The sequence below is a fragment of the Centroberyx gerrardi genome, chromosome 5 (genome assembly GCF_048128805.1).
Source record: "Centroberyx gerrardi isolate f3 chromosome 5, fCenGer3.hap1.cur.20231027, whole genome shotgun sequence".
In the NCBI taxonomy this organism is placed as follows: domain Eukaryota; kingdom Metazoa; phylum Chordata; class Actinopteri; order Beryciformes; family Berycidae; genus Centroberyx; species Centroberyx gerrardi.
In genome coordinates, this window is record NC_136001.1 from 25029726 (window position 1) to 25173904 (window position 144179).

Sequence of the window (144179 nt, forward strand, 5' to 3'; positions counted from 1 at the left end):
CAAAAGAGGAGAAACAGGGGAAACAAGAGTGTGAGTAGTCAAGCGAGTAACTGCAGCCAAGTTTTTTTGAACAATAATGATTACAGTGCTTTGCTCCGACCCATGAAACTGACCTGCAGTAAAAGTGGAGTGGAGGAGGAAGAAGAAAAAAAGTGAGTTTGTATGAATGTGAAAAAGAGACGGCATGCGCCAGTTTTTACTTGTACAGTAGGCCTATGTATCAGTTTGTTTTGTGCGTGTATTAGTCCCTGCGTCTGACAGAGAACGAGAGACCGGGGCAGAAAGAGTGAGAGCGAGGCTGAGTGAGAGAGAGCAGGAACCTACTCTGGTATCTAAATGATTACAATGAGTCCCTTTCAAGCCGTAGCGCCCACTGCTGTGACTTGATATGATTTTTATCAGATGCTGAAATGCTACATTACCAAGTGGGCAGTAAATTATGTCTAAACCAATTACAGTGGGACCCTGAGCGGCCCAACGGCCACCGAGGGCCAAGTCGGGGGAGGAGGGGGAAGGGGGCGAGCGAGGGGGATGGGTGGAGGGCAGGAATGAGAGAAGGATACGATAGGGTGGGTTTTTTTTTGGGGGGGGGGTACGGGGTGGGAGGGTGGCTGGAGTTTGTCTTGATTAGGGGAGTCTGGGGGCGCATGAGAGTCTGGCGATAAGGCCAGTGTGTGTGTGTGTGTGGGGGTGTGTGTGTGAGAGAGAGAGAGAGAGAGAGAGAGAGTTGCAGAAGAAATGCACATAAACAAAGGTAACTGTGTGTGTGTGTGTGTGCGCGCGCGTGTGTGTGGTGCATGTGTGTGCGTGTGTCTGTGGATTCACATAGATTTATGTGTGCATTTAGGGAAGGTGTGTGTCTGTCAGAGGTCAGACAAATCAAAGAGGAGAGAGTCATGGGAAAATGTGTTTCAAAGCTGCCCCCAATAAATGAGAATGCAGTAAATTAGGCTCAGTTACCTAATGCTGGTCGAACCAAACTGCTGGATTGGCTTCATATCTTTGTCCAACAAATCAATGCATATTCCCTTTTCCAGAATTGCTGTTCTTTTTTTTATTGTCACCAAAACGTAACGAAAATATATCACAGAACAACAGCTGTGTTATCATAGTATTATGATACTTATGAAAAAAAGTGGTAGGGGTAGTATATATATAACAGGAGGTATATGCTTCCTCTATCCATATATGCCTGTCTAAACATACCAGACTATTTTGCTAAAGGGGACATACTGCTTGTCCTGTGAATTATGTTACATCAACCGCAGTAATGTCTTATGAAGCTGAAAAGTAGTAGTTAAAAGTAATCACACAACATTTAGAATTTTTTCCGCGCCAAACTGTCTTCCCTTTTGATAATTGTACTGATTGAGTTGTTGAAGCTCTTCCAGTTCGGGCCATACCTCTAAAGACTGAGTGGAAAAGTCGTTCCAAAAAGTGTGTGTGTGTGTGTGTGTGTGTGTGTGTCACGTCTTATCCCGCCCATCCGTCATAATTTGTTTATCCCCATCCTTGTCGTAAACACCATTACAGGGCGAATAGGTGATCACAGAGTGGAATGGCTCTCCCTCCCATCAACACAGACAATTAAGATAAGGTGAAGAGATTCAATCAGAGGCCACAGGACATCTTTATTGCACTGTACTGCTTTGTAGACAAACAGCATAGCTTTCCCTTGTTTCTTTTGTCCAGTTGATTCAGCTAAACTGTGCAATGTGGCTCACTGATTTATTCACTGATTGGGTGATTGGCTGTCAGACTGGGAACTATCAAAATGTCTTTCAGGGCAAAGTTAAAAGCAAGATAGCTGGCAAAAGCCCTTTTATGTATGAGCAGAAGTTATACTGAGCACTAAATAATCGTTAAAAAAAAAATCAAAAATCAACCCCAGCAGTGTCCAGTGTACTCGTGACTGCCCGGTAACATTTTTCCTTTCATATTTTTATCCGTGTTTATAAATTTTCTATTCATGCACTTCATTTATCCTACTAAAACGCTACAGGTCTATCATGTTTAATTTCATGTCCTGTATGTGATGCAGTCCAGTTTCCTGCTGGCCCTGCCGTTGGCAGAGAATACTACATATGAATATAGAAATGAATTACTTTATTGTTTAAAATCACTTCAGCAATAAAAGAAAAAAAAAAACATCTTTCATCCTCTTCCCAACATTAGCCTCCTTTCTATTTTTGTGTCCCTTTTCATTGTTAAAAAAGACTTTAAAACTCAATGAAAATCCCCTTTGTAATGTTTACTCTGTCTTTTCCCATATCCGCTCCCGCTCCGTCTAGCCTCCCACCCCTATTCACCATATTCCCGGATGCGAGCGGCTTGGAGCCAGCGATAGACTGCAGATGAAAGGGGGGCAAAAAGAGGGGGAAGATGGTAATGAAGCGGAGGGAAGAGACAAGGGGTCCCCGGGGGATTTTCGGCGCCCCGTGGGACTTGTTTCTCTGTCAAACGCTGGCCCCCGCCGGCCCCGGTTCCCCGTAGAGAAGATGTGTCGGAGGATGTTCTGGGTCAGCCATGGGAAGAGACCATGTCTGAACACACAACGGCTTTCTGCCAAATTACCACTGATACTTTCCATGTCAGCAGGTGTAAATAAAAGGAGATTGAGTTGGAACTGAGGGATTTAGGACGGCACTATTTGAATAATCTGAATTCCTCCAATCGATGCAAACACACATGGTCTTTGCATTGACACTGCAGGGAGTTGAAGGGAGTTGAAAGGACAATATGTAGCATTGGACAGAGAGTATCAACATTTCAATACACCCTCTATCTACCTTTCTATATCTACTAACTGACGCTGGTGAGCCTGACAGCTTCTGTGAGTGGCAGGCAGCGTCATGCTACGTCATCCTGTGTGCAGCTCTGCTTTTGCTCAACAATTTACCACTTTAAAAGGCCCAATGGCCAATCTGCAGACAATCGTCCCCTGTAACACTATCTGGGCCCCGCTGATAAAATGCAGATGTGGCTCCTCTCAATGTGAATTTGTGACCCATTAAGTGGAGCCCCTCCTCTTTCCTCACCACTCCATCCCTCCCCTTGGCAAAGCCTCCAGACCGCCTTTTCACAGGCATTCCCCAAAAGCAGGTATGTGGATAGTATCAGCCTAACGAGTCACAATGGTGAATTTGTTCAACAAGGAGCACCGCATTACTTAAATCCAAGCGTGGCTCTCCCTCTCTTTGAGATCTGCTGACTAGATTGGCGCGGTCTCCCCAGCGTCTCGTTTAGGGACGGACAAAAGGTGAATTCAAGCGCTCCCTTTGAGGTTCACGAGACCTGAGTCTGCTCTATTGATGTCAAGTCTCCCCTCTGTCTCCCCCACGTCTCCACTGGTCAGCCGTCACTGTCGTGTCTTGTGACAAACTCCTCAACAGTTTGGGTGTATCGAGGTTGATTAAGTATAATGGAAGATTCAGTAAACAAAGAGGAAAGGACGCCCTGTCTTAATATTTAATCCGTATGACAGAATGACTCCAATTCACGTGTACAAACCAGTCTAATCTTTGACAGAACATGTGCTTATTTTCCCACAGTTATCTGTATTTATCACTTTAATCTTGATCACACCTGTCAGAGCATCCTACCTATAGCTACTCTTAAAGCGAGTACGCTACTTTCTTTGTTTTGGGAGGCAGAATATGTTAAGTGCAGAGCTATTCAAATGTTTAGCATGGTTCTATCTGTAGAGCTATTTAGTGCCAACAATAAAACAAGTTTGGCAAGGCTGTGCTATGGGTCCCATGTTGCTGCCATTCTTTAGAGCTATAGAAATGATTACTCCAAATACGTGGCAATGCCTTCCATAACATTGTCATGATCAGATGCCAAACAATGATAAAATGCTAGGGTGGGGTCAGTGAAGAAAAAAAAAGAAAACAGGAAAAACATGCTTCCTATCCAAACCACATATTTTAGATTGTCAGTAAACCAAATATAAACATCACTTTCATATGTCTCTGAGCCTGTAATGAAAGCAGCCATGCCAACTTTTAAATATTTGTTTTTCTCTGCTGTCAACAGATTTTTTAAGTTATCAATGATTGACTTTGTAATGCTGACAGTAAGAACGACATTTTAGCAGACACTCCTCCCCGGAGCGACGTACAGTGAGTTAACAGGTATAGGGCTTCAGTCAGTTTCTTGCTCAAGGACACTTCAGTGTGACACGTAGCTGTTGCTGGGAACGAACCTGAGACCTTTCAGTTACAGGACGGTCTCTCTAACCGCTAGGCTACACTGCTGCCCAGACAGAGACTGGCAGCCTCGCCGGCAGCTTGTAAGTGCCTGGATGGCCTGTGTTTATCTATAGAGTCGCCAGTTACTTGGACAATCTCTGTCTATCTTTGGTTTGGGTCTTCTTCTTCTTCTCAAAATTAAATGAGTAGCACAAAACTTAAATATAGATACACACTGGGTTATCCGAGTACTTGCAGAGATACAGCTATCACACCAGAGATGAGATGAGTCTCTTTATGCCCATAAGTGGCATATTTCATTTCATTATCCCCATATAATTCTATTAAATTTAGTTTTGACCTCTTCTGACTGGAACGTGACCAAATCACAGTGTCTCAAACTGTTTATACTGACCTCATTGTTCAATTTGTAAAGATCCCCCCCCCCCCCTCATCTGTGGTTTGGCCCAGTAGTGCCTCTGGCTATGCTTTTACATACTCTCTGATCTAGCTCATTGCACCACTTCACTGTGAATAGGGAGAGTTAAAGTCAAAGCAAGGAGCAACAGAGGAGAGCATTATGGATGAGCAGCCTGTGAAAAAGGCCCATTGAAAAAAGGCCTGTGACAGTTTAATTGGTCGAATTAGTCATGATATTCAAATCTCCTCTGTTGACCGGCCAATGACTGAAGTGTGTACTACTGCGGGCCGGGCCAACCACAAACTCTGTCCAGATTGCAAAGTAGACACATTAGGCTTTTCCTTTCTGCCAGCAAACCCAAGTCCAGTGGCACACCACCTTTGCCAGTGTAGCTCCTTCAAAACGTTTCATTGCTACTTTCTGGCTACATGAAAAACATTGAAAACTCCTTTATAGTATCTGTCAGCTCCCCTAGTCTCCAACATAAACAGGTGTTCCACCCAAGCCAGTGTATTTACTTATGTCAAGGCTGTGCTTACATATACAGACACTCAACACACTTTTAACATTCTCCCCATTGCTGCAGTCGACCGGCACTTGGCATCAGTGTCGGCGGCCCGCTACACTGTTTCGAGAAGACAAATTAAAGCCATATAATTTGCCTGCTGAAAGACTCGCTCTGTATCGCAGGTGTCGGGGCCCAAAGCAGGCGTTAACTCCCCCCACCCCCTCAGCCCCCACCAACACACACACACACACATACACACGGACACATGTGCACACTAAAATATATAACAGCGCTATAGAAAATATCTCAAGCAGTCACTTAAGTCCCCGTAGCATGGTTAACATGGTTGTAAAACATGTCGGCCCGGCACGCGGCTCAAGCTTGTAATAACTGGTGATGACAGTAATATGAGTTTGTGTGTGTGTGTGTGTGTGTGTGTAATGTGTGTGATTGTGAAAATATATATATGTGTGAGTGCAGAGGGAACGATGGAAGGTTGGATAGCAGCAGATTAGTTTTATTCGCTGCAAAGACAAGCAGAAATGGAGACGAGAAGCCGGGGGAAAGGAGATGTGGATGCAGCACGGAGGGAAGAGGAGGGACGGGTAAATTGTGCATGAATCTCTGCAAGCGGCGAGGAAAGGCAAGTGGAAAAAGCGATAGAGCACATCAAAATGCCCAGTGTAATAATCCTTATGAGACACAAAGGCGTGCACTCCCCAGTGTTGGTATGTGTGAGAATGTGGCTTGGCCTTCAGCCACTTCCAACAGTTAAAGAAAGCACTCAAGAAAAGAACAGAGGCTGTCCCTTCTCTCTACCCCCCCTCCAACTCTCTCTCTCTCTCTCTCTCTCTCTCTGACTCTCTCTATATAAATGCTTGGCAGTTTTACGCATGGCTGGGAGCAATTTCCCACAATGTGTAAATTAGTCAATCTCCCAAGTCAGTAAAGTGGCCTTTGATGGGGAGGACATTAATGAAGTGTACCATTAGGCCTCACATTTGTATTCTTAGGGGCTCTCCAAGCTTTTGATGTCGCGGGGCCCCATGGCTGATTATCCACATGCCAGCGCTGCATGCTTCTGTTACTTAGATGGGAGGGAGGGAGAAAGAGAGGGAAAGAGATAGAGAGAGAGAGAGAGAGAGAGAGAGAGAGAGAGAGAGAGAGAGAGAGAGAGAGAGAGAGAAAAGATGTTGGATGTTTAATGTTTTCTCTCTTCTACTTTCTCTACCCTGCTGGACTCTCCAGGCCGTCCTGCTGGCCATTTGAAATGGGTGAGAGAGAGGGGGAGAGAGAGAGACAGAGAGAGAGAGAGAGAGAGAGAGAGAGAGAGAGAGACTGAAGGAGAGGAGAAAGGGTGAGCGGTCCAAAAAGTGAAGGGTAGGGAGCTGGACTTTTCACTGACACATCAAAGCGCTGTCTGGAGTAAATTGCTGTGGACCGCTTCATTCAGAGTATAAGGGCTTTCCCTTTGCGGATGACAGTTGCATGGTGACAAAGTTCAATTGGCACTGGTAGAAGGAGGGGGGGGCCCAGATCAAAGCGGGAGCATTGTAATGGTTTTGTTCCGTGGAAAATCGCTTTTTGTCCGCGGCCTTTTCAAGCCAACTCCTGGCTCCAGTCGGGGTAAATGGGATTTTTAACTCCCTTGTGTGGGTGGAAGGGTAGGGGAGGTGGAGGAATGGAGGGAGGGGAGATTCTTAGCCTCAGGGTAAGGAACTTAGGACCCCCCCCCCCCTCATCCCCCACCCCTCCTCTTCCTCCTCCAACCCCCGCCAGTCCCTCTCTCCGCCCTCTGACAATGCAAGGCCAACTATGTTGATGTTATTGGGCCTTTCATCTGAACGCGGCATCATAATCTTCACAGAGAAAGTTTAGCAGAGCAATTGTGCAATTATGATTATTGCAATTACCAGAATAGGACGAGGCAATGACTTATGTCCTTGTTTCCCGTGACAGAGTATTTAAAATGTTCTCCGTTGCTCTCTGATCTGCACTTGCACACACACACAGATTCTCTCTCTCTGTCTCTCTATCTGTCTGTGTCTTTCTCTGTCATTCATAGCCTCACACAGTTTTATCCTATTTTGTTCTGTCCTGCCCAGTCCAGAGATAAAGCAGAGGAGGCTGATCTTAGCCGAATCTGGACAAACAAACAATCACTGAGACAATCAACAGCTACTTCTGAGCCTTCACCCCCCCTCCCTCCACACACACACACACACACACACACACACACACACACAGAGACACACTCCTCCCTCCTCCCTCCTCCCCACCTCCCCTTTTCTCTCATCTATTTTCACACTGCACCTCTTTTGGCCCAGCCATAATGAAGTTATTGGGACTCAATAGTCAGCTTGCTTTGATTCAATACAAAGGAATACTGGCATTCACACCAACAATGTAATATGGGAGACTTTTGTTCATGTATCCCGTGGTAAAACCGTGCATTATTTTCAGCCCCATGTGGATTTTGACCTCTGTAAAAAAAAAAACGGACACAAATAACTCTACATGATTGTGAACAATAACGCGATTATAGACAAATAACTTTCAACATTTCAACATAATTGTTGCATGCTGTGCATATTATATTGTTGTTAGTAATTATTTTTTGGGATGTATATCACCCAATTGAAAAATCAGATCATATATTCATTGGTTATGGTAAGCTATGCCTACATTCTTTAACCTTGCTTACCAAAGAAAAATCGACTCATAGTTTTTGTATCAAATGTTCATATTACCCCATTACAGTACATTAGTCACAGTAAGGTTCTGACTGACACTGAGCTGAGGACTGAAAAGTGTGTGTATGTGTGTGCGTGTGTGTGTGTGTGTGTGTGCACGCGCCTCTACACAAGGTATGAGGATATTTTAGTAGCCAAGTGCGTCAGACAGAGCTTGAGCTTGGTCTGTATGATTGACTGTATGAGCTGTTGGCCAAATGTCTCCGTTTTTTCCCTTGAGCTTGGGGAGAAAAGTGTTATTTCTTCAAAAGCCCCATTTGAGAAACCCCGCAAGCCTGTAATTGCTAGGGAAAAGGCCGGACAACCTGCCAAGCCAAACACTTGAGAGGGAATTTGAAATATTGTAAACAGTAGAGTAACCCACTCACTGTCGAGACTGAGACCAGAGAGAGAGAGGAGATGTGGGGTGTTGGAGGGGCAGAGGCTGCAGATGAAACATAGAGTGTATGAAAAAGAAAGTGCTTTCAGATTTATAAGCTGGAGCATTAGTGATGACAACACATTCCCAGCAAGTCACCGTCTTCTTTGAAGCTCCCCCAGAAGAGGTCCCTCCATTAAATCAAACAAGGCCAGGTGAGCATTTTTCCCAGCCTCCTCTTCTTCTTCTCTCCTCCACACTCTAAATCAAGACAATTCACGACTGCACCGTGCTTCCAGTGCAAAACCTTCCACAGCTTCAACAACTTTTTATTTCCTAAGTTGAAGTTGTCAAAGTAGCCGCCCCCCCCCCCCCCCCCTCACTTTTTGAGCAGTGAATGTAGTTTATGATCGCCAGTAACCTTTTTTTATGTGTTGACACAATATTTTTCTTGCGCTGTCAAATAAAAGCAGGGGATTATTATTCTAGTGTGACCCCCTTTTCCCGTCTTAATGACCCGAGGTACGCTCTTCTGGAGTAGGAACCATTAAAACCCAGTTTGGGTTCAGTGCAACTCGGCAGTTCTGTGGGCTTATTTTTCCCCCGCTTTCCTCACTCTTTTTTTTTTTTCACCCTCCCCTCTAAAAACCAAAATCCCCCGACACCAATTAGAAGGCAAAAACGGAAATCTTCGACCAAACATGACATTTACAGGCTAGAACTCAAGACTTTTAACAGCTCCCCCACCCTCTCTCACTCAGACACACACATTATGCAGAAACGCACATGCATACAAATGGCACATGTGCATGAGTATGCATGCACGCACACACACACTCATTCATTCACATACACACACACACACACGCACACACATTGGGTCTTTAGTAATACTTGAACTATCAATGTGTGTCCTGTTCTGCCTAATCATTGGATTTTGATGAGTCCTATGATGATGTTCTGTCTCTATTGCCCCTTTAGAAACAGTCGCTGACGTATCAGAAAAGGTTGCAGTGTTTTGAATAGTTGTGAACATAAGGCATCAACTTCCATTTCTCTGCAGTTCAGAAAATGATCTTTCATTTCACTCCATAGTGAGTCAGGCAGCAACAAAAGCAGACTGCCACCCTCAGCGTCGACCTGTGTCAGTCTCTGCCAAATTACATCTATATATGTCTGTGTGACTGTGCTTTAACTAGACTGGACCACAGCATTAATTAAGATGGAAACACATCATTAGCTCGCAGCCCAACATGCCCCCCCCCTCCCCTCCTCCTCTCTCCTCCCCCAACCCAGGACTCCAGAGCGCACACAAGAAACAGTTGGGTAATTACTGATAATTAAATGAATTAGAGGCAGCCTCTGCCCTGCCAGCTCTCCATGGCGGCAGTCGTGTCAGGGCACTCAAAATATTTGAACAGCAGAATCCAAACACGTTTCTTCTCTGTGAGCTGTTTTCGCTGCAGAGCAAATCGTCCGCCGGCCCCCCTCTGACGGCTCCAGTCGTCGCAGCCGTCGGGGCAGTGCCAGCATGCAGGACCCTGATGATCTTCAACATTAATGACGTGGTGATTAGTCAGCTTTTCCTTCCTGCGGAAGAGGCTCTGCAATTTCATCCCAATCATAGTTTGCTTTGAAAGGTTTTTGGACGACTGTAAAAAAAATTGTGGGGCAATTAACTTGTTTTTACTTTTTTTTTTCCAGATTAGTATCTGGTGCTCTTGCAGTCATGGTTGACAGAAAAGAGATAAAATGGACCATTTACTGCCTCCTTTGGGGGTGGGCTAGGGCAGGAGAGGGGGGAGCTGGAGGCATGGGGAAAGTGATGCTCTGGTTCTCCGAAGAGTTTCAATACTTTTAATTTTAGTCACCTGAAAAAAAAGATGAGTGTAGATCAGAGAAGGCCAAAGTAAATGACAACACAAACCGCCTCATTAATTCAACCACTGGGAAGATTGCACCATCTTTCTTTGTTGTTGTCATAGAATGCTATTTGTTGAAAAACTGGTTCAGAGGTGACTTGATGATTTATGTTTCAACATGAGTTGTAACACGGCATGCAATGTCATAGCATTTTCTGTGGACTGCGGTGCCAGTGTAAGCAGCCTTTTGCTTTTTTTGCTAGGTTTTGTGTGGCATTATTAGCTGTGTGTGATGTGGAGCACGGGTGGCGGGGAGGGGGGGAGGGGGGGGCTTTATCAGATGCAGATTTGGTGGGTAAAGGCAGCCGCAGCGGGGAGTGGCCACCGATGTCTCTGTGTGGTTTTGATAAAGACAGAGATTTATGCTCTTCCAGCGTTTATGGGTCTGGGCCATTGCGCCGATGCCTACTTAGACCTGCCGCCACCTCTGTCTCGACAAGCTGGGGGGGGAGGCGGATATCGTTAACAGCTCCCTTCCCTGCCCCACCTCTTCCCCTCCATCGCCCCCATCATGCCAACTGGGGACCAAGCACTAATAGCCTGGTGGCTCTGTGACTTTTCACACACAGTGACCTCCTTGATAAAGCGTTGACTATGAGGCGGCAAGAAACGACAGCTGCGGAGTGGAGTTCCCCAGGGCGTCTCACTGGGACCACTGTCTTTCTTTTTAGGTCATCAGATCAACCACAGACATTATTGTTAGGATTTATCATGAAGACCTCATTTGAATTCACAGGTCATGATAAAAGGGGGAGTGTTGAATAGGAGTAAGAAAGCAGTGCTACCTCTGATCTTGGATTCCCTTCTGCAGATGGAAAAAAACTAAGAAAATACATACTTGAAAAATGTACAATTGTTTGTGGAATCAGTTAAGTGCAGATGTTCAAACGCTTCTATTCTCCTTCCATTCAAAGTTAAGTAATGCTTCAAATTTTCAAGACACATTTTTAGAAGTGCATCTGTTATCATGAACAAAATTCCCCAAACGCTAATCTGTTTCCCATATCAAATGTTAGATTAATTGAAATGTCACCATACATATGTTTTATGGTGGGGTCAGGATGAGGACATCGCCTACACGCATGAAATATATTCTAAAAAACAATCACCTATTGTGGTCAAAAATATCAGAATGAAACATTACTAAGTACTGGATCCTTATTTTGCGGAAGCTCCGTCCAATGGAGACTGACATATGTTCTAGATAGTCCACAGAGGCTTCAGTCGGAAGAGTGAGGGCGCAGAGGGCAGGAGGGGGAAGCAGTGCGCCGCTGTGCTTGTCCCCCCTGGCTTATTGAATTACCTAAATGAGCAGAGGAGACCAGGCTGGGGCTCTTAGCCGTTTGAAGTTTACAAATCATTCTGACTGCTCTGGGGCTGGGGGGATGTCGTGAGGGAGGGAGCGGGTGGGGGGCGGCTTTTGATGCTTTAAATAAAAACATCAGGGAAACAAACAAACAAGGGAGAGAAGGGAGAAAGATGAAGATGTAGAAGAAGTGGTAAGGAAACACCATGTTACCCATGGCAACTTGGGAATGGTGATGGTTGAGAAACCACTTCCTGCGTATGATGGGAAAATTGCATAAGCTCGCTGTTGGTGTCTGGATAGACTGAGAAAGAGACTGTGTGTGCGTGTGTGTGTGTGTGTGTATGTGTGTGTGTGTGTGTGTGTTGCAAATAGGAAAATTGCATGAGTCAACCCTGCGTACTGCTTGGTGTGCATGCAGATGAGTTTTGTCTGAATGTGTGCAGGAAGCAGAAATAGATGAATATAGAGATAAAATACAGAGTCTCTGACTCTGTTTTCTACTCTCTCTACATCTCCAACTCCCCTGTGCATCGCGACAACTGGTGTGGCATTGTACTAAAATGAATGCTTTGTTCTGAGAATCAATAGCCTACAGTAAGTACCTTTGTTCTGAAATTTATTTGGGATTTTTTTTTTCTATTCCTACAAGACACAAGGAAGAAATTCTGTGCTCCCTCTCATACCTGTGAGCGAGTGCCCAGTCAGCAAACATCCCACCTGAGTCAGATTTTAAACACTTTTTAAATTCTGATATTCAATGTGTTAGGAAAAAATTAATTAGGCAAAATATTTATTATATCCTTTATCTTTGGAATGTTATTACAGATTAATTAATGGGAAATAAAGTTGTAACTTTTAAGGGCATTTTGTCTCCGGCCTATGCAGACCACCAATTGATTCCTCTCTACAGACCAATCAATAATTGATTGTTTCTGGATTTGATCGAGGAAAGATAGCATGTTGTTAGTCCAATCAGGGGCCTTTTCCAAGCTATTAAGTGGAACTAATTAATTAGGGCATGGAAATGCATTAAAATGTCTCTCTCCCGCCGAGGACAACATCCATTTTCAGAATGGAAAAGCCTGAAATGTAATTAGTTACATAATCATGGCAAAATAAGGTAGACTTGATTCAAACCATATTGTTCACATTGCATGTCCCCATTTCCCGGTCCCATTCCTCAAAGCACCCGTAATACAGTATTTTGTTTTCAAAAAATATTTACCGTTCTCTTCGGTTGTCCCATTTGCAGTTGATTTTTCAGATTCATGAAGGCTTGCTCATTTATGTAAAACACATGAGACTGGGGGAAAAAAGAAATACATGCACACTGATGACTTAGAAATGAAAAAGGAGAGACTGAATTCAGCGTACCGATTACCAGGAACTCAATCAACAACTGTCTGGGGACGTTAGGAATCCATTTCAACTTTGTGACCTGTTGGCTCTGTATCTATCTGAAGCTGGGCCCCCTGTAACCATGCGACTCTGCTCTAATTGGACGACACAATGTCTGGGAGTTCTGAGACTGGACAGAACTCACGGCAAATTACCACCCACTTCCTGTTCAATCTTACCGGGCAGCCGAGCCGTCAAGGGAGTTGTTGGACTTTGAAAAGTGTTTGCTTTGCTTGGCATCTCCAGTAACCATGACCCTGTTATAATGAAGAATAATTCGCCGTTTTGGAGACCCCATTTTTGTACATGCCTTATTTACAACAGCAACATCCCAAAGGTGCATGGAACAGCTCCAACAATGCAAATACACATATAAAAGTAAAATGGCAGTTAAAAGGTTTTTTGTGCCTGTGTGGAATATGTGGTTTGGACAGGAAAAATAGCTTTTTGATACTAAAGAAAAAATGTTAAGCTTCCTTAACATTCATAACATACAAAACTATAATTGCAGGCCTAATATTGGGATGTTGTGTAATCAGTTTAATATTACGTAAGCAGGAACATCAGTCAGGATTTTTTTATTTACAGTGCCAGTATACCACATACAAATTATATACATACATAAGTAATACATGTAAATTATACCAGTAAGTAAAACTGTAGAGCTGTACAACATTTTTGTGTGACAGTTACAAAGTCGTTAATTATGAAAGAGGTACACACCCATTTTCATTCATTTTTGAGTGACATAAACATCTTTCTTTGTGAAATGATTCATATGTGCAGCGTACAAGTAGAAGTCACAGGTATGGGGCATGTCTAAAATGTGAAAACATCTCTCTCTCCATCATCCTCTCCGCTCTGTGTCCGTGTCTCCATGTTGGCCCCAGCAGAGGCAGCGGCCTGCGCTCCTCTGTGCTGCTGCCTGGTGAAACCAGCGTCCAGTGGAAGGGGATTGGGAGTGACATCTGGCAGTTTGATAAAGTGGATTTGGTTTCTTAGGGGCAATTCCAGGCTGCTCTCCCCGGGCGCCAGGCCTACTCTGGTTAGTATATGACTTACATGTGTAGGACGGTGAGAGGGAGGCCTGGTGTGTGTGTGTGTATGTGTTTGTGAGAGAGAGAGAGAGAGTGTGTTAGTGTGAGTGTGCATATACAGCCTATCTAAGCAGGTACTGTATGTGTATCCGAGTGTATCTGTGTGTGTGTGTGTGTGTGTGTGTGTGTGTGGTGTAGTGTATTGAGGAGAGGGGAAGCGGTTAGTCCAAATGGAAAACAGCAGTCCCTCCACCATGTACATTAATGCAAGCCTTTCATCACCAGCTCCCCTAAAGCATGGCCTCTCCCCTTCTAATTTACTTTAAACACACACATTAGTATCATCAATAAACGCTAATGGCTCTTTATAAAACAGAGGTCTATTTCCCATTTTTCTAATGAAGGCCCTATTTCCCTGCAGAGCCTCCAAGTCCACTCTAATCCATCGCTGAGACGCCTGATCCATCCTTCCATAACGCTGTCAGCCACCGCCGCGGAGGGAAGACAACAAACAATGTGCAGGCATGTCCAAATGCAGAGAGCACCACTCACTCACTTGTAGCCATTGTTCTTCTTTCACAGCACATGGTTTGTATACCGGTAGAGATAGCAACAGATATCAGGTCTTCAAAATTCATCTTAGGACTGATTGTTGCAATATGAAACAGAAATGTATCGACACAACTTTGACACAGGTTTACCTAAAATGTAAAAATGATGCACACTATTTTTTATGGATTTTACTTAATTGGCATTTCAAAGAAATCATGTTTTCAACTTTCACTTTGTGGCAATATAGCATACATACAGCAAGCCCAAATCACCACATTTATGTAGTCAGCACCTCCATATCTGCTGACATGAGGCTGCTTTGAAGATTTTTGCGACTCCTTATGTCAAAAAGCATAAGACAACTTTTAAAACAGATAACTTGCAAGATGAAAATACTCCTGAAAATGATATTTCAATGCCGACCCAATAAAACCATGTTTAAAGAGAGTAATCTGTAGTCTCAGTACAGAGAGAAAAAAAATGCCGCCACCAAAATAACAGAGGGGACGCACAGTTCATAGAGCAGCTCATGTAAATTACAAAACATCCTAGGGGAAGCCTTTTTTCTCCATATTTCTGCTCTTCATGTGGCTTCAAAACAGAATGATTATTCCTGCGTCTGTCTTGAGCAACTGATTTATGAACATGTTGCGGGTTCCAAGGTTTGCTTTAGGATTTGGCCACATGAAAGCCGAGGTGAAGGTCAATAGCGTAGGCCTACTGTGGCTACGAAAACATCATGTGTGTTTTCTCGCCAGGGCTCACACGAACACGCTGGGCTCAAGGACAGACCACGCATTTTACTGTGCCACCATCAAAGGCACAGTTCACCCAAAAATGTAAATAGGATTTTTCATCACCAGGCAATTTCACTTGCACCTAAGCAGAGGTGCATTCCAAGAGAGGACTGTCTGTCTAGTGCATATGCTGAAGAGGCATCTTAAAATATGTTTGATTAACAGTATTGTATATCAGTTAAGTTAGGAGCTGTTCTGTCATTGTATCATTATCTAATGTACATTAATAAAGTGGTCTTCCCTGCAATTGCAAGATCTAAGTACACACATATATTAAGAATATAGATGCTCATTATGTGACAGCTGGAGGCTCTTTGATGTAATGGTTTTAGTTAGAAGAGCTGAACCTGCAATTCCTTTGTAGCTTACTATGGTGGCTGAGAAAATCAATGGTCAGTCTGGTCAGCGATAGATTACATATAATGTATAATTTATAACTCTGAGCACACCCAATAAAATGAATTATCAAATGGCCAATTATTTTTTAGGCAACACATAGAGTCAGGAAATTGTAGACTTACACACTTTGTCATAAATGTTTCAAGAGGACAAATGTTGTGAGGCGTCTGACTGTTCTTATCTGTATTCATGTAACGCTGAAGATTCCAGATCTGTACCTCTTCCCATTATTTTTTATGAGAAATGTATTAAAATCTTAAATCTTATTTTGTATGACTACAGTCAAAATTTTAAGTAAAAAAAAATAAGTGAAAAGACAGATTAATTAAAATGTGGCTACAGTGGAATTCAAAAAGGAGGTCACATTCTAGACAGAAACCTAAAAGGTGACATCATGTCAAAATTCCATCTTCATACCATCCTTCCCACCCAAAAATGCATATTTGTGAACTTTTCCTTCCATCCCCCGAGCCCTCTCTCTCTCCCAGTCCTGTTAGAGGGCCTTCTAGGGAGGAAAGGGATCTGCAGCAGGGCCTTACCTCACCCGTGGCACTGGAGGGGGAATTACAGGGCTTAGTTCTCTCAACTTGACCCCGCTCCTAATTACTTGTCGGATAAGTCTTTTGGCTCCTAGCGGAGTGTTGTCCTAACCTCCACTTGTCTGCTGTGTGTCCAAACATGGAGAAAGGAAAACACGTTCCAGTGGAACAGGGGGCTTAGCCTCCACGCCGCGTTCTCACAGAGCCAAACGGCCCACCGCAGCTCCCAGGGACCCACACAGGTTAGATCGAGGTCTGCTTACCGCTTACCTCTGCTCTGCCTCACTGTGGATGAGCGAGCGGAGGGAGAGGGACAGGCAGAATTCAGTTGTGTAGAGGAAGATTATTTTGTTGTTGTTAAAGGATGGCTGGAAATGTTTTCTGGCCCTTTGCAGTTTTGTAACTCATGTAAATTCATGATTCATCTTCAACTGTATTTTCTCACAATTATAAAACATGGATCTATAATGACAACTTGAATTGTTGAATGAGGTGGGGAAGCACTCATTTCAACCCACATGTGAAGCCTAAATTTAGACGTCATAGAATTTGTTACTTATATGAAATGATCTTTTCTAGGGATCAAAGTAATAAAAAAAAAATCAAGCTAACAAACATACTGTATCTTTGACAAGCCAGGCCATGAGACAGAATTATGTGAAAATGCCTCACAGTATAAAACGTTTAACTTTGAGTATCTTCAATACCGAGGACAGAAAACCAGTTTAAGATTCAACAAAGCGGCATTCTTTGACAACAGAGTAGAAAAGCAGCGGCATGGTAACATACACTGTACAGTCTGAGCTGATGAAGCCAGCTGGCTGGCCTGTCTGGAGGTTTTTGAAGCAGCAGTCTCTTCAGAAAAGTCAGTGACAGGAACCAGGGAGTGCAGGCAACCTGTGGCGAATTTGTCTTCGTCAGACAATATTGTCTGAGACATTTCAAACCTTTTTCGCCAACCTCCCCTGTAATTATGGCCTCTTCAAAGACAATGAACAGTGCAACAGCTTAGTGCGTAATGGACGCTAATGATGGATAATAACACTGGTATGGAGAGAGAGAGAGAGAGAGAGAGAGAGAGAGAGAGAATGCTTGGACTCATCATAATTGAGTCTTCTAAGTACTTTTGATGTGACTTTCAGCAGGATTTTGTTATGTTTTTGTTCTGTGTAAGTGTAATTTATCATATCTACGGGTGATGGTTGAATGAAAGACATATCACTTTTGATTCCACTGCATTTGTTTCAATTTCTCCTCACAGCCAGTCACACCACATTTTCTACTTGGCCTATACAGGTTTTCATATGTAACTCTGAGTTAAAGTACAAACATACCAACATGCATAATGCATAAGAGAAAGCTATATTAAAAACATATATTAATCAGTTTTCACCTAAATGAAAACGTAGACAAAAAAACAGTCCAAATGTCCACTATCCTCATTGTTTAGTTACTGATAATATCTTGTCAACTCATCTTTCTCCCAGATCTTACCCTGGGAAAGCACTCTATGAGATTACCATACTTTAAACGCTAATTTAAAACAGGGATTATCAGACTCAGAGATTAGCTTTTAAATGAGAGCTCCCCAAACCTTTTAAGGTATGGCGACAATTCCCCAGTCAAGCGTCCAGATATTCCCGCTGAGCGATAAGAAACTTCAGTGGAAAGGACAAGCCTCCGGGGACCGAATATGTTAAAGGGAGTTTATTCTATTATTGTCTAATAGCTTCCATAACCATCACCCTTTACCCCCAATAAAGTCTCATTGGCCTGAGGATTGAGTCTGGATTACATGGTAGCTCTCCTAATAATGCCAAACACATGAAGAGACCTGACCCCTAAACTCACCAACCACTGCAGCCAGCAGCAGGTTACCTTTCACCTGTGTTCAGTCTGACACACTGCGGCTATGGGGATAGACGTGGCATAAGGACATTTATCTGTGGGCTTTATAATAGCATTAGGCAACATTAATGTGTTATGTACAACATGGTGTAAACATATATTAATGTATATATTTACAGCATTGACAGTGAGTTAGTAGGACAGCTGTAAGAGAGATAAAAGTAGAAAGCACAACCTGTAGAGCCTCTGCCTTTTCCAGTGTGTGTGTGTGTGTGTGTGTGTGTGTGTGTGTGTGCATACCTCAGTTTGTAGGCTGCAGCACTGTACTTCTCCCCTGGGGCTGCATTGACAGGCTGGTGCCAGAGAGTCTCACCTAGCCAGGTTAGCCTGGGAACACTCATACTGCAGGCATTTCTTGGACTACACACACACACACACACACACACACACACACACACGCATACACACAATGCTACCCACATCATAAGCTAATGAGCCATTAAATTGTCATTAGTGTTTTATTTGCACCACCCTGTCTCCTAGCAATCTGTCACACTGTTCACATGATGATGACTCAGTAACACTAACCAGTTGTTGCGGATTTGAGTGTGTGTATGCGTGTGTGTTTACACGGCCACGCGCACACATGCATGCATGAATGCGCATCTGCATGATGTGTGTGTTAGTGCTTGTCTGTGCATGTGTCTGTCTGTTTGCCTGTGTGAACATTATGCTTGTGTGTGTGTCTGTTTTGTGTACTTCTTGTATGTTCTTAACATGTAATCCATCTCTATTTGTCAAAAGAAGACAAAATCTGAATCCATCATGATCTCCTACAGTCTGAATCCGGCTCATGCGCCTGCTGATGATGTTTCCCGCAGGGCCTCAGAGACCATACATGATGTAAGTAGACTTGAAATTTGTTTAGGGAACATCTACTGTATAAAGCATGTGTTTATGTACATAGCACGTCATTATCTTTGCATCTTGATTAGATTTTCCAATGTTTCTCATGTTTGTACACCTCAATAAGGGAGTATGATGGCCAGACCACCCAAACAGAGCAATCACACATGTAAAATAAGAATAGAGATGTTCATTACGTGGCAGACAGCTTGACGCGCTTTCTTTGCATGGTTTCTGAAGAGCTGAACATACTGTGCATGCACACTTGCACAGTATATTCACTGTATGTCTGAGAGGATCATTGCATGAATGGAGAGAGCGGATCACAATAAAATATGGTAAAAGTTTGATGAGACACTATTGGCAGTAACTTGTGAGCACAACTGCAGGCATAATATTCATAACTCAGTTGTTACAAGTGACACATGAAAGAGTTCAGTGTGAAGTAACAAATTTGAACATCTGTCAACATCATCTGCGGAGTTGTCTTGGTGTATTAATTTTTCTAGATGCCTCCGTATTTGTTTCCAAATGATCCCACACTTCTATGGTGCCATTTCGTAAGTTAATACTCTTGTCAAAACAAACAAATGAAACCACAATGTGGAGCAGTCAAAGCGATTGTTGTTGCACCTAGAGGGGAGGGTGCAGCGGGCTGAGCTCAGGCTGAGCAGACTAGCACTCCCCAGTGTCCGCTTTGAGGAGTGCAGCGTTTCCACACAGCACTGACAACACCACTCCATATAACCTTGATCCCCCCCACTCGCCAACACACACACCCACACACACCATGTATGTGCTGCCGTACACGCGTGCTTAAAGGCCGTGTCTGTTGTTGAGAGACTAAATCACAGCACAAACTTTACTTGCAAGTCTAAGTTTGAGCTGTCTAAAATGCTGGTTGATATGATGAGAACAGCCATACCAACATATAATGTTAGCTGATATGAAGCATTTAAATAGCTGGCAAACATAGTAATAACTTGCAGAAGAGGTTGTTAAACATTCTGGAGCGTGCCTCATAAAAACTACAGTATGCATGATTTCCCATTGCCTTTGGCACGGATACCCAGAGGGTTTTTACCTCACTGCTGTGATCCCATTTCACCATTTAGACTTAAACTGGAATATACTCTCAAGACCTACTGAGGCCTAAAATAAATAATATTCATTAGAATTATTTAGTATTGTGTTTTACATACAATCTAAAAATACTGTGATTTTGTAACTCAGCAATCTTCCTGTAAACTCAAAGATTGAAACAGTTGGTTCTGAAAAAAAATCTTACTTTGAACGTTCATAAATGAAACATTTTGTTTAGACATTTTTGTTCAGAACTGTCACCAGAGCAATACTGCTGTAATAACATTACACGCAGTGAAGATGTATTTTGTGAGGAACATAAGGATAATTGCATCTTGAGATGTCAGAGAATGACTCAGAGTTGAGCAACAAGGCAATAATGTTCCTTTCGTGCCAACAAGCCACTTTCTCTACCCATGATGCATTTTTTCTAAACCTTTGTCATGCCTTCTGCCAGCAAGGCTGATTTTCCTTTCACTTAGTCAGGGATGATGCCAAATAAGACAATGTTCAGTACTGCTATTGTGACAATAATAAAGCAATAATTATGGGAGCAACACAGTACTTTACATCATTAAAGTGCAGCTATGATGGATGTGGCCTTCTCAAAACATTAATTTAGCCTTTAATTAGCTTTGAGTGATTGCTTTTTGGGGACAAAGCGCACTGATGCTGTCAAGGAAGACATAATTAAATACCAATTCCAATTACAAACAAACTGTGATTCTGTTGTGTCTTGTTGAAAAGGCTCATTTGGTAAAGTAAGAAGTCAGCTAGCTTACCAAATCCCAGGAAGCATTTATAAATATATATATTTAGCTCAGTTGAAGGCTGGCTCGGCTCTCACAGCCTGCACCCTGTGAGTCACAGTTCCTACATTACCTGAAGAAAACTTGGCACAGCTACTGAGCGAGCGATGGAAAATTAAAAAACCCAGTTAGTGCCCATGGGTGAGAAACAATTATGGGTTTGTGTTCATTACAATGGTGCACAAAGGGAATGAAAATTCCTGAGCTAAGTGTTTTACCGTCAAAACGCCAGGAGCAAAATTAATGTAATTAAGCCCACAAATACCTCCGGCTTTCGTAACAAAGCTGTTTTACTGCTTTTAGCAGCGTGCATGTGCTTTGCTTAACACTAAGTAGTCAATACAAGAGCTTTGGCTTGAAATGACTCTGAAAGCATTCGTGCACAACAGGAAAGTTTGCCATTGTATCCTGTTGCATATTTGTTTACTAGTCCCGAAATATTTTTGTCCAAATACAATATGGAGACCCTAATGAATTTAAGTCTCTATAAACAGAAGATTTGTGCTAATATACTGTATATCTTCCATTGCACAGCAGTGTTATGTCACACTATAAGAATCCCAGTGTCTATTACTATAATTCCCATGGATGTTTTCCTATTTATATAAACAAAATGTAACATAGCCATTTATCATTCATTTTGTTTTCTGCACTGTATGCGTTTGCTTTAGCAACATGTAGCCTACTCCAGTATTTCATGCCAATAAAGATCATTTTGAATTTGAATTTAATCACATCCTCTCTCTCTCTGTCTGTCTCTTTCTCTCTGTCTGTCTGTCTCTCTCTCTCTCTCTCTCTCTCTCTCTCTCTCTCTCTCTCTCTGTACACCGCTCCTCAGATGTCAAAAACTAACCTCAAACTTCTGAGAACCTGTAATAGACAGGGTATTAGTTTGAATGAATTAGTTAAATAATTAGTTAATGTTAACGTAATAGACATGATAGCTGAATACGCTACCAGATCAACTGAGCCAATACAGAAGCAACAGTAAATTAGGGATATAACAAGTCATTGATTCATATTATTCTAGTAATTAGATAATCTCACTAAACTTACAGAAGTACATTAATACCCCAAATAACCTTTTTAAACCAAAAAATCCTTCTCCATACATTCTTACATGATACTAGTTAATGAATAACCTAGCTTAGCACTTTATATAAACTCTAATTTAAAATTACAGCTGAAATCTCAGAAACTATGTTGTAACTGACAATTCACTGTGTGGGAGTCTTAATATAACTTAGAATAATGTTGCTGTTGTTTAATGTTCCTCAGCAGCAGTTGCAGTATAAACAGTGCATGTTTGCACCAACTAAGTTCCACACACAGTTTGTTATGGCTGCTGCATATCAAGAGGTTAGAATCAAAATGCAGTGCTACTGTACCATCCACTTCTCCCTCAGGATATTTGGAAACAGTTTGACTGCGTTGTGTACGGCTCACGACTTGTGTCAGTGAAAACAATAACTCCGAGGAATTTATGAAACAATGAATGAAATGCTTAAGTAGCATTGTGTGTGTGTGTGTGTGTGTGTGTGTGTGTGAGTGTGTGTATGCGTGTGTTTAGAGTAGAGTCTTTTGCTTAACATGTGTGTGTGTATGCACGTGTGAATTACTGAGCATTTTGTATTTCTCTCACGTGGAATATGAATAAGGAAATGTAAAAGCCACTATAAATTCCAAAAAAATTTGACTTCATAAAAACAGCGCTGAAACCAATTGCACCCTCAAGAGAAACAACAGAGAACTCTAAAGCTACGAGCCTATAAAATGCAGCGTGTTTTATGTTATGTGGACTTCGTTATTCTATCAAACCCTCGCTCAAGAATGATCTTATATATGGGTTCTGCATTTCCCCCAATTGAAAACATCTTCATTGAGATACATAAGCAGATTTGAAAGTCCTATTTCGCTCTACATTTGGGTCCTGAAATCTGATTTTCCCCTCTTTGATGTTACGTTCATATTCTTCCTCCTCCCCGGCAACATGTGTCCCTCGTTACATCACGTCATGCCAGCGAACAATCAGTTTGTCAAAACACATCTCCGGGCTCGGAGAGCCGGGATGAGAAGAGCTTGAGAGGCAGAGAATGGCTGAAAAGCGAAGGGACTGTCAGGAGTTTTACCGAAGCAGTAACAGATACCTCGTCGTAGCCGTTAGCACCGGGCGGCTAGCGGCTCCGCGGCCTCGCCCCTAGCACCTTCTCCTTGATGTTAGCAGTGGGCCGCTCTGGGACCGGATTGGGGCGGCTCACTGACTGACAGCTTCAATAAGGCTAATTATAGTGGGCTGCAGGGCCCAGAGTTATGCTGTCTGCCGACCCCACCCACTGTGGAGCCAGAGTGACTGTGCTAACTCCGGTGTCAGACCAAGGTAGGCATCAGACAACCACCGCTGGACCCTACAGCAGTAAACACACACACACACACACACAACATGCACACACACAGGGATACACACCGGCTGGTTCATGCTCAGACTCACAAGCAAGTTTACATATACTTTGATTAGAACACACACACAACAAAGCATAACCGAGAGAATAAAGATTGACTTCCACCTCACATACACGCATGTGAATACACATTCACTCACTGTGTGTGAGAGAGTGTTTTGGAAAAAAAAAAAAACAGCTCATTTTTCTTTTCAGCTTTATTGGAGCGTGAAGCTAGTGAGAGGAAGGCTAAGGGGCATTGTTTTTATGAGTCATATTATGAGGAAAAAGTGCACAGAATATGAAATGTACTACTGCAGCAAACAAGTCATGAGAATACTGTGATCAACTTTGATGACCCACATTTTTTAATAATAATTATGACAATGTGGATTGTCCAATAATTCTAAAACATTGCATTTTGCTTTATTTTACAGCTGAAGAGTTAAACAGTTGACACACTATGTTGAGTATTACTATCTTGATTGGCCAGCAGTCGTCTTGTATGATCAGCGTGATGATCATCTGTGTGTGTGTGTGTGTGTGTGTGTGTGTGTGTGTGTGTGTGTAGGACATGAAAAAATCAGATGATAGAATATCAGCATGTTTACATATCTGAATGTCTCGAGTCGGGCATGTTTACAGTCCATGGACAATTCATGTAACTGTATTCATGCTCATCTCCGTTCCACTCACAATTTGTGCTTAGTGGCGAGTCATCTGGGATATCCCACATCCTATTACTATCTTTACAGTTATCACTGATTAGCCACGCTTTGTCTTTTGTTTAGAATATCAAATTCTCTCAGATATCTTTTGCTACATTTTTAGAAGACTTCAAAACCTCCACTGACTATCACTGTCATAGCTGGAGGCCGTAACGTTTGCCTGAGCAGCACTGTCTGGTTTCCCATTAATTCTAAATCAGGTGCAATCTTGCCTGTTTGTATAAAAACCGGCAATTATGCTTAATTAGAATCCAGCTTAATGACAGTCATTGAGGCATATTGTAATTCATTATGGTGCATTATAATTACTCTTTGCTCATCGCAATCACCGTGCAATCATGTTGATTCATTCATCATTACATGGCGTTTTGGTTTAATCACAAACTTGATGTTTTTCTGGCGGCGGGGGTCGGACCACCTGCGCTGCACGCTACACCTTGGGAAGATGAATTTGCACACGTTCAAAAATTACATTCAGTTAGTCACACAAAACTGCAACCTGGCATCCGTGCAAGACATATTAGTATTTTAATTTTAATGTCATATTTCCAGTCATACCTTCCTCCTGCCAACCTGGCATACTACCAGGCACATCAGCAGCGTTCTGGAGGTTGTGTTGGCCAACCTGGCAACCCGGCAGGCAGGATGGCCTTGCTTTGGAAGTCGGTAGGCTAGCGGGGGAGGCTCATTCCACAGTGGAGCCAGGACTGTTTAGAGGCCTGTCCTGTCTGGAGTCTCTCAGGTCACTTTAATATCAGCCCAAGGCCTTGAATCTGCCCCCATGCCGCTCCAGCAATTACTGGAGGATCCCCCCCTTCCTTCTTCCTCCCTCCCTCCGCTCGTCTTCCTACTTTCCTCATCCTGCTCCCGTCTGCCACTTTGTTGTGTCTGCTAAACTCTGACTTCTCACATTCTGTCTCCTCTGCTCTCACTTTGTTGCCATCTCTGTATGTTATTTTAAACTATGACCCGCTGAAGAGTAAAAACACAACTGACAAACAAGTATAAGCACTGGTAGTATTATTTATGAATGAATTTGATGATATTCGGTCCAAAATCCCATTTACTAAACCTCCAACTGCTTCCTCCCACTTCTACAGGAGGTTTGAGTGAGAACTGTTAACCCCAAGTCGATCATCAGCCTTTGGTTTTCGACCATCTTTCTCTTAACTCTGTGTTTACACTATCACTGATCTGCCTGTAAACTAAGTTCCTGTCTGCGTATTTGTGTGTAAGTGTACACAAGCCATCCCCGTGAGCTTGCGTGTATACAATAATGCTTTTAGGGGATTGGGCCCTGCAACGGGCCTTTTAACTTCAGTCAGCGCTGCATCCTGATACCCCGGTGTGACTGGTTCGAGGGGATAATTCGCTCCACCAGAAACACAAGCTTTTAGAGGTTCCACATGTGCCTTGGCACCAGACAGAAGAGAGGCCGGTAGGTTCATTAATTGTGGCAACATTCCTGTAGCGTTGTCACGCGGTTTTATTAGCATTAGCTTGGCCCACAGGCTCTGTCATTATGCCTCATTTAGAGCTCTAACCCTTCCCATGGCTGTCCATTCATTACTGTTCACGAATATTGTTAACCACCAACAAGGTTGTGACCCATCAAATCAATAAAGCCAGTTTAATATCATCGTGTATTCACATTGTGTTAGATTACATTGATCTGATATCCTCCAGTCAGTCAAGCTCTCTCTGTAGACAGTATAGTGAAATCAATAAAAAACAAAATAGCTAGGCCATTTATATAAATGTGTCCAATCCTGATTGGTTTCACTACAGTCAGTCTGTAACATGGAGCTCTAACTTTCCCCATTAGGAAAGAATTTTCAAAACATCTCACCATCTCCAAACTGCTTTACAAAAAGCGCCATGAGAATTACCACAAACCGCAATTGCGGACTTAGAAGGAAATAAACTCTATCTTCCTAATATGGTGTTGTGCAGAGATGGAGTGACGAAAATATTTGCAGGTTCCCCTGTCAGACGTCCCTGGAGAAATGTCAACTGCTCCTTTAATCCAGGCAGCTCACAGGGCGGATTCATCGGAGCAATCATCCTAATAACAGTAAATCCACAGTAATTGACGTCTCACAATTACTGGCAAAAATATTCCTTTTTTTCCTTGACAGAGACCTTTAAACAGGTTGAGATGATCCAGCAGGCTAAAATGAAAAGCAGATCATTTGATTGTTCCAGCAGGCATTAACCCCACCTATGGTTTGATCTGCGAGGGTCAGGCCCGGCTACTGAAACAGACCGGCTTGATCTGAGCGCGTTGACAAGGTCAGCTGTACAGCCGGCTGTGGGGTTGTCATGACTGACTGCAACTGCTCCCGACTCATCGGAACAATCATTTGTCAGCATGTCATGCCGCTCATAACTGAGGGTTAGTTGGAAGCAGAAATCAATCTGCTTTCAATCTCGAACAGTTATTTAGACACATAGTCTGTTGTCTGTTGTTGGAAAACAAACAGAGCAGTTTTACAGTCCTCTTTATACTTGCAGAGAAACAACATTTTAATAATTTATAGAGTTTAGTTAGTCGAGGTTACATATTTATTAGGCATTTTTTTGTATAATTGTTTATTTATTTAGTTAACTCTCCCATTATGATCCAAAATTAAAAACATGGTTTTCAGAGCAATGAAACTAGGTCTGTCAGAAAAAATAAAGAGAGAAAACCACCACACACACACACACACACACACACACACACACACACACACATACAGTATCTGCCAACTATGTCTGATTAACTGAAACAGATTAGTTAAAATTGGACTAAAATAATAAGAGACAAGGGAAGCCTTTGCCTTTTCTCTTTTTTTTTAAATTTCATTCCACACTTTAACTACAGACTTCTTCACATTGTCCTCGAAGCCTGGAGAGCAGATCAGCATATCGATGGCCAGATCTTTGCGTCTATGACAAAGATAAGGAGCTTTGGTTGAACAGAAGCTACAAGGTATAGTAAAATATCCTAACATGGAGCTCAGCGTCAACAATTCACAAACATTCAAATTGCCCACTTACTTTTTTGGCAAGTTTCTCTCTTTTGAGATTTGGCCTCTGACTGGCGCCATGTGACTGTTGCACCTGGAGGTGTTCTGATTCCTTACAGTTTACAGGTTAATCAAGCAACAAAATGTGACTAGTTAACAGTGCTTATTGTGGTTGCCTGGACATGATTTGTTTGCACCAATAAAAGGGCACTGGAATTGTTTGTTTTTAATGACCACGTTATGCACCATGTAAGCATGAAATTTTATGTCTTTTTTCCACTAAGGCCTCCAAAATCACCTCAGGATGAGATAATGAAACTGAATTACACTTTATTAGAAATACATTATGTTGAATAAATGTTTGACTTTGATCAAGCGTGTTTATGTGCACATTGCATGCAAATGTGTGCATAACATTTGTTTGCGTTTGTATGCGGTAATTCAGGTATTGCTATCTTTGAAAAGGAACATAATATCACCTCCTGACACCCTTACACAGAATAACCGCACCAAGCGGCGTGTACACATCAGCCTGTAAGTGGCTGCTAATTCACATTTTCCCAGTGTCACGTTGCCAACGCCTGAACCCAACATTGTGTCTACCTCCCTGCTCGCCTGTCAGTTTGCTCTTAGCCCTCCGTCTCTCTGCACGGAGTTGAGATGTGAGGAGTGAACGAGGAGCGCTGCCGCCATCCAACTGCAGATCAAATACACATCGGGCGGTGTGAGAACGACAAACAGTCAAAACAGAACCTGATCTCGGGGGCAATTACCAGTGTTTGCTTAATCTTTGGAACGTGCTGTCGAGAGCCGGGGTCAATGACGCCGTTTGACTCTCCCTTTTTTAGCCGGGGCGAGGATAGGGATTATTACTCATTAGGACTTCACAGTTTGGTGTTTGGAGATGTGGGGGTTTAGGGGAGGAGGGGGGTTAGAGTCTAAAGGCATGTGCCCCCCCCCCCCCCCCCCCCCCCCCCCCCATCAAATACACAGAAGAGTGGGATAACTGGGTGGTGTGTGTCTGTGAGAGAGAGAAGAAAGGAAGAAGGAATAAGAAAAGGTCATGATGTCATCTTTATCATTTGCTCATATGAAGGTTACAACAGAATTGTTACAACATGCAACAATATGGACAGAATAAACCTAATTCACATCCTTTGTAGGTTTTTCTTTCTGAGGCTTTTGCTATTTCTTTAGCTTACTTTCAGCCTGTTTTCTGGGCTTGTTTCAGTGAATAAAGCTCTGACACTGAAGCTCTGACGCTCTTTCACCGTCTTTCAAGGCCAAGCCGCTGGCAACACTCTCCCAACGATTCTGTTACCTGTTTGTTACCTCAGCATCAATTAAAGCTATTTGAAACCTCAACCACCCACAGGCTGCCTGCACCGTACAATTAAGGTGGCGTGAGACCTGGGTTTGCTTCAACCTAATTCCAAGCCACATTTAAATGACATTTAAGTGTCACGGGCCCTCGAGGGCAGTGTGAATGGCTTTATTGGGATAATTGAGGATTTATAATTACCTGAAAAGGTAATTACGACTAATTCCACCCACCCCTGAGGATCTTATAGGTTACGTATTTAGCTGCGAGCCAAGGTGTTTTGTAACTGACTCCCTGTAAAGAGTTGTATAGTGGAAAGAGGAATGAAGTATCCCTACAATCATAATCAACAATAATGACAAACGTTAAGAAGCTATTTGAGTGTGACTCCCGGTGAATGGCATCACAATAACTGAATGCATAACTGTCACAAGCTGCTCAATGAAAATGTGTCTTTTCTTGGCGTTCCTTCAATTAATTTAATTGCTAGGAAATAGGATGTGTATTAAATTGTATTCAGTTAATGTGTACACTTTTTCTTCAGTCTGCTTTTTTTTTTGCTCATACAGGAACTATATTCTCTCTCTCTCTCTCTCTCACACACACACACACACACACACAAACACACACATCAACACACACTTTCACAGATCTTGTGGTCATGTAGTGACTAACCCGGGGGATGAGAAGAGGCTCCACGCTGACAGGATGTCAGTGCTCAGCGGGAGACGGCTAACTAGAGGGAGCATCAAAGAATGACTAAATCAGCTTCCTACCACCACAGCACACTCACTGCATTCCTCCCAGGCACAGATATGCGGGGGAATACGTCGCTTTGTAGACTCGGCCGTGGAAATACGGAACGGCGGAAGATAAGACTTGAGCACATGTTGGGTGTAGAGCCTAGAAGAGTTTGGGCAAAAAAAGGCAGATTTATGTGTTGTCTCTTCCCTGTTTGCTGAAGGCATCAAGCCTTGCTACCATTGTTGCCACCGACTGTTTCTGTATTGAAAGTATAGTTTTATACCTAACGCTCTGATATTAGACAAGTCATCCAATGCACATTTTTCCTCCAATAAAGCTCGCATACAGCTCCTATACATTTCACCAAAACGGCCATCCATCTTTACTCTTCTAACAATGCTGTCTCTAAAAACACTACAGCTGTCTTCACTTTGTACTTTATTGTTCACTCTTTTCATTACTTTGGCAGCAGTAACACAGTAACCACCATCCTAAAAAAAAAAAAAACATATACCACTCAACGCACACTGAGGGGCCCTATGCGTGTATACTTTCACCAGGGTGGAATGGTAAAAGTTGTTGCGGAAAAGGGAATATAATGAGACATTTATTTGGTGACAGCTTCACTCACTGTGTCTCTGTTTCACACTCATAAAGGGATGCCATAAATGACAAACTGGAAGTCATGAACATGGACACAAAAGAGAAAAGAACTGTCATACTTTCATTTCAGAGGCAATAACTTTCAGAGGACGCTTGCTGTGGGCGGATATATTTCAAGATACATTGGGGGTTTTTTTTCCCTCAAATGTTTGGTTAGATTTCAGAGTTTTCTTTTTCACGTTGCTTTGCTTGTTGTCACATAAGCTTGTATTCACAAGTAGGGCCAGTTCCACAGCTCCCCTCCCCTTCCTTCACACATTCGCCAACATTAAGTGTAGGTGAGTAAACATTGACTTTATTTCATCCAAAGTGGGTTTTACCCCTCTGCGCTTCATAGCCTTACTATTGTGTGCCAGCCATTCTCATTCATTCCAAAGTACCCCCCCACACACACACACACACACACACACACACACACCCCACCCCGCCCCACAACCCTTGTGACTCCGTGCCCTCCTCCCCCAAACTGCCCCCCCCCCAACTCCAACTCCCCCCTGCCAAGTCTGTCACACACCCAAACAGGACCTGCTTTGACTGCCACTTAATTACACACCGTTTTACTCCACAGTTTACCAGTCAAAAGGAGGGGCCGGCTGGGGGTACTGGGGGTGGGGGGGGGCTGGGATACGGGGGCCCCGGCATCCCCTCCATCAATGTCGGCGGCCCCCACAAAGGGCCCCGCGACAGGGGATGAGTAGCTATAATGCCGTGGCCGTGCCTGCCGCTCAAAGCCACCCCATTCCTAATTGCCCTCAGAGATGGCAGATAATGGAGGGGCTTTGAAGTGAAAATGGCCCCTAATGAGCGAGAGAGAGAGAGAGAGAGACAGAGAGAGAGAGAGACAGAGAGAGAGCAGGGAGAGAAAGACGTAGGAGCATGGGGGACAGTAAGGGTGTGCGTAAGGACTGGATGTCAACCTGCTTATAAGAAGGAGAAAGGAGGCGCGGTACGAGAGAAAACGTAAGCGAGATGCATGGGGAAGAAAGAGAGGCAGAAAGAGAGTAATGGCTGAAAGGATGTGCTGTGGGGAGCTGCTGTCCTCCTCTCTCCCACTGTGCTCACGGGAGCGCAGAGGAGTCGGAGACGGGAGTCGGAGACGGACACTCGGCGGGGGTCTGCTTCATCCATCTTCCTGCCTCCCCCCCCCCCCCTCCTCCTCGCCCCTCTGTCTCCAGCGTAACCTCCAGGCGCCTGTCTCCCCCCAATGGCTGTTAGGAGCACCTCGCTCTTTCTCCTTTCTCTCCCAGTTCTTCCTTTGATAATGCTCTCTTTTCTCTTATCCTTTTTTTTCTCCCCCTCTCTCCCTTTCTTCCCATCCCTCCCTCTTTCTCTTTCTGTTTCGGGGGAATGAGAGGTGGATGGAGAAGATGACAATAGCACCGCCGCTTGGTCTGGCGTCAGCTCCTTCCCATACCAGCTACATGCCTGGGATTCTTTGCACTGTCTTGCATACTTTCACATGACGCCAAGGAGACTCTGAGGCGGACGATTTACATACAAAGCATTTTTTTTCTTTTACTGCATGCTCCTTTTGTCATGCTCTTTGGCCCTGTCTCTTGATTACCTTTCTTTGTTATTGTGATGAAGCGCTCTCCTCTGTTACCTCTGAGTTTGTTAGCAGGCTTTAAAGTCAGTTTACATTCCAGGCCTATATTACCAAAGGAGTAGGTCAGATCAGATAATGTACTGATTACTTGCACACAAGTGGAAAATTAAAAAAAATGTCTATACAAACAATCATACAAGGGAATAAGCGGCATGATTCAAATCTAAAATAAAAATCACACCTATGTGCTGAGAGGTGATGGAAACATGTTTGCCCCTGGATGTCCTGGGATGGAGTCCCGCCAACTCAACTGACCCAATAAAGAAAACTGCAAGAGCTAATAGACAGTCTACTTTCCTTAAAAAATCATAATAAATGATTCACAGTGAATACATGTGGAAGGTGTATAGTTTTCTTAATGTACGTCACTTCTATTCATATGTATGGCTCACTGTAGGCCCGATAATACTATCACTATGAGAATACAAAAGCATTTTCGCATTGTCTTTTCTAATATGTTTTTATATTTTTATTCATTCTTATTTTTATATTATAATTCCCTTATTCATAGTGCACAATTTTATATTTTTCAGTTTTATATTTGTATTATTCTCCACCTCTCATAATGATCAAATTTCATTTTTTTATTTTACAATTTTCATAATTTTCATTATTCTCCACCTTTTTCATAATGTTCAATCTCACATTGTCTTATGTCTGTAATTTCTGCTGTTGCAAATATTACTGCTGCCATTTTGCACATCCTGTTAATACATGAAACCATACATTTTTTGCACATTTTCATTCATACATTTCTAGTTAAGATATGCAAGCGTTGGAATTATCAGTTGAATATCTTTATATAACTCACATTTGCTCTATTCTTATTGTTTAAATCCTATTATTGTTTTTATTTTCAACATATTTCTACTTGCTGCTGCAACAGTCCAGGTACCCCCTGGGGATTCAAGTTTCATCTAATCTAATTTAATATAAACCTGTCTTAATAACAGAGCCGACAACAGGCATTTCACAGCCTGTGAATTGAAAGGTCGCAGTAGTCTCTCTCCCTCTCTTTAAACTTTACACCGGACAGTTCCCTGTGTCGCGACCCGGCCTCGTTACACAATAAAACACAACCCGCTCGGCTAATGAAAGGGCCAGTTAACTGTAATCTGTTTTTATCAGGCCCCATCAGCCATTGTGGTACTCCCTCAGCCTTTGTCTCCAGCTCAAACAAGCTGTGTTTTTGGTATGGCCTGCCATTTCAAAGGGAACTCTCTTTTCTCGACAAAGACCAGAGACAGCAGGGCCTTTTGAATGACAATACTGTGAGGAATCAGTTGGTATTTACTGCTGAAGAGGTGGAGTGCATTAAGCCAAGGGGACTGATTGTTGTTGTGTTTGCCTGTACTAATTGGCTGGAAGGCAATAAGCTGCTGATACAATTCAAAGGGAAAACAGTGATCAGAGGGGAGAGGAAAAAAGGAAAGGAGGAGTGGAAACTGTAGATTAAAAAAATCCATGGTTGGTTGGCATTCTAAGGGCTGATGAGAACATTAAGATCAGAGGGACATGCCAGACAGTGACATGTGGTTGAACCTTGTTTATTCAAAACTAAATTATACTGTATGCATTCCCAAACGAGGAAGGAGGTCGTGACCTATTTTATCAATGACTTTATAGAGTTTGTGTACAATTATAATACCTGCATGATATGTATTAACCGCCACCGCGGTGAATAAATCCATTCAACGTTCATGGGGTCGCTTGTCCTTCACTGAAACCTCAGAGGCCGTCACTCTGAAATATGAAGGAAGGGAAACGAGGACCAGAGAGACCTGGTTCCATCTAACCATGGGTACTTGTCTACTTAGTAATCAGGACAAGCTGTGGGGAGACTTGGCCTAAAGTCTCAACCGCAATTTCTTCCTCCGCAATGGAAGAAGACGAGGAGGAATAACAGAGGGGGAAACGGTGAGAGAGCTTTTTTGCTGGACGAGCAGAAAAGTAGCCATCCCTATGATGTGTTGTGAGGAACGAAGGCAAGCCACAGGTCGAATAGAGATGTCCTATGTGTGTTTGTGTGTGTGTGTGTGTGTGTGTGTGTGTGTGTGTGTGTGTGTGTGCATGTGTGTGTGCGTGCGTGCGAGCGCGTGCATGCACATTTGTATGTCACAAATAGAGCAAAGGCATGCATCAGTTCATTTTCTGCTGACAAGAGCTGCCCCGAAAACAGAGACGCTACTCATCAACTTTTAGGTCAGAGGGAGCCCAAATTGACTGTGTGACATACAGCGGAGAGGGAGACGGGAGGAGGGGGGGGGGGGGCGGGACCCAAAATCAACGTGAAAGCCAAAAAGTTGGGCTCTCAAATGGTCATGGTTGAAACCAGTATTCACAGTGAATTTCCGGCCGCAGTGCCATGCCTAAGTCCCCTTGATTATTTTCTGGTTCAGGGGTTGCCGCATTTCAAAGCCCGCTCTCTGCCCACGTCTGTGATTCGGTCTTGTTAAGGGGCCTATATTTCAGCGGAGAAACACACAGAGAACCTTAAACAAAATTAAAAGTGACTATCAATCACACAGGGCTCTCAGTCTTCCATCGGGGCGCGGCGTGGACCTCGCCGCTCGCCGCTCTAACCCCTCCGACATTGAGTGGGCCGATATTTGCTGAGTGTGTTTTTGTAATAGAAGGTTGAATTTATATACAGTGAGACAGGGGAACTCTATATGCGCTTCAGGCTTGTGACTGAGAGCCATGAAATTCGGTCGCCTCAGCATTCAGAGGGTCTGTGAGGCCTTTGTCCTCCGTGAAGATGCTTCGGTGGAAATGCACAATCACTCGCTGTTGAACGGAAAACACCCAAATCCGATGAATATGATGCGAGTTAGAGATTTTGCGATGAGGAGGATGCTTTTTAGGTTATAATTTAATCCAGACAACATAAAGTCCTATGGTCACTTTCCTATAATTAGCATACACAAAAAAATCCCTCCTTGGAGATTTTTAAGTTTACATTCATCTATTTTTATTAAATGGTTGCACTACTGGTAACGGTTATTGAAAATATTTAGGATACTTCTGTGGTCTATAAGTTTGCAGTAGATAGCGTAGAGGTCATGGCAAGTGGCATTTGGCATGAGGGGAGAGTGGCCTATCAAACTCGGAGATAACATAATGGCTCAACTCATCAAGACATAAAAGGAAAAATGAAGGCATTCAGATGAGGGCCCAAGTATCTGTTTCACATAGTGCCCTTCCCTGTTCACGACGCGTCCCTCCTCCCCCCTACAAGACATGAAAGAGCGAACCTCATAATAAAATGGAATAAACCATCCTCCAAGGTTGAATTATTGTAATTACGTGTAATTGAGTGTTTGGCGGCAAAACCATTTCCTCCTCAGATCCCGCATGTACTTTTTGAAAATCACGATCACTTTGTTCTTGGCCCCAGCCACCGATTGACCTTCTCCAATTGCAGTCTTTCGTGAACGGCTGTGACATGAGACAGAGTGGGACTCGGGGGTGGGGTGGGGTGGGTGGGTGGGTGGAGGGGGGGACCATGCTATGTTGTCACAAGATGAGTTACTCTCCACCAGTTCCATATGGTTCCAGTCACGTATTGGGCTCCCTTCTCTCTTTCCCTTTTCTCTTTGCCTATTTATAAATACATGAAGTCGTTCACAGTGTTTTGGCCTTGGCCAGAGCCTGGGGTTAAGAATGGGAGAAACCACCAAGACACAAATTAGTTCATGTTTCGTTTCAGTGTCTCTGAGGAGGTTGGTTTGTTCTGGGGCAGAAGTACATGCCTGTACAGTAGACAAGCCTGAGGAAGCATAATAGTGGCCATTGTTTTAGGGTTAGGCTGGTCAGCCAACAGTCCGTCAGCGGAGCAGCAGAAGTCTAATTGACCTCAAACGGCCAATTGTAGTCCTGGAAGAGTTGTCTTTTTTACGCTTGTGGGTCAATAAAGATTACGCCAAGATTAAAGATTGTCGTATTTTGCAAGTGGAGAAGAAAATTGCAGTGTACTTTATGCTACCTATGCTACCACAGAATAAAATTTTCACTGTAATATAGATTTACTGAATGAACCCGCTGACTTGTGCTAACGCCCATAATTGCCCAAATCATTTCATACACTGACTGTTTTCACATTACAGCTGGCTTGTGAGGATGAGGCAATGGGGCAGCCAATGACCTGCTGTGTAAATGCTTCCATAGAGCCTTTTTCTTTCCCTTCACACACTATTGTGTCAGTGTGAACGTACACATCTGTGTCAACTCCGTCAGGACATAATTAGGTGACCGTGCATAAGTTGAAGTAATCTATTCAGCGACATGATGACCACAATTTGAATCTCCAACAAATGCGTTCACCTTTAGCTCAGAGGGCGAAGCAATATAACTGTCCATTACAGTGGTAAGTGACAAAGTGACATGATTAACCCTGACCTGAGTGCGACTCGCTGACTTAACCTCACACTAATGCTGTTCATATTTTTGGTACAACATACATCTTTTTACAGTGACAGGATGTGACTTTATAGTCCAGCCAAGGCAGTTTTTTCCTTGGATAACAGGAATATAAAAAAAAATGTTTGTTCATATGAGCAGCTATGAGCAGATAGGATGATAATATTGCACAAAATGTTAATGTTAGGGTCATGAGAGAGAGCAGAAGATTAGTTGGATAGACAGGCTTGTCCTCTGCTGGTTCACATCTGAAAATGGAAATGTCATGGCAGTTACTGAAAAACTGAAAACTGTTATTCAGAAGACCAGCTTCAATCCCCAGTGTGCTGCAACTGTGACAGTTTACATCACACAAGACTTGACATCTAGATTACAATAAGTAGCATTACTGACGGATTACCTAAAATGTAATAATTTGATTCAATAAAAAGTTAATAAATAATTACATATATTTGATCAAGTGAAAATGGCTGTGGCTTTGATCTTGAAAATAAAAAAATCAATAAGTCATGACAGAGAAATTGTAAATCTAGTATTCAATAGTCGTTTTGTCAGTGGGTATCGCGCACTCGTCCTTGATTACATGGACTCCAGCTCAAAAGAAAGTTGCGATTGGGGATGTCAGGTTGCCATTTTCTTATGATTGGCTGATGAAAGGTATAATTTGGGACTGCCAGGACAGCAACTTCAAAAGCCTCCAATGCCATATTAAGATGGAATGTGAAAGCTGTCCAGGCAAAAAATGATGCAATTTTCTATTGGCTTTAATTACAAAGAGGATCCCCTTTCATTGGTGGGGCAATTGCTGTCCATTTCTGAAGACCATTGTGGAAAATTATCAAGTCAAGCATATCCAGAATGTTTAAATCTGGAGTGTCTTAGTGTGGCCGTAGCATGATTATTCAAAACATAATCAAAACTCACATAACTACAAACTCTGTAAAACTATCTCTAAACCATTGGTAACAAAGAACCAGAGAAACTTTTTGTGTCAAGGGTAAAGAAAACAATACAAGAGAAAATAATAACAGTTATTGCCATAATACTAATCCTCCACATCCAAAACGCAGTTTCTTTAATAACCATTTTGTTTGTACTTGTGGTGAAGGGTAAAACAAAATAAAGTAAGTGGGTAAAGGGTAATTTGCCTTGTAACTGTGTCTTTTTTAGAAAGTTTCCCTTTCTTGGCTGTCACCACGCCAACAAAATAAAAACATAAATTGTGGTTAATCCCTGGAGTGGAGACATTGTGCCTGAAGCCTATTGGTAATGGGCAATGCCCTTTCTAATCTAAATAAAGTTAAGCGTTTGTAACAGCGACTGCATTATGGAAAATCCAATTTGTGATTGCAACATCTGTACTTAACCTATGGGTAGTTCTTTGTTGGTCCAAGCGGCTAAGCTGCATGTCTTTTCCATGATTATTTTTCCAGAGAACTTACATGTACATGACCTTGCATGCAATGATTATGATTCATATGCAAAACTGGGACCTGGTTATTATGGTGGTATAAAGAATTAACATCTAAATATGCTCAGACATGCAAACCCATGCACAGAACACACTGTACACTGTATGTGCACACAAGCACACACCTCTCTCTCTCTCAGTCACACACAGGAGTCCGCACACACACACACACACACACACACACACACACACAGCCTAGGCAATATTATTGACCAAATCCACAACTATTTGAGAACACATAAATATATAAATATATATTGATTTGATTTTTGAAGATTATCAGTTGCATTTCACTATTGCTATAAATCACCAAAACGGAATCAAATCAACATGACATCATCAGACAAAATATGTATCACAGACGATTAGCAACTGACTCAAACAGCGATCCTGGCACCAACTCCATCTCTCTACTTTCTAGGACTTTCTGCGATGGTTTCCTCTACTGGTCTCGTTGTCATAATGCTGACCTAACTGAACTAGGTGGGTTGATTCCAAGTCTTGGCCCCACCTGTCAAATCCTGTCAGACCGTAAGTCATCAGGGCAAGGAGGTGAAGAAAAGGGACCATTCTCACACAGTTGGGACGTGTCCAGAGGCTTATTTGTAAGCCTCCAGGGTGTGGCAGGTAAGCTTCTACCTCAAAGGCAATGGCTCCCTCCCATGTAATTGCTCTTCATTAGATGTAGCTGCATAACATTCCTTCAGACTGTTTCAAGTACCTACTGCCTAAAGACTGAGAACTAACTGCCATCAAAGTAGGACAGCGCTATCTCAAATCTGGATCAATGGTGGTTGATGGGGAATGGTTGTCTCATTGTCCCTGTTAATAAACGATGGAAACAACAGAAAATGCTGCAAAGGTTACAATACAGTAATTATGATTGATTATTACTTGTGGTAAACTGAGGTATTCAGCAGAGCATTATACAATAAGAAAGTGTATCTAAGGCCAATAAGCCAGTAAAACCCCGTACCCAAAACATTGCTATTCATCCCAAAAAGTGATCCTCTTATCCCGGCCCATTCCAGGCAGAGGAAGGATGCGTCCTCAGGCAAAGGAGAGATAAGGGCCTTTGATATAATCAAGCCTATGTCAAACAGCCAATAGATGAGGCCTGTGAAGATAAAGCGTCCAGGACTGACAGGTCTGATAATAGTCCAAACAAAGAGAAAGTGGAGATTAAGGGGTTCCTTTTCAGGCAGTTAAGTGGACTGCCCAGAGGACACTCAAAAACATGGCTCATCTGTCAGGGACAGGAGGAATGGATACCATCACTAACGCTTCATCCCCGCCTTGTCCAAGGATAGATAGTATCTTGGAATGCCTATAAAGTATGCTCAGTCTGTTGTACCATAGATTAATGCAGATTTCAGATTTTAGGATAGCCTACTGCATCAGAAAGATCGCATTTTACATGACATATTAGACATTTAGCCAAAATTATAAGCAGCCAAAAATAAAGAACGCAAAGGTCAGGGCCTTAGTGCCCAGGCAGTATTCCTCGACCATACAACAATCATATGAGTGAAGTGCAACAAACAGACATGGAACAACAGGTAAGGAGACAGATAGAAGGGACTTTTAGAGAATATTTAGAGTGAGTTGAGAAAAGATGAGTTTTCAGCCTTTGAAGGAATTGGGAAGTGACTCTGCTGTTCTGACTGGAGTTGGAAGGTCATTCCACCATTGCGGAGGCAGAAAGGAGAGGAGTCGAGCCTCTGAGGAGGGGTGACCAGGCTGGGACAGATAAAAACACACCTTGATTCTGAAACATAGTCAGATGTGATTGCTTCTTGTCGAGCCAACGGTCCGTCATCCAAAGTTTCCTATTCTGTCAGTTACAGGACATGCCAGTGCCAAGCCACACTAATGCTGGTGTGTTTGATCCCTGGGCAAGATAAAAGGAGGAGACTTTAACGTTTGGATATACTGCTCACATTGACACATTAGGTGTAATAAAGCAGATCACACCTTAGTTTTGTGCCCATAACCTCGGTTCATGAAAGGAGGTTCTCTTTTCTCAGGGAAAGCTAGAAGAGTGAGCGAAAAAAAAAAAAAAACGTATGCACAGGAGAGTTAGCGCTGAGGCTGCAGAAGAGGAGAGACAGTCACACCACTCAACTGTAACGCAGTCTGGCGCAACACTAACAAAGGAAATGAGCAAACCGCACAGCAAATAACAGTCTTTTATTCAACACTCCAGGCCCCACTGCTTACATCTGGGTGCCAACCCAAGTCACTTACAAATAAACGGATTTATGAGAAATATTATGTACAAATTACTACATTCGTCTAGACAGGACATTATTTTAGCTTTACTTACATTGGCATGACCAAGCGCAATATTCATAAATATGTATATTGATGTATGTCAAACATTTACAGCTTCCAAATACGCACTTAGGAGTAAATGACATGAATCAGCAATTAAACAACCTTTTCCACAGTGTAAAACTATACTCATGAAATGGACTTCTCTGCAGAATAAACAAGGCTTCTACTTCCTAAACTACTGGGGACAATTTCAAGAATTTGTTAGCTTAGTTCCTGAAATTCCTGTTGCACGAAAGCATATTGCTTTCATCTTGTAAAAAAAAAAAATCGCCCTGTTGTATGAACTTTTCTTGCTTATGTGTGATATTTTCTTGTTATCTCGTTATCATGAGGAAAGGCTGACAAGGCTGAAGTTGGTTTGCGATTTGTAGCATCTTATTCGCGATCAAGGGAAAATTTAAGGGGAAACCTAACTCCATTTCTAACCCCGTAAAACATGTTAAAACACACAAACTTTTCATCTCAGTGATGGAGAATAACATATTTTAACATCATTAAGTCAAATTGTTATACATCAGTGACTATGACACAGGTTCTCACCGTCAACTAATCAGTGTTTTCAGTCCAGATTTTATTAATTATTTAATGGAACACCTGATTTATAACACAGGACATCTGTCATATTGGCAGTCCAAAATATTTTCACCCTTGATATGATCATATATGATCATGCAGTTGTGAGTACAACAATATGGCATAACTTTTACAAAGTGTTGAACAAATAAGAATTAAGGTTATGGTCTGTCCAGACCAGAAATCTGCATTGGACTCAAGTCTATTTCCTTGGACAAACATTTAATCCTTGAAAAGCCTATAGCTCCCTATTTGGCCAACAATTAAACATAGAAGACCTTAACAGGGCAGGCAGGAATCAGTGCTTGAGTCTCACTTCATAAGACATCTGCCATATTGGTGGCCCAAAATGATTTAATATGATAGTACAAACTTGCAACTGAGGCTATAGTTAAGTATTATTTCAACATCATATACTGCCTTCAAAATCGTAATAACAGAAGTATTTCATATATTGGACCTCTACTTCTAGGTCAAAATCCCTTTGGGCCAGGCTAGGAACAATTTGTTTTGAAAACATATGAAAAAAGTGAAAAAGTAATGATTTTTTTGTATCAGTGACAGTAGCCCACAATAATTGAACCAATACAAATCTGGGCAGAAAACATTGATAAGACTGGTGGCTACATACATCATAGTTGATATATAACATAACTTAACAGAGTGACGTTAAAATCTGTTACTCTACATAGCTTGAGTGAAACATGTATATACTGACATGTTTTACTAAGTTAGAAATTAATTTAGGTTTCCCCTCAAATATCCCTTAACTTCCAAATAAGCTGTGAATCTGAAGCCAACTTCTGGCACATTTTTTTTCAAGATGCAGTTCCAAACTTTTCAGTATACAGTACTTCAGAGTGACTCTTCTGTCTCTCAGTTTGCGGCTCTCTGGAGTGACATCATACAGTGATGTGAGACACCAGACAAGCTGAATTCATTCATTTTGACTGTCATGCAGTTTGTGAACAGAGTGAACTATATACTGTGGGGAGCAAAAGCAGAAGACTGGCTTTAAGCCACATTCTATAATATTGATATTGATGTTATGTTGGTATACACAGACAAAACAACCAATAATCTTCTAAAATCATAACCACAAAGACAATGACAAGCAAACCATGTTGGATAATTTTTTTTAACTTTTACATAAACCTCATAAATTACATCATAAATTAGAATGGGAGTCTGTGAGAACTACAGCAGACATGACATTAACTGATAACTATGTAAGGTAACTTTAGCAAAATAAAAAAGAATGTTTAAAAAAGACATCAATGATGAGTAGATACAATTAGAACATCAAACAATATTTCACATATAAATTAAATTACATTTTTAACAAACAGGTTTTCGTAGGCGCTCACATATTCTGTCATCATCCGACAGAATGCAGGTTTCTGAATATTGCTAGAAATATTTTCAAATGTAGTGAGACCTTAAGTGCTATGGATGCCTGGGGCAGAAAACTGGCCATGATGGCACATGCTAAAAGTACAATAGACTTTACTAAAGAGAAAAAAATCCCTTTAATATTGAAAACGACACGAGCGGTCGTAAACACAAGAACATTCTCGCTACAAGGTGCTCTACAGGGGGTTCCCACAGTCGGCTGGAAATCAAATTCAAGGACTTTAAAGCTCCTGTTTGGTGAAATTCAAGGACTCAAAATTGGCATGTTTTACAGTGAGAAGTGACATCGGTCAGACATAGACATTGTAGAGGCTTATTTTTTTTTACTCATGATCTTGTCAAGTCAAGAAATCCTGGTGAAATAATTTTAAATTGCTGCTCTAACACAAATCTCCACACAGGGTTTTCCTCAGGATGTGAAGAGATGATCCTTGGACAGAGAGAGCCGAGGCAAGTACTATCAAGGCTATCCTTTCATTTTCACAAACCTTTAAGACTTTATTTTTCTGAAATCCACAAACTTTCAAGGATTTTCAAGGCCCTTGGGATCCCTGTCTACAGATGTACAATAGAGACCGTACTCTCTTGTTGCATCACAGCCTCTGACCGCAGAGTCTTGCAAAGGCTTGTGAAAATCCTCCTCACTGCCGCCCACACAGGACATTTACAGTGAGCAGTGTGAGAGGAAGGCTCGCAGCATCATCAGCGACCCAACCCACACCAACCAGGGACTATTCGCTCCCTTGCCATCTGGCAAAATGATACCGCAGCATTCCACCTGGCATCAAAAGACCTGGGTCGTTTTCACCCCCGAGCCATAAGACTGCTGAACAGGACTCTCACAAACACACCCTGCTGAACTTTATTACACCCTACCCCCCTAACATCTCAGTTATCAACAATGATAATAAAAACATATTTTAAACAGACAAATCATCGTACTACTTCACTGAATTTTACCACGGTGCAATAGGTCTTCCTCCAGTTTTACTTTAGTCTTTTACGAACTGACCCTCCCATTTGCTTTTTCATCAGCTTAATTTTTAGAGTGTAATATTCCTCTTGCAGCTTGAGGACTGCCTCTTGTCTTCTGAGGACAGACATTTCCAAATCCATTCGCTCTTGCAGAGCTGTGCTTTGCACTGAGGATGTAGGAGTGCAGGGAGCAGCCAACTGTACTACAGGGCTAATAGGGACAGCAGTACAAGGACTATTAAAGTGTAGGCCAAGTGAACCTGGGCCATTAGTGAACGGAGTCATTTGGTGTGCTGCTGGAGAGGTAGATGGATCCACAAAGTGCTCTGAGTGTGTAGTTTGGGAAGCAGCATAAACAGGGAGCTCAAGCTCTGTCAGTGGATGTTTGACTGTGGATGTTTCACCTGCTGCATGGTTGAATTCATCTTTATCGCAGCTGAAATGGGAGGAAAAAATGGTACTTTCAGGATTTTATTTGATTTGGACACAAATTTGCATTTTTTGACTCATTTAATAAAGACATGCCCTGTTGCAACAATGCCACAAGATTGCCAGAAATTTAAGATCAAGATAAACTGCTTCAGCATGGTCTGGTTTCAGTTCTATATCTCAAATGAAAATGTGATGTGATTAATTATTATAGTCTAGGCCTGCAACTGCAGCCAAAGAATACAAATGTTTTCTTACCTTTGTTGAGTTTCCACGAGCTGTAAGATTGAAGGGTCTTTTCTGTCCTGCAGCAGCCTGTCTGAGAGGGCCATCACAGAAATCACTATTTGGGTCACATTACTGAACAGTTCAGGTGACAGGTCTTCATCTGTGAAGGAAAAGTCATGCAATGATGTACATGCTATGAAGTTTTGAATGAGTATCCCAGAGAGCACAATATGCTGAACAGTTGGCTAAGCCAAGTGTTAAATAGACCCTAATCTGGATCTGTTTATTTCTGTTTATTTTCCAAATGTAGCTTTCAGCAGCCAGCAGCGAGAGAAGTGAAGGCCTCGTCTAGTTTCACCCAAGTTAGATTGTAGATTTAATTGTAAACATGAACACTTCTTTGAACAATCAGACTGCACTTCTTTCTTACCTTTACCAAATTGCCTTTTCTGTCTTTTGATTTCTTCCCTCGACTTTGCCAGCAAATTTTCCCATTTTTTGTTACAATCAGAGACTGTGCGCTGAATATGTGGAAAAGCAGTGTTGATGGTTTGGGCTATCTCTTCCCATGCCTGTCTTTTATTCTGTATTGACACTCCAGTGCTGCACTTCCCTCTGATGATGTCTTTCCTTTCTTGCATTAACTGAGCAAGGAGGAGACATTCCTGGTCGGTCCAGTTAGGCCTTCGCCTTCTGCTAGACATTCCCTCCAGTAAAGGCAGGGGCATCGTCCTGAGAGAGAGAGAGAGAGAGAGAGAGAGAGAGAGAGAGAGAGAGAGAGAGAGAGAGAGAGAGAGAGAGAGAGAGAGAGAGAGAGAGAGAGAGAGAAATGTGTGAGAGAGAGCATAATTAACCTACACACAATTAGGGTTCCTTGATGAAAAATGCTTGTTACACCGGCATTCAATGTAGCAAATTAACAAACATGATTAAAAGTAAGTGTCCTGTTTAACATGACTATCTAGCTGCAAGTCTTCCACTATAGTGTTGTTTCGACTTAAGACATTATGCCTAAGACCTTTTTGAAAATTTAAGATTTTTCCTAAGAATAAGTGGGCCACGAACAAGTGACGCTTTCAGATACTTAAAAATGAATCAAAGCGATCATTAACTTGATACCAAGTCAACCGCTTGCAGAATATAAATACCATCAGGTATAATACACGCTATAATATAATAAATGCTGATAAAAACCTTAAGATAAAACGTAAGGCTTTCTCCGCCGTCTCAGGGAAAATCCACTCTGTCGCAGGATAATGACGTCTACACTGGTGACGTGTCAGTTTGTTTACAGTGGTCCGGCCGGGAGCTGTAGCACTCCGCTACACAGAAATGGCTGTTGATATAACTTTACTGTTCAAAGCCAGTGTCAAAACTGTAAAAACCAGAAACAAGGCTATAGGAGTTGGCTTTGATTCTACCAAAGACGAGATTTTCAAGAGGAGCAGACCCAAGAATGGATTCTCTCCTAAAGCGAAAGAGGTGGTAAGTGTTTTCCAAGCTAGCCAGCTAGGCTAGCTACTGCTGACACAAACTTCACGATTAGCCTTTTTTGTAGTCTGTGAATTAAGTTACCGTTAACATAAAAGCCAGAACACCAGGTTTTCTGAAATGTTGAACTCGTGTTATGTTTTAGAAACAATAGTACGCCTATGGCAGGTATGCAGGGAGCAATTCAAGCAACATTTGGTCGTTTGCTTAGTGTGTGTGATAGTCAGACTTATTCAAACATATTCAAACTTTCCCTAACCACGGAGTTACAATCTACCAAGGCGTGCGTTTAGTTCAGTGTGTTAGCAGCTGTAAGTGCATTAAAGACAGCTTCTCATAATTCATAATTAGCAAAGCCTATGTGAACCGTACACACGTAGGTCCCTGTACTGTATGCAGTATGAATGAAATGCTAGTCACGATGCTGCATGTAGGATCAGATTGTTGCAGCTCTAGTCAGTCTGTAGATCTGTTGATGCAGGAATCAGCTATATTTGACTCTTGATTCTTGCGGTGTTCTGCATTAGTCTTGTCTGTTGGTTGCAGCCTCCTGTAGAGACCCTGTTTATGCAGGGGCTTCAGCCCTTCGTCTTGCATAATTTGATATTATTTTACAATAATACTAGAGAGGCCTAAATAAGCACAGCGATAGTGCTAAATTTGCCCCCTGTGTTTGCAAGTCTTCATGTTTTAGACAGTAGAATTGATTCAGTAAGGATATAGTATCATGTGAAAGATAACTGTGAGATGATTCCATGTCTTCAAGGTGTGTGTCGTGGAGGTTTTTGGAGGCCTAATAGTCCTCAAACATAATTTTATATAATCTTACTCGATTTCAAGAAACAATTGCAAAACCTCATTCAGGAGTAATATTTGAGCCCATGTTCTTTGCCATGTAAAGACCAGAATAATTACCAGAAGAATGCAGTTGTATGTGAAGTACCTTTTAAAAAAACTCAGCACACTCTGTGTCTACTCTGTATTTAGGCCTATTTTTCATGTACAAGAATGAGACTGTACATGGAACTACCTTTGCAAATCGCTTCCCAGTCTACACTGCGTTTATTTTATCTGTCATCATTTCATTTTCTCATAGTACCTTTAACTTCCTTTAAATTGTTATCAAGCCTATACAGTGGACAGTCAAAAAAGTTTGGATCATGTCAGTCAAACTCTAACCACAGACTTACAACCACACAGTGACAAAATTGAGTTTTCAACAGGATGTCTTACCTCTGGTGTCGGTTTTCAGTCAGGAAAAGAGTCACCTTCGAAGATCTGTTGTCATCCAGGTCATGGCACCAAATTGTTGAGGAAACCAGCGCTCAGCTCTAGTTTGATGTGTCCATGTGTACAGCTTCTTTATTGCATACATGCATGGGTCAGCATAGAGAGTCAGATCATGTGTAACAAAGTATAGCTGCACACTGCACACAGAAGTGCAGCAAACAAGTTCCTGGCTACTTTGACTTGACGCAGAGATAACTTGCAGCAGGGAGTAAGTGGGAGACCGGTATAAACTAGAACAAAGGAAAGATGTGCAAGTCTCTAATTGGCTGGTTTAAGATAAGGCTAAGGTAAGATGAGACAAAGGTCAGTATTGTCAAACAGGACAAGAGATGATGGTCATCCTCTAGCAGGGTAACATGAACACAAAACAATAAATGATCATGAAAGATGGTTGTATAGATGATTATACAAGTGGTTGAAAGTGATTAATGATCATAAGAGGAAATAAATGCTTAGGCCTATATATGAGGCAAATGGTGATCATTAAGAAATTGTTACTTATTCTCTCACAACATGACTTGACATTCAGGTCAATTTTTTCCCAGGTTTTTCAAAATGACTTTGAGATAATGTGTTCTCCTTCAGACAACTCTAAATTGTAATTCAGACATGATAAAAACAACTGAGTAATGATGGCACTGCTTTCATGCTTGTTATGATTATTATTGGGCACTGCTGTTTTGGTGTGGATCAAACCCTGTACATCTTTCCACCTTCTGTCCCTTAAACAGAGCTGCCTCTGTACAAATCATAAATAAAGACTGCGATGTATGATAGCAACACTCCATAAGCCTATCAAATATGCGTAATAATAGCTGAGTAGCCTACATGTTTTTCATAATGACTTTATTGCATTTCACTGTAAGTGCCATATAAATCTGGTGTATATGACACTGATATTACGCATAATTGCTGAGATTTGTTACAGCTTAGGCAAAACTCTGTGGGACAATTTTATAAGAGAATAAGAAATTCTCTGCATACTTTACTTTCATGATGCATATTTTACTTAGGGCATCATGCCCTAACCATGGCCATCATTCTGGCCAGTGAGGCTAGAACTTTCTCAACTTTCTCAGACTCTTTTCATATTCTCTGTCCCTCTCCCTCATCTGTTCCTCTGATGTCTATTTGTTTGGCACAGATTTCTTTCTTCTAGTACCTAGCCAGCAGATGGTGGCATGACAGAGCAGCTAGTCGTGCATTGTGCGCGAAAGACGCAGCTCGTCTGTATGGAGCCACCGTGAACACACTCACAGGCAGCGTTAATGTTGCTACATGGTGCAAACCCCGTTGTTGGTGTGCTGCATGCTTGATTTCAAGGAGGAAACGTCATTCTTTCATATCATTTCACAACAAACAAAATCTATGTTTTTTTGATCATTTATTCCTCCAAATGAAATTGTATAGCATCAAGAGTAGAGAAGAGTGGAGTTACAAATCTTGCTGATGTTAACTGTCTACCTGAGTGGGTGTAAACGTGATTTCTCTTCTGGTTCATTCTTTTTTCTTCCCCTCTTGAGCTAAACTCCGATTGGCTATTTCCAGTGTCACTCTCAGATTTCAGTCTTGGTGAGTCTTGTACCACTTCACACCATAGACTGTAAAAAAAGAGCTTCACACTACACAAGCCTGAACAGACTTGGCCCGACAAACTCAAACACGTTGGAAAATATCTCGTCATGCCAAATGGCCAGAGTCAGCAGTCTTGAGGCGGTTCACACTACAGGATGATCTGTGCCAACCGTCGGGCCCTAGTCCCCCCCCCCCCCCCCCCCTCCACTCCCGACTAGCCCAATCAGGCTTACAATCAGCATTAAAATCCCCTTGTGTGACCTAGGCTGATGTTTAATTAGTTCAAGAAATTTGAAGGAAAGAGTGTAAGGAGACATCACCACAGATTGGCAATAGGAGAGAGACCACTGGCCAGTAAAAGGCTCAGCTCCATGGCATACAGTGTTGCTGTGCAGCCAGAGGTCATTGGCCTAACGTGAATATCATGAACACAAACCCCTTCAAAGGCACCTTGAAGAACCATTCTGTGTTTCCCTAGGGGAGTCAGGACTTTTAAGCTGTACCTGATGTCTCCACCATCGGTCTGAGACATAAGCCCAGTCACAGCAGCTCTGCACAACCGGGCTTTTGTTATGTTCTGTGCACCCCTGTTGCATTGATATTAGAAATGGTGGTTTAATAAAAGCAGGGGTGCTGATTCAAAGAAACTCAAACCTATCCTGTGGTGCCTGCCCTCTACTCTCCTCCCCCCTACCGCTGCCTCCCCTGCGCTGCAGATATCATCTCCAAACATCTCAGTGAACCAGCGTTTGGAGAAATTGAAATTGGGAGTTTGGAATGTCCTGACTGCTTACAGTTATGTTGTGGTTTTCACCCACCTCTCCCCCCAACTCTGTCCATTCTTCTCTCTGTACAACTTGAGATAGGCAGCATTTTTTTTGTGCAAGCCCTCTCTTCGCATGTATGATTCCATAAACATGCTGCAATAACATTTTCTTTCGGCTCTCGAACAATTTCTTGGGGAAAGCCGATCCTCCCAAGAGCCAGTGATTAAAGGTGGAAGATCAAAACAGAGAAAATATTAAATTAGGTCCCCAGTAACAATGTTGACGGCCGGCACCTAATGCACAACAGATGTGGGTGCCCTTCAAGACATGCATAACTCTCTCCAAGTTCCCACTGAAGCTCCACAAAAATAGAAGAAAAAAAAACATCAAAGTGTACAAATATAAAGTGGTCATATGAGGCTTTTTCCACTCAAAATGTAGCCCAGTGAGCAGGGAAATGTAACATCTTTAGAAGCAATGCAAAAAAGGCTTGATTGACTAATAAGAGGGCCGGTGTTTGCAGGGTGTGGTTTGGTCAGGGGAATCTTTTACCTCATAGGGGTCGGTTTGGGGCACTGTGATCTCCATTTCACCGCTCACCTCCTCTCTCTCCACAGCATGCTGCCCTTCTCGTGTTTAAATGGAGGAGGTCACCCCAAAATTGTTAAATTGTGTGTAGAAAATAGCGCTTGGCACCCCACTGTGCCTTCAGCAGTGGTATTCCTAAATTGGCTCCTTCTCACAGTGTTTTCTTTGAAACCCTGAAAAGTGTGGCCATCAGCCAGCACTTAAAAGTATGTGCTGTTAGTGGGGTTCTTCCATACAGAAAGCTTCAAATGGAAATGATAAGCTCATGTATTCTCAAAACATTGAGTTTGAATTTGAAGACTCTGGTTAATTTGATTTTTTTTTTTTTATGATGGTAAACTTTGCAAGTCCGAAAAAATGTTAAAAATGATTCTATAACACTCAAAATTTGATTGAAATTGCCTAACCATGGGGAATTATTCTAATCGCACAGGCCCAAATAATGTCGAAAATTATGAAGTTGGAAATTAAATATGTTCCTATTGAGTTACATTGGGATAGAATGTAAAACGTGGATAAATAATGGACACACCAGTAATTTTAGAGTTGGAACAGTGAATTGACAGCTAAGGTTTGTAGGTTAATTCTTGTTCTTGTTTGTTTTCCCGTGTTCCTGTGGGTATTGGCATTCAGGTGAAACTGGAAAGCATTTGTGGATTTTTAGCACTCATGTTTAACAAGTCATGTCGGGCAGATGGCGTACAGTCACCACAGCAGCAATCAGATGCTATACAGCAATGTCATTTATGAGTGGTCATAAATGTCAACCACTTAGGGTAACGTGTACAGCTGTGGAAATCGTGCTTTACGTCTGAAATGTTTTGCCAGGCACGTCCTTGATTTCTGAAGTTACTGTCAATCATGTCCTCTAGCAGAAGTTTATATTTATGGTTAAAAGCCTAAATAGCTAATAATAGCCTACTTGAAAGATTGAAGAAATACCCCAAACTACATAAACCCCACAAATATTTCTAAGAATCAGGTCAAACAAGACTACTTTCATTCATTCATAAATGAAATAATAAATCCAGACCTTGTGGTACTACAGTAAAACCCTCACGAGACCCTCAGCTACATAGACTTTGGTGTAGATTCTAGTTAAAGCCTCATCTTAGTGAGAACTGTATGTGAGTGTGTATAATCAATAATTTGTTGCACTTCCAGTTATAAAAGGAGTGCTACTTTTGGTAGAAAAAAAGGGGAATAATCTTTCCATTACACAGACAGTTAAAATAACTTTTCCTTTTTTTCTCTGTGAGTGTCCACTCACCAAGTCACAAACTAGAACGACACGTAGTTAACAGGAGATTGAGGAGAAGTCAGCTTCACATGCACAAGTACAAGCATCTAGGCCGAGGCTATACTGAGGCTGTACGTTTGCCATGGGGTTGTGATTTGCAGGGATCACCCTGAGCTCAATGTGCTGCTAAATGGTCTCTTTACCAGTTGGCCTAATCTCTGCACTGTTTTCTCATGAAGGCCAGGCAAATTGAATTTTGAGGCATCTGCTATCAGGGCTAAGCACAATTAGATTTTTTTCCCCCCGTGCAACAAAAGATGTTATTGCACATTTCATAAAAATGAAAATAAATGAGGAATAAGTGGTGAAACACAGATCTGCAGATGGATGTCAAACTCTGAATCATGAGATGGGCACCAGATACTCTGCAGACTAAACAGTTTAACTGGAACAAACTAGAGCTTAGCTGCATAGACACATAGACTAGGCTTCATTTAAAGCCAATGTGTGGATTGATTACTGCAGTAGCTGCAGACAATTTTTTTTTTTTTTAGACAAATCTAAATTATTGTGGACAAATCTAAATTATTGTGAAATAATTGATTAGGCCTAGGGTATATTTGCAATCACTGAAATACTACCAATACAATTTAGGCTGCAATCTGAACAAAATGAGCTTTCACTTTGAAGCACTTAAAAATACAGGGACTCTTAATCATGACAGACATGCAATTAAAATCTGCTTGGAAAGGTGACAACTGTAAAGACAGTAGTGTTTCTTTTATACTAGATTAAGAATAGATGTTAGCTGAGTAATGCATGTGCTATAAAGTGCATATTGTTATTTTACTTTGTTATTGAATGCCTCAAGTGAAGCTAAAGCAGACACTAGTGCTGTTTAAATAACCAACAATCAACATAATGTTTTGGCCTCTTAGTTGTGGTCAGCATTCAACCTCTAGATGAAAGGCATTGTTTAAGGCAAAGGTCAAAAGAAAAAGTTGGCTTCAAAGCCAGACGCAGTTAGTCTGGTGGCTTGCCTTAGAGGTACAGACTCCCCAAGTCTTGTTTCCTCTGCTTTCAATGAGGCTTGAGTATTGCAATATTGTTAGCATCCGTGAGTCCAAAGAGAGAGTTTTCCCTAACAGCTAAAAAGTCTTTGCTGTCCAGGCATACACATTGCTTATAGCTGCTTTCTCCAGTGTCTCAAAGGATGTGGCTTTGTGCAAACCAGAATAAACCAGAAATCAATCATGCTGTTTCAAATTGGTGACCTGAAGAACTTACTACATGCAACATGATTTTGTTTTTCATCTTTTTGAAACCAAACGTGAAATTTAGAATCAAGAGAGAATGGGTATTCCCCTATCCAAAGGTCCTTGCTGTTGCCAAAACCCAAAACCAAACAAATTTACAAAAAGTATCCCACAATTTACAATCAGTGATATAGGGAGGGAAAGTTGTCATGTCACCTCCTGTTGTTTGCGTTCAAATCTGGCCATTGGAATGAATTGAATGGTTTGCACATTTCATATTACACATCACGAGGTGCGGTTACACCTCTATCTCCTGTGAAATTGATTGTTATCCTAGCGTTTTAAATTATCTCGTGGCATTGTGGCAAAATGCAATAGTATAGTTTTCATTGAGATTTTTCAAAACAGACTACAAAGCCAGTCGCGCCGATCATGTCACTGCCACAGTCCACTGCAGTGATCTCCAGCAGCGGGGCATTTACAAATTCTGATTGGCAAAGATGGCATCATTAGCTGGCTTGTCAAATACTTTGGATTTGTATGGGAGTACGTACATACATGCATACATATATTACATACATATATGGGAACAACCCGGCATGAAGCACTGCACCATCTTGATTGCTCTCCCTCGTTTCAGTGTTGTGACACGGTCATACAATGCAGTAGCAAGGCTGTGGGTGTAGTTCTTCTGTACAAGTATCTGTATACTGTTATACCTTTGCAAAAAATTGTTTAATCTCATAGCTGATGTGCCTTAGTATCGCAAAATGAATGATAGCTGTTACTAATTTATAATCAATTATTAAAAATCTGCCTATGGGAAAATGAAAGGTGATTTTTTTATTTGAACAACCAGCAGATGGTGTAAGTTGCCACTTTCCCTCCTTATACGTTAGGACATTTTGTATCCATGGTTACTTGCTTAATCAAAAATTAACAAACAATAAGGCAACATACAATTGCTGCCAACTATCTGTTTCAGTCCAAATAAATTCTCCAGTAAAAATCAAAACACATTAATACAGCTTTAAAATATATCAAAATAGATCAAAGGCCCTCAACATACGTATTCTTAAAAGTCTTGTTTGATGGTGCCATTTGTTTGTTTATTGTGCTGACTGACTGCAGCATCCTAACTCCAAATGCACATAAACAAAAAAAGACAAAAGTGAAGCCATTAGAGAGACAGACATAAACATGATAATAAAATCAACATGTGGCGTAGTCTTCTCCTCTAAAGCATCCTTTCTGTAGCAGGCCCACACATCTAACAGCAAACTGGCATGGCTTCAGTATGGATAGCCCTTGGTCAGGGCACACAGTGACTTAAACCATGGCAGGGCAGTCATTATCAAATTCTGTCAGTTACCTGGATTTAACAAAACAAAGAGCCGGCCAAGCTCTTTAGAAATCTGCTAGCTAAGCCTTTTCTCTTTTCTTCCTCATAATAATCCCCCCTGATGGTTTGTTTGGGCTCAGCCGGGGCTGGAGGGAAGCAGGGGGAAGGAGAAAGTGAGGAGGTAAAGTGGGGGTCCTTGATGATGACGAGATTAGATGTAGCCCGGCAGACTGTCTCCTTCTGCCTTCACTTCAAGCTCTCCCTCACACACACGTACACAGTTGCACGTATGTGTACACACACACACACACACACACACACACACACACACGGTGAGCCACAAGCACAAGGCCACCCCCTTCCTCATTGTTGAGGAATTACTTGCTCTTTAGAGTCTTAAGTTACAAGAGCAATTGATCCCACTGACCCCCTGCAAACCCTTGAGGTTGTGCTGGGAATCTGAGCTCCAATGTATACACACAGGAGACAGCTCAACCCCCAGAGCAGCACTCTCGACACCCCCCACACCCCCCACCTCACCCCCACCACCCCCTCTCCACTCATTTGCACTCTGATTCAGCACGTTTCAATACTGTGGGTTTAGCACTGCCTGCTGGTCAAGGAGAGGTAGTTCATGAATGCATTTCTGTAGTGAGCTATACCTTGTACATAAATAAGCTTATAGCCAAGCGCTAATTGCAAGCAGAAAATATAGTTTAGAGTAGAAGATAAATTAGTCATGCCGTGTCAGAGATTAAATTCTTCGTGGCAGGCCTTCGAAAACTGAAAATTACTGAAACTCCCAAATTTTCTCCCACAGGGGTTTTCCAGGCTTATAAATAGCAACATTGCCTGTGGAGCTGGTTTTCCTTGAGGATGGGGAGTTGAAGGCTTTATCAGATCATATCATGACAGTCTTTAAATCAGCCTAGTCCTTTAGGATCCGAAGGCACGACCCATGGCAGGAAGACACTGTTCAAATACATTCACACACATTTTGTAGATGACATTAAATATATCATATCTTATTTATGGGTTTTGCATATTTCAAATTTTCATTTAGGACATGAGAACTAACAATCTTCCAATGTTAGGCTACCTTTACTTGTTTCAACAATCAGAATGACCAAGTCATTATTGAAGATAGGCTATAGATAAATAGGCTGTATTCTTATCACAAGAACTCTTTAACTCTTTTAAATTTTAGTTACATCAGCACAATTTAAATTAAATTAACTGACAAATAACATATTAATATATTATTTCAATATAAAACTTGCAAACTGACAATAAATTTGCCAAAAGATTGCAATGATAATGTCATGACTGTAAGATACATACTTCAATGACTGCAGTTTCATTGCTGGGAGTAAACATTTTTGACAAACTATTTTTTAAAGATAACCTTTTACTTTCCAACACCAGACCTCCTATAGGACACTATAAGAAAATGTTATTTATTGGAGCTTTTATGGCTGTGGGCAGGGAAAACCTTACCCATCTACCAATAAGTGTCTAATATAAGACACACTCAGGAGCTCTCTTTGGAGTTTTGTCTTAGATCCACAGAGACTCTACACAACGCAGACAAGGTTTTTTTTTTTTTTTTTAAGTCTTTCAACCACTAGAAAGGTTCTCTTCTCTCCTGACTCCTCACCAAGCTCAAGCGCTCTGAACAACAATTAACTGTTGACCTCAAATAATTGTATTATTACAAGGGTCGATCAGCCTTTGCCTGAGCTAGCATATGCCCCAAAGCAGCGTCACACATCACTGAATCACTTTCCGAGCCAGAGGAGGAGGTCTAGGTTTCTAACAAATTGCTTGGCTCTGTTTATCTTGACACCTTCTTTCAACAGTGAGAAACTTGTCATCTTTCAAACGTCAACGAAACCGTTTTTAGGTCGCCGTGACGCTAGGAAGGGATTTTTTAGAGACATTATTAGATGGCTGGGGCCAGGTTACGCCTTACAGCCGAGGCAATTTGATAATTGGGGTTGTTAGACTGAAAAGGCTGAAGGTCGAAGACAGCGTCGTTATGCTATCAAAATAATCTCCCACGCTCAGAGGTCTCTGTCACAGTCAAACCCATTGTGTCACTTTTCAATCCTTTGCTTGTCTGACTTCTGTCTTCTTCTGCATCTAACAGACCCCGCTGTGTGAATGTCCACACACACCTCTAGCCTGCCAGCACAACTCTGTGGACAGGGAAGCAATTTGGCCTTTTTCAATGTTTGACTGAATTACAGGAGCAAATATTGGATTGAACCGAGTTTCCTCTGGTTTCCCTGTGCACACACACACTTGGACATTTTCTCAGTGATAAATAGTAACAGATCATGAATTTAAGGCTTATTAGAGATTGCTCTGTCAGAGCTCTGTATAGAGAAGCTCATGGTTTTATTTATGAGAGCTGTTTGACGAGGAAATTGCAAGTTTGATTTTGGTATGTCTCGGAGTAAATTAATTGTCAAAGGTAAACATTGAGAATACACAGAGATAGATCGACATTGGTCGTCTGTCACAGTCAATAAATACTAAATCACACATTTACTCTGGCTCTGCGTAAAGGTAGTAGGGAGAAAATAGTTTCCTGGTACACTTCTAAAAACTCTTTCTTAAACCATGTTGACATGGCGAAAATACTGAAGGACGAACTGAGGCACAGCATTTAAAGAGACTCATTGACATGGAGGTAATGATGTCTAGTAATGTATCTTCTCACTTCTTGGCAGATCACCAACATCACCAAACTCAAAGACTTTCTACTACAACACAGGAAAGATTATGTGAACGCCGGAAGGTAAGCCGCTCCAAACACTTTTTCAACGTGGAACTGTGTTTTTTGTTGTTTTTTTTCCCTGTGGATTACTAGATTACTAGACTATGCAACAATCCACCAATACAAACACAACAGTAAAACACTGCAAGGCTGTAGAGAAAGGTGTTGTAGGGCTTCTGATGAATAGTTTGATTCTGACACAATTCAGATGAGGTCAGGAGTTGGAGCTGATTTGATAGGACAGTCAAATGTATGACTGCAGGGTATGTGTGTGTGAGTGTGTGTGTGTGTGTGTGCCTGAGTCAGTGTTACGGGGGCCGGCTGCTGGCACAAGGTCAGCAGCGAGTAGGGTGGTCTATAGCAGCAGGCTCCAGTGTAATTGTCTGGAATAATTGAGCTGCAACCAAGTGAAGAGCAAATCACGCCCTGGGACTAATCCAGGCCTTCCTCTCTCCAAGGCCCCTCTGTGTTTGTAGGTGTGGGTGTGTACATGGGTGTGTGGAGCAGCCTATGTTTTGTTAAGTTGATAACACTTCAACAGAACACATTAAGTAAACACTGTATGGGTGGAGTGGACTGTTCTTTAGTGGTGGGAAAAGGCATCAAGCTCCCATCGGTGGTATATTTAAAACTCTTCTACCTTCAGCCTCTCCGTTAGCTGTTCCTGTCTTCTAGTTTTCTCATCAATTTTCTGTTTTTCTACATACTTTCTTGCTTTGCCCAACAGAATAATTATGGACTATCGATTGCAATTGAATTTAATTCAAAATGTTTATAAAATCAGTGTAGTTGGTCATATCATTTCAGTCAAAGTATGGCTAAGGTCAAAATAAAAGCCAGCAATAAGGCTTCTCAGTGATGGTGGCTGTGTAATAGTGTAATAGAATATTATTTGGCATTTTCGATGCAACTGGGCAGTTTCCAAGATAACTTGTACACAAAGTTCTCTCAGTTTGTCTTGACCACAACTTAACATGCTACCCATTACAAAAAGAAACATTACTCCCAGTAAGTTGCCACAAGTATGATAAAAGGATGACATTTGTTCAGCTTCAATTACATTTCATCTCTGCATCTTCATTTTTTTTTATCACCACTCTCTCACAAACTTTAATCAAATACCATCCTTGAACACTTGGCTAGCAATGTCACCAAGACACACACCCCCACCATTCAACTCACAAACCCTTATTTTATTCTATTTTTATTTTTTCAGCATTATTTTCATTTCACTGGTTGATGTTAATACTGATTTGATTTTGCCTTGTACATTTTGTAATGATTTGCTTGATTTCATGCCAGAAAATCCACCTTCACACCAGTACAGAAACATCACTACTGTCTCTGTGCTGGGACTCGATGTTGGTGTTTTCTTTGTTTCACCAAACCCTGTATGTTCATAGTTGGGAAGTGTCATTGTGCCTCAGAAGTCCAGCAGAGGGAGACATTAAGGCTCAACTGCATGGAAGTGAGCGAGGATGAATGCCATCATGAACAGTATTGAAATAAAACATTGCCTAAAGAGTCTTTCCTGTCTGACCACAATGTTAGCATAGGTAAAACTCCTCTTCTGATACATGCTCTAAAGTGTGTGATGTGTTTTACAGTCTCATCTCGTCAGACCTCACCCGCATGACAGACAACGAACGAGACCAGATTGACCAAGATGCTCAGATCTTCATGAGAACCTGCTCTGAAGCCATCAAGCAGCTACGCAATGAAGGTGTGTATAATTATGTGCACTATATTTGCTCTGTTTTTCAAATAGTAATGGAGAAAAACACAGAAAACACGCACATCCGAATCCTCATTCACAGGTGGCGGACAAAGAAAAATTAAGTAAATAAAAGCAAATAAAGTCTGAACTCTATCCAGTGCTCCCACGCTGTATTGATTAACACCTACACTGCTGTACTTTTCATCAGACGAAGACGCTCGAAGCGTAGGCGTTAATAAATACACCATGGGAGCATCAGACAGTGTGCAGAGTTCATTATTTGCTTTGATTTACAAATAATAATGGAAATGGAAAGTACACAGCCTTGCTGGCATTGTCTTGCATATACAATATATGTATGAATAAATGTGTTCGCTATTGTTGTCTCCCCCAGCTGAGAAGCAGGTGACATCAGCCCAGATAAAGGAGCACAGGGGGGCAGTGCTGGACCTCATTGAAATGTATCTGAAGGGTGAGTTTATGCCACTCGTCACAATTCAGACAAGACTAAGTGAGGAATAGGTGAATATGTGCCTAGCAGGATGGTGGAATTGGTTCAACATGAGCTGTACACATACTACATTGTAGATCCCTGATTCACTGAATTTATATTTTAGGAAATATGATTGCATGGTAACAGCAGGTGCATCTTTTGATTGTTTTTCAGGAGTATGTAAGCTGTACTCAGAGCAGAGGGCAATTAGAGTCAAGAGAGTGGTGGACAAGAAGAGACTGTGAGTACTCACAACGATCAACATCTATGCGTACCTTCTTCACAGTTCTTATTATCACATATTAGAGCTGTAACAACCTAAAAGCCTGTGTGATAACGTGGTGTCAGGTCGAGGCTGGAACCAGAGCACCACAGTAAGGTGGAGAAGAACCCGCAGGTGGAGCCCACAGAGGAGAAGGCTGCCAAAGAGGAGAGTGCCGGTAGGTTAGCAAGGCCAGTATGGACAGAACATCTAGTCCCAGTCAGTGCTTTAGTGTTGGAGTGCTTTTTAATAATGTCTTTTCTCACTCAGTCTATTATGGTGAAATGAAAAGGTGTTTACAATGGGAATCCGTCTGTGCTCCTTACTTTAACAGCAGTGTTGTAGTTTGAATGGTTACGTGGTTCCTCTCAAACAGCGAGTGACTAAATGAGTGATTCAGATGACCAAAGTGAATAATGGAGTGAGTGTTGAAGGAACTGCTATGAGTGTTGATGTTTTTGGTGGAAGCGTGATGACTGTAAGGCCTCTGCTTTGTCCTTTTCTGTCCCTGTAGAGAGGAGTGTGTCAGAGGTCCTGGACAACAGTGTCAACCTGTGGGAGGAGGGCCGGATGGAGGACGAGCTCTCTCCTGAGGAGATCCAGATGGTGCGGGACCGCAGCGTTCATCATGCATGATAGATAGCTGTTTGATTCAGATGTGTCCCGTCTACTCCACTAACAGGAGCTTACAACATGTTGTGTAACTGTACATAGAGGATGTCTTATATGGGATGTACAGTAGAACCTTGCTTAACTGAATCCCTCGAGAATGGAGGTTGTTAGGGAGAATAAAATATTTAGAATGTAGTGAAACTTCAAAATGTGAAATGTGCAGGCTTTCTGAAATGTGCTGTACAGTCTAATTTGGACTAGAGGGATTTGTCGAGATGGACATTACAAAAATGAATCAGTGGAGTATGTTCTCACATTAGCACACATTTTAGCTAATTTTATCTTTTTGTTAGAGTGACCCCTATGGAGGTTTGGGGTTCAGATAATAGAGGCTCTATAAGAACATGCAGTATATTCCAAGCACAGATTGTATAGTATTGCCATATGGCATCTTGCTAGATTTAAGCAATAAACCATGAGAAGATGCTTTAAAGTCATTATTATTTTACAACAGCTTCCAACTTGACTCAGCAAATCAAAACTAGGCTGGAATTATCAATTTTTTGTCTTGGTAAATGTTTGATATCTACATATATGTTTGATGATGATGTTTTAGTTTTGTGTCTTTCTGTCTAGTTTGAGCAGGAAAACCAGAGGTTGGTCAGTGAGATGAGCAGCCTGGTGGATGAAGTTAGGTAAGTTTCCCTCACCACTATTATTACTTTACCCTTTAGCAAGCCCAATCTGGACAGCATTAGTGTTACCAGAGGTCAGTAATTAGATTTTGTCCACACACATCAGCACATCATTTCAGTCTGGACTGTAATCTAATTCACTGGGGACCACGGTAATCCAGGGACAGTCCCATGCGACAGTGTTACACAATAGCACTTCCCTTTTTTAAATGTTTGGCCCTTGTGATCAAAATGTCAGGTGAGCAAGACAATAATCGCATGAAACACCAGATGGCGATCCAGACGGGATTAAAATGACCCCAGGACATCAGAGTTAACTCAACGTACTGTAGGCATTTGCAGACAACATTTTTACCAGGATAGCCAGAGAAAATCACTGACATGTTTGTTCCGGATGGCATAAAATTCCTGTCGTCTGGAGGCAATAATTACCAACCACCAGACCTGCCCCGGTAATACTAATGCCATCTGGAGAGGGCTTAAGAATGCCAGGCACACTACTTTTGATGTGATATATTCACGCTTGCCTTCCATGTCCTCCAGGCAAATCGAGGGGAAGGTTGTGGAGATCTCTCGCCTCCAGGAGATCTTTGCCGAGAAAGTCCTTCAGCAAGTGAGTTGAGTTCCGTACATCACCTCAGTCCAGAATCTACAACTTGTTGTACATCAAATTAATTGCTGTGTGTTGTCCCTTGACAGGAAACGGAGATAGATAGTATTCACCAGCTGGTTGTGGGAGCTACAGAGAATGTCAAAGAAGGCAATGAGGATATACGAGAGGTAACATTCACCAAATTGAAGCAACCAGCCCCTGGCTATTTATCTATTTTGTATATGTAATTTATATATTATGCTGTTCTTTGCTAGATGTTTCACTCGGCCAACATTATTTTGCCTGCATTCATATACTGTATAACCCATCATACCTTAATACAGCTGTAAACTGTTGTCACTTTACTCTTTGATTCTGTACCTCTCCTTCTATCACAAGGCCATCAAAAACAACGCCGGCTTCCGAGTGTGGATCCTCTTCTTCCTGGTCATGTGCTCTTTCTCTCTTCTCTTCCTGGACTGGTATGATAGCTAACGCCTGTAAACTGCCAGCTTGGACTCTATGCCACTGGAAGTGACATCTGTCTGGCCTTGGCACATACTGGTTATCACAAAGAAGTACTGAACACGCTCCGACAGAAGGCACCATTCAGCACGCTGGACCGGGTGGAACATCTCCAAGTGTTCTCCAGGAAGATTCTGTGTTTCAAGTCATGTCAGCTCGTCCCTCCCTGATCCTAACTATTTAACGTTCCTCATCGTGGCCCAGCGCTTTCTGGGCAGCTTCCATGTACAAGAGCACTTCATCCACTGGAGGCCGGCTTGTGAACACGTCCTGTGCAGTGAAGCATGCTGTTAGCTTTGTATAAAGTGCTCTGTCCACTTTAACTGTGTGTATGGATGGACAATCAGAGTCTTTCTACCACTAAAATGTCTGATAATGGTTTGATTGACAGCAGCTATTCTCGTCTGTGACTGAAAAACAGAAATACTGGTTTCTGTTGATCTCTTAATCTGCTTGTAATTGACTTCAATGCACTAGAGGATACTGTGTAGACTGCGATATGTTGACAGAAATGGTTTTTGAAGACTTTGCAGTCTCATGTATTTAAACGGACTGTAAACTTGTGTCGCTCAATTGCTAATACATTATATTTGACTGCCGAACCCTGAGAATGTTTTCTTTTCCAAGCAGTTATGAGCAGCAGAGCAGTTTATTTGATGTCTATCACAGTGCAACTATACTGACACACCACTCAAATTCTATTAAAAAAAAAGCAATACTCTCAATTAAATTTAGCATTTTATCTTCATTCTTTTCTTCAGAATTACAGGATATGACTTGATAACAGTTAATCCATTTCACATTTACATCAAGGCCCTAATATCACCAGATAACATTAAGATTACCAGAAAGCCACGGCTTGCCTTTGGCAGTATCTGCTATCCAGAAATAGGTATTCTGAGTAAAAAAAATATGCTGTAGGGATTTGATTCACACAGCCTACTTATGTTTCTGCCAATCTGTTCATTAGGATTAACCTATATTCCAATGAAAGCAGTAGAGCGCTTAGAAATTTCCCTTTGAAGTAGACTCAAGAGAAATGGAGCTGTTAAAAGAGATATTTATCTAATATTTTTCATGGTGGGAATTTTACAGCAGTCCTGACAAACTATGCTCTTAAAATGGTGAGTGAACACATTCCTGCAGTTGAAGTGAAATGTGGGCACTTTATTTCAGTTTTTAATTTTACATTTTTAAGTAGCAAATGCACTTCAATGGTAATCATTACATTGTTTGAAAAATGTACATAATTTGTGACAACTTAAGTTAAATGACAAATACAGAAAAAAGCAACAGGACAAGCACTACTGTCAGATTGTTCCACTACATCAACCTAAGTCTAGTATCTTTATCTTTGCGATGGCTGCCAATAGCCATCTATGGTGACATAAATCAATCCAAAGCATTGCACAATACAGTATCTTCACTAGCAATGCAAAAACATTCAATACAGTAGCATAAAAATGTACGCTGTGAAAAGTAATCATTCTTAAGTAAGTCTTATGTAGCTGGTAAAATATACGGTGTTCACAAACAGTTCAAATGAATTATGGACACAATCATTAAAGCTGGTTAAAAAAGGCTTTGCTGCGTCAAATACGAAAAATCCTTCAACAGCACTGTATGCAGAGAGCTGTATGGAGTAAGTCAAAACAAGACATGATTTAAAACTCTTATTTTCGCTGGTTAAAATGTGTCCTCCGGGTCAAACCTCATTTATTCACAATGTAATGACAGTAAAATATTTTTGACAGATGACCTCGGTGGCAAATATGCTGCAAACTTTGTACATCGCTTCATAAGAAAATCGCCACTTGCTGGATCTCAAGAGGTCTTGCATGCGCTATCAGTAATTAATGTATTTGAAAAGAAAGATCCAATGCAAACTGATTGTTATTAGAGTCGTGCGTGCATGTGCGTTTAAACAAGCTACGCAGACACAAGATGGTTCACAGTCATTTCACAATCTGAGTACTAAAGTGAGTAGAGTTCTCCGTTACATGTGTGTATGTACAAAGACGGTGAGTGTGTGTCTGTGCGTCAGTGTTTGTGTTTCTGTGGCTTTTTATACACGTTTGCCACTGTTTTGAAGTGTAAATAAATAACTACATATGCTATTCAAACAAACCGTGAATCCACCAAACAGCAACCCTTGCTTTGCTGAAAACATATTTTCAAAATATTCACATATTTCCTGCTACAGTACACCTCAACTGATCGAACTGCGTCAACGAAGCCAGCATAGCAGCGCAGGCGAGAAAAGTTGATCTGACCCCAAAGAAAACCCTGGGATTGTGAGGTTTGCTTGAATGGCACAACCATATTATTTATTCTCCCATGGCAGGTGATGCCATCTCCATCCCAGGTTGGTTAAGCCAGCTTCTGGGCGGTCTCCGTCTCCTGCTGGGTGACCTTCTCCTCAGACATGACGGTCATCCATGGCGATACTGACCTAGTGATGGTCTGCTTGGCCATGTTGTAGTGGTTGATGATGGTGAAGAGGCGCCCGCGGCCCCCGGGGCCCTGGGGGGGGTAGTAGCCGTACATTCCCGCCGGCATGCAGCGGCCTTGCTGCTCAGAAACCAGGGGGAGGGAAACAGAAAACAACAAGGGATGAGAAACCAGTCATTCTGCACGCCGGGTAATTGAAGGGAAAAGAGAAAATAAGATCATAAGGTGACAAATTAATGATTCAGGCAAGAACAGTGCAGGGCTAAGAAACATAATAGGATTCAGAGTTACAAGAGAAAAAAAGGCTGGCGGAGAGCACAAAGGGAGCCGTACACTTGAGCTGAACATCAGTTAAACCAATATAACAATATGTGGCAGCAGAGGAGAAGGTCACGCTTCATGAGAGAAACATCGACAACAGAAGAAAAACATGATTCGATACAAAATAAGTTTCATTGCTTAATCTATACAAGTGCCTGTGGAAACGGATTAGGCTATTACAGAAAATGAGCCAATACCCACTGACCAGGCAGAGGCATCGACTGACCACAGCAGCAGGCTTTACAGACAAACTTTTATTTGCCGAGGTGAATATAAGCCAATAGCTGATGATGTGTGTTACCAGTGATACACCTGATGGAATTCAGATCAAAATGCCAATCTACAAATAAATAATACCTACTATTCCATTTCTCTCAGTGTCATTCAAGCCATTGTTTTAGAGTCTAAAACATGCTAAAATAATGTCATGAATGTCAGAGATATTCAAAGGGTGGCGCCAAAACTCTCACTTGAACGTCTTGAATGTTAAATACAGTTGCAGGATCTACGCAAAAGTAAAGATACATGAGCCTACAAACGACAAGCTCCACTGCACACAAATTATTTTAACAGTCAAGCTGTCTCCATAGGGTTTATTGTATCAGCGTATTGTATCTTGTTACCGAGCAACCATCAGGCAGGGTCACAACCAACAGTGTTCACAAGTGGCGTGCTTTACCGTGTAGACAAAGCTGTCCGGGCAGGGCTGCTCGTACTGGTAGACCTTGTAGACCACCAGGAACACCACACACACCAGGAAGGCCAGGGCGCAGATCACCAACAAGGTCACCTAAAGGAGACACAAACCACCAGCGTCATCAGGAGGTCTGGGTCACAGCTCAGAGAAAGACCAAGACAAATCTCTCTTCTTGTTGAAAGGAGACGATTGGGCAAATTGGAGAGAGAGAACAAAAAGTGTGAGGCAGAGCTTTTCTCCATCACTAACATTACAGGTTAAAACAACACCGCAAAGATATACGATGCAATGTTATTGAAAAATCCCATCCATCTACACACCGGTGTAGATTCATGAGACCAAATAAGGATAAGTCAAGACATTGAGGGCCAGAGGACATTCTGCATTTAGTAACTCAACGGGAAAATTGCTTGTGTGACCATCTGTACAGCAGCTCTCACCTCTCCGGGGAATTATGTAATGGCTATTGGTGTTTCTAGGAAGTGGGAGGGGGATAAGGCAAGGTGTTGGAGAAACCACTTCATCACAGTTGCCTAAGATGTTAAAGCCCCAAGACACATTCAAGTTATTTTTTTATGATTGATATAGTCAATACGAATATGCTAGTCTCAGTGCTTGCGGATAAATTGGATCATTTGAAGTATTCGCACAAAAATGCTTTTATATTTCATAATAAAATGGAAATGTGCGATAAAGTAACAGAGAGATAATTGAAATTGCAAATCCTGAAGGAAATGCTCATTTTCACTGAACACTGTGTTCACAGTTCATGACCAACAGCTATTATGCTGAAGATGGTGATTTTTTTTGATAGAAAGCAATATGCCTCGGGTCCAAGGAGACGCACATAACACTCTCTGTACTCTTCCCCAATACAGTTGAGCGGGTTTGATAAGAACATCAACAGCATGTATGAATAAGAAGAAAAAAAGGGAATAAAACGCAGTGGAAGGCCTTTTTCTCTGTCTGTGAGATTGAATCACACACTCGTACAGCCGGGCATACAGTACACAGTACAACACATTGAAATCAAAGCGAAGCAACAGGAGATTATGAGAGCGACTGTCTGCGGTGGAAGGTGTGCCTCCAGCATTTCAAAGCAGTGATGTGAGTGTACTATAAAGCCTGTTTTCTCAAGCGGTGATGTGCCTCTCTCTCTTTGCCTTTCACAGATTTGCCCCGAATCAAAGCTCCGCTACCAAAGGAAGTCTGCGACAGCCTGCAGACACAACAGAAAGTTTCATCTGTTGTCTTTCTAAGCTATTGTTTGTGGTGTCAGTCGGCACACACGCAAAACGCAGAGGCCACAGAAGCCTACAGTGTGGCTTATATGAGCTGGAGAAGTGGAAGAGGAGCAGTGTGCCTACATCGCACACAGAAATGTTACTTAAAGTACAAAATCTACTTCGCCTGCTGAAGAAGCTCTTGTGAGTCATCTGTTCTTCACCCATGCATCAATTTAAACACCCGGCCCACCTTCGCGATTTAAGTTACAACCAGGATCATTTTACTGACTAAACACATCTTCAAATTTCTTTCTTTTCTTTTTTTTATGCTTTAATCATCCTCCAAGCACATCTGCCTTCCAGGGAGCATTAAGGGAGGTGGGCGGGACGCTGCCGCTTGGAGGCCATCGCCATGGCAGCAGCAGAATTAATGAGAGGCTCAGGGCGGGGTTAAGTGAATCATTGTGCATTATGTCTGGCAGTATATAGCCCGACAAGGGGACAGGTAGCAGGACACTGGAGATGAAGGAGAAGCCTGAGTGAAGTCACTGAGTGTGACTGACGCGGTCTCTCTGTTGGCAGAGCGCAGCGGAGAGGGAATATTGTGACAGCAGTGACAAATGCTCCGGCTCTGAACACAAAGCTACAGGGAGATAGCTGTGCTGCTGGACTCCGGCATATGCATGTCTGTGTGTGTGTGTGTGTGTGTGTGTGTGTGTGTGTGTGTGTGTGTGTGAGAGAGAGAGAGAGAGAGAGAGAGAGAGAGAGAGAGAGAGAGAGAGAGAGAGAGAGACAGAAGGACCTGTTCAGCCAAAGCACAAAACCTGATTATATACCAGATACCTGTAATGGCAGAGAAGAGTGATATTTGTCTTACTTTGAGTCGCTCAGATACGCCTTCAATGATGCTTATGGAGAACTCGGCAATTTTGGGAGATCGTAGCTTTCCCTTCTTGCTCTCGCCATCATAGTCTGTTTTGGTCTTCACCACCACCTGGTAGAAACACATGACACACATGTACACACATCAGGAATTATCCAGTCAGCTTGAGGAATGGAGAGATCACAGACATGGTGAGAATGGGCGTGATTTATTTGTTCCTACATATAGCCTAGATACAGTAAAGATGAGTGACATATTATAACCAAACCATTTCTGTTTTCCTAATTAGCCTAATTGCTAAAAGATTGATATACATATAGCAGTAAAGATTCTATTCTGTATGGACCTTCACTATGAATCTTCAAATCCTACCCGAATGGAAAAATGTCAAAGCAAGTGTGAGGCAAAAAAAAATCTTACCTTGTCTGGTGGAGGAAACTGCAGTTGACTTGCATCTAATGGTGTTATGAGAGGGATGGTATCAAATCCGTCCTCAGAAACCACCTTGCCGTTGTTTTTGTCACTGAAATTATTCCCCAGTTTAACCATTTTCCCTGCACGAAAAGATACCAACCTGAGGGGGGGAAACAAGCGCATTTAATTCCTAAATAAAACAGGGCATAACACACAGGTTATCGATTGTTCCCTGCTCCTGTGTGATCACACAAAACAGCCAGGGAATCACAACACTTGCACATGATTCCTTACAGATGTACACACCGGCGCCAATCACGCAAAATGATGAGAAGCGCTGGTTTTCTGGGCCATGAGAAAGCCTATTAACCACAAAAGCGCAGGAGAGAGGAGGGCGCGAGCCTTCGACATAACGGGACCGTTACATTACCGTGAAAATGAGAGAACATATTTACCTCGTCCAGGCACTTACCAGCTCAGTTGAATGCCGTCTTAATCGGTGTATTTCTCCTGTTGCAGCTATTTTATTGTTTTCGGCCCCGGTGTTTCTTAGGTGTGACGCAGCCGATTTGCGAGGTGGGTGCACAATATGGCCAGGGTCTGCGCGCCGTGGTCCCTCCGAGCTGGATGCTGCTGCTGGCGTCTGGCAGCACTGCAAGTGATGTAACATCCTCATCACAGCCATACGCATCTGATCCCAGACACACGGCAGCTGGATTATAGGGCGCATTTCCATCTTCATTTGTGAGTTACATGACATTGAACGTACTAAACATGAGGGACACTTTGTCTTTACATGAAGTTCACTGATGAGGTGAATCCAGGTAAAAGCCAATTATCCCTTATTTGATTTCCCTCGTTAAATCTACACCAATCACAAAGGAGGAGATGCAGATAAAGAGAAGCAGACGAGTTAGAGAAGCATTTTAAAACTTTGAGACAAATGAGATGTGGATTGTGCAAAAGGGGCTGCAGCTCAATATGAGGAAGACATGGCCCTAATTTTTGGTACATTCAGTAGATTAATTTTAATTTGTGGGTTAGCATAAGTATTAGTGGCTCACTCCTTCATGATAAATAATGCTACTGGCAACTTTGCATTTACTATTGTTGCTAGTAAAGATGTAGTGGAGGATAAACCCACTGACATGAATTCATACACATAAGTAGCATCAAATTGATATAGGTTACATGAAGATAGGGTCTTTAAAGGGGAAACATTCTGAAAATATAATCGGTTTGTGTTTGTATTGGTGGCTGTTTGCCTTATCATGATCACCGACTGGAGGTTATGGTTTACCCATCTTTTTATTTATTCATTACGTGACAGCCTACCGTCTCTTTACTGAGATTATCAGCGTCCTCTTGTGTGACTTTATAGGCTGGATGTAATTAATTAACATGCACAGCACAGTGGGACACATGTTCAGTTGTGTGGCAGTTTTACCTGTTCTGTCCAAATGATCAGACAGATTTTCTTGGTTGTGTCAAGGAAGAAACCCCTTTTTCCTCTATGTCATGTCATAAATCAGTCTTCGGCATAGGGTAATGCATTTCACCTTGAGCACTGTTAATGTTACAGCTATGTGATTGCAATGAATCTGTAAGAAAGACTTTCACAGATTTAGGGAATTTAGGCCAAATGATAGAGCCTTAGCTATACTTTAATAATCACTTGTTAAAAATAACACTTCCCAGTAATCCTGCCTGTAAGATACCCGGAGGTTTGATTTGACTTTGTTTTCTCATCTCCAGAGCCTTACTTTGGTCTTTCAGAGATCTCTGGCTGTGTATCTTCACCCACACACGGTGAAATTATTACAGGTCTGCTGTGCATATTATCCAGGGGCTTGTTGCCAGGTTACAGTGTGAAAGAAAGGGGTTATGAGAAGATGCATAAAATGATTAAGTCCAGCCTGTTAATCCGTAGTGAAAAGGAAGCAGTGGAGGAGAAAATGACAGTCAACCCATCACACATTGAGACCGAAATGAATGCTCTTTAGTGGGCCGTTAACACTGTGTGACTCTGGCTGCTGGACATGACCGCTGCCAGAGGTTTCCCTATGCTGCTGCAAGCTGGGGAGTCTGCTGTGTCGGCTTTCCTGATAAGAGTATGTGATGAATACGTTACAGAATTATGAGCTATCAGGTTTCCCCCTGGGGCCTGAGAGGTGATGTCATGTTTTTACTGAAATCAAATACAGCGTGCTCAAGAAGTGACTGGACAGCGACACGTTGTTTGATGGTTTGACATCATACTCTTATTCCTTTAGATGTGAAATAATACCGTGACTAGCAAGTTGAAGTGCTTTTATTTGAAGGCATTTCAGCCATGCTGGATAAACCACATGGTCCTTTCATTTCAATGTGCCAAATTCAGAAAGATTAATATTACACTGAAGTCATGTTTCAGATGAGGTCAGAAATTCTTAAGGTGCATTGATTCCTGATTGCCTCCAATCCATAAATATCATGACAAGTTCTCTTTTTGCATTTCTGCATATCTCAAACAAGCTGTGATTACAATATACAAATACATGGTTGGCTAAGTGAGTAACAAATAATGAAGGGTCTTCTGAATTATCAAACCAGCCTCAAATCATAATAGATATTGTACCAATGGAAAATGGGGGATAAACATCCAAAACACTTATTTACATTACATTATATTATTCAAATTTACTCACTTTTCTTTAGCCTTTACAGACCAGTGATGTGATCCCCTCTTAAATAGAGACTTCTCTGCAGAGACGTTAAGAAAAACAAGCAAGAAAAACAAGATCATCATCTATGGTTACAACAATAAAAAGTTACTGTGATCATCATGTCAGGACTATTTCTGAAGCCTCCAAGTGGCCCCAAAACCCATCTGTGCATTTTATGCTTTTCATTGTGCCTTGAAGATCCAGGATGTCTCCCATTTGTGACTCTGACTATTTGCTAACCAAAGTAATATTGTGTCATGTTACCTACCTGTTACTTGTTAACACCTAGCTGTAATCTCAGCAGACTAGTGCTGATGTTGGTCCTCATTGATCAGCCTCTCTATAAATGCAACACCTGAAAAAGATGCTGAGGCCAAAATCAATGTATTTTCAAAAGTAGGTTCTCTCAGACTTGCAGGTTTGTTTCTGTTGCATGTATTAACATTCGTTATGTCATCTTGGAAAGGAAGCCTGCTGTTTTATTGCTATCTGTCCAGAAGCCCAGGAAATCTGGAGCAGTGGAAGAGGCCAAGTCACACAGTAAAGCCTCATCTCTCTCCAGGGCCTCGACTTCAGCTGCATGATGAGGAAAAACCACTAGGGGGTGACACCAGCTCACTGATGATTTACAACCAAAAACTGCTTATCTTGCCTTGTGTGATAATTATGTTTCAGTGTCTGATAATTACTATTATCAGTGTGATTATGATTAACAAAACTTAGCCGAAATGACAAACCAATTTGATGGTGATTTATGAAAAGCAGGGCACCACTCTGGAAGAAGGCCAGTGGCCTCATTAATATATTATTATTTATTTTATTTTTTTTCAGATAGATCTTGCAAGCAAGTCATTGGTTTACAAGGCAACTTGGCAGTAACAACTGATCCATGCCAACTGAACAGACAGATGTGTTTCCTCTCTTCTGATTTCCCTACTGCACATCTGAAGCTCATTTTGACTGGGATTTTGATTAGTGGCAAAAAGTCATACATCTTTTGAGTTTGACCTTTTCAGAGCAGCTTAGAAATTTGAACAGGGAGATGACAAATAATTCAAATATCAGCACTGAGGGATGATAGTTTGAACCTACTTTTAACTGAGACTAAAGACTAGACTACATCGCAATGCTTAATGCTCCCAACAGCATAACCAATAAAACAAATATGCAGAATGCAACATCAGTTTGAGCTTGAGAATATGGATATCTCAAGTCCTTCATTATCCATATTTTCATGTTAGCTCGCAGGAAACATTAGGTAACAGTGGAAACTTTGGACTTTCTGTTTTCACTTACAAGTAAATGTGTATGGAATTGACAAATATAGCAGCTGGAAATGTTTTTCCACCAGTCTTAAATGATGGTATAGCGCTTACATAATGGACTGTGTGCCTAAACCTTATATAGCACTGAAACTCCTGTTTCTTTAAGATCCACTCTATTCTTGGCATGTTGCCCAGAAAGTTCATTTCCCATTTCCCATCCAGCCACATGGAATAGGCTCCACCACACAGTGAGGACAAGTATTCTCGCTCAGAAAGCGGCAACTCCAACAACATTCACAGCTCACGCTCCTAAAAGGACTTCTGTCACAAACCGAGGACTTTTATTTCCACTGTGCTTTGGAGGACAAAGACGCACAGCAGATCCACCAAAGCCTCCATTCCTGTGGTGTCAGTCTTCAGAGAAGCCAAGGTACGGTTTACACTCTGAAACTCACAGTGTGACAGCCGTCTGTCAGTTGCATCAGGTGCACCGTTATGTGTGCCGGTATCTCCTCTGGGTTGAAAGTATATGTTTTCTGTCATTGATCTCCTGACTTTTGGACAGCATGTCAGATGACTCACTGAATCTACTGTGACTGGTTTTTTCTTTTGCATGAACACAAAGCCCCTGTTCATTTAACCCATAATTCCTCTCACTAGTCATTTCAACAGTTAGAAAGTACAGTGTAGCTCTTCTGGTGGCTTTCAACTTCAGGAGACAGTCTCTAACTATAATACAGATTGTGATGGTGGGAGTTGCGCTCATTGTGTTGAAATAGTTGTGTTCATTAACGCTGTTGTTGTGAAGACTTAATAAGCAGATTAGTGAAATTCCTCAATTGCCCTGATGAGAGTCTTTCCCTTAAGGAGGAATTACAAAACAAAGATTTTGACTGGAATGAACTTTGGCGAGAACAGTGAGGTTCTTAAGACGGCACGTTTCTCTGTGTGATTTACACTGAATTAAACTCCCACTTCTTCATATCTTGCTCCAGCTTTAGAGCTGAGCGTTAAAGTTCACACAGCAGGCACCAGTGACAAGGCTGTATAAACAGGATGCTAGCCTGGACACACACACACACACACACACACACACACACACGTCTTTCACAGGCCAATGCTCCGGCTGAATGGACAAACTGTGCAGAGGCACCAGCAGCAGCGATGTTGATGTAACCAAAGTTTAAACCCCATTGTGCCGGACCGGTTTTGTTATTGTGGACAGCTTGTGTGGAGGTTGCATCATGTGAGCGATCGTCCTGAGGGTTCTGGAGGGTTTCTGGGAAGATGAGGTCACTGGGAGACACACCCTGAGGCCCCGGCTCAGCCGTGCAGGAAGGGCCAGGGGTGGAAGACTCTCAGTCACTGGGAGGAAGCCGTAGTCCCTTGGAATGTGTGTTTCCATTCAGCTTTGAAGCACAGGAATCTGTTCTGGGTGGGGTATTCGTGCCAAGCTGGATGACATTACATACATGGGAAGGGTTTCTTCCTGTAACATTATAGCTATATGCATTTTGTAAAAATGCAATAAATTTATCAGTCAATATTTCAAAAAACAAAGATCATTTCACCCTCAAAAATATAATCAATATATTTTGCCAGCATAGGCGTTATGACACCTTTAATAGAGCCCCATAATGTGCTTTACTTTGATGCAAACAATCATTTGGAAAGAGAAATTTTTCAATTTCATTCAAATGGTTATCTCATTTTTTCAAGTCTTGTTTACATGCAGATGGCATTTTTTTCAAGAATGTATCATTTATTAGAAAAACAGATTCACGTTGGAATGTGGCTGGAATGCGGATATTTTCCTCTCAGCCAAGATCAGCAAAGAAATTTGACTTGTGAGCTTTTTAAAGCCTTTAAGCTCCACTTCCTGACCCCTCCTCTCCTCACATGAAGGTTCACATTCAACAAAGACATTTTCTGTGCTTAATATATTGTGCCGGAATGTCCTTTGAATCTTATCCAGGGATCCCAAACAAGTTTTAAAATAGATGGTGAAAACTTGTGTTTTCAGTTTGCGAGTTGTGCTTTGATTTGCAGAGGCTCGCTCGCTGGTGTGGACGGACGTGGCTGGGAGGGCGGACTGAGACGGAAGTGATGGGGGGGAAGTTGAGTCAACACAGGACTGTTTCTCAGCTTCATGTTGCTCATGGTCCCTTGCCTCTCAATGGGCTCACAGGGCAGAGAGAGACTGTCAGCACGTCACTGAGGCTGGGAACACAGAGTTAGACTGGGGCAGACACACATGTTCCAGCTCAAGTGAAGCTCAGTGTGTTGAGTCTGGCTGTGGAGATTGTCTGCTCTGCTTCCCTCTGAATCAAGAGGGTGGAGTCAAGTGTACAATGAAAACACAGACTTCACTATTGCTGTTTAAAAATTTAAATACTAGTAACACACACTGGAATATATTGCATTTGGTGTGATATGTGAAGGGTGTATAGACACTGAACACCAAGTTATCAAGATTGCATTCAAAATAGAGGGGGTCCTTATGGAATGCTCCTCACCAATAACCATATAAGTCAAAAAATTGTATATATCAATATCAACCCATTTTCACAAACAACACAGTTCAAGTATTTTCCTATTAATCTCCTGAATTGTACACCGAGTTGCAGCCTATTTACTGAGACACTAATGTGAGACACAGTGAAACATTTCAGAAATGTGTTTATACATACACCATTGGTACTGACTGCTGGTAGTTGGATGAGGGTTGCAAAACAGAGGGAGCTGAAGAGGAGGAAGAGGAGTGGACTACAAAGAATGGACTCCCTTCTGTCTATGGAGCTATTGTGTTCATTTTGTGGGTCTGATCAGCAGCATGACCCTGTGGCTGGTTACGTACTGACTGTATTGTACACAAGGGCTGCATTCTGCTACACAGCTGTTTTTTTACAACTGATAACGTTGCCCACATTGTGACTAGCTGAGAGGCTTTCCACAGTACAACCATAAGCTCTGGTCTGTTCTGAGCACCTGATAGACACCATCAAACACACTGAATGTATGCAACTGCCATTCAATTCATTAGAATGGTAAAATGGTCATGGGATGTCAGTGTGTTTTCCTGACAGAACTGTATGTCTGACGTATATTTTCCAAAATTACAGACTCCAGTGACTGATGCTAGCAGCACTGGTTAGCCCTGCCCTTGACCATAATGGAGAACCTCGGACATGATGCCATACCCCGAGTGGGGAAACGTTGAATGATGGGGAGGAGTGGCTCCCTCCATGACTATACTATTAAAGTGTGGTCACTCTGACAAATGAAAAGTCTACAGAACATAGAGGCACAGTGTTCAAAGTCGACCAGCAGATGTCAGGCTTCACCTGATGATAGATAGGCCTAACCTACCTGTCTGGATATCACTTCCCCCCCCCCCATTCCCCACAGGGTGGAGTGGTTGGAGAGACTATCCCATAACCACAATGTCAGGTTCGATCCCTGTAACAACCAATGTATCCATCTGCTGTGTCCTGTGTCCTGAAGCAAGACACTGAACCCCTACTTCCTCACTAATTGCAAAACTGCCAGTTAATTCCTATAATATAATCATGAAAATTTTAATTAACTGAATCTTTTAAATAGCCTATGTAGACATTATTCAACAATTTTACTGCATCTACCAGAACTATTTTATAGTTTGGCGTACTAAAATGGAAGTAAGTGATTTGTAATGTGTTGACACGCAGTAACACTATTGCCTCTGGCACTAAGGTAGACACTGCATGAGAAATATGCAAACCGTCTCAAGAAAATATTTTTCTTTTACCAGTAACTCATACCTCATCTCTGCTATCCGCATTGTGAGCGAGGACCTGTAGAAACTGCAGAATCAAACCTCTGTTATCTGCAGACATCACAGATGTTCAGTGCTTTGTCTGCTCTCATTTGAAGATAAAGCATACAACACTGTGTCTTACATGTCGGTGTGGTTGGGTGTATTGTGTGCTGCTGGGACATGTATGGTATGAAGTGGGGAGGACCTTTTCGTGCCCTTCGACCTTTGACCTGTGTCCAGTTCAAAGCAAGGCGTAGAAAAGGTGTAGTTGTTATGAGAGTCAGAAACTGCAGTGGCATGTTTTAGTAACTTTGTATGAAAAAATGTTGATTAGATCCATGATAATTCTATCTACATGTGTTAAACCCCCATTTCTTTCATAACACCAGTAACTTCTCTAGTTCAACCAAGACATTCAACTAGCTAAAATGGCAATGTTTGGTTTGATACCTTCCTTGCTACACAGTGAAATCTTATTCTCATCCTGAAATACTATGGCTCTGATTTAACAAAAACACTTTTCTTCTCAGTTGAATACCAAGTTAAAACAACGTGCACGTTGATAAGATTATTCTTTTGTGCAGCACACCATGTTATCTATGTATTCTGTATCCCTGGCTTTGACTCTCGTGTTCATTTCTGCACAGAATGAGATTAAAACGGAAAGAGGGTTTCTGATGGCTATCCGGGCCGAGGCTGCCAGTCTTGAACTGACACTGATGGGAGAGGATTATCAGTAATATTTGTCTGTCACATAATTTAGATTCTGTCTGTCCCAAACCAGATTTAACAGAACTTGTTTCCACTTGCCCATGAGAGCACAAGGAAAAAGAGTTGTCTTGAGAATAGCTACATCTTCTCACTGTGAGAGATGATGAGTGCAAGCACATTTTCTCACAGCAGGCCGGATCCTGGACTGATTCAGGTCATGTTGCACAGATTAAACTGCTGTGAATTTCAGTTTAGTTCAGGGTTTAGCTGAGCAGTGTGAAAAATACATTTAAACTTGGACAGCAGAGCAGAACAGATTCAATGAATAGTATATTAGTATCATCTGGGAGTAATATTAAGTCTGTTGTTTACATTATGCCCAAACTATTCCTAGCCCATATTTATTATCACACTATAGGTCACAAATAGAACCAGTCAGCAACCTTTGCCCTAAAACACTAGGAACAGCTTCCACCCAGCTAATTTGACTTCACATATCCAAATGGATCCATTATTAGCTACTGCATTTTTTGTTTTGCATACAGTACATATAGACCAGACAGCATTACACTGTGAATAGCCTACATTTGAACAAACAGTGGCCTAGTGTTCCTCTGAACTGGTCAAGCCAGCTCTCTCAAAGCCCCAAGCCATGTTGTCACAGAAGAATGAAATCCCGCTTTATCTCATGACTCTCAGCATGACTCACAGCATATAATTTTTTATGGCTAAGACTTTCTCCCCAATACAAGCACGCACCCAGGAATAAACACTTGTATAGACACACAGAAATTGATCCCACCCAATTTTATTACACTGCAGTACCTCCCACTGAATGTTCACCTCCAGTAAGGTAAGGGAGGAGGAGACTAAGAAGGGAGCAGGAGGAGAGAAAAGGAGGGAGGGACAAGAGGAGATATGAACCAGCTGTCAGAGACTTGTCAAAGAAGTCTGACACTGCAACACCACTGTGTCAGCTGAACAGTCTCAGACACGCACAAGGGAGTATGCTTCCTAGCTAAGGGAAACACACACACACACGCTGGTGGCAGGTAGCAGCAGGAGCTCCCTTGGTTGGAGAGGGGGAAAGTCGAAATGGGTGGCAGTTTCAGTCAGCAGAAGAAGACCGGCGGGCGAGCCAACTCTCTGAGTCGCCGTAGTAACACGTGAGTCAAATCACTCACCTGCATTTTATGTTGATTTTAGTTTTACAGTGCATCACAAAAACTCCTCAGGGTCATGAGTGATTTTCCAAAAAAGCGTGTTGCTCAAAGCTGTAATGCATATTACTCTGAGTGAAGTTTTCTACTTGTGCCACATTGTTATAGCACTGGACTTTAGTGCAGTTTGGTTGGTTGATAGTTACTATTTGAGAATTTGTATGTTTTACATGTTGCCACTACCCGCAGTGCTTTACTTCGCGATTACAACTATGCAGTAGTAGTGACAATGTCATATTTAACACATCATGATACCATATTGTATTATGGTGTAATTTCCCATCCTGTTGTTTTGGTTGCACTTGCATTCTTTTTCCAACTGGTGCGCGAGTGGCCTCTGCTTAAGCGTACACTTGCACACCCATGCAAATATTCACACACCCTCGAAATGAACTCACTGATAAGTCCACAGTCTGTGTACAGATGGACTGTTAAATATGTTTGCTGACGGGCCTTAGAAGTGTGTGCACGCATGCTTGTGTGCGTGTGTTTGCATAAACACACCTATATTAGGAAAGGATTTCATCTTATTTAACATGTGAATTCAACAGAATCAAAACGGTGAGCATGTTTCAAATTTAATATTGTGCAACAAGAAAAAAAGTTGGGCCACGGGTTACACCGAGCAGTTGTGACTGGTTTAACATGATCTGCCTTGCAAACTAACTCAGTTAGGAGGCTGTCAAAACAGAGCCACAGTTGTCTCATCAGAGTTTGATCTCACTGTGAGAAATGTATCTTCACTGTGTCAATATTTGCTTGAGGCTATTCATGTCCTCTTTGTTCTGAAAGGCACAGTAGCAGCTCTGCCCTCTGTAGGCTGGACTACAGAGACACATTTGGTCATGTACACACTGCAGTTAAAACTGTCAGTCGCTCTTCATTTGGGGGTTTAATACCGTTCATTTAAGGAGGAGTAACCACCACATTTTACAACTGCAGCAGGGTGATTCTCAAAGTACAGTACAAATTCTGTTAATCCAATGATTCCCGAGGAGTGGAGGCAATGCCTTTGCCAAGCTACCTACTCGGCTTTTAAATCCGCTATACATGTACCCACTGACGCTCATTCCTAAGTTTGGTTATCATTGTCACAAACTGCCGGGGTGTTTGTGGCCTCAGTCTCTTCTGCTCTGACCCAGGCTTTGGGTGACCTGTCCTTCTGTGTCTTGGAGGACGGCATGTCTGGCTGGCAGGAGTCTGCGAATCTCTCGCGGGCTTTCTCCCAGTTCCTCCGGGTCTTGGATGTGGGCACTGAGACATCCTCTAGAGACATGGCAGTACCGGCCCCCAAACCTGACTGGGACTTCCTCACTTTCAATTGAATCTGGGGAAAAGGGCATGAGCCAACAAAGGAAATGAGCGATCGAGGAACAACCAAGAAAGAAAATAAAGTAATTTTGTTGTTTCACAAGTCAGTCCAACCAAAACAGAATCCCATCTACATCAGAGGCCTGCCAATAGGACGTCTCCAGATTGTCAAACACAGTCTTACCGGGTTTTTCATTCCAGTTCCCTCTTTACCAAGTCCCTCTCCTTTTTTCCAGCCCATCTTTTCCAACATCTTCCGGCCTTTATTGACTTCACTGATCTCCCTTTGAGAAGAAGCAAAGTAGATCAGCTATTAAACACCAAGAATACGTTTTCTCCATGTATCCAATTCACAATTGCATCTATTATTTCCCTTCTTCAGCAACTATAGTTGACAACTATAGTATACTTACTCATGAACTGAAGCAGGAGGATCATCTCGTTGGAAAACACCCTCACTGCCCACTGTTTGTCGTCGAGACTCTGCACGGTCCTTGTACTTGGGGTTCCTCAGGGCTTTGGCCTCCTCATACTCACTACTCTGTTTACAGAAGGGCAAGACCACATTAGTGACTGGTTGCTTAAAGAGAGGAGGAGTAAAATTCATATTTGGCTGTTGCTGGTCTTGATAATACTCACCTGCAGACCATATTTGGCCTTCATTTGCTTTAGCTCCTTCTGTCTCAGTGCTTCTTTGTCCTCTTTGGTTAGAGCAGGGCCTTCAGAAAAGCACAGTCAGAACAAAGCAAAACCTTCTAGTTGGCTGCTCTCAGCAACCCTTGTCATCTCAAAACATCCAGTAGAATAAGGTAAACAATCACTGCACCTCAAACCCACAATAAATGGGCACTTTGAATTGCCCCAGTGTATGAAATGTGCTACTTGCCTTGCCTAAATGAATGTCATGTGATAGTAGTCTAAGTGTAACTGGCCTGATTTATCAAGAAACATATACGGATTTGTATCACGAATGAACAAAACCAGCAGATCCGGTTTTGCAAACACTTGGCATTCATGTGTGTGTTTGGGCTCAGTATGTTAGTGTCACTGAATATACACAAATCAAGATTTTTGCAGTTGTTTTGTTGTTTTGTTCGGTAGCTCCAGCATCATCATTGCTTAGGTGGATATCTATATACTGTATAGACCAGATGGTTTGCATTTAATAGTCAGAAACATGGGGGAAAAAAACAATACTCCCTCTAAGTCTGAAAAAGACAGATCAGCTGTCAAATTGATTCTGAATTAAGTGATTTCAGAATCAATAATCACATCCTTTCTCTTGATGTCCAAAGCTGATAAAAAAGGTCCAATGAGAGAAAGAACAGCAGACATGACAGATCGCTTGCTAAGTTATTGAGCTGCGTCTCCTCTTGAGGTGTCTCACCTGCCTTCTCCTCTCTCCTGTGTTTGCTGAGGTGAGCCATCACCTGTCCGGGCTCACAGCCGTCACAGGTGTCAGTCCCAGAGTGGATATGGAAGGACAGCACCGTTTCTCCCATCTTCACCTCATCACCGTGCGTCAGGGCATATGGCTCGCACTTGGTTTTGGGCTGCAGGCAGCGGTCAAAAAAAGATTGAATACACTGATACATAAGTCATTCTTTAGTTTACTTCTTAATTGAGAGGCAACTAAATAAAACACAGTGGTGAACGGCTGACCTGTAAGATTCTGTTGCCATTGATCACCGTTCCGTTCTGGCTGCCCTGATCCACCAGCATGTAGCTCTGTTGACTCTGATCAAAATATACTTCTGCATGGAACTGTAACCAAAAAAAAAAAGCCCACATAAATGTTATGTTTTTTGTTCAGTGACAAGCGACTAGTAAAATAAACAGTACTATACCTTGCTGACTCCCATTTCCGGCAGTCGGATTGCATGGTCCATATCCTTCTCTCTGCAATAAAAAAAATACCATGTTGTCTTCATGGTCTTAAAGTTTTCTGAGGGTCATTATCCTGACTTATTGAGTGATCAATTCCTCATACATTCACTGAGAGAGATGCTACCCCTTGTCTCGCTATGGGGTTTATTTTTCATTTATATATTCTTAAATAGAGTATTCTTTCTTTTGGACAGTAAACATGGTTATATGACTTCCACTAAAGATCATTAATCCTTTACTTAATTTTGAGGTTTTCTACATAAGTCCTGCATCCGCTTCTAGGGGCAGAAAATCAGCCACACCTCCTTTGGCAACGTCACATGCTTTGTGATCCGAAAATTGTTACCGTTCCCAAGTAGAGATGAGTGATCCATTATCACAGACACACAGACCTCTAATTTTCTCTCGCTCCCCACCCCACTTTTTCACATCTTTCAAAACTGTCTACCTGGCGGAGACAGGCTGAAAATAGTGTTACACACTCTTTAAAACCATGTCATTATGTAATTCAGGTACTATAGCTCAATGATATGAGTTTGTTAAGAGTGCTAACATTAGGGATTTGTTTCCCACTGTGGCCACCTACACTAAAAATACAGACATTCATGGATGCTTTGGATAAAAGTGTCCATGCTTTTACTAACGATGGAGCCCATGTTTCCATATATATGAGAGAGAGAGAGAGAGAGAGAGAGAGAGAGAGAGAGAGAGAGAGAGAGAGAGAGAGAGAGAGAGAGAGAGAGAGAGAGAGAGAGAGAGAGAGAGAGAGAGAGAGAGAGAGAGAGAGAGAGAGAGAGAACGTAGTACTAACCTGCCAATGGTGGCTGGAGAGTCCGCTGTGATGATGAAGAGGGTGCCCACCTGCAGTACAGGAGATCTGACCACTGTCACTCTTACACAGGGCGGCCAAAAGTCTTTGACTGCAAGGAAAATAAAACCCAAAATAGTCAACAGTGCACATGGCGGAAATGACAAACAGTGATCTAACTGCCACCAAATAAAGATTTGTACATCAGGGGTGACGAGCTGGACAAGTGAGCTGCAGGAAAGGCCATTAAAAGTATGGTGATGGTCACAAAAAAAACTAATTTCCCAAAGAACTTATTATTCCCATGTGAGAGCAGCCCAGAACAAGCATTGAATGTTGCCCGTTTTGCCTCTCACCTTCCTGACTCTCAGTCTCCATCTCTGACTCTGGGCTGTCCCCGGGAGGGGAGGAGGAGGAGGAGGACGAGAACGACGGGGTGGACGCCCACTCTCCCTCCGACTGTGTGAGCTCGCCCTCTTCTGGCTCGCTGTTCCCATCCGAGTCGTCACTCCGTGCGACTATGCTCTTCTTCTTCTTCTTCTTGCATTTTTCCAATTTAGACTTCTTCCTCTTCTTCCGTGATCTACCCGCATCATCAGAGTGCGAACCGTTTTTCTGCTTCTTCCTCTTTGACGAAGATTTGTCACTATCCTTCCGGGACTTTGAAGTGTCTTTTCTACGTGGAGCCGGGTCTGGACTGCAAGACCGTTGCCTCAGCTTTCGTGATGCTGTGGTCTTCTTTGGTATTCGCCGTTCAACCCATTCAATTTCTTCTTCTTCCAACTTTACATGATTCAATTCCTGCCACCAGACAGTGAACATTGAGATTAACAGTGACCTTCACTGACAGCGGACAAGCTGGCTTTGTAGATCCCATGGCCTTCTTGTAAAGGTCTCAGTTTTCAAAGGCAGGTCACTGTAGACCCTCAAAATTAGCTCAGAGGTAACGGTGAAATCCACAATGATCCAAAAATAACTTTGCACCCTGACAGGGATTGGTGACCAAATCCTTGAGTAACAAAACCCGTAAGGATTAAGGGGTTTAGGCTGACTAATTCAAATGCACAAAGCAAAGCTGTACACTTGCACAAACAACTGTTAGAAATAACCCAAACAAAGTGAAATGATTGAATGAGATTAAAAATGATATTAATTGCTCTGCATGTTGGTATTAAAGGTGTACCTCTGTGGGAAGCAGTATTCCAGTAAGAGGAAATCTTCATTTTAGCCAATGAGTTAGTCACCTCTCGCACCTAGGTCAGAGGAATAGTATTTTAGTCAACTAGCCTGAAATTTGTAAAAAAAATAAAAATGCATTTGAAGACTGAGACCAATTAAGAAGTGTGAGGATGTGAAATATCACAATTTTAAGGGGAACTGAGTCAAAAGCCAGCTGTCAGCCATTGGGCACAACATTTATCAAGGAACAAAAATTGATCATGTCATGCAACAATAATTGATCACATTGCTACATACCTTATCATCCTGGTGAGAGCTTTTCTTGATGCCCTTCTTCCCGGTCTTGCCTTTCTTTTCAGCAGCTCTCTTGTCTTGGCAAGGCTCTGTACTGGTTTGTGCAGCAGGCACCTCTATTCTGGAGTGAAACTGGTATCGTCCACTCTCTGCATCATAGTAGTAGTAAATGCCTGTGTTGGCATCGTAGTACAGCTGACTGGCCTGAGGAAGAGAAAACGCAGTGTAAAGTCAAAAGACTGGTACAAAATTATATATTAATGCATTCACTTTAACTATGACAACAAACAATTAACATGACCATGGCAAGATGACGACATAAACTTCAAACAAAAACTAGAACAAAGTAATTTCCCACTCTTGTTGAAAAAGTGGTATAGTGCAAGAGAGAAAACACTTAAGAAATAAAATGTCACCCAAATGGATGTGATAAAAACCACAGTAAAACATGCAGAGATTTTTCTGACTGTGACTCAACAGTCAGAACAAAAACACAAAATAGATGAGATGACTAAAGTATGACTGAAACTAATAAATGTGTTTTGTCAACAAAAAAACACTAAATATAATATCCTACATTGCTGCCAAAGGTAACACTGCTTTAAACAGCCTCATTTTATTGAAAAGCTGTTGACGAACCGAGTCGTAGTAAAAGCCGGTGCTGTGGTCATAGTACATCCCAGTGGTCTCATCAAAGACAAACCCAGTCTGCGTCATTGCCTCCTCAGCAGTGGCCCTCAACATGTCAGCTATGGATCCTCCATCACCTTCCTGAAAGACACAACTCAAATTAGTCTAATAAATTCAACTCATCCATTTTCCCTTACAAAATCTCCATCATTTCAGTGTTTGGGGTAAATTCTAAAATGCTTTGGGGGACTAAATCTCTGTAAGTTTCCAAATCAAACACACCTCTGTTTTGGCTGCAGTGCTACTGTCAGGTTGAGCGGACACATCCGAGGCCACGTCGTTTGTTGTTGAAACCTCTGCTACCTCACTGGCATCAGCTGCCTCCACTCCTGCTGTGGTCGTGTCTTCCTGAGTGTCTGTAGCCTCAGCATTCTGGTTGTAGTTTCCATAGTAATAGTTGTAATAATCTGTGAAAAAAGACATTGCAGGGATTGCAACATGATTTTTTTCTTTTCTGGCAGACTGAATCTGTCATCCATTTTGATCAATACACGCAAGAAAGCAAAACATTACACACCAGTTTCTGTCCATGTGTATTCTTCTGTCTGAGTTTCGCTGCTGACTCTGTCTTTATCTTTCTTCTTCCGTTCATGGATCTCTGCACTCAGCTGGTCAACCTATCAGCATAAATTATTTGTAGATAAACGTAATGGACGGACATTCGTCAGGCTCTGACAGCATCACTGCCAATATCGAGTAATGATGCTGGCCATCTCTGCTGCTGTGTGCACCTGACCTGTTTCCTCAGGTCTTCGTTGTAGCTCTCGGTGCTTTTCTGCAGTCTCTCGGAGTGGCTCAGTTGCTTCTGTAACTTCACCAGCTCGGCTCTGCAGGTTTTCAATTCCTGCTTCAGCGACTCTACTTTCAAACGGAGGTCAGCCGTTTCGGACTCTGAGTCCTTTTCGTCGTGGTCGTCTTGGGTCTCCATGAGTCCGACTGAAGAATTGACATGCAGGGTTGCGGTCAATAAAGCACTTTAGCATATTTCGCAGCGTTAGCCTGCTAGCTAACATGTAATTCTCGCAATGGTGGTTAGAGAAAGTCAGTCATGTCAGCAGGTAGATACTGAAGTATTACATGTTAAACCAAGTCAACCAATAAGCACATAACTTAGTGTTAACTAACGTTACACCGCTGACAGCAGGCACAGTATGACTGAATGCTCTGAGGCTCTTTACCGTTTGCTCCGTCTTCGTCTCTTTAGCAGCGGATTTCCAGTCAGCACACCGCGAAAATCAACCTGAAAGTTGAAAATAAACATCTTGTAACCACTCTGCATTTCCGACACACCCGAGTACATGTTTTGAGGATAATTAGACAGTTACAATTATAACAGTTGAAATGTTTACAGTCCACCGTGTTCGTGGCCGCCATTTGCTAACTAACTACGTCATTGCGGAAGTATTTCTTCTTCGTGTTTGTATCTCGGTGGTTGGCAATCATCTTGGAGCGCATTACCGCCACCCACTGGTCAACAATCGTTCATACAAATCTAGTAGATCATCCTATTATCATCCCAAATGATAGAAATCCCTCTCAATATCTGAATCAATAAATCTTTTGGTTCTATCCATTATTATCTGTATTCCCTCTGATAGGACTATCCTGTCTTCTTCCAAGCAAGTTTATGGCAATACGTGCATGAAATTTTGCTTCACCCATATAAATAACCTGAAACTCTCTCCCCTTTGTCTTTTTGATATGTTTTCTTGGCAGCAAAATCCCAGAATCTTTGCACTGCCTTCACTTCTTCGACATACAGCACTGCACAGCAGAATAATTCAGCACATCATTTAGTTATTTTATCGTGGCAGATGATATAACATATCACCTCATATATTGTAACCGATCACCTTAGTGCTCAGTGAGACACAACATTACATAAATTCAATGATGAAAATAGGCTGAAATGTTGGCACATCACCCAGCAATACTTATGACAGGTACCAGGAGTAAATTTTGTATGTGCCAATTTAGTACATTACAATATTTAACTTTATATTGTGTTGTTGCATTCCTTGTACATTCTGTATTAGGAAGATATACTGGAATGGCACCATTGTAAATTTCAGCATTATCAATAAGAGTTTTATTCTGCCCTCTCTATTATAGAGAGACTTATTCAATGTATACTGTAATCACAGTTAAACATCGAATCCTCTTAATCCTCTTAAAGGATAAGGCTGGTGTTTTTTAATGCATTGCTTACCGTTAACAAATCCTATGAAAATAACAAAATCAACAATGATTTTGTTTTGCCAGCAAGTCTCGTCCATGTAGCCGGTGCCCAATGAAGCCATGTCCCAGCAGCCACAGAGCTCCATTGTATTAAAAGATTAAAAACACGTCAAAGAGCCATGCCGTTGCTCTGGGCAACATATTTCATCATCGCGATGCACCGGGCCAGCTGACTTTTTCCTCAAACAACTTAATAAGCCGGCTGTAAACACTTTGCGATCTCAGGAAAGTAGTTCCGTAGCACCGAAAATAGTCCCCGGCGTAATGAAGAACTTGTTCCCATTTGAATTTGATTTGGTAATAACTACAACAGTCTGACTTTTCGTGGTAAGAGTTATTTTTAAAATTGAAACTATGTTTTTGTGAGCTGTATTTCAGGGGTTTTATCTTACAATTGGAGCCAATGACTTCTGGGTTGACGGCTAAAAACGGTACGTGGGAAGTCAGAAAGTAACGGGAGTAGAGCAAACGCATTGTTGATTTTGTTATTTTCATAGGATTTGTTGACGGTAAGCAATGCATTAAAAAACACCGGCCTTATCCTTTAAAGTCCATTATTGCAATGCTGTCATTAACTCATTCCAGGCCTGTGGGTGAACGTTGTAAATCAAATGCTATGTTGATATTTGAGTGGATAATGCTTATCACTATCAGAATATTAAAAACGACCCCATTCTCCTATACCACAGTAAACAGGTAGACCGGGTGTCATAAGCTCTTCGGCCACTAGGTGGCACTGCGACACATAGAGTGCCATCCTGTAGGTTAGAGAGAATACACCAACACTCATTTCTAAAAGGATGTGGTCCACAACTTCCTTATTTTGATGGTAAAGCAGAACTTTTTCTCTTCCATTTGCTGCAATTTGTTTAATGTTCATGTCACATTGTTCAGTTTGTGTTTTAAAGCAACATGTAAGCATCTTTTGTCAGTTCCACAGCTGCCATATATTGCTGTTTGAGGGTTTTCCCCCACTTCTAGGACAAGTCAACTGCATGCTACAACACACACACACACACACACACACACACACACACACACACACGTTCAGTTTGAGTCACTTCCTTCTCCTCTGTCTGCCCCTCTGCCTCTCCCTTTCTGTCACATTCTTTCATTTACAGGAACTTGTGATAGATTCAGTCAGTTTGCCAAAGCCAGGTCATCTCTGTGTGTCCACACTTATTTCTGGCTCCGGAGGAAGGGCTGTTATATAATGATTTGTTTCCAGTATTGTCCTCTTAAATTAGAACGCGGTCTCAAATTTATGGCAAGAGCTTCGTTAAAGTGTTCCAGAGACAGGAGAGTAGACATGTGGAGTGTTTGTGTGCATGTGCATGGGCCATGTGTCACTTTTGCACATTTTGTGTCTGGATGTTTACTTTTCAGATTCTTGAGCTGTGTAGTTTACTACAGTGTATCAGAGCTGCTTTGTCATGAAATCATTGTTATTGGATGTTAAGCCAATCTGACATGGAGAGTAAACATAGATCATGACTCACATTTGTGGTGAGATAGGCTGAATTTGGGTCGTGGTGTCGACTAAGAAAACCTTCTTGATAAGGGAACAGGGGAGTTCAGGTTGTTTTACTGCATTTCTTGTGACTCACTAAAGTCGTTCAGTCATCCCCCCCCCACCCCCCCCCCCACCCCCCCCACCCCCTCTGTGTTTGAAATCTGAGCTCTTCTCCCTTTAGTTGTGTTTGGATCACAGTGGAGCGTCAGACTCCTGGGCAGCAGCAGTGATGGTGGTAGAGGTGCCGCAGCCATAAAGAATGGGGTGGTCTCCTCTCTGGAAAGACACACACACACACACACACACACAGCTGCCTCACGCTACCTACTGATGTTTATTGTTGCCATTTTTAGACTAGAACAGCAACAGTCAAAGCAGCACCGTTCTCACTTTCAAAAGAAGAGGAAGAGAAGGCGATGCACAGTACAATGAAGTGATCACGTTTCTGGAAAAGCAGCAAAAGATGGTGATGCTTTCATGCTTTCTGACAGTTATTCTTATGTAACCAGCTAAACGATGTGTCTTCACTGGCCCCTCACCACTAGTGCAGAGAGGCGGTTTGAAATAAACAGTGAATCCATGGAAACAAAGGGTCCAATACTCTTTCCTCTTAAAGGCACCCAGTTATTGTTCATAAAAATCCTCCACAGACTCCACACACTGCCATTTTAAGGTTCCCCATGTGCTACAGCTGAGCAGACTGAAGCTCTTTTCTCATAGTCTTGTCTGTTTATTAATCAAACTTCACCTTATCAGTACTGATCAAAGATCATTGACCAGGGTCACTGATCATATTGACTAGACACCAGCTAATCTTCTGCTCTGATAGGCCTGGACTCAATGAGGGATTCCTCAAAAACAGGCAAGTCTGTTGCCTTTCAGAAAAGGAACATATCAGAGACGGCATGAACTGATCCATGTGCTCCAGCGATCGTCTCTTTTTATTAACTACTACCATGATCGATGCATACAGAGTCCCCTCACCCTCTCCTCCGGTCAAAACCTCCACCAGACCCAGTGGAGGGGCAAATAAGTGGACAGAAGAGAGACTCCACCTTCTCTCTGGTCTAGACTCTAATGTGGAAACTCTGACTGAGCCACATGTGTCTCTCCTCCTCAGTGGGAATTTGGGAGGAGTTTCGCTGTTGCAGACCAAACTCTGGAGTGCAATATAAACAACAATACACCAAAGATCCATGACGAGCCTCGTGCCACATAAGACATAAGACATGGCATCTGTAAGTCTGTATAACTTGAAATGGAGAGTCCTCTCTGGATGATGACTGAATTCCGTTGGCCTTTTCATCAACATTAGTTATTCTAGAGAAGACTGACTTCTTGAGGTTTATTTCAGACACACATCATCAGTGATATCAGAGAGACTGAGACTTCTTCCTTCCTTCACTCGCTTTCCGTCATGATATGTGATGTGTGCCTGTGTCAGATGCTATACCATCTGTTAGGGAGTCCAGTAGAGGTCGGGCCCTCTTGTCAGGGAGTGATCTGACCCTTTACCTCAGGCAAACTGGATCACATGCCTCCAGTCAGGTAGTTCCCCAGGGACTATAAGCAACAGTAACCGGTTCCCCTGGTCTCGCATGCCTGCCACTGAAACAGAGAAACAGTTAACGGTTAAACAGCCTGGGGGAGCAAGGAAGGGTTAAGCTCCGGCCCCACATTCCTAACTTCTCTCTGGGCTGTAAAATGTGGAGCCCCACCAGTTCTCCTCCTCCTCCTCCTCCTCCTCCTCCTCCTCCTCCTGTGTTTGTTTTCTCTCTCCCTCCTTCTGCTTCGGAGTGGAGGAGCTGCCTGACAGGGAGATACCATTCTCGAACCACAGGGGAAACCAGTTTAGCTGGGTCAGGCGGAGCTGCAATCCTGTCTGAGGCGCGAGCTTCCTGCCTCCCCCCGCCCCCCGTGTTTTCTCTCAGTGGACGGGCCCGAGGTGGAGAGAGAGGGAGGGGGGTGGGGGATGCAGAAGGAGAGAGAGTGAGAGCAGCATTTTGGAAACCAGCTGATCAGAGCTGTGGTATTCTGCCACAGAGACAGAGGGGGAGCGAGCGTGACTGGAAAAAGGAAAAGATAGAGAGAGAGAGAGAGGAGATAGAGGGAGAGAGAAGGCAGCTGAAGCCTTTGTCATCCCGAGAAAGAAAATACACCGGCAGAACCTGAACGGTAGAAAAGAAACGTCTCCATCCCTTCATGGGAAACTGGCAACTCCTATGAAGAAGAGAAAGCTGTGTGGAAAGATGTGAGGACGGTGGGCAGGGTGGAAATTTGAGGAAGAAGAAGCAGAGCGAAGCGGCCAGTTCTCCAGTGAAGCTCGTCAGTCAGTGAAGTCAACAGACGGAAGAGGAACCTCCCTCCCGTGGAAACAAGAAGACATGTCTTGGCTGTCCCCCGTGTCATGGGCCAAATGGACGTGGACGGCGGTGCGAGGAGGAGAAGGAGAGGAGGATGAGGAGGGGCAGGAGGGGAGCGAGGGAAGGGAGCAACGTGGAGAGAGAGGAGAGGAAGAGGAGGAGAGATCTCAAGGCTACAGGCAAGTGTTGTGCCAAGAGTTGAGCCTTGAGACTACTGGCAGTGTGGTTCACGTTGTCTGGAGGAGTGTGTGTGTGCGTGTGTGTGTGTGTGTGTGTGTGTGTGTGTGTCAGTGTGTGTTTGTATGTGCGCTCTGCTTCTCCACCTGTCAGGTTGTGTAATCACCAATGCTGTAAGGCTGGGTGAAACAAGGGGAAGAATAAGAGGGGAAACGTTCAAACAAATTCCCTCCTGAAGAGAAAAATATATCCATGGTCTCACGAGCAGCGACAGTTTGTTGTTGCCGTGCAGAAACATCAAGTGTGGTGTCATTTGGTTGTGTAACACTGAAATGTTCCTGGTGTTGCTCTGGATGAGAATATGAGGTGTTTCTTGTGCTGTTTGTGTCTGCGGAACGTGACGCGGTCTGACTGGAGAGCATACAAAGGGAGAATTTTTTTCTCAGCCTCTTTTCTGTGGCTTTAGAGAAACAACATGCCTCCAGCACTGCAGACAGGTACAAATTAGTGTAATGATGTAATCATCGCACACACACACACACACACACACACACACACAGACACGGCACACACACACACAAGGCTCCGTGGCCTTTTTTGTGTCTGCTCCTCATGTCTGCTTTGATAACATTATCACCTTAGCCATTGTTTGAAGTGGTAGAGGAGCTTCACAGCTAGATTCCTCCCCTGCTGACTCTTCCAGACCGCTACTTGTGTTTTATAGGGAAGTCAGTGTTGGGTTTCTGTCTCCCACAGCTATCAACATTTTATCAACCAAACACTATCATGAGTGTTCAGCCACATACTGTACACTGGAGTGCTAAATCATTAAGTGATATCAATGTCCATGCTTATCTCCTAGTCATCTCAATAGGCTCAATAGGTTATATAACTTCATGTCTGCTGCAGTGTGATGTAGTAGTTACATACCACAGACCACATACTCGCTACAGTGTAATGTCAAAATCAATACTGAGAAATGTCCACATGAAAAAAATCTAGACTTTTTGAAAAAAATCAAATCTATGACTTGCTACACTAGTGCGTACAGACAGCTGTACAATAACAAAAGGCTTTACTTTGCCATGATTCAGATGTAACACTGTGATATAGTCATTTTTTTTCTTCTGGAAAGCATCTGTGGCCTGTTTTCTGGTAAAGATCACTGATTTTCAGCCAATGGCCAATTAAAATACATTCTAATCTAGAGTCCTGTCCTTTCCCATGCTTGAGTGTTTATAAGTCCAAGTAGTCTGCATGGTGCAGACTCATACCTCATACTGTATGGTGCTGTAGATGAGACAGGAAATAGTAAACTGCGTTGTTCTCTCTCTCTCTCTCTCTCTCTCTCTCTCTCTCTCTCTCTCTCTCTCTCTCTCTCTCCCTCTCTACCACAGCTCTGACTCAGAAGGCCATTTTGAGACTCCTGAAGCAGCAACTCCAGTCCATGCCCCTCTGACAGTCCCAGGAGGAGAGCTGGAGAACAACAATACTGATGCAGGCAAAGCAGGTGAGGCCGCTGCTGAGCACTACCTTGTGTGCAAATAACAGAGAGAGAGAGAGAGAGAGGGAGAGAGAGAGAGAGAGAGAGAGAGAGAGAGACACAGCATACTGTCCAAGGTGTAAACACACTACAGTAATACCTGGGGGCAATAAGGTGTATTCTACTTGAAGGTTCTCATTTACATAAACAAACTGAACACACACCGATGGAACAGAAGCAATAAAATGCCATTTCAGTATCACTTAGCACACACATAGACAGAGCATACTTCTTTCCTTGTTGCCATGGCAACAAGAGTCTTTTAACGTCTCTGTGAATGCTGAGACATTATGTGTGTGTGTGTGTGTGTGTGTGTGTGTGCACGCATGCACGCGTGCATGTTCATTTGTTTACAAGTATGTATGTGGTCAACAGTAAGCAATAGTTAGCCTGCATTACAAAGTCCTCACCTACTAAAATATGTATCAACTAAATAATAATTGATATATATAAATAGTTCATTTAATCTGTCTCCAAATTGAATTTGGGTTGAGTTGAATTCCACTATTATGTCTCAACTGTGTGTGTCACATATCAAGTTCACCATACCAGTGTAATTGGAGACATATGCAGTCTGACTGTCTGTCTCAGGAATGTACCTGCCTACTGCATATCAACTTCCAAGAAGAGTTTACCTGCCTTGTTTAACTATGAGTACCAGTTATTCCAGCATTAAAATTTCAGCACATACAGCATGCAAACACTGCATTATTATTAATGCATAGCCCAATGTTTAATGAAAAACAGTCAAGGCTGTCTCACACTGAAGCAGGCGCTGAAGTGTGAATTGCATGCTTGGTAAGTAAGCTGGTATGCATGCTGAGCTGGGACTCTGGTTTGGGTTGTGATGATGTCGGCTGTGCCGTCCTTGTCATCTGAATCACTGGGAGGAGGAGTCTATAGGAGAGTGTGGGAATGGCCTTTGCTCTGGAATTCAACAGGTCTGACAAAAGCTTTGGTTCGGCCTGCTTTGCATCGGTCAATGGTAGAGGTCAGAGGGAGGAGAGTGACTGAACATGTTCTCAGGCAGTCCTCCGTCTCGCTGCTCCACACACAGCGATCTGGGTTTTATTCTCCACTCCTTTAAGGAGCTTTGAAACCCTGTGGCCATGTTTTGTGAGTGGTAAATGTGATGCAATCATTGTTTTGGTACGGATAATCCTTCCAGCAACAATTTCCAAAAGTGTGTGCTGTAAAGGTCGGCCAGTATGGAGCGAGGAGGAGGGAGTTCACTTTTGTCTCCACCACAAACATCCCCTCCTGCAGCTGTGGAGAAGCAGCTCTGGATCCGTCTCTGTTCCCGGCAGACGAGAGCTGAAGTGCCTCTAGAAACCTCTTGTAGTGTAAACATGCTGATGGCTCTGTTTGTCTGTGCTTGTTCAAAGTCTCCATTACTACATCCGTGACAGGATATACCTTAAACAGCTTGTAAATATTTTCTAGAGAGCTAAATAATGAGTCGTTGTCCCACTCAAAGGGCACCCAACCCAAATCAAAGCAATGCATATTTGGTGACAATAACAGCCGGATCCTTGATCATACAGACGGTTGCTTTGTCTGTCTCCAGGATGGATGGATGAATCTAATGAGAACTACATGAGGAGAAGACCTTTGGCTTGGGTCAATGCATATACAACAGCAATAGCAATGCTACTGCATAATACTGTGGGTTCCATAACATTGGTAGCTAATTTTGAGTTTGTTATTATTCATAGAAATGTGATAGGATTTCTGTATAGCAGCTGTGTACTGCTGGCTTGGTTTTCATAGAAGTGCACTCAACTGATAACAAATAGCATACTGTAATTCACTGTCATGCTGCATTGATTCACATTGCATTGGATCTGGCAGTGTGCAGATCTGTGAGGAGTGTGCCACCAATAATTACATCAGTAATATTTATACTAATATATTTAAGATTTATTATCAAATTAGACCACAAGATCAGCTTCTTGTTGCAAACTAAACAGCCACCACAAATCAATCAGTGAGTTTTGCCCTTGTTGTGGCACGTTCTCTCTCTTTCTTTCTTTCTCTCTCTCTCTCTCTCTCTCTCTCTCTCTCTCTCTCTCTCTCTCGCTCTCTCTCTCTCTCTCTCTCGCTCAGAAAAACATGTACACACCAGAGTGAGAGAGAGAGAGCAAAGAAGAGAACCATATACTGTTCTAGTTCTATAACAAAATATTGTATGGAGTAATGAGTATGGGCATGTTAGATTGCATAAATATTTTGCAAATGACACTAGGGCTGCATGGTAATATGCATGGATGTGGATATAAATATACCAGGCTGTTGCTAGTCTCCTAGCAACATAATGTTACATGAATAGTGTGAGACTGACAGCCATGCTGAAATATGTTGATATTTCAAAGGGCCCTGGGGATAATAATTACATCACAGCCTCTGTCCCTGTTGCCTCAGCACCCAACACACAAAATAAAACATCGCTGTTTTTGTATTTTTTTTGTTAGGTTTAACTGTCAACTGCCTTCAAAGTAAAACATCACCATGGCAACAGAAGCAATTGGACCAGTTGGCTGGCTAGCAACCTACTTTCAAGCAGGCTTTCAATCAGACATCACCTACCTACTGGTGTAGAAGTGATTGGACAGACTATTATTGGCAACAGAGACCTGCATGGCTGGTCCGTTCTTGTCTTTTTGTGTTTCACTTATGAGCGGGTTTCTGCGGTTAATTCTGGCTTTGTTTTCTTTCATTTCGTCTTCAGATTTGGAGCAGGATGAGCAGCTGATGGTGACTGGTCCTGCTGAGGATCAGGACATGTTGCTCCACCACAACATGGGTCAGGATGAGCCTGTGGTCCCACTGGGTGGCCCACTGGAAATAGACATCCAGGCCCAAAAATCAGAACAAACAGAGAACCTTCCAGAAGCCTTGTCCTCTGTGCCGGTGCCTGATTCATCCTCAATGAAGACAGAGCCTGAAATGGCTAAATGCACAACTCCAACCTCATTCCCAGCCCCTGAGCCAACCCCTGTCCTAGTCCCAGCCCCTGAGCCAACCCCAGCCCCGACCCCCATCCTAGTCCCAGCCCCTGAGCCAACCCCAGCCCCGACCCCCATCCTAGTCCCAGCTCCTGTCCCAGATGTGGCTCCAGCTCCAATCCCAGACCCAGGCTCAACCCAGACCAGCGGACCTGCAGCCAGTACAGCTCCAGAGCCCCCTGAGGAGAACCCTCTTGCTGGCCCAGAAACATTGTGTAATGGCCTCCTTAGCCAGACAGAGCCTGCTCGAAAGACTAAAACCTCCAAGTCTAAGCCTCCATCGCTGAAGCTGAAGGCCCCGCTGAATGAGCTGGCTCAGGAGGATGAGGAACAAGAACTCCATGTCCCAAAGGTCAACTACAACTTTGACCCTGACCAGCTGGATGACAGCTTCAACCCGTTCACCAGCGGCGGATCCAAAATCCAGAACTCCCCCCCTCCATGCGGCCCAAACTCTCTCCCCAGACTAGAGCCGCTCGGTAGCTCACTCCCTGTCTGCGAGGCTGGCTCTGCATCTCTAACGGAAGTAGAGGTGATGGAGTCGTCTTCGGAGGCGAAGCCTGTGAAGCTGGAGTTCGGTCTGGACGAGGGGGCAGTCAGCAAGCCACCTCCGAGGAAGTTAGGTGGGAAAAAGACAGTCAGCAAACTCCCAGGAAAGAAGCAGAGGCCCAAAGCATCAGCGGCTGCCTGCAAACCAGCACCAGAACCCACAGTATCTGAACCAGTTGAACCAGTTTGTCAACCAGTGTCAGAGCCAGTGCCGGATCCAATTGCAGAAACTATTTCCACGTCAGTTTCAGAGTCTGCTGAACCTCTGAATCTGGATGATGTTCCTATTCCCAAGTCAGGAACATATAACTTTGATCCCAGTCAGTGGGATGACCCGAACTTCAATCCATTCGGTAGCAATAACACAATGAGCAGCCCTCCAGTGCTCACCAAGGGCTCCTATAGCTTTGACCCAGATACCTTTGATGACTCTGTGGACCCCTTCAAGCCCTCCAAAGCCCTGAATAATGAGGACTCCTCCAATAGCACCCCTCAGCCTGAGAAAAAAGTAAAAGATGGAGGCAAACAGAAAGCAGGGCACCCGCAAGAGGAGAAGAAAGCGAAGCAAGCTCCCAAGAAAAGCAAGGACAGGACAATCACGTAAGTCTACAGCGAAATGGCTTGGATGACACTCACTTTCCACCCATACGTTCATAATCTTAGTGGTAAGGTAACGGTGGTTACCTTACCACTCAATCGCCATTCCCTCCAGAAGGTTGCAATTTTGTGGTTGTAACATTGTATAGACAACGATATTCAGTTCATTGTATATTTTTCAAGTTGTTTGATTTATATTCACTTGTATAAGTTTTAGATTGACCATAATGAGTCTGCTGTTTCTCATGCTGTATTTTTTATTATTATATCCACGAGCGGTTGGAGGCACACCAAACAATGCTTTGAGCTCATGCCAAACACTTAACACTGCATATTGCCATTGATGTGATTCCCAAAGAGGTTATATATAGGCTGTTAAGTGCTTCTAGCTGCAGTGTTTGAAATTCAGCTTTTACAGGGCTGTTGGCATCTTGTGTTTATGACCGAACCTCCCCCCAAACGCTAAACTCTGAGTATCTAACATGCTGAGCTGAACACCTTTAGTCACTCACTCGCTCTCCTTTGTTTCTTCCCTGTTCCCCCATTCTCTCATTCAAATCTACACCCTTCCCTCGCTGTATCCCTTTCATCCCTCATCCTTCCTCCTCTTGTCTGTTACGCAACCCCCAACCTCTGCTTTCGTCCACTTCTATTGGCCTCAGGACCTCTGAACAAGTCAAGTTTCTCTGTTTTCTGTTGTAAGTACTCTCGCTATCGATGCTCTCCTTCTCTGTCTGCCTCGTCACGCCTGCTTGCCATTTTACTCTTCGTCTCATGGCATGTGCCGTTTGAAAACTGGCCGGTGAAGGAGCATGCGAAGCAAATAGACGTCTTCCTCACTCCCCCTCGACTCACAAGGCCATCCCCTCGCACATTAGCACCTCGATTTGTCTCGTCTTGTGATCCCTCCAGAAGTTGGGCATCACCAGTATGGTTATATGTATCTGTTCCTCATTTGATATGGGACTGTGCAACGAGCTCAAATGGCACAAAAAATGCTTGCAGCTAACAGTGACCATGAATTTGAATTCTAAGATAAGGATGAATATTTTGTATTTTTTTACACTTGTATCATTGTCCTGTGCTTGTTTTGTAGGAATTCCTGTAAACTACAGAAATATGAAAGCCAGTCGTTGGTCCTTGACGTGTGCAATCAGGTAATCAGGTGTGTGTGTGTGTGCGTGTGTGTGTGTGTGTGCGTGTGTGTGTGTGTGTGTGTGTGTGTGTGTGTGTATGTGCGCAGTATCAGCTGAAAATTTTCACCTTACTGCAGTGACACTGCAATGCCCATTATTCAGCAGCTTTCCACCCTCTGGGCCTCACCTCTTGACACACACACACACACACACACACACAGTACTAAAGCTGACAGGAGCATCAGTGTGTCCAGCTCTGCAGTGCTGGGTTGGCGTGGTGACAGATCCGTGACTCATCATCACTCAGCAGTCAAATATTAGTCCCATGTGCCCTCAACATAATCACCTCCTCCATCTTCAGGACACAAAGATGCTTTATACCCCCAGAGTCTCTCAAGTTGCCTTAACACAGAGTTTGTCACACCCAACAATGTTATCTTAATATAACTTCCCTACAGAGGGGTTACAGTAGAGTACTAGTTAAGTACTGGAGATATGAAGGATGTATGGGATAGTGATAAGTAATATTACCATATCTGAAGTCACTTATATCCATCCATATTTGTTCACATGAAAGGTTTCAGTCCAAAACACTACATATTGACTTTTTAGATAAAAAGCTACATGAAATTTATCACTCAATAGTTTGAAAATATACATGATTCCATCCTCAAGTATTTGGTAGGAAAAGGTTTTAAAACAGGTACTAACTAAAATGTTTTTCTGTAAGGAGTTTTGTTTTTTTCAGAATAGCTAATATCTAACGTGATCCATGTGTTCAGGAGGAGGAGGAGGTGGTGGTTCAGGCTCCAGAGATCACCCAGCGAGTTCATCACGCCACCGACGAGGAGAAGCTGGCCTCCACCGGCATCATGGGCCAGACCACAGACACCCAGGCGGAGAGAGGAGACTCTGAGTGCAGCAAAGGACCAGGCAAAAGTCAGCCCATCAACGATATGTCTATGATTGACGGTATGTCTGTCTTCAGGATCCCCTTTTGTTCATAAAGTTTAATAATCATAATAGTGTTCTGGCAGAAAAATGTATCCAAGGCATGTTTAAAAAGCACCGATGACCCACCGATGACAAAGGATGATCCTGTCACCTCTCACTACACTGGAGACAAAGCAGCGTTCCTCTTTTGTAAATTGGTATCATAATAGTGTGTTTGAGTTAAATTGGACAAAAGGCAAAAGGAGATACTGAAAGGAGAGTGAAGTTCAACAGCTGCGTAGAAACGGTGCTAAATCACAGTCACAAGGGAACAGCCACTCTAAGGGAATCCACTCTTCCTGCCTGGGGGCATTTGGGATCTTTTTTCTTACTCCTCGGCTTCAGACAAAGGACTAGCTGGCCTATTTGTCCAAGAAGCTATACTTGCTTTTGTGTGTTATCTGATTATCTGATGCAAAAAGCACTGGAATCTGTTAAGTATTGCTATCCAGGGGCTTAGTCATAACATCTAGTCTATTTAATTCCAGCTAAGCCTCTATGATATCTTGTGATCTAGTGAAGTGAGGAGTGTTTAAATATTAGGGCACAGGAAAGACCATTCTAGCTCAGTGTAAATGCATAGTGTGGTGTTACAGAAGTGGGCTTGTGGCTGAAAGGTTGCCAGTTCCAATACCAGGACAGACTGCGTAGCTCCCAGAATGTGTATAACTGTATAAAAAGATTTTAAAAAGCATGCTCAGCAAAAACCTGCCCTGGATAAGTGAAGGTTGCAAATATAACGCTAGGGAACAGATGCATCCCACTGGTATGCATTAAAAGCACCAGTCTGCAGCAGTGGTGCAATCATCATATCATGTGGTCATCACTGAAACATGGCATTTCTGCATCAAATCATGTATTAGAAAAACAGCGCCCCTGTTCATCAGACTTAAGTTCAGACAAATGGAAATTCTGACATGGTGTGATGAGCATTTCTGCCATCGAATGATAATAATTATCATCATCATAATTATAGCTGTAAGCAGCAATTGTAGGGATTTAAACTTTTTACATTAAGGCCTTAAAGCTGTTTAGTAGATGTTAAAGTTTCATTAGTGTGAATGGTAAAACAATTAAAGTGCTACTGTCTAATACTGTATTTAGTGTCTCATCCAAACTGGTATGCAGAATTGTCCTTGTCTCTCACAACCGATGCATATGTATACAGAGTCTTGTGTCAATCAGATTTAAGGTGTGGGAGTTATGGCCTTTTAAAGCTGAAAATGTTTGACATTTAATTATAGTGCCATCCTCTGGCCAACATGGGTGGGTGCCGTTGCAACAGAAAAATAGCAAAACAAACCGTTGCAAAACAAACAAACACATACAATAGTGTTTCAGCCATACGGCTTGAACCCCTGATGCTTTATCGATCTTCATAGGGAAATTCTCTTTTCGCTTGCCCCCTCCACAGGAGGTCAGAGGTCAGGCTGAGCTGCAGAGTAGCAGCCCTGCAGCTGGTAGGGATTCAGTGTCTTACTCAAGAACTCTTCAGCAGGACAGGTGCTTGCTGACTCAGGCTTGATCCTGTTGTGTGGTTGTAGGGCAGTTTCTCCACTCACTGCGCCACCCTGCTGCCCAACCTCTTGTGAGGTTTGAGAAATGCAATGCCATGCCAAACAGCACGGGAAATATCCTGGAGCTGTGCTATTGCTTGCAGAAGGGATTGTAATTTGGATCAAATCTCTTTCTATTTATACATAGCCCTCTACAAATACCATTCAACTCATGCAGCATGTCACTTGGTTTATAAGAAAATGATAAATGTCTTTACATTAAAACTATCTCATAGGTGTCCTCCGCAATGTTCCTCAGGTCTGAGTACTGTGGAATGTGAACTGATGTTCCTTTAAATGTCATTTAAATATAAATAATTAGTATTATTAAATGTCAACATTAGATCTATATTGAATTATTTGGGTTTTCCCCCTTGTAGGGACTGAGACCAAGATTACAGATGACCTGGAGGAGAAGGACACCTGCAGTCTGAAACATGACCTGGTAAGTGGACTAAGGGAAAACTGTGTGAAAAATTTTTCCATTAGCCATTCTTCATCACAGTTGGGAAGAAGGTAATTGGAATCCCACCTGTTTTTATTGTTCATACTGGGACATCATTTACAACCTGGAATCTTGCGTCCCACCAGCCATTTTTGCAACAGGAGAAATCCAATCGCTCTTAAAGAAATATTTTTCTTAGACTAACATCCCAACTTTGAGCCCATTGTACTAACAGAGCATTTGTTGCAAGATCGCCCACACTAGCACCTCGATACTAGACAAATGTTTGATTAATAAAATGGTGTCAAATTTGCAGTACATGTCCTAGAAAACTCCTGGGATTTTTATATACTGCAAATAAGCCATGTCATAAGTAAAAATGTCTGATATGGCAAATAAAAGCAACCGAGGTATCGATTCGGGACAAGGCATGGGGATCTAAACGTAAAATATAACAGGATGTTGAATGTTGTCAGATGATGTCGGACTCCAACCAAATATCAAAGGTGATTGGCGGTGAGGGCCAAGACACAGACTCCCCGTCCCAGGACGGCATGCCTCTGAGTGAGATGGACAAGGCTGCGGTGCTCACCCTGATCAGAGAAGAGGTTCGTCACTACCACACACCAGAGCTCTAAACAGCATCATTATTAACTCCTTAAATACCCTTCTATATAAGTTTTTCCTTTTTTTCTTCCAAACAGATCATCACTAAAGAGATTGAGGCTAATGAGTGGAAGAGAAAGTACGAGGAGAGCAGAGCAGAGGTTTTGGAGATGAGGTATGAAACTAAATTGTTTCTCTGCCGCCTTGGTTCACATGTACAAAACATTAGAGTGCAAATGTAGAACAGATTACAAATAACTTGGTGAAACAAAGTTGACAAAGGGCTGCTTTCTATTTTCATCTTGACAGGAAAATAGTTGCAGAATATGAGAAAACAGTTGCACAGATGATTGGTAAGTTGTTGCCACCTAGTGGTCGTGTTTTCTGTTTGTTTTGAACATAGACTGGAGGGTCGCTTTATTGTAAATAGTGTTTAGTTCTACTTTATTGCTGCTCTCTCAAAATCTGGGTCACCTTCAAGCTGCAATACATTCCCCACAAAAGATGCATTAAATTTACAATGTGTTTCCTAAATAACAGGATACAAAAAATCAAGACATCAAAGCAACTTTTACCACATATACTGAAAACAATTTCAAACAATTGGGGTAATATGCATTCAGGTGTTGGCGATTTTTTTTTATTATTTAATCTGGTGGTGTACCCACAATGATGTATCATTTTAGCCGTTAAGACTGAGTATGCCTCTAACCCTGGCTTTGTTCCTTCCTTTAAATCTGACCCTTTCACTGCGTACAGAGGACGAGCAGCAGCAGAAGACCCTGTCCTGTCATAAGAGCGTCAGGCAGCTGACCATGGAGAGGGACCAGGCCGTGGCCGACCTCAACTCTGTGGAGCGCTCGCTCTCCGACCTCTTCAGGAGGTACGAGAACATGAAGACTGTCCTGGAGGGCTTCAAGAAGGTCAGTAGAGCTAACGAGGTTGTGAGATGTCAGCGCATCAGTGCATAATAGCCGGATCTCTTGATCTCCTCTGCTGTATCTCTCCAGAATGAAGAGGTGCTGAAGAAGTGTGCGCAGGAGTACCTGGTGCGGGTCAAACAGGAGGAGCAGAGATACCACACCCTCAAGATCCATGCTGAGGAGAAACTGGACAAGTAAGTTAGGCATCCCATCACGGTTTGTCTCCACATATCCTCATTCATAGGTCTGAATGCAATTAATGCCTCATTTACTGTAAAAAGCTATTTCAAATTCCAAACAAGACATACGAGTCTGTCATTTTGATGATCCTTACCTGTCTCTTGTGCCTCTTGCAGGGCCAATGAGGAGATAGCCCAGGTGCGCACCAAAGCCAATGGTGAGAGTGTGGCGCTCAACGCCAGCCTGAGGAAGGAGCAGATGAAGGTGGATTCACTTGAAAGAGCTGTCCTCCAAAAGGTAATTTGAACATGATAAACTGTTTTAAATGTCTACTGGCTGATACGTCTTTTTAGAAGTCTGTTATTCTGGTTAAAGGTGCTACGCGTTGGTGTACCTTGGTATAATTACCTTAAACAAATAAGACCATGTTTGAGACCATTGGTATCCTTTATCTCACACCACTGGTATTGTTTGTACTATTGTTTCTCAAAATTAAGACCACATTTCCCATAATACCTGTTGTTTCCGCAACAACCCTCTTTGCCTTTGTCAAAGGTTTTCTCTTTGGTTTTACTTAAGAGGATAAACATGTTGGAAGTGATTTTTCCATCGGCCTTCCACTTTTTCCATCATCTGCCATTGAGAGAAACTTGCAAAAAGCTTTAGCTCTGTTTGTGCTGGAAGAACAGCGCCCTCTTCCTGTTATCTGCTGTAAAGCAATCCAGCAGATTTTCCTCCGAATCCACCCTGTGTCACACAATGTAAAATGTACTGCCATGGAGGCTGCCAATCTTCTCAGTGATGGTCTCATTTGCTTGTGGTAATCTCAAAATCTCCATGTGGCACTGAATCATAGATGTTAAACTGTTACATTTAGCACATTCAACACCTATTTTTAACACTCTCTTTCTCTCTGTCTCTCATAGAATCAAGAGATTGAGGAGCTCACCAAGATCTGTGATGAACTGATTGCCAAACTGGGAACAGACTAAGAGGCCTTTTATCAAACTCTCTAGCACTTAGTCCCACTCCCTCAGCTCCAGCCCCAGACTTCTCCCACTGTAACGTGTGATGTAAATACTTTACCACATCTCAGCACATCTCAACCTTCCTCTCTGTCTGCTCTTTTTTTTTCTTCAAAATTATTATCAAAAAGGTAGGGTAATTGCACTTGCTCATTTGCATTTTTCAGCCTGAAATATGAAATGACAGTAATCAAGAAACATCATACCATAATGTGACAGTTGAAGAAGCACAGAGTTATCATAATGTGTATTAAAGGACAGATATTTTTGAAGGAGTGGCTTTGTGAGTGAGGTCACTGGCTGCTTCCCTGTGCTTTTCAATTACAAGCTCTGTCATGGATTTAAAGGCTCACTGAAAGGTTGGGAGATCCACCAGTTGTCTTCTGTTGGTCCTCTCCTTTGAAGTGTGTGCAAGTTTGGGAAAATCATCAAGCCAGTTGTACAACAGAGAGTACAAGTACAAGCTGTTTATTCACATTTTATACATAATGTTTTACACAAAACTGTAGAAAATCATGTGGGAGAGATATGTGCAATATTTGTTCATCAGTAGGCTGAGGGGGAGATGCTCTGGAGCACAGGCAGACAGCCCAGCCACCATGTTTCTCTTTTTATCTTCATATTTAATTACCACAACTGGCTTGGTCTGCAGTGTAATTAATTGAGCTGATCAGTATTCTGAAGGGAGAGATCACTTCATTGAGTGCCTAAACAAATCATACTATATTATATTATATTCCTATTTCTCGCCTTGAGTTCTTTTTCAATCTGCCATTTCTTTGGCAACGCATACGTTTGTGAAATGGACAGTTTAATTCGCACAAAATGAATTGTATCCAATATTACAGTGCATATCTTAAGTTGCCTTTGAGTTTATTTTTTTACTGTTATTGCACATCATAACATTCTACAATATCTGGTAAAGTCCCTAGTTGTGTATAGTTTGAAGTGAAACCATGGAGAGTTTTGATTTGAGATACACTGTGGCCCTCAATTCCCTAATCTATGGGATTGTTTAACAAGAAGAGAATCATATCTTAAATGTATCAGTTCTATCATATTCATCTGGCAGTGGTTTGACAGTGATGGACGTGGAGAAGAGAGTCACGTTGGAGCTCATGTAGGAAAAACGTCAACTGCCAGATTTAACTTTCTGTTCCTTTGCCTTTCAGTGTGGAAACCTAAGCAGCGCATTCTGTTGCAGCCATGTAGATATTCTTGGACTATATTCATGTTTTGTCTGTAAACCCAAATGTTGCTGATGTGCCTTTAATTTGTCCTTTTTGTAAAAAAAAAAAAAAAAGAAGAAGAAGAAGTTTTGTTTTGGTTTTATTATTATTTCCCTGATGCAGGTGTTCCCAAACTCTTTTGCCAAATGCATGATCAAAATATCCTGAAAACCAGTGAGTTATACAGGTTTGCAGTTGTGATGCTTCCTCTGTAATGGTAGACCAGTGAGCCATGTGAGTACATGGTGGGCTACATTACGCTTAGAGGTGAAGGCCTGCTGCTGCCGCTAACATGGGCTTATGACCATGTAGTAAAACATCTATTGCCAATTCCTTTAACATGTTCCTGGTCTGACTGAACCTAAATTAGCACAAAAGTGTGTTTTTGATTAGATATGTTTATCTAACGCCTGCTTTGGACCCTTCTTTTGTTTCGTGGATCAGAACAATCAACTGCCAAATGTCTTTGCCAAATCAAATGGGTTTCAATATGACTTTATGTCTTATTGTGGTGGTGTTGCATTTGTTTGAAGGTGCTTTTCAATGCAAATCCATTGTTGCAGTACAATATGTGTATATTTTATACTTTAAGAAAAGGATATTCATAATTTTGTTCTTAATATTTGTAAAATGGAAGAAATAAATATGCCCAGATTGTATGTTAACTGCTATATTTTGTGCATAAGGCATTCCTGAATAAATGGTTAAAATTTAAGTATATTATGCCATTTTGTTTGATTGAGTCATTTAAGATCTGCATATTTATTACAGAATTGATTCCTCTTCTTGCCATCAAGTATTTTTAAGGATAAAATCCTAAGCCAGTGTCCCGTGGAGGTGCATCAACAACATGTGGGAGTAGGCTACACTCCCATGGTTCTAATGCATACTGAGGGGGCACATGCCCCATCAAAGTCTTACTCCTCTCAAATATAAAAAATATGATTTTTAAAAATATGTTTTCTTTGTTTAGTAATGCTGCTTTTAGATTGTGTCAAAAATATTCCTCTTATTGTGGCAAAAATAATTAATTGTTAACTACCTTCCTCCTTTCTCCAATGTTGTTTGTACTTTACACATGGAGATTTGCATCATCAGAACCAGTAAGACAGGGAAGATTACATGGAGCAGAAAAAACAGCATGTGACCCACAGCGCACACAGAGAACAAACTAGAAACATGACTGTTGCATAGCAGTGGCAGAAGATCTTTGTTGTTGCTTGAGTCTACTCACTGTGTCCGTGCAAAGATGAAGGAGTTCTCCAGCCAGCTACCATGACAGAGCAGTGATGAACACAAACAGATGCAACCTCTGTTGTTTGTTCCTACAGTCCAGCCACAAGCCAACTTCCATCACTGTTTCCATGTTCCTGCAGCCATTCTACTGTGGCTTACTGCCACATTTTGGGTATTTGAGTCAAGATCCAGCAGTCACCTCCATTAGTCAGTGGTAACAATAGTATTAAAAATGACAAAAGAGTCTGGCTTGGTCCAAAATATTGGCATGGCAGTGAATTGCAGGCAACTGCCCAATTTTGAACCACCAAGGTACTTAACTCACTAACTGGCACTTATACCAGCATTAGAGTTGCATTAGTGTGTGTTTGGTCTGACCACTGACCACTGACTTCAAAGCTGAGTCCCTTCCTGGCCCCCTGGACTAGACTGGTTTTGTGTCAATCTTTTTTTTTTTTAACTAAATGTGAGAAATGCAATTAACTCTTTGTTATCACGTTAATATATTTTCTAGACAGCTAGCTATCAAGTACTTAACTTGAGCAAATGATCATGCTGGCTGTTTTTCTTCCCCTGCCCACCCACTGTTACAGCATGTGAGGGGAATGAAGTTTACTCCAAGTAAACAAGTGGTCGTCCTCATTAAGTCCCTTTTGCCTCCTAAAACACGTCCATCACTACCAAACCTGTTCTAAATAGTCAGGAGGGTGGAAAGGGCTAGCTTGCCAAATGTGGCCATCAATTTTTACTGATGGCCACATTTGGCAAGCTAGCCAGGTGTGATTCATCACGATGCTCCAATGGAAGAATGAGGAGGAGGTAGAGGAGGTAGAGGAGGAGAGGGAGGAGGAAGGGAGGACAAAGATGAGGAGGAGGAGGAGGGAAGTCAGAGGAGGTGGAGATCATATCATCAACACTCCGCCCATTACCAAACTACTGCTGCCACCACCAGAAGCAATACTTTCACCTACTATCATCATCACCATCATCATCATCATCATCATCACCACCACCACAATTAATATTACCACCACATTACTATCACCATTGACTTCATCATCATCCAAAAAAAAAGAAAAGAAATAAGAAGAAAATCCTCCTCCATATAAACATTTCAAAACAGTCCAGGGATGATGATGATGATGATGATGATGATGATGATGATGATGATGATGATGATGATGATGATGCTACAGTTGCTGATCAGTATTTATCAAGAGGTAAAGAAAGATTAACGCTCAGTGATAAGCGTACTATAATGACAGTGGTAAAAGTATAGCACACTGGGTAAAGTTAAACAAGTGGTTTGAAGGATGTTGGCTAAACAACACATTTTACATTCAAGTAAAGAATTTCATCACATTTTATGTCTGGGATTTTTTGGGGGGATTTTCAGACAGAGGAGATCATCAGTTAACTCAGGACTGTCATTCCTCATGTGTTAGAGTCAGGCAGGTGGAGTCAGTTCACAGTGTGTTTGTACAGTTTGTGTTTGAAATCGCAGCTGTGAATTTGTGCCAAATTATATTTTCTGTGCTCCCTGTCCTGTGGGTCGATCAGCCTTTTCATTACCATGTGTAAAGTAAGTGAGACCACCACGTCGCGTCGATTAGCACCGCAGCAGCTTCTGACCACATGGTGGTGTCCTGTAACACCGCAGCGCCACCAGCCACAGAGGGAGGCACACCACCAATCAATGTCGAGCATTCAATAGGATGATGTGTAGAGTGAGTAACTCCATAGGGGACTTTCACTTTTAATAGATCATTGTTTTCTAGCATAGGAGATGGAACACTGATTAAACACTTAAACAGTCATACAATTTTGGGAAATGTGTAGAATTTTGAAGTGCATAGAAGAACATAAATTCAAAGAAAACGTTCAATATCAAGATATATACATAATCAAAATAGACTTTTAGGAAATAGGTTTCAGAATCGACAGATCCAGATCTTTAATAAAGGGGATCTTGGGGGATCAGAACCTGACACTGTCTGATAATCTAAATTGATAGGATTTTTTTTTAAAACCTGGGGAATTTTCTCCTAATTTCTGTGTAAATGTGTCATAAATTGATTTAATCTAGAAGTTAGTCCAGAGTGAATGTCATTGGTGTCCGACCGGCTGTGCTTAACACTCACCAGTTCTCTATAAACTCACATAAGCTTTCTAGCGCCAATTAGTGTGTTTTCATAACCCTGGTGTTTGGGCCAGGGGGCGGGTGCTGGATGCTGAGGCCGCCGCTCATTGGCTGCTGTGTGAGCAGAGGAGTGGGACGGGACGGCGCTGCCAGCTGAGCGGAGCACAGAAAACAGCCAAGTAGGGGGACAAAGAACCGCTGCTGCCCACACCATCCACTCCAACAGGTTGGAAACCTCAAGCCTGCTTCTCGAAAAAAGTATAGTTTCATCTGTCAAAGTAAGTGCGTTTTTCACATTTAATATATTTTTTTAGGATATTTTGACTTCTGATGGGTTATACTCTCTCATATGCAGCCTAATCGATGTCTGAGACTTTTTGTGATAGCAGGCTATTGCTCTGATAACGTTGGCATTGCTGCTTTTGGGTTTAATAACTTTGTCAAACGTCTAACACAAATATAGCCTAGTTTTGCATTCTGCATTTCAAATGGATTGGCAGCATTTCAATTGGGACAGTTTTCACAGCCCCCAAAAGTTTTCCTGTCATCCTATCATCATCATTTTCTTATCATCAAAACATGTCATGTAAACTGTATTGCCATCAGTGATATAACTAATAACTCGTGAAGCAAATTGGAAGTTGTCACTTATTGGCATTATTCAGATGTTGACATGGGACAGATTCCCCTGTCTCCTGGCTCCAGACAGCCACAAGGTCTTTCTTTTCTCTGGGCATTTCAATGGTATGGCCTGGAGAGTAATTTATCCAGCAAGCTCACTGGGAACGGTGCTTGTCCAGGCTTAGAGGGACTTGATGGTTGATTTATGCTTTTCTGAAATGAACAATAGGCAATTCAAAGAATCTCTGTGGAGAGCCCAGCCTGGCTTTGAGTGAGAAAGCTATAAATTCAACATGTGGAATTTTGGACTTTCCAGTTGACTTGAAAATCCCTGGCTACCTTTCTCTGACAGGCAGTTGTCGCTTTGATAGGCTTATTGTTCTTATTCAAGACTACATGCAAGTCTCTTTACAGCCATGGTGTCTACAATGTGCAAATCTCCATTTACAACCACACAGTCTTGCAGTTATTAAAAGGGGAGTTTCAGAGCCAGATGAATGGTACTGACAAAGTTTTAACTACTGACATTCTTTTTAAGTGAGAAATAGATGTGTCAGCACTGGTTTTGTAGGAGATACTGTATGTTGAATATTATCTGGAGCATACACAGCAAATTTCCCAGTGTTAAAATATTTTTTTCAGTGACAATTGTTTGGAGTTGACAAGTGTTGATTGGTGAGCTGTTTGTCCACTCATAGAGCTGATATGGCTCTGGATCGGCTGTTTAAAACTGTCAAAAAGTGTCAAATTAACTCTGATGGATGTGGAGGATTATGTTAACACTGACATATTCTCAAAGTCAAATTAACAGATATGTTAAATATCATAAGGCCTAAGTGAACTAGCCCCGCTGAACTTTCTCCATTCAGGGGAAGGGAAAACAGATGTTTCATCCTGAGAACAATAAGATCACAAGTGACGTCTTGTCTCATGGAGTAGCATTACAATTTATTGATTGTTTACTCCAGGCTGTTTCAAGCCTGTCACGTCGCCAGTTTGTATGGCCGTTACCATGACATCAACTTGGAAAGCCCCCCCCCCCCCCCCCCCCCCCCCCCACACCCTTTCCCACCAACAACTTAAAGAGGTGGAGGTCTCCTTAACTCCCTCCCTCCCCTCTCCTCCCTTGCTTCCTTTCACTGCCTGTCCTCCCTCCCTTCGCTCCAGGAGCATTCCTCCCTGAGGGCTTTGGGTCCCTCCGTTGACACTTTCATGGTCTGTCATGAAATAGCGAGGTGGAGTCAACTTTCCCTCTGAACCTCTGCTGCGCAGCCTCTGGCGCACATCAGCACATAGATGACAGCAGCCTCCCTGCAGGATCCCACATTTGCTCTCCATTAGGCTGTCAGGGAGATAGAGAGAGGAATCCATGTCTCAGCAACGTAACCCTTACCCTTAGCCTAACCCGAGTAAAGACTCTCCTTCTCTCTTTCTGTATTTCTCTTTCTCTCTCTTACTGGCAGTCGAGTCTATTTTCGCTGTTGGCTCGATCTGCTGTGGAACTGTGGTGGATTCTGTTAATGGTTGTTGGCCATGAGCTTGTGGTTGTGTAGAGGCACATGGGGGGGTGCAGGGTCTTTGGTTGACTTATGATAGCCAAACCATACTGTTACTGCCTGATAATGCAACTTTACACTGAGATTGGTCCTTCGCTCAAATTCTGGACTCAACTACCGCACACCACAAATTGCTGTTTATCCTGATTTTGGATAACATTCAGCCCTCCTTTAAACTCTTTGGTATAGGAAGGTTGAATAGTTGGAAAATGTTACCTTCAATGCCTATCTCATGTAGAGATACTTACTGTACATATAACACTGTCCATAGAATAGTGTAGCATAGTTCAGAGCAGTATTGTGCAGCATTACCTAGCATCTGTTGCTTGACACCCTTTTGCTCTTTGTCTCCCTCTAGATAGCTGTCTGTGTGGAGTTCTCTCATCCTGCATCATGGTGCACCCGGTGTCCATCCACTGTGTCCTGTTCACCTTGCTGTGCATGTGGGCGCCGTGCCACGCCCAGTCAGACCCTAACGCCCCTGTGATCCAGCTGCGGCTGGCGGGGGAGAAGCGGAAACACTACGAAGGCCGGGTGGAGGTGTACTACAACGGAGAGTGGGGGACGGTGTGCGATGACGACTTCTCCATCTACGCTGCCCAAGTGGTGTGCAGAGAGCTGGGCTACCTGAACGCCGAGTCCTGGTCCCCCTCGTCCAAGTACGGAAGAGGAGAAGGTAAGAGAGCAATTATCACTCTGCATATCCCATTCCAAGAACTTCAACCAAATATAATCTAATCAAAAGCCTCCACAGTTCAGCTCAAACCCTTGTCATTTGTATATAAGGCTCTATTTCAATCGTTCCATTGTATGTTCTTACTGCTGTCTTCAGTGTAAAAACTCTCTTTGGGTCACAAGGTGTTAATCTCACCGCCGGCCAGTACCACACACATTCAGAGGCAGTATATCTCTGCAGATGGTTTCATATGTTCCATGGAAAGCCCTGAATTCGCTGCACATTTCCTCCTGTCTGACTGCTAATACCCTCAGGCACTGGTTTCTCCATTAAAGGAGAACTGAGACACGCCAATCAGTTCTGAGCATGAGGGGGAAAGTCTGGAAACACACACAGACGTAATCTCATCTTCTCCCTTTTTCTTGTATGACTTCTTCCATAACTGTAAAAAGACTGATGAGTTTTTCCCTTACTCTGTAAATGCGATAGCTGCTGGTGGTAAATGTAAGATGTGAGTTGTTATTAACTCGGTGTCCCTTGTTAAAGACACATGTTTTCCCGCTGGGCTAGCCACAGACAAGCATCCAGCGAGCCACTTCAAAAGTGAGGTAAATAACTTAGTTATTTGTTTCCCTATGGACCACAGCTTTTCTAGCCATTTGACAAATCACATTCATGAAGTAATGCACTCCATGCATGTAATGCTACAATATTGCATGGGAGGTAATCAACGGGAGGCCTCATATTATATGAGAGTGATTTATGTGACATGTTTAAATTACACACAGGAATTCAACAATGATTTAGGTGTAGAAAGATGGTGGCTGTTTTAATTGTCATCATTTTGGCTTCATTTTGGCTCATTCGAATGTGCAACACCCACCCAGTGTTTCTAATTTTCCAAAAGGACAATAGTGGATCTTGACTTTTGGACACTCTGCACTATGGGACAGTTAAACAAGGAAACAGTATTTTGATGGTGACTTGCTTCCGTAATTCAATGTAGTTCTGATTGGAACAGGACAGTTCGGGGCGGGGCGGGGCGGGGCGGGGCGGGGCGGGGGCGGGGCGGGGCGCGGGCAGGGACTGTTCAAAAGTGGGCAGGTTGGACCATAACAAACAGCGGGACCACAACCACGGGGTCTTAGGAAAAGGAAACAGGGCTTTTGGGGGTGAACACCCAAAACTGCACCGCCGTACCATGTTGACACTCTGTCACTTTGAAAGCTGTGAAGTTCCAGGTTTTATATGATGGGTGGGGGTTGTGTGTTCAAAAATCTATGATGGTATTATTGGTTGGAGTGTTTATACACGCCTATGGTACACCATGTAACTACTGTAAATATACTGTTTTTCAGGAAGCAAAAGTAATGGGAAGAAAGAGAAAATAAAAATTTTGTAACACCAGGCTTTGCTTTACACCAGGCCCAGGCCTTGAACAAACAATGGCCATTGACAATGTATGAGGCATTCATCTAATCTATATTATATATCATATATTTATGAGGCACATGCTGTATATCACAGATTCTAGGTGCATACCACAGATTGTGTAGCAGTGTAGCCACACCTAAGACTGGGTAAGACTGAGTATATGTGGCGGAGGAGGGTTTTTCTTTGGCTGACAAGTAGATGTTTGGTTTGGTGTGTAGGAGAATCAGCATTGAAAGGAGTAGATTTGAGGCACAGAGAAGCTGTGTTTGTGACTGGAAACTAGTTTTATCTGAGTCCCTGGTTTCTTGTAGTTGATGGGAACACATGGCCATAACTGTGAACAAGAGCATTTCCCATTTTCCATCATGATGACTTCTACCTTGGCGAATGAAACCACTTCATGGTTTTAATTAAAGGCATAAACACATTACAACTGGAGGACATCCCTTTAGGATGTAGAGTGTTTTCCTGCACAGCTATTCATCAAGAACTCTTCACACAGCTATTATGTATAATTTCAATGTGAGAAATACAGCATCAGAAAAGGCAAAGGCTACAACCTACACGCTCAATGCTCAGTGGTTAAGGCAAGAGTTAGGATTGGGATCAACTGCAACTGCACAGAAACTATTTTGAAAGATAATTTGGTCATTTATGTTTTTCATGTTACTTATAGTCATTTTATACATTTTATTCAGATCTCCCAACTTAACCATATGGAGCATTGAACTCTGTCCAGTTTGTTATGATTCTGACTTTGGCTTAAAGTGCCAATAAAAGCTCAATCAGAAAATTCATGGCTTCCTGAGTACTGCCTGCTCTTTTCACTGGATTGTGAAATTACATTCCCATGAGGCTTGCGAATAATAGTTTTAACACAGCAATCCAGATTTATCACAACTGGCAATGTTGACTATTTGTTTGAAAAAAGGTGTACAATAAAAATATTCCCTCGGAGGCCAACCTGGATCACACTCGGAAACTCTGCCGTATTTCAATACCAGAGGACTTAGTTGTATAATGAGAATGTTCCAAATGTACTCGTCTTCTGCCAGGCGGCTGGCTACGTGTGTGAAGGAGCGTATAAAATGAAGTCACTTATTAGGTATGGTTAGGATGTTCCCCAACAACGTGTTCAGCCTGTCGCGCAATCCATCGGTGGTTTCCATGATCACAGTTATGCGGTTTTCCTCGTGGCTGATTCATAACAGCCAGCTGGTCAGCAGATGATCCGCTTGAGTTGTGAGAACACTTCCCAGCCAGGTTTTGGGTTGAGAGAACGTGTCAGGTTGTGGTGGAAACCAAACACATCTCCACGTGAGTAGGTCTACTGTCTCTATGGCCAGACTTCAATGGAAATACTCAAATAGATGTCAATAGGGTGTGACACATGGCTCGGGTTGTGAAGGTAAAGTATTAGAGCCACTCATCCTTTTGTGTTTGCATGTGAAATAATCCACGGGTGAAAGTTATGGGAAGTTCAAGATTGTGCTCCTGTGGCTCAGTGGGTAGAGCACAGCACTAACACTGCCAGGGTAAGGGGCTTCATTTCTGCTAGCAGTCTTACAAGGGGCCACCAAAACATACGCAAGTATATCATAACATATATCCATATTTACTTTTTTTTTTTTTTTTTACCATTTAACCAGGTAGACCATTGAATTGAAACCATTGAGAATTTCTTTTTCAAAGGCCAAGAAAGCAGCATCAAGATGAACATAACATTTGCAGAAAGCCAACATACAACAATGTACAAAAGCTAAATCCAATCCAAGTCACTTAGTCAAATGTCTATATAAGCGCTCCCATAGGCAGTAATCCAATGTCAAGCCAGCAGGCTCATGGGCCAAACCCATTCAAATCTTTACTGAAGAAAGCAAAGATAACTCCTCATTGATTCTGCCACAGGAACCTTCATTAACAGAGAGCATCTATTTCAGCTTTAAATCATCACATATATCCATTCACTCGTATCTTTGCCTCTCTCCGTTCCAGGCCGTATCTGGCTAGACAATGTCCACTGTAGTGGTAGAGAGAAGAGCCTGGCTCAGTGTGAGTCCAACGGCTTTGGAGTGTCTGACTGCAAACATTCAGAAGATGTTGGGGTGGTGTGCACCCAGAAACGCATTCCAGGCTTCCAGTTCATCAGCACCCTGGCCAACAGTGTGGAGGTAGGTTCACATGGAGCAACACACTGGTGAATGTGTGCACCATCAAACCTGTACACATAGACTTAAATAGATAAATACACACACACACATACACACAAGACACAAACACCACAGTGGGCTCACTTGCTCACACTGAAGAAGCATACGTACATGATTCAGGCACACACACAAAAAACCTGAACAGATGTGCAGTATAATAAAAAAGACCCTAGTAAGAAAAAGAGAACAGGCAGAAGATGAAAGAAAAGTCTTATCAGCAGTGTGTGCCTCCAAGTAGCTCTAAGGGAATGCTTCTCTTCAAGCCTCTCCAGCTTCCCAGATCAAGCCAGGACAGAACAGTGGATTGTGTGTGATGTCTGTCTGGAGATAATAAGAGGAACAATATCTCACTGACTGCACCCAAACAAAGTCCTCTGTTTATTATGGTGTAACATCCTGAAATGACCCAATTTCTCCTGAACAAAATGCCAAAGCCTGTGCTGAAATATCCAACAACCATTTTTCTTTTTGGTTCATCGAAATAGCTGAGGTTGGTTCACTGCATATTAGAGGGGCACTATATGTATAAAACCTGATCTTTCACACCTCTCCTCTGACCCTGTACCTCGAAAATATGCTTCTTTAACCAGTATTGCATGCAATCCATGATGAAATGGATATAACTAATTATTGATATAATGACCTAATGGACACTAAACCAGACTTGGAAGTCTCCCAGACATCTCAGTGGAGTTTTTTGTTAATCTTGGAGCACACGGAGGAAACATTAGGGGGTACCAGCCTCCAATGGGGACCTCTGTCGGGACAAAATGACGTCATCGCACAGAGAGAGGTGGGCAGGACCTCAATACTCCCATGTAGGTAGTCATATCTGCCGGCATGAGACTGGTGAAATAATGTGTGAGTCAGCTAGAATGGCGTATAACGTTGAGTTGTCCTCTCCACCATTTGCACTGATGACTTTGCCAGGTCTCTATTAGTCTGTCCCTGCCCACACTAGACCCCCACTCTGCTGCCCAGGAGACTTATGAGATGACTCACACGCACACAGAGGGGGAAGACCATCCTGTCTGGTTACTGAGAACGCCTCTGCGCCGGATGGAAAGTCAGTGTGGGACTGTGGACGTGAAGGGAGAAAGGGAGGGGAGGAAGAGAAGGAGCAGGGGGAATTCCTTTCAGCACAAACCAGTACAACTAATCAGACACTGCTGCCATAGAGGCTTTCCCTGTTAAAACCAAACTGATAGAGATTAGGCAACATTTGGCAGCTTAACTTAGAAGGCTTTCATACTTGGTGAATGCATTTTACTAGAGTCGTTTGTCTGTGCTAGACATGGTGCATTGGAGTTGGCTGTGTTACCGGCCTCTCTACAACAGCCAAAACAGTGACTGTGTTTTTACTGGATTGAATAAAGGCAACAGGCCTGAGGAGAGCATCTCAGATCAGTGTGTATCTTTCTCATGACTGGTTCCCCAACTTTGAGTCATGGGAAAGGAGGGATAGACGAAGGGAGAATAGTAGATTCTCTTTACTGTAAATTGAAAAGCTCACTCATGGACCACTGAACCCTATTCACAACCGTGTTCTTTTTATAGGTCATGTATGTAAGCGGCGCCCTCTTGTTCCCTATTTGTCCTGTTTATTTAGTGTCTCTGGAGTGTTATTGCAGTTTAGTCCCCACCCTGTAAATATTTCCCTGGCCTGGCCGTAGCCTTTCAAGTCGCGGGGGAGAGGAATGGGAAAAGGTGTAGCTACACCTCTTTGACCATGCCTGACCTGACGTCAGCAATGGGCAGCGCTGTTCCTTCAATCTGTTTACTCACGGGATGAATTGGCATTCTGTGCTCTGTCTGGAAAGTTAACACCCTAACCGCGTCAAAATGTACCTGCAGTCCAAACAGAACTTAATACTAATAGGGAGAAGCAATGGTATTGGTAGCCATTTTCACTTCCGCATGAAGGCTTTCAATCTTTCAAAATGGCCAACCTTCATATGTTAGAAACACAAAGCACGCAGCTTCCCATCACATTCCAGCTTGGTGTCTCAACTTTAGTCTCAGTGATTTGTTCATGTTGATGTCATTGATTTTGATGAGTGAGTCTGCTTTCACTTATGTGGTGAGCAACACTGATTCTGTTAACAAAGTTTAACATTCAGTGCAAATTCTTCTAACAAAATGAAGGCTTTCTGAGTTTTTGTGAGCCACGCATTGCAACACTATGTGAAGAGAATATGTGAAGATACGACCATAACAGCTCTCCCAGAAACTGGAAATTAGTAAGTGCAGCTTTGACCACAAATAATAGCCCATCCTTATTGAAAACATCAGTGCAGCTGCTGTTGGAATGAAACTCAGAGTTCGCTGAGTGGATCAAAAAAAAAAAAGTTGATATTATCCTATAAGCAGAACTGTATGAAGTAATAACATGTACGGTTTCTTCTGTCTCACTCAGCATTTAAATAATAGCCAGTTGTTTTTTGGCCTGAACTCTAGGAGTCTTGGAGCCTCCATCTTGTTACTGAGAGCCCTTCAGACTGCAGCCCTTCTCTGAGCTGTCTTTAACCTCTGACCCTCTCATGGGCTGCTTCCTCTATGTGATGTGCATCTGTAATGCTGTCTCATGCTGAACTGACCTCTGGAGAGCAGCGCTATGTCGCTTGTCATTACATGCAACATTCCTGATTCAACAACATACAGCATACATTCCTGTGTGACTGAATCATTATCATAAATAATGTTCTTTCAGGCAGAGTCTAATGCCCCCCATTGAAGCAACCCTCCCTGAAACGTATTACTGTAAGTTGGATACAATGTACACTTTTAAACCTCCCTTTCTTTTATTTGTCTGTCTAACCCCAGTGCAATGCTGTGTTTGTTAGCGTGTGTTTGTTCCTCTCAGAGGCAACAGATGATAACAGATGACGTCTTCCAGTCAGTAGGGGGGGATCACATTTCTCAGCAGAACCAAACACTGAGATGGCAGGAAGCTTTGTTTATCATCTGTTAGTGGGAATGATTCAACTGACTCCACCATGTTAGGATTCTGCGCACGTTGGGAATGGTATGCCACACGTGCTATCAATCTCCTCACGCTCTTTGTACTTGGCTCCTACTGGTGAAGTGGAAGGAACACTGAACACCTCTCCTCCATGGGAAGATGGCAGAGCTGTCCAGGTGTTTATGAGAGAATGAGATTTATCATCTGAGGCTTATAATAGGTTCATGATTAAGTCTGATTAGTCTAGTAGGTATTTCAGGTTTCCACATGTTCTCTAGTCAGCTGGCATGGCCGTGGACTTTCATAATCACTATGTAATGCATTGTCCAACTGAACCCACCTGCCAAGGAATTCTTTCCAGTAGCAACTTTTGGTCACATACACTTGAATCAGTCTCATCCTTGTTGTTCATTCAGAAGCCTATGCAGATAGAGAAAAACTATACACATCATTTCCATATCAGCTCTCCAAGTGGAGTATCATCCTTCATTTCATCCATTTTTTGTAATTCTAAGATAAAGACATTACACACTACCGCTTGCCGTGTGGTCAGGTCACTGCAAGGTGCCAGAACCTTGCACAGCAGTACAGACAGAGGACAGGTCTAGACGAGTTTATTTTCCAAGGATTTAGCTTGGGAGTCTTCCTGAAGCGATGATATCAAGGGACCGACATGAAGTGAGGTCCTTTTATTTCATAGGAATATATTAGCAGCAACAAAAGCAGCTGTAGCAGTCCACCAGACCATTTATTATGACCAAGTGTCTCTTCCAACCAAACACTTATGTCTGAAATCAACACGAAGACGTCTGCAGCCAGTTGAAATAACAGAATGCAAAGGGTAAGAGCCATTCGGTTCTACACACAACTAAACAGGGCAAAGGTTGCATTTCTCCACGAGGCAAAACGGTGTCCGTTTACAAAAGTTTCAATTCCTAACATTCTCTGCTATACAACAGTGGGAAACCCGAGCCAAAGTCGGATCTGTGTTTGGTGCAAGATGTATGCAAGAGGCTTGTAAGGAGGAGAGTGATCGAAGGGAGGAAGGGTTGATGCATGTTAGGAGGCTGGAGCCATTTTCCCTGTCTGACGGATAGAGCAGCAGACCCAAGTCCTGACTGCAGACAAACCCACCACATGTTCAACAGCTGGACCCCACTGTGATCTCAACCCTGCTTGAATCACCAAACTGCACACAACCCAAGGTCTAGGCTTTTATCATTAATACCTGCCTTTTATTATTTACCACAAATTCAGACACTAGACTCATTAGATGTGACTTAATGCACAGATGATGATGTTTGATAGTGTCATTACATCAACACTGATAGTTTCAGACATTACGTAACACAAAACTGTTTTAAATTAAGATTGTACTTTAAGCTATTTAAATGTCAGATGTAGTACTTCAAAATAATGTGTTAATGAGAACATATGTAATATATTTCATTTCAATTTAAAAATTGAGTAGCATTATTACTGTGACTTTTCGATGTATTGCAGATGCAAAGTTACTTTGGGTCATATTTCTAACATTACTTTGAATCGATTGAGAGGAAAGAGAAAAATTTGAAAAAATACTTTTATTACCACATAATAACACAAGTTTTAGAAGTCATTACCCTCCAACATAAGTAATTTTGTAATCAAATATATTGTTTTAAGTAAGGGGTAGTGGGCTATATTATATTTTTTGGAAGTAACATCCCATACGCTGCCCGTCATGGCTGGCTGCTTCAACATTTTCTGATAAGTATAGTTCCATATTGACCATTCATAAATTAGTAAATTATGAATTAAAGCCCAATTTGTGGATTTTTGCTTTGAATGTATCTATTGTAGATATATACACTGAGATTCTTGAAATGTAGGAGTTGGCGATGGGACATCTCCGATTATCCCAATGACTCCATTGACTCAAAACACAGTTAACTTTGCTCCAGTAAACCACAAAGCATTTACAGCTTCAAGATATATTCAAAATTCATGTTTATCTATCACATACAGTCAGTCAGTATAGGATGAGCCCAGTCAAATGAAATCTAATGAAATATATCTAAACAAAGCCTGTAGTTGTGTGACTTTTGCACTACATGGCACTATATTTTGGGATCTTGGATTGGACCTGTAAATATTGAAAATTAAAATGCACCGCCCAGGAGACAGGGCAGTGGTCCATTCTGTTGGGTTGGTCCTAGAGACAACCTGTGTGTGTGTGTGTGTGTGTGTGTGGGTGGGTGTGTGAACGTGAATGAGAGGCCAAGTCTAGTCTCATTTCGAGGGTTGCTAGTGTTTTCCTTTATTCACTGTCATGATGGGAATTTTACATTGCGTTAGATATTCCAGATGCTAAAGCACACAGCAACACACTCTCTCTCTCTCTCCCTTTCACACACACATACACGCACACACACACACACACACACACACACACACACACACACACACACACGCGCCTGTTTCCTGGTTCAAGTCAGTTAGGGTCTGTGAGGCAGAAAAGGGGGCTGAGGCAGATGTGAAAGTCATTTCAAAGAGCCTTGCTGTTCTCTTGCTTTTCATCTAAACTGTACTGTGATTACCATTCATATTTGCCATGTTTAGTAAAGGGGGAAAGAGGGGGAGTGGTGGGGGGGGGGGGGGGTCACGTGTAGCTGAACGTGAAGCAGGTCTAGAAGGCTGAATAAGGCGGAAGAAATGCACAGTAGTTTAAGCATTAGTCAGACCCTGGCTAGACCACAGTCTCATGTTCACACATCTATCTACTGAGGGGAACCCAGGCAGTAAAAACAAGTCTGCTGGCTTCCAGTTGGAAATACTTCAGTAATCACTGATGATCAAGGCTCACTTAAGAGCCTTACTACTGCAGGGGTCTGATTTATTTTTGCAGTATATTTTTCTGGAACTCACCACTGTCAAACGAGAACAAGAATACACTGAATGTACCAAAGAGTAGGGACACTTAGTCACTTTCATGAAGCACACTGATGACGTGAATACTGGTAAAAAAAAACAACTTTATCCATTATTGATTTCCCTTATTAAATCTAAACCAATCACAAAGGAGGAGATGTAGATAAAGAGAATCCGACGAGTTAGAGAAGTCTTTCTAAGCTTTGAGACAATTGAGAATTAACCGGAGGATGACCTGGCAGTGGCAGAGGCTGCACACTATTCCCTCTGAATTTCTGTTCCTTCATCACACATTTAGGGTGATCTAGTTACCAAAAGGTCCAAAATGTGGAGTCACACTGAATTTGATGATATCCATTTGCATCCATTTATCTAAATCCATCCATTACGTCCTCATGTAGCTAAATTCTTACCTCCAAATTGATATTACGGATTTTTTTTTACTGTACATGCTTCTGAGACGTAGCGTATGGAAAAAATAAAAGAGACTATCACCATGGCCCCATGTTCTTTGCACTGCGGTTGGAATTTCCTGCGTTTCACTCCAAAAGAGTGCTAAAAATGACCAGCGTGTAGATTCGTGTGCCTTGACCAAACTGGATTATGCTGATGTTATGTCTGGTGGTCTGGTTTGGGGGGGGGACAGAGGGGGGAACTGCTGGACTGGTCCCAGCTGTGGGTGCTCTTCTCTCTCGCCTCACACACTCAGTCGGCCAGTTTCCTCTTGCAGCCAAATGAAACACTGGTCAGACAAACTTCAGTCCCACATTTCAGACTCGCCTCGTTCCCCCCAGTCTTTCATGTCCTCGTATTCACACATGGTTTCACTTTCATACTCTCACTTTTGCTTTGATTCCACGTTCTGCATCAGGTCTACTGTAACTCATTCTTTTTCCATTGCATGTTATCTTTGCATTTTGTTTTTGTTCTCTGGTTTTGATTTTGTTTCTGTTATCCAGTTCACAGTTCACTGTGTCCTCAGCATCTTTTTTCTTTGTTTCTTTTGAGGTGTTGTTTTTATAAGTCTTGTGTTTTTATAACAAATGCATAATCTGTAAATGTTTCTCCTCTCTCTTTGTTTTATCATTTTATATGTGCAAATCAAAGCACTAAATTTAACTAAACTAAAATCTTGTCAGCTTTACATTGAGAATCTCAGAGCCTTTTTTCCTGGTCATGACCACCTTCTCCCCAGCACCGCTGCACAAACGGAAAACACTCTGTCATAGCATGACCAACAGGATTCACTTCATGAAAGAGTGGTTTTTACCCGCTCTAACCACTGCGGTCAGTGGGAGGACTGGGGGTCACTGTTGAAACAGTCTGACTCAGTATGTCTCCTCCTCCGTTGCAATCTTTGGTGCTTAGAGACCCTGATGCCTTGAGCATTCCCTCAGGCTGACGCCATCTCAGGAAACCACTTTCTTTATGAAGGCCTAATATTTCTGGGAGCCATGCCTGAATGTTGGGTTTCTTAGAGTAAAAGAGGCTGGCTGTTGAGAAATGACTGAGATCAGCATTTGCATACCCCAGAGCAGTTCAAAGTGTTGGCTGTCGTTGGTCCCCACAATGCCATCTCACACCCAGCCAGGAACAAACTGCAGTATTTGGCTCCGAGGGTGGAATGAACAATGGCAGAGTTATTGGGTAGTTGTTTTCACATAAAGCCTGGGAGGTCAAAGGTTACTATGCTTCTGCGCTTTAGGGGTCTTCAGGGCAGATGATGGTAACCCCTGGTCTGACCAACTGGCTTTACAGCCCTCTATATAGTAGACTGAGGACCACCCGCAGACACACTCCTAACCTGGATTCTGTCAGCAGTCTAGCTTGCCAGGTGAAAAAACAGAACAGACTAGATCCCCTCTACGTTTCCCCCTAGGGAAAGGAGTAGTGCGCCCCTCTCTATGCTCTATGGATCTCACAAGTAAGATCCATATGTCACATTCGTATATCGAATAAGTATTCAGCAGATATGAAATCCTTCTGAATTAGCAATCATTCCATTAAAAGTTATTTTCTGGGGTAACCAACAAATCTGTTTCCCTCCAGTTTAGATTGTGTTCTGTAGCAGCAGTGACAAGTCATGTGGTCTGACAGATCTGTGCTGCCACTAGTGATGTATGTGCTCTACCAAACCCCACAGGGCCTTAAACCTCTGCTGAAACTCTGAGGAGGCAACAAAGATGGAGAATTCCAGACATTTATCACACTTGCTAAGGCCTCTCGGCAACACTTTACAAGTTGAAACAAAGATTTAGTCCTCAGATTTATTAACTAGACATGTATGATTTACCATGCATTGTTACTGTATACATCCAAACAATATTTGGCTCAAATATACTTAGTCTGCATTTTGTTATATAGACACGTGTTTAGCAGTATGTGCAGACCATCAGTCCATTTCAATGTATCACCTGAAACAAAACTGATTAGGGGTCAAAATGGGTTTTTGAATGATATGTTTTTGCATTTGAAGCTGCTAGATAGACAATATTCATTCATTATATATTTCAATATTTCCATTTTCATGGCAAAAAATTACAAGTATTGAGTGTTTTTCCCCCCAGAATTTTGTTATTGTCAGGGTGGAGAAGCCTCTGAAACAGCACTCAAACCATCATGGGACACTAAAACTCTCCACTGAAACCCAGACTAATGAAACTCTACAATGGTGGGAAAGCACTGGGATAGATTACTATCTTAAATGAAGAATTAATTCACAAACAACATTACTGAACAATTAAATTACTAATTAAAATGTGGCAAGGAATTAAAATTTGATTACAGCTTTTATAGGCTGTTTTTTACGTAGTTGTGGTCAGGGAGGAACCTGCATGATATCGTCCGTGATATACGATATTTAATAAAACGCCAATATCGGCCAATATCGATATCAAGAGTCAATATATTCCAGGGGGAAATAGCCTCTAAAAGAATGAAATGTTCTATTGACAAAACTTTCTACAGTCTAGTTTCAGCAGCATTGTCTCCAGATGAGCTACTTTCAGAGGACAAACTCTCTGTATAACATCCAGAATATCCAGGACAGTGACGAAGCATCTCCTCTGCTCTGCTCCCCAGAGTATGACTGTGCAGGTGGAGGATGTGAGGATCAGGGCCACCTACTCCCAAAGGAAGCGGATTCCCATCACTGAGGGCTTTGTGGAGGTGAAAGACGGAGGCAAGTGGAGACAGATCTGTAACCAGGACTGGACGGAGATGAACAGCAGGGTCATCTGTGGCATGTACGGCTTCCCCGGGGAGAAAGGCTACAACACCCGCGGCTACAAGTGAGTAATGGTGCTGCAACAAAAATGTGTCATCTTTAAGTCTGAAGTACGCCACACATTCCAGTGTAATACAAACACTCTTTATGTGTTGTAAGCTTATGCTTCATTTAACTCTTGAATATCTGTCACGGTCCAGTCGGGAATAGTTTATCAAGTCAAACTTACGTAAAGAAAAGTTACATAACTACGTTTGTTTACTCTGGCCGTCACTCTTGCCTTCATCCATCTTCCACTTGTCTGGGAGATTAAACAGACTTGGGCCTGGAGATTCTTGAAGGGAAGCCAGCCACTGGTGGAGGAAGTTTTAGAGGATGAGGGATGGGCCTTCTTGGGAAATGACTAAGACCAGTAAGATGTAAAACAGTGGCTCTTTTGGCTGCATGTAATTCTGATGTTTTCCTTAAGTACCACAGCATGAGTGTTAACATGCTTAACTTAACTGTAGTCATTGTGCAGCATGACAAAAAGCCAGCTATTTGCTGGAATGCCTTGCAAAGCTGCAAAATATTGCATCTTTTATCAGCTGAGTGTGGGAAACAGAGAGGTTTTTGCTAAGGGGACTTGATAGAACAGATGCTCACTGCACATGAGAGTATAACCACATGAGCAAGTCTCCAGACTTGGCAGCTACGTAAGAAGAGAATAGCATGTTCCTCTCTTAAACAGCACAAGCCAGGAATCAAAACTTTTCTCAGAAGTAAACATGGTTATCTGCCTTCCAGGAAGAATATAGTTGAGGTTGGTTTGCTTATACAATTTGGCTTCTGCGATTTTAAATACTATAGTTTTGTTCCTCCAATTCAGTGCATCTTCAGTTCAGTTCTTCCAGTTTACATGGAAGGTACTCACAAGTCTTAACATCACAAGGACACTGTGTTAATGGTATAAATGGGTCTGAGTGCATGTTTTTATATCTGAGTCTAATCTATTCATGATGCGTGCATGCCCACTCAGTGTTGGCCTTTCTTCTGAAAGGTTCCCACAATACTCCAACCGCAGTGAAATTAAGAACAGAGTGGTTTCAGAGATACAGTTGTTCGCACACATGAGTCAGTGGACAGTGATGTGGTGGAGTTTGCACCTGGGTCTTGACATTGATGTTTTTGGCTTTAGGGGATGATCTCTATTCCATGGAAAGATTAGGTGAAAGGAAGATGATTGTTTCTGTTTTTATAGCTTTGAGCCGTGCAAGGTAGACATGCGTTCATCTGATTTGTTACTTATCCCACCTTGCTTCTGTTTTGTACATATGGATGCATTTTAACTGCAGAAGGTATAAGGTGCATCAAAACAGAGAACACTTTGTTCTTTGTTTATCACATAAGATCACAAACCTTGTCTGATTTTAAAGCGTGTGATGCTGTTGCAGTCAAACCCTTCATCTGTTTTACTGGGGTGAAAGATCACATCCAAGTTGTCTATTCAGCCTGAGCAACACAGAACAGTTATCTTCACTAAATGTGCCAATAACAAAATCCAACAATATAGAAATCTCTCCAATTTGGCATACGTGCAAATGGCATAATCTACAAATTGCTTTCTTATTCAAACCCAATTGAAGTTACATTCTCATGTGTTTACCCCATCTGGGTAAGCTGTAAGAACTAAGGTTGTAAATGCAGCCCATGCTGCTTTTATTACATGGTCTGCTTCATTCAAGGGAAGGGAAGGCCCTGCACAGACCTGCTACAAGGTCTACTGTTGCTGGGCTCCTCTACGACCCTCAGTTGATGACTTCCATTTAACTGTGGGGTCATGGGAATGTCAAGGTATTCCCACAACAATACTGCCATTGTGCTTCACAACACAAGATGGGCATTGCTGAATTCCTAACACGAAACATCTCAAGTTCCCATTTCCCCATAAAAAAACTCCCAATATCTTAGTGAAATAGGAGAATGAGTGGTAAAAGATTATATGCATATCTCTATGACAAAACTGGCAGGATGACGTACATGGACAATGTTTTTAAGAAAGAAAAACAAAGCAGTCATCCCCTTCAATATACATTCCACCCTACGTTACATGGATTACAATAGTTTGCAGCTTCAAAAGAAGATCTACCCCTTGTGGCTGCCTCCATAGTTCTTGCCGTTTCTATGTGATAACTATCATTTTCTTCCCTCTCAGGTTGCTGGCCAAGCGTCGTAAGAAGAACTACTGGGGTTTCTCCGTCAACTGCACGGGCAATGAGGCAGACCTGTCTGACTGTAAGCTGGGCCAAGCCATCGAGCTGAAGGGCAACAGGACCTGTGAGCAGGGCATGCCTGTGGTGGTCAGCTGTGTCCCAGGACGAGCCTTCGCTCCCAGCGTGAGCGCCGGCTTCAGGAAGGCCTACAGGGTGGAGGTAGGCCTGACCCGACATGCCTGTCCCTAGCCCTGCCAGCCAGGTGGCTCCCACAAAGCTTTTAATCCCATTCCATGGAAGATGATCTCAGTTCCAAGACACGTTTGGTAAAACCAGAGCTGAGCTGAGTCCAACTGTCCAAATGCAATCGAAGTCGAGCCCCGAGTTCAAACAAGTCAAGCATTAGCGTTGTTGCTGGAGCTTTCCTGAGAAACTGCAGAACTATGCAGCCAGTGTTCAATCTTTAGTTCATCAGAATTATTATCATTTTATTCACCAGGTACAATAAACGTACATTAATCTGTCTTGGTGGCATTGGTGAAGAGACATACAACTTACTAACATATTGACACAAAACATGAACGTATCTACAAATACACATTCAACATTAAATGCTTATGTGAATTTAGGCAGCATGGCATGCAATGAGGAAGGGGAGTGAGTGTCAAGCAATGCATTAGACCAGTGTATCATAAGGGAGTTATACTGAAGACGCATGGAAAAAATGTCTGGCTCTTAACAGGAGGGAAACGGTCACGTAGGCTATTCTGTAAGAGCAATCCCATCTGGAAGAAACAGAAAGTAAAAAATATCAGCAGAATTCCTGACTGGGTTTATGGTACCATATGGCTGAAATAAGTGATTGAAGTTGGACACTCAGCAGATGTTTGTCTCATTTCTGGAATGATTCAGTCCGAGTTCTTTAAGACTACAGCGTTTTTGAATTAGACACTTTAATGAATCCCTCATTACATTTAGAAGAAACCCATACATGTCATTTCATAGTCGCTAATTTAAATATCCAATTGTAAATCTGTTTGCCGTGCGGAAATGGTGTTACATTATCGAGAAGCCCAAACACAAACTATCATAGAGTGGAGTGTGCACATGATACAATATCCCATAATCAATCCTTGGCATCACTCCAGCACTGGACTACAACATTTCCTGCTTGTTAATGACGTGGCCTTACCCAAACATCTGGAAACATTTGTAACGGATCAGTGCTAAATATCTGACACACACACACAGCTGAGAACACAAATCAAATCCTCTGTATTCCTGCATGCTGTTGATTGTTTATTCAGGTCTCCATTAGTTATTACCAAGGTAACACAAGGTAACAGCTATTCTTTCTGGGACCCAGAAAAACACTAACAATATTACATCCAACAGGTATATAGAGTACAAATAAGACCAAATAAAACCAAGGAAGGTACATGTTAATTTTATGTTCTACTTTGACCTATGAGAAACTGCATTTTGTTTCCATCTTTGCTGCAGTTAAGAGCGAGTTGTGCAGCTTTATTTTGAGCCAGCTGCAACTTTTTAGCTCTTGGTCATTGCACTTGAGCAAATTGTTGGGTAATAGTCAAGATGTGACAGAAAAAGAGATGGTCTGTTGTTTTTTTGTTGAAGATGGTACAGACATGCTGCTCATTGTTGATATGGCCAGACCAAGAGAGTTGACTGTCTGAACTGACTGCACAAGGTTTCTTTAATCTGTTTTATGGCTAATAGAGATATACAAGAATGTCCTCTCTGTGTGAATAGTAATATTTTCATTAAATTAATATTTTTGGTGGATTGTCCCCATAGCAACCCTTGGTACGTCTGAGAGGCGGAGCTATGATCGGCGAGGGGCGAGTGGAGGTGTTGAAGAACGGCGAGTGGGGGACGGTGTGTGATGACAACTGGAACATCCGCGCTGCCACAGTAGTGTGTCGAGAGCTGGGATTTGGCAGCGCCAAAGAGGCCCTGTCCAGCGGCCAGCTGGGACAAGGTAGGACTGACCAGCCCGTCACATAATACAGCATGTCACTGTATGGTGGCACAACTCTCCCACACACATTTTATAATAGAAGGTGGAATACCCCATTACCTCCAGATATTTAGGGACTGTCTTGAGATAGCGTGGGACGCAGTAGGACTGAACTATTCATAGGTCCTTAGAGCAGTATCGCTCAACAAGAGCAAAAGCACAATAGCAGAAATCATTCCCATCTGTGAAAATGAAAGGTGTTGGAATGAAACCAGAGTCCCGCATATCCGCTTTATCCAAACCATGGCCACGGCTTTATGTAGAAACTCCTATGTATCAACGTCTTTAATCAGTCTAGACCAAAGTCAGCACACAGAGGCTCAGATCAAATAGAGAAGGGACTTCTGGGAAAGTATGGAATAGCACACTAATCTTCATACCTTGACCCAGAACCTGATTCTGCGAAATGCAATATACTCATAATATTAGCAGAATCGTATGTCCATGGGAATGTTTGTCCTCTCCATTATTCTCAGAACAAAGTAGAAGGCAGCCCAGATTGTTACAAAAAAGAAAACAGCCTTTATATGTTTCAGGAGAGGAATGCTTTGTTGGAAAATGTGAAAGGTTATTTGAGTGTAAGATTTTTTCACGATTTGACCACTGGATCCAAAATTGGTGCCCACACACACCATAGACTTGGAACCATAGACCAATCACTTTTGTTTTCAGAAGTCGTCGCAGAGGGCCAAAGAAGAATGTCAATAAAAAAATAAATGGTAGTAGTAAATTAATCCAGGATTTGTATTTTAGACTGAGAACATGCCTTGCTTACTTAAGTGGAATTAGGTGACATTGGATAGTGATGAATACAATCAGCTTCCCTTTTACATTGAGCTAGATTAATTAATGTGCATTTTCGGGGCATGGTTCCCATACAATATCTTCAAAACATACAAAAAAGAGTATTAATTTACTTACTCTGAATTTGTGTCATTAGGTTGATAAGTGAAATGTTTTTATATTAACATTTATTCTACCATACTCATATTTCATACCTGGGAATTGACTCGGCGATTGATAGAGCACCCTGTGGTGTCTGTTGTGGATTTTGTCCACTGGCTGCCAGTCGGTCTCAGTCTCTGGCTATGGTTTCACTGCTAACATCGCTAGAGACATTCCAGCTCAGTCTCACAGGGAGAGAACCAGCACAGAGGGAGTAGTCAGACTTGTTATTGTGGAAAATCCATTACATTCAAATGAATTCTCTTTACTTGACAAAAAGTGAAAAATGCAGAGAGAAAAAAAAAAAACTTTACAGCCCTCTAGTGTCTCGTTTTCATTTGACATAGCTGACTGCTTATTTGCTTGCGTGGTGCTTACAGGGAGAGGGAAATCTTACATCTGTCTTTGGACCGTGACTCGGTCTTCCAACGAAACACACACAGGCGAGGTTACTGGAGTTTACTCATAGTGGGCAGTCCTGGCTTGTGTTTCCCAAAATCACTGTATAATCCCAAGAGCATCATTGTACCATCCTCAGGAAATGGAAATAGATAATATTCCTGATAAGATCATTTTCTCTTCAATTATACTTTGACGCATACTGTTAATGGCCATCTTTTTGTCTTGTTTTTTAGTGATAATTTTAGCTGTATGTTCAACAGAATGAGACTGATGAGTGTGTTTCACTGTAGGGATGGGGCCGGTCCATATGAACGAGGTGGAGTGTTCTGGGTTTGAAAAGTCTCTGACTGAGTGCTTCTTCAACCGCGAGGCGCTGGGCTGCAGCCATGAGGAGGACGCAGCGGTCAGGTGTAACATCCCTGCCATGGGCTTCCACAACAGAGTGAGTAGCTCTATCTATAATAACAATAATAATAATAATAATAATAGCAACAACAACAATAACAATAACACCATCACCAGTCTGAATATCAGGCTATTGTTGGGATGTAAAAAGAATTTCAACAAACATTACCAAAATGGTTCTAAAATAAATTGCCTATGCCAGCTTTAAAAGATAAAACCGATCTAAGCCTGGCGATGTTCCTAGCTGATGCAGGTTGTTTTAAGAACAGGACTGAACCAGTATTTTAGTATTGTGCAGCATATCTTAGTGTTGTGTTAATGTCCTCACTGCAACATCTCTTTCTCTCTGTCCTCAGCTGCGTCTGAGTGGCGGCCGTAATCCCTTTGAGGGCCGTGTGGAGGTGCTGGGGGAGAGGAACGGCTCTCTGGTGTGGGGCACAGTGTGCAGCGACAGCTGGGGGACCATGGAGGCCATGGTGGTGTGCAGACAGCTGGGCCTGGGCTTTGCCAGCAACGCTTTCCAGGTAAGGCTGCCTGTCGGCCTATGCCTGGTTCCACCAAAGCATTTTAAAACAGGTTATATTTATCTCACGTGCTTTCAGTAAATAAGCACGTAAATAAACGTAAGTAAATAAGATGATTTTGGGACTAATTGGGCTGCGACAGTAAATTGGCACTCGGGTTAGGGTTAGGGTTAGGGTTGTTTATAAATTGTGCAGTTCATTTAACGCAGCAGTCACACACACATGGATATGAAAATTCATATTTAGCCTCTCAAATATGTATGATGTCATTTCAGTAGAAAATTATTCAAAAACTTTGCGTTTAAAGACTCTAAACTGGAAAGAGCCTGTTCACAGTTGGCACAAATGGCCTCAAGATGTCGCTGTTCTTCATTTGTATTTGTTGACTCCTGAGTCTGAACACAGTCAGTGCAAATTGTATGTAGCAGACTTTGCACTATGGTTCTTTTATTTTTTGGTGGACAAAGTATCTAGCAGAATTTAATTTTTGAATTGTTAGAATTCTGGTCATTCCTATTACCAATGTGCATGTGTGTGTGTGTCAACATGAACTCGATAAGGTTCTGTGCAAAGGTAGCCAATCGTAAAGATGAATAGGCCTCATACACCATGCTGAATTGGGCAAATGGAAAGAGACATACACACACACACACACACACACACACAGTTTCCAAGGGGTAGAGAGGGGTCTGTCAGCACCTCAGGCCCAAGTCACACCTCTACTCTTTCAACTCTCCTTTTCTTCCCACTTCAGTGTTATTAAAAAGTTCATTTCACTTGTAGATAGTAGCCTAAAACTATGTTGTCAGATTCAGTAAACTACCATGAATTTTAGTGAACAGTAAATAACATGAAAGTTACGTGTTAAGTAAGTGTTTACAGTGAAATCGGTCTGGCAGCACTACCCATTCTAATGAGTGTTCATTAGAATGGGTGTGTGTGTGTGTGTGTGTGTGTGTGTGTGTGTGTGTGTGTGTGTCGCTGGATGTCATTAACTCTCACTCTAACAAGCTTGAGCTTTATTGATTCCCAAGGGCAAAATTAAGATGTCCACAGGCTCAGAAACATCAAAAACAGCCAGTGAACGTGGAAAGAGGGGCAGGGGGTAAAACCTTCTCTGTGGAATCTAAGGAGGACTCCTGGATTTGATGTTTGAAGTTTAGTGGGCCCTCCACCAGCAGAGCCTCTGGCAGGACTCGATGGCGTCACAGTCCTGTTAGGCTTACATTTGCCTCTTGCTTTTTAAAGGGGAACCCCGCGCTCCCTTTATGTCATGACGCGAGAGGCTTGTTGAAGGCCCCCCTTGCATGTTCTTTATGGGCTTCTATTTTAGGGGCTGAAGCATTGGTAGTTTAAGATGATCCTTGTGGTGTAACTGGTGATATAGGTCTGGAAAGTATGTGTGAATCATGGAGACGTGCTTTGATAATCGGAGGGGGTTTTATGAGTGGAACTTGGACTGCAGCTGATGGGGGTTGTTTAGCTGAACGACTGTGTTTGGGACAATTATATGCAATGCGCTTCTAATGGAAGAACACATAAACATGTCATCATGTGTTTGTGGGTGCTACTTGAACACTTGGACTCCGCTCACCCTCTAGTCAAGTACATCTCAACATCCTGTTTTTCTGATCCGCACAACCAGCGTCTGTGAAATAAAATCAATTTCCTTGTAATTAGTAGTAATTACACAATTGTTGCTTCACTTTACTAGAACGGGAAACCTCTGGCATTTTGTTTCGCCCTTCTGTGCCAAGTCAAATAGGTCAAGGTATCGTAATGGCATATCCATTTAATTGTTACCACATACAGTAGGTTGCCATTACGCAAGAGTCCTCATGTGAACGGCAGATTCAGAGAAGAAATATCTCCCCTTTGTTATCACAGCAGAGCAGGGAGTCATTAAACATCGCTCTCTGACAGCCTGCACCAGAGCCTCTTTCCTGTCTGACTGTTAAATACTTCTGCAGGCAAACCCCGCCGCCAGATGGAAAAAATGACACCAAACTTAAACTATACTATGTCTATCCCACTACTCAACCCACCAACAAGCACTCCCACGTCAATATGGAGCCCCCTAAGCTCAATTTCAGACTTGCGTGTTCCTCACATCCATGGAGGATCCCGGAAAGTATGAGGTTGTTTTTTTATAGCATTTTTTCCTGTGGTCTAAGAGATGCTGTAAAGAGGCTGAGTCAGGATCACTGAGGACAACAGAGCACTCCTTGCTCTGTGTGTGTCTCTGGTGGTTTAGACTTAAGATTAAACCTGCCTTGGCGTCCTGGTGGCTCAGCGGTCTAAGGCTGGTACCATGTAACTGCGACCTCCTGGGTTCAAACCTTTGTCGCATGTCATCTCCCAATCTTTCCTGCCTCTCTCTAATTTGTTCTGCCCAATAAAAGCAAAAATGCCAAAAAATAAAAAATGATTAGACCTGCCTTGTGGTATCGCTGATGGCAATTGGGACAACTGTTTTCACATCTTCCTGTAATATCTATAAAACATCTACAGGAGGACACTGAATGTCTTTTTTCTGTTTCAAAACCTTCCCACACAAATCTTATTTTCCAAAGCAAGCAGAGCAACATGATCTTCATCTGTTTGGTTCCAGCTGACTCCATAAATCAGGGCTCTAAATACAGCAGAACCTTGTTAATCCCAGCTTCAGATATCTGAACTGTCCAATCTACTGAACAGGCATGATAGATTCTTGCACAACCTTCAAAGTCTTTTGTTCATGCAAGAAATAAAAGCATTTCAAGACAGCACAAGGCATTTTGAAAAGGCTCTTTCAGCATACTTCTTGAATAACTTTGCCATTTGTTTTCAGTTTTCTCAGTTACTCTTGCAGTTCTTAGATTGAAATTGCTCAACTATTTTGTTTCAGTTTTCTTAAAAAAACAAGATGAAAACAAGATGAAATCTCACAAATTCATAACTCTGACAAAAGCAAACACATTGTAGATCTTTAAAGCAAAGTAACCAACAAGTTTCTTGATGGTCTTCGGCTAAACTATTTCTATTTTCTTTGCTTCTGCTCTGTCAGGAAACGTGGTACTGGGAAGGAGATAAAGCGGCTGATGAGGTAGTGATGAGTGGAGTGAGGTGTTCAGGAACTGAGCTGACTCTGGATCAGTGTCTCCACCATGGGAAACACCTCCACTGTCCCAGAGGAGGTGGACGCTTCGCTGCTGGGGTCTCCTGCACTGAGAGTAAGACGCTGTACTATACAATACTTATAGTTTTAGAATCTAACATAGTTTTAGGGGTATGCTAAATACGATTTATAGACTAAATACACTGGTGAACAGGAAACATTAGAAATTTCCCAGATATGAACACAAGAAATATGTGGAGCATATTGTTGCTGTGACAACCCTGTAACTCCAATTTTTGTGATTTTAATTTTTTTATTTCAACTGAATGATTACATGCTCCACTATAGGTTGAAAACCCCTGGGTTTATGAAATCGTTTCACAAACAATTAGATAAACTCAAAAACAAATGGCCATCAAGCTAAAAACAAGGTTGTTTTCCTTACTTCGTGAAAAGTTGACGTTTTGGAGATACAAGTTTTTCACCAGACAGCAGCAATAAGTGATACAATCACATATTGCCACGGATTAGATTTCCTAAAGTCATCTTAACAATGATGAACTCAGAGCTAAAATGCTTTGGGGTAATTCTAATTTGGAAACCTTCAGTTTGACTGCTTGTGATACACACTGTTACCAACCACCATGTCCCGTCTCGCTCTCTCCCTCCCAGCGGCCCCGGACCTGGTCCTGAACGCCCAGGTTGTGGAGCAGACCACCTACCTGGAGGACCGGCCACTGTACGTGCTGCAGTGCGCCCAGGAGGAGCACTGTCTGTCCAGCAGCGCCGACACAGCCAGCCCCAGCTCCTACCGCCGCCTGCTGCGCTTCTCCTCCCAGATCCACAACAACGGCCGCTCAGACTTCAGGCCCCGGGCGGGCCACCACTCCTGGATCTGGCACGAATGTCACAGGTGAGACCCAGACGAGTTGTACTGTTACGCTGCTTATATTGTATATATCGTATATCTGCTAAACAGATTATATGTGCTGTTGAAGTGCAAAAAACAAAAAAAAATCTTCATTTTGTCCGTTTGTCCCATCCAGACATTACCACAGTATGGAAGTTTTCACCCACTACGATTTGATGAGTCTGAACGGCACCAAGGTGGCCGAGGGACACAAAGCCAGCTTCTGTCTGGAGGACACCCACTGTGACGAGGGTAAATACAGACCTCTTCCTTCTCTATTACAGAATGGTGATACTGTACATACTCTGTTTTAATTTACATAGTGGAGTAAAGTCCATCAGACAAAGGTGGAGTAAACCCATAAGAACGATGCTATTGTTAATACATCTAACCGGCAAACTATGTAATTGCAAAAGAATTACTCTGATCTGTTGAAAGTCTAATTTGATGAAAATGTTTGACCAAAGAAAGGAATGACTCAAGACTCAAACTGCTCTGAATGTTGACAGGTATTCAGAAGAGGTACGTGTGTGCCAACTTTGGGGCACAGGGCATCACAGTTGGCTGCTGGGATACCTACAGGCATGACATTGACTGTCAGTGGATTGACGTGACAGACGTGCTGCCTGGGGACTACATCTTCCAGGTACAACATTTGGTCTGTTAGTGTAGCCATGGATGATATAGCACACCTGTTACTGTAAAGAATGATTGTCCTATGTCCAGCCAGCATAGTCTTAGACATAGTAGTGTTAGACATAGTATATGGAGACTTAACATGAGTGAGCAGGTAGAGGATCAGTAGGACACAAGGACCACAGCCCATATGCTTCCAATCCCTTAGCATTTATCATGTTTCTTCATAGTATTTTTAAACAACTATAACTGTAACAGAGCAACTTGTTCCTTTAAAATGTAAAAACATATTGTTGTACACTCTCCTAGGTTGTGATAAATCCCAACTATGAGGTGGCAGAATCAGATTACACCAACAATGTTATGAAGTGCCGCTGTCGATACGATGGACATCGGATATGGACGTACAACTGTCATATAGGTGAGACTGTCACCACCCAGTGTCATCCTCATAAGGATCATAAGCTGCTATAGATTCTTATTTTTCATGAAAGCAAATTCCGCCTTAAATTGAAATGTCTATAATTTTGGACAGTTTGGTCTCGGTTTTTGAACACAAACAAGTGTGTTTGAGTCTTTTGATGATACATCAAGAAACAAATCCTGGAGCTGCTCCATTGTGGGTGAATGGGAGGCCTATAATGTTACAATGTAATCAAGCTTGCTTGGATGTCAAGGCTTACAATGCAAAGCCAATCTGCTTTTGCTTGTTAGTGGAGCAGCTCCTGGTTTTGTCTCTCAAAATAATTAAAGATTAGAGCCTTGATTCTCTTCTTTGTGGCTTTGGGAGAAAGGTGTAGAATAAATACAGAAATATTTGCCTGGTCCCAACAGCTACAGCTGGCTGGGAGGTTTAACTTGCTAGGCTATAGAAATATATAATTATTTCTATAAATAACATGTGCATTCTGTTTTAGGACAGATATTCCCTTTACCTCAAAAGAAACAGCAAGGTCAAGGAAATGTTCAAAACAAAGGGAAAATGGGGAAAATGAATGCAACTCAGGAAAGTTATAGTTCCAAAACTGTTCTGAAATTAACATTGCAAGAAAAACAGAAAATTATTCAATGAATATTCTAAGACCAAAAAAACCCGACTACAATCATTTATTTAAATAAATGTTTTCATATGGTTATTTACAAATTTTATTACAACATTCACATACAGTAGGTGTCATGGACTTTAAATAATTAGTTTCTATGTGATACTGCCATCTGCTGACGCTACCTGACCTGTTGCGTTCTTGTGCTTTAGACTGGGTTCAGAATGTTTCAGTTGGTACTGGCAGTCAACAATAGATGCTTGTGTTGCGCTCTGCACTGCGATCATTTTAATGGTTATTCCCTCCTGATGCTAATGAGGACCATGTCCTTTCACATTTCCATTGCATAGTAAACTTGATGAGTTGATTTAACACGACACTTAAACAACACTTCAAGTTAAAACCCTGTATGGTTTTTACATTGCCCTCTATGCAGCATTTTTGATGCAATAATAGTCAATAGTCTTCTTTTCCCTGAAAGTAGTCTATGGATGTGAGCAAATTCTACACGATTGACATAGTTATTGCATCAAAGTATGTGTTGCAATTACATTCGGCACCAAGACATTATTATGACATGACATTTTTTAACCAAATACAAACTTAACCTAATCTACAGCTTCATGGCAATTTGGATATCACCTTTACAGGAAGTTAACACCACATTTAGTCAAGTTTTAAAACATGGTAGCACAATAACAGGTGTAGAAGGCCTATCATTTAAACTAATTAATCAATAAATCCTGGCTTTCTGTTGAGTGGAGTGAGAAAGAAATGTCACACTTTGCCTCTTGGGTAACAATCCAAGGGCAGTGATCTGTTTTTATAGTGAAAAAAAAATATTAATGAGGTTCCTTTAACAGTTGAACCTCTCGCAACATATAAAAATGTAACAAATTAAAAACTAGAACAATACCAAATATCTGTTGATTCCAATCCTATGTTCCCCTTGTGTTTTTTTTTTTTTTTGTAAAACTGTAAAACTTTTACAATTCAAATGCTGGGTTTTTAAAACAATACACTTTTTGTGTTTTTTTAAACAGAGCTGGTAAAATTAGGGTTAAAAAAAAAAAAATCAAACTCAGCAAAGGAATTCTGCTCCTTTATGTTTTCTGTCTCAGACTTGTATGCACCATAAACAGTCCTGGCTTTAACTGCAGCACGCACCATAGTAGGTTTCTTTAACCAACTCCTGAGAATTAATAATCAAACGATGAATCCAACATTAACTTAGTGAAAAATTCACCACTTAAATTAGAAATATGAACCCAATCCTGCAACACGTGGGCAGGGGGGGAAACAACCCTTCCCTGGCACCTGAACAGCCTTAAAACTGACTTCAGTTTCAAGTCAACATGCAATCAAATCAAAATAGGCCAAGAGCTCCTCAGGATTTCTCCAAAGCATCTTCAACTATGTGAAACATTTGGAACCATTTGCTCGAACCACAATCCACACAAGACGTCCCATTCCCTTACTATTTTTTTTTTAGAAACTTTATAGATTTTAAATATAATACAAAATTGTGCACAAAAAATTGCCCATTCACTTATTATTAATGTTCCTCACAACGAACCGTAGAAACCATAACAATAATGTGATATCTGATGCTCGTAGGGAAATCTCTTTTCGCCTGCCCCCCCTCCGCTAGGAAGTCAGAGGTCAGGGTCAGAACAGTGCCCCGGACGCTGGTGGGGATTCAGTGTCTCGCTCAAGGACACATGAGCAGGGCAGATGTTGCCGACACGAGGCCTTGAACCCAGTCAGTCTCCTTACTCACTATGCCACCTTGCTGTCCTGATGAATAAAGCAGACAGAGCTGGATGGTAGTCAGGCCCTGTAGTGTCAGTGAAGGCTCGGCAGGGGGCAAAGAAAGGGAGGCGGACTTCTGCTGGGCCTTCCTGGAAGAGAACAGAAAGACTGTGAGATGATATTCTGAGGTGTTACAACATAGTCTCTACATGGTACAAAATAAACCTTTTATATTTCACAAACTAAAAAATGTATCGGGAGGTTGAAATTAATACCTGCAACATTTTCTTCCTGTTAGTTTATGGTCTCCCATAGCCAGAGATGAGTTTGCCTGATTTTGAGAACATTCACTCTCCCTTTCATTGTCAATAGAGCAGGTCTGATCTGGAGCTGTTCATGTTCTGACATCAATTGGGCTGTCCAAAGCCATTCGAATAATTCTATATAAATACTATATTAAGTCTCTGACTGGCACTGCCTTTTTAAAAATGGGGTATAGATACAAGTTTGGAACAACAAGAAGCCTTGGCATTTGAGTCTGACTAGTATTCTGCTTTTACCAACTTTTTCTCTCCTCTTCATCGTCCCATCTCTGTTTGACCCCCTTAGGTGGCTCGCTGAGCTCAGAGACAGAGGAAACTTTCCCCGGGCTGCTGACCAACCAGCTTTCACACAGGTAGACCCAAGACAGACAACACAGATGGACGGACGTTAAAGGAGCGTATATATAAACAATTGACAACCACTAGAGGGGGCTGTACTCTGTTTTGCTTCCTCCTAGCAGTGCTGGATTGTTGTCTCAGCTCGACTGGTACAATGAACAATGAATGAATGAACGAACAAATGAACTGCTTGCTTACTGTTCCTATTAACTATATTTGACTACAAAAAGTGCTCTTATCTCTTGTGTCAACACATTCGGTCCTTGAGTATGGTGCTCTGTTGCCATTGAAATGCAGGTTTTGACCTGGTGCTTATTAGGAGAGTTGTAAAGGTGGATTGCAATCAAATAACTTCTTGAAATAACTATGCAACAGTTGCCATCCAAGGGAAATGTTATAGTGTAGCTATAGTGTATAGCTATAGTATGAGATCACACTTTTTGCCTGATGTTCAGAATTTGCTTGAGATGGATTAATCTAGTGTGGTGCTAAATCTGGTGCTAAATCCAGTTTGAATCTTGCAGTGTATGTCTTTACCAAAAACAGTCCTGAATTGAATTGAACATATAAATCACACAACTATGGAACTGGATAGTTCATGGCGTTAACCAGAAAATGTAAGCAAAAACACAACTATGACTATTACTATATACTGTAGAGTGACATGATGCCAATCTATTGCAACATCACTCAGAATTTTGTACCACATACCTGAGTCCCGGTATTCAGATTTTTTTATTTTGTTTCTACAGTAAAAATACACTTTCATTTTCATTATCTGCACATTCCGCTCAGTTTCTTTTTCAAAGTCTGCATTTTGTTAAATTATTACAGTCAGGGACTTCTATACCATCTCTTGGATGTACTGTAAAAGCCACAATTGTATGTGAAAATGCTTCTGCATTGTTTTGTAAATTTTTTGTGATGTAGCGTCTTCAGAGGCCCTTCATTTTACAAGGGTACTCGTCACTAGCTTGGTGACTGTTTCTATTTTGTATGCATCAGATTAATGTGGAAAAGCATTACGTTTTCTGTAATAAAAGAATGGAGGAAGCAGATCTCAGTTTATATGATGAAGAAGCTTACACTTCAGAATGTTTTCTTAAACAGGAATATTTTAGAAAAACCTGAAGATGAAATTGGATAGATATAGAAATACATTTCAGTAAAATGTGTGAAAATATTCTAAAAGGTTCTACATATTGCAGCCCAATTCGGTGTTCATAATATCCTGATGTAATAACTGGTAATAACTGATGTAGGTGATTGCTAGCTTTAGCATCAACAGTGCTACAGAGATACGTGTGACATTACCAGTGCTAGTATGTGATTAGCTGGTGAAAGGCATAACAACCCAAAACTTAAGCTGTGGCCAATTTTTCTGTGCCAACTAACAAGAAAATAATGGCCACTGTGGCCATCACAGACTGACTTTCAAGTCACAGAAAATTTCCAGCAACTGCTCAGTCAAACTGCTTGCTGTTTGATTGAGAGATTCCTTGTTGGTAGCTATAATGCTCTTAACCTGTGTTAGCCAACAGTGTTAGCTCTTCAGTATCGTTGGGTTCGTCCTCTCTGTAGCCCCAGGGCTCTGGCCACCATTCGCCTGGCAACAGCGCAGTCTGTCCTGGGACGCTCCTTCACTGGCTGGATAAACTCTGGCAGACAGCATAGCAACAACAAACAATCGGTTCCACACCATCCAGTGTTAAAAAAAACGAATTCATAGAATCATAGATTCATAGAATAAGCATTAGGTGTCCCAGTAGGGCTGCAAGATATTGACAAAAAAGTGTTGTTTTTTCTCAATCACAGTGATTGCGATGATGGTATCGCTTCGGCCACACCAAGCATATTATTTTACTTGTAGCTGTTGGGTTTAGATAAGCTTAGTCAATCTCCTACCTCCTGATCTGATGGCTTTGGCTTTGGCTTTTTTGCTCCCTTCATAGAGTGTACGTGCCTTCAGGAGAGGGTGGCGGATGGAGAGGGCATGGAGCGCTGCATACAAAAACACCAAAGATATACATTAGCACATTTTCAGTCACTGATGTTCTTCTTTTTACCTCAAAGCCATTATCACATTCACTGTGTAGTGAGCGCTCCTACCTGCAGACTCACTGGAGAAAACTCCCAGGGCGTGCGTGTTGTCCACCCACTTGATCCTCATCCCACCATCACTGAGACAGACAGGGAGAGCGCTTTTTAATGCATCACCATATAACCTCTATAAATCTCAGATGGCAAATTCAATTGTTTGCAGTCATCTGATTTTGGGTTGAATGTATACTAGTGAGATACAGATGTTTAGCCTGCAAGTCTCACATTTGATATTTTTGTTGCAGAGTAAACACGGAAAATATCTCAGCCACACAATATAAGAAAAAAAAAAAAATTTCTTCTTATTCCTGCATAAATCCAGCCTTAAATTGTGAGCAATTGGGAATCCTATTCAAAGGATCTAAGGAGACAAAGTGAGAGTGTTGAGGAGCAGTGTGGGCCTGAACAGCCTGCTCACACCTGTACTCTGTGAAGGCGTCCAGCAGGTCATCTGTTTTGAACATGGCCGGGAAGTCATAGATCTCGATCACATGGCCAAAGTCATCTGAGTTCATCCACACGTTCTCATAACAGGAGTAGTCATTGTGGGCATGCTCAATGGAAACAGCCACCGCCTCTTTCAGGTGTGCCATGATCTCATATGACAGAAACACAATATAAGTGGTTAGGATTTATAGTTGCAAGAGGTCGATGTAGTCTCTATGTCACTCACAGAAAGACTAATACTGACCAATACCCTAAAATACCCCAGTAAAAGGACAATATTAATAACAACAATAAGTATGAGTAACAACAATAGTTGCTTTGCCTTCAGCAAGCAGACTAATAATGATAAAAAAAAAAAAAAGACAATCCCATTCCCTGAAAAAAAAAAAAAAAAAAATTCTAAGCATAGGCCTACCTCCTCATTTAAGTCAGCAATGTCTGTGCTCATGTCTGCTGTCTGGTGGCTGTATGGCATGCTAGCCAAGTCCTCCTTGTCCTCCTCCAGGGTCATGGCTGTGAAGTAGGACACAGTCTGGTCCCAGGCCAGGGGCTCAGCCTCATGCAGCTTCAGCACAACATCCTGTTTCTCATCCTGGGGACAAAGCGGTGAGCTGTCGGGACCCCGGTCACAGATACTGTCAGCTACACTGTGGGGCATACTGGGGAGTGATTCCTGGTTGGAGGTGGACGAGGACCTTGTGTTCTCTATGTTGTCAGAAGAGGAACAGGAGTCGGATGAAGTGCTGATGCAGCTGCAGCTACAAGAGCCTGGACTTGGCAACTCCAGGCCTTTTGGGGGTTCTGGTGAGTTTTGGAAGGACAATCTCTCCCGAGCAGCTCGGGGCATGTAGAGGGGCTTGTCAGGCCTCTTAGGCCTGCGGTTTCGCAGTGAGGAAGATGATTTAGGCTTGGCTGCTCTCTCCATCTCTTCTCTACCTCTTGGCCTTGGGGACTCATCACAGAAGCTGCTGTTGCTCTCCAAGTCACTGTCTTCCTCTACCTCACCCCTAGAAACAACAGACAACAGAAGACAGAAAGAAATATCTTACATTCCCTGTAAAAAACAAATATCTCTCCATAGGAATGCCCACTTGCCAACTGATTCTACAAAAATGGAAAGGCAAACTAAAACTAAAACAAGAAGAAACCAGGGACTTTCATAGTAAACTATCTATAAAACAAAGACCTGTTTTGATAAGACCTGTGTCGTAAACTAGAGTTAAGCTTTTTTGTCCATTTTGACACATAGTATGCAGTTGTGTTTCTGGGTGCCCAAATCTGTATTAAGAACCTACTTTGAATTTGCCGTTCCTAGTTGCCATTCATTACTTGTATTTTTTTTCCAGTTGAACTTTTATTGGTTATTGCCAGTCTCTAAAATTCTAAAATTTGATTTGCTAGTTATCTCACACTGCAAAAGCCAGTCTAGATTTCACCTGATTTCAGTCATAAAAAGCAAGCCTATTTGAAATAATATGGAGCTCCAATAAGTCTATAGCAAGAGAGAGAGGTGTAAGATTGAATCTTTAACTCTCTAACATTATCCGAAGATTATCTGTACCAACCGTGTGTCACAACTGTCCCAAAATCTGTTCAGAACAACTCGGACTTCCAACGTTTTTTAACATCCCTCAGGATGACCAATTCGAGGCTAGATTTAAGTATTGTGTGGCCAACATCCAGCATATGATCTTCCTGTCTTCATAAGGCATGAACTGAAATGTAATATGTTTCAGTGCAGTGTTAAGGTTCAGTACTTGAGCTCTGAATAGCAGACCACCACCCTGCGGCACCAGCTCTCCCCTACTGAGAAGGTGGTGAGCTCCGGCAGGTCCTCTATGGTCCTGTGGATCAGGTACCGAAGTCGGCTGGGTAGTGGGGGGAACAGCAGCAAACTGGACAGGGACACAGAGGACATGATAAAGAAATGAAGAGCAATGAGGCAACATCTGCTTAATGCTTACTGGGAAACACAACAAACAGCATTGTCAATTCTAGTAACATAACCTGGAGTTGTGGCTTTATTGCAATTATGAGCAGTACTTGCAATATCTGTAACTGAAAATAATTAATCAGTTACCACTAATTCAAAACAACTACTCAACAAATGGAACAAATTCAGGCCAATTCAATCCTTGAGCAGTTTGCCTGTGCTGCTGCGACAGGTCTTACCTTTTGCAGTTGCGCTTCTGCTGGTATGTATCCAGTTCATCCAGGACCATATGTACAAATTCATTTTCTTGCTTTGGGAGATACAAGCCGTCAAAGCAAGGAAACGCCAGGGTGGACAGAGAAGGATTGGTCCTGTTGACGGTACAGTGAAGTGTAACTGACCTAGCTGCAAAATCAATTACATCATGTTTAGCCAAATGTATATTCACTGTATGACCAGTAGTGATGCTTGGTAACGTTAGGCTGAGTAACACTGACTAACGGTAACTACATACACATCTTAAACGTTGTCATATTCACTGTCCCAGCCACGCATTTAAAATCCAAAACCAAGCTAGCTGGCTATGGTTAACGTTAGCTAGCTGTCAGCAGCGTGAGTTCGGCTAAAAACCAATGTTAACCAGGGTCAGTGACTGCTGCTAAAGCGGTAACATTACGGTCAGCGTTAATGTTACATGACAAATTGTAATATTGTAGAGGCTTACAGACAGCTAGCTGCCACATGAGCTAGCTAGCTATCGTAAGTGGAATACCTAGCTAATGCTTTTGTTAATTTGCCAGGGCTTACCTTTAAGGTTAAAAGTGTAACTTTGACTAGTGGATGTTGGCAAGCGAGAGGCTGAGAGCGCAGGTACAATTTGACTAATTCACAATATACTGAACAGTTGTAACAAGAGGTTTTTAAATGCTAGCGTTAACTAGTTAGCTCTAAGATAGCCTACAGAGATACTGAGGAGCAAGAGTTACGACTCCAGGACAGTCCGTTGGGTCTGTTCTTGGTCTAACTGTAAATATTCAGAATGGGGTCTTCAGCTCTACAGTAGATATGGCAAAGTCTTCTCTCAAGTCAGATATCATAGCAAAGCATGCTAATAATAAACATCGAGAGGAAGGGGGGGGGAACAAATATTCTGACCACAGACCCTGCCGCGCGGAGTCATGCGCTTCCGAACTACGAACAGAACTACAAAGCTCCACCCCTGAGAGTGTGCTGTCTGGGTCCACATCAAACATCACATCAAACTAGTGCAGTGCCCGTTCGCTTTGAGCCCCGCTGCTGCACAGAGCGCTGTTCGCTTGTTTATTCAAAGTTTATGGTAACACTTTACAATAAGGGTACATTAATTAATGGTTAGTTCATGCTTAATGAGCATGAACTAACCCTTACTTAACAGTTAACTAATGTGTCTGGTAATCATTTACTAACGGTGTTCATGTTAACTAAGGTATTCATTGATACATTATTTAATAGTCATCTTTATAAACTATTAAATAATGTATAAATTAATACCTTAGTTAACATGAACACCATTATTAAATTACACATTAGTTAACTGTTAATTAAGCATTAACTATCCCTTATTAAGCATTGACTAACCCTTAATTTAGTGTACCCTTATTGTAAAGTGTTACCAAGTTTATTAATGTTGAACGTGTCGCGTGTCCAATCCGACACTGCACGTCCTTGGGTCCCCAGCAATACACCCGCCCAGTGTGAAGTAGATTGGACGAATGGTTCTCGAGATATGCGAAGGACACACATACAGAGATTCCTTGCTTTATAGTATGATGATAATAAGCCTCTAATTGGTGTCACATGGACAATCAATAATAGTCCAATCATTTGTCTTTCTTTCCACAAAATGTGTAATTGCTCATTCTAATCTGTCAATACTTTGATGCATCAATTTACTCTGGTAATTTGAAACAACATCAAACATGAGGGGCTCTGCAGATTTCCAGGAAAAGACAATTTATTTAGATAAGACAGAACAATATTTGTAAGAAAAGTAGACCAGTTGTATCAAACACCCACTATAGCAGTCTTCTGTGGAGTTCAATGTGTTTAAGGTTTCTGTGGTGTTTTGTGATAATTAAAAAGGGGGATGACATTCGAAATACCGACAGTGAATCTTATGACTGGCCAAAGATATTTGGGAGATTTTGTGCAGTTGTACTATGACAGCAGAGCAGAGATTTGTTGTTTAGTTGTATTAGGTCACATTATTATTATTATTATTATTTTGTGACAGACTTATTTACAGTAAACATGCTCCATCTTTGAAATCCTAGTCCAGAACTTTCATTGTGGTTGTTTCACAAGCAAAGCACATGATTTTTCTCCCAAATACGTCACACATTCATGCACAGATAAGAAAACACTTGCCTCAGTGAGGCTACAACCAGCATGTTAATACTGTGGAGCACCAGCCATAAAAGCTTACAGACTGTGCCAACAACTCTCTCACAACCAATTTTCTATGATATTTCCTCTTGGCGACTACACATTATTTGACTTCATAGCATTTCCAAAACAATAGACAAGTCTACAAATCACTCAAGATTGCCACGTTCACAAAGTGGCATATAACACCATGGCACGATTCATAATGAGTGGTCCTGCTCAACTAGGATAAGATTTACACATTGCCTCATGTATAAAAAGACATGAAAACACATTTACAAACATATAAGGATAGGTAGACAGTTGAGTACTTATAAATAACAGCGAAAAGGATCAGATCAAAACTATATACATCCATCCAGGTGAAGGGGAAGTTTGAATATGTGCTGCCAGACAAATGGCGAGTCTGGTCAGTGTCATCAGCCTGAACGGAGAAATAAGGAGAGAAATAAGAACAATCTGATTGGTTGGTTCTTTATCTTCCCGAGCCAATGCTTCTGTCTTCGAAGACGGTAATCTCTACCTAGAAGGGAGCAAGCTAAGGAAAACAGGCAAGTAAAAATAGACAAGGCAGTATATGCATCATTTTGTATAATAACACAATTAACCTGCTTTTCCTAGTGTCCACAGTTGCACCAGCTATGTTTAAATTTGTTACCTAAGTTATGAAGTAAAATCCTTCCCTAAGGCTGAGTACATACTAGTTAGTTTTTGGAACTGGTGGTTCACTTTATTTAGCTGCACTACAAGTAGTTAACGAGTACCATGACTAAATTTGGCTGGTTTAGATGATATGACATTACTAAGATCACTAAAACAATTCACTAAAAAAAATTCACAATCAAAGATCGAGTTCTACTGTAATGGTTACCATGCACATTAGTTGGTTGACTGGCAATTAGCTTTGTTTTTGGGTACATCACAATTAAAAGTTTCAGATTGGTACATGAACCCTCTATGTGATTGAGTTCTAAAACGGCATGGAATTATTAAAATTCAAAAAAACTAAAAAATCATAAGCAAACAATTCTGCCACAGCATAGGGGCTTGTTACCTAGAGTTTTGTTCCAAGTAATTATTGTGGTGCAATACTCATATTTTAGTAATGCCCAATTCATGATTTAGTAGCCACTAATATATTTGAGCTATATTTGACTCTACACACATCTGACACAACTAGTGCAACCAGGGGTGTAGCTGAATCTAAATGAAAGGCTAACTGTGGCCAACGCCATAGTGGCCTATGTGGACATGGTAGTGAGCTGCTAGGTGGGCAAAAAAGGCAGGCTCTTCAGACAGCAAGGGTTGTATATGACATATGACCTTGACTCCATCACTGTTGGT

General features: G+C 42.2%; 7 protein-coding genes and 1 long non-coding RNA gene across 16 annotated transcripts in view; 3 read left to right on the forward strand and 5 right to left on the reverse strand.

Moving 5' to 3' along the window:
* Positions 1–41305: 41305 nt before the first annotated feature.
* On the reverse strand, positions 41306–44409 carry LOC139907974 (uncharacterized). The gene is made up of 4 exons (XR_011784453.2): positions 44383–44409; positions 43619–43920; positions 43219–43348; positions 41306–42967 (listed from the first exon to the last, which is right to left on the reverse strand). It is a non-coding gene; the product is annotated as an uncharacterized LOC139907974 (long non-coding RNA).
* An 83-nt stretch (positions 44410–44492) lies between these two features.
* stx18 (syntaxin 18) lies at positions 44493–61133 on the forward strand. The gene is made up of 11 exons (XM_071894467.2): positions 44493–44673; positions 55473–55540; positions 57127–57242; positions 57631–57708; positions 57904–57970; positions 58078–58169; positions 58506–58597; positions 59240–59298; positions 59842–59911; positions 59998–60078; positions 60290–61133. Exons 1-11 carry the CDS (start codon positions 44521–44523, stop codon positions 60383–60385), a joined length of 972 nt encoding a protein of 323 aa, XP_071750568.1. The 5' UTR covers positions 44493–44520; the 3' UTR covers positions 60386–61133.
* Positions 61134–61627: 494 nt separating this feature from the next.
* On the reverse strand, positions 61628–66940 carry LOC139907924 (neuronal vesicle trafficking-associated protein 1-like). Its single transcript, XM_071894451.2, has 5 exons — positions 66880–66940; positions 66414–66567; positions 65988–66104; positions 63867–63977; positions 61628–62986 (listed from the first exon to the last, which is right to left on the reverse strand). The coding sequence occupies exons 2-5, from the start codon at positions 66540–66542 to the stop codon at positions 62786–62788; spliced, it is 558 nt and encodes a 185-aa protein (XP_071750552.1). The 5' UTR covers positions 66543–66567; positions 66880–66940; the 3' UTR covers positions 61628–62785.
* A 9726-nt stretch (positions 66941–76666) lies between these two features.
* On the reverse strand, positions 76667–83665 carry aggf1 (angiogenic factor with G patch and FHA domains 1). Of its 3 annotated transcripts, none has more exons than XM_078283746.1 (16): positions 83599–83665; positions 83452–83513; positions 83010–83209; positions 82791–82890; positions 82496–82680; positions 82223–82354; positions 81587–81787; positions 80467–80911; positions 80114–80222; positions 79263–79314; positions 79078–79179; positions 78803–78968; positions 78055–78134; positions 77829–77956; positions 77600–77699; positions 76667–77431 (listed from the first exon to the last, which is right to left on the reverse strand). In XM_078283746.1, exons 3-16 carry the CDS (start codon positions 83199–83201, stop codon positions 77177–77179), a joined length of 2247 nt encoding a protein of 748 aa, XP_078139872.1. In that variant the 5' UTR covers positions 83202–83209; positions 83452–83513; positions 83599–83665; the 3' UTR covers positions 76667–77176. The 3 variants fall into 3 exon arrangements, with proteins under 3 accessions (XP_078139872.1, XP_078139873.1, XP_071750556.2); XM_078283747.1 differs by having other exon boundaries at positions 83623–83656; XM_071894455.2 differs by lacking the exon at positions 80467–80911 and adding an exon at positions 81294–81363 and having other exon boundaries at positions 83452–83656.
* Positions 83666–88030: 4365 nt separating this feature from the next.
* On the forward strand, positions 88031–102302 carry tacc1 (transforming, acidic coiled-coil containing protein 1). The gene is made up of 13 exons (XM_071894450.2): positions 88031–88566; positions 89962–90074; positions 92836–94261; positions 95355–95415; positions 96177–96366; positions 98324–98388; positions 98865–98996; positions 99093–99169; positions 99304–99347; positions 99754–99917; positions 100005–100111; positions 100274–100394; positions 101024–102302. Exons 1-13 carry the CDS (start codon positions 88409–88411, stop codon positions 101087–101089), a joined length of 2724 nt encoding a protein of 907 aa, XP_071750551.2. The 5' UTR covers positions 88031–88408; the 3' UTR covers positions 101090–102302.
* Positions 102303–121209: 18907 nt separating this feature from the next.
* On the forward strand, positions 121210–136492 carry LOC139907909 (lysyl oxidase homolog 2A-like). Its single transcript, XM_071894419.2, has 11 exons — positions 121210–121386; positions 123517–123733; positions 125333–125516; positions 127193–127344; positions 127664–127831; positions 130878–131043; positions 131601–131841; positions 131975–132090; positions 132348–132484; positions 132784–132895; positions 135879–136492. The coding sequence occupies exons 1-11, from the start codon at positions 121316–121318 to the stop codon at positions 135947–135949; spliced, it is 1635 nt and encodes a 544-aa protein (XP_071750520.2). The 5' UTR covers positions 121210–121315; the 3' UTR covers positions 135950–136492.
* r3hcc1 (R3H domain and coiled-coil containing 1) lies at positions 133565–141497 on the reverse strand. 7 transcript variants are annotated; one of them, XR_013504874.1, is made up of 10 exons: positions 141219–141497; positions 140651–140816; positions 140236–140373; positions 138894–139485; positions 138452–138627; positions 138041–138111; positions 137837–137932; positions 137457–137589; positions 135067–135418; positions 133565–134990 (listed from the first exon to the last, which is right to left on the reverse strand). XR_013504874.1 is itself a non-coding variant. In XM_071894421.2 (9 exons), the coding sequence occupies exons 2-8, from the start codon at positions 140698–140700 to the stop codon at positions 137483–137485; spliced, it is 1230 nt and encodes a 409-aa protein (XP_071750522.1). In that variant the 5' UTR covers positions 140701–140782; positions 141219–141497; the 3' UTR covers positions 133565–135418; positions 137457–137482. The 7 variants fall into 7 exon arrangements, 3 of the variants coding, with proteins under 3 accessions (XP_071750522.1, XP_071750523.1, XP_071750521.1); XR_013504872.1 differs by adding an exon at positions 135834–135934 and having other exon boundaries at positions 133565–135418; XR_013504873.1 differs by adding an exon at positions 135830–135934 and having other exon boundaries at positions 133565–135418.
* Positions 141498–142386: 889 nt separating this feature from the next.
* golga7 (golgin A7) overlaps positions 142387–144179 on the reverse strand; it is a 2953-nt gene continuing 1160 nt past the window's right edge. The window contains exon 5 of the mRNA XM_071894459.2: positions 142387–143358. Within this exon, the coding sequence (XP_071750560.1) occupies positions 143311–143358 (48 nt within the window). The 3' untranslated portion in view covers positions 142387–143310. The remainder of the gene's footprint in view (positions 143359–144179) is intronic.

Excerpts from the sequence above, each read along its gene's own strand:
- aggf1 (XM_078283746.1), bottom strand. The coding sequence starts at position 83,201 with ATGGAGACCCAAGACGACCACGACGAAAAGGACTCAGAGTCCGAAACG. Across the intron at positions 82,355-82,495 it reads GCACTGCAGCCAAAACAGAG|GAAGGTGATGGAGGATCCAT; the intron begins GTGTGTTTGATT and ends TGTGTCTTTCAG. Across the intron at positions 77,700-77,828 it reads CCTCCTGCTTCAGTTCATGA|GGAGATCAGTGAAGTCAATA; the intron begins GTAAGTATACTA and ends TTCTTCTCAAAG.
- stx18 (XM_071894467.2), top strand. The coding sequence starts at position 44,521 with ATGGCTGTTGATATAACTTTACTGTTCAAAGCCAGTGTCAAAACTGTA. Across the intron at positions 58,170-58,505 it reads TGCCAAAGAGGAGAGTGCCG|AGAGGAGTGTGTCAGAGGTC; the intron begins GTAGGTTAGCAA and ends CTGTCCCTGTAG. Across the intron at positions 59,299-59,841 it reads AGCCTGGTGGATGAAGTTAG|GCAAATCGAGGGGAAGGTTG; the intron begins GTAAGTTTCCCT and ends CATGTCCTCCAG.
- tacc1 (XM_071894450.2), top strand. The coding sequence starts at position 88,409 with ATGTCTTGGCTGTCCCCCGTGTCATGGGCCAAATGGACGTGGACGGCG. Across the intron at positions 88,567-89,961 it reads GAGAGATCTCAAGGCTACAG|CTCTGACTCAGAAGGCCATT; the intron begins GCAAGTGTTGTG and ends TCTCTACCACAG. Across the intron at positions 99,170-99,303 it reads GCAGAGGTTTTGGAGATGAG|GAAAATAGTTGCAGAATATG; the intron begins GTATGAAACTAA and ends TCATCTTGACAG.
- LOC139907924 (XM_071894451.2), bottom strand. The coding sequence starts at position 66,542 with ATGGTTAAACTGGGGAATAATTTCAGTGACAAAAACAACGGCAAGGTG. Across the intron at positions 63,978-65,987 it reads GCGTATCTGAGCGACTCAAA|GTGACCTTGTTGGTGATCTG; the intron begins GTAAGACAAATA and ends TGTCTCCTTTAG. Across the intron at positions 62,987-63,866 it reads CGGACAGCTTTGTCTACACG|CAAGGCCGCTGCATGCCGGC; the intron begins GTAAAGCACGCC and ends GTTTCTGAGCAG.
- r3hcc1 (XM_071894421.2), bottom strand. The coding sequence starts at position 140,700 with ATGGTCCTGGATGAACTGGATACATACCAGCAGAAGCGCAACTGCAAA. Across the intron at positions 139,486-140,235 it reads GTCTGCTATTCAGAGCTCAA|GGGTGAGGTAGAGGAAGACA; the intron begins GTACTGAACCTT and ends TGTTGTTTCTAG. Across the intron at positions 138,628-138,893 it reads TTGCTGACTTAAATGAGGAG|ATCATGGCACACCTGAAAGA; the intron begins GTAGGCCTATGC and ends CTGTCATATGAG.
- LOC139907909 (XM_071894419.2), top strand. The coding sequence starts at position 121,316 with ATGAACAGCAGGGTCATCTGTGGCATGTACGGCTTCCCCGGGGAGAAA. Across the intron at positions 121,387-123,516 it reads TACAACACCCGCGGCTACAA|GTTGCTGGCCAAGCGTCGTA; the intron begins GTGAGTAATGGT and ends CTTCCCTCTCAG. Across the intron at positions 132,896-135,878 it reads GACGTACAACTGTCATATAG|GTGGCTCGCTGAGCTCAGAG; the intron begins GTGAGACTGTCA and ends TGACCCCCTTAG.